Raw genomic sequence first — 136,032 nt, forward strand, 5'->3', positions numbered from 1 at the left:
GCTTAGCCCAGGATTCTGTTAGTGGAGCTGACCTACCGTATATGTATATTTTTTTTTAGTTTTATATTTATAAATTCATTGAATTCAATGATTAAGATCTAACTTGATCAAATCCAACGGTAAAAAAAGATATCTAACAGTCCAAATTTAAATCCAACTGCTAAAGTAATTAAAAAAAAAAAATTATTTTATGTGTTTCATATTCTTTCGTAGTGTTCCACGAGTTTCATGGTGTCGGTTTAGTGATTTTTCAATATATATTGGAATCTAAATATTTTTATGTTCAAATATTCATAAAATTAAATTATGATAGTCTACATAATTTTTTTATTAAAAAAAAAAGTTACTTTAAGAAAGAAATTATCCTAAATTCATTCTTTAATAATCTAAGACTAAAAATTTAACCCAGAAGGGTTGGAGGAGAAAAACTGTTTCTGGATTAAAATCTAAATTGTAACATCCCACATCGCCCTGGGTAGTGTATCCTGTAAATCTTATATGTACCTGCCCACCTCCAAATAGCACGAGACCTTTTGGGAACTCACTGGCTTCGGATTCCGTAGGAACTCGAAGTTAAGCGAGTTCGCGCGAGAGCAATCTGAAGATGGGTGACACACTGGGAAGTTCTCGTGTGAGTTCTCAGAAACAAAACCAAGAGGCCGTGGTCAGGACCCAAAGCGGACAATATCGTGCTATGGTGGAGTTGAGTCCGGAATATGATAGGGGTCGGGGCGAGGATGTGGTGGAGGTCCGAGCCGAGATGTGACATAAATTTTCTGGAATTTTCTGGATTAAAAAATTTAGGTTTTAACCCAAAGATGGAGATGGTCTGAACACTTCATATTTGAAGTTGAATAAGCCGCGACCATATATTCCTTATAGTAAAACTCATTCTATATTGGACCACTTCGAAATTCAAGTGCACCAACGTAGACATATTTTGGTTAATTGTTCACTTTTGATCAATTTGGATTTACATGAGAAATCAGGTCCGCATTGGACATCTTTTCGGCCTAGATTTGGGCCAAACTTTGTTCATTGCCCAATTTATGAAAACGTGACTAACCATGACTAGAAGATTCCTACAATGAGAAGAAAAGAACGGAAATTACATATTATAGAACACAGTAATATTTGGTGTTTTCACGTTTTATCCCCTGTTTTGCTGTTCTTTTGTTCTTTTATTTTCAATCTTAATAGTAAAATGACAGTTTTATCTATGTGGTATGGGTATAATGCGTTCTTGAGTTCCAGCTGTTGTTCTCCTTTCTCGACAGGATAAACCCACGTGTTGGTCATCGCGGAAAGCTCTTCTACTGCTTCCGATACACCTCTCTCGATCTCTCCAGCTCTCTCTCAAAAACCAAGAACAAAAAATCTCTTAAGTTCTCTCGGCCAACCAAAGTTCGTCCATTTAGGCTTCCACTCCCATCCAACCACACCCCCAATAACAATCACAACAATCGACATAGGGGTTATCAACATCATCAACTCCCCCAGCACCTCAACTATCGTGGGTCGTCTCAGAATCTCCATAAAAGCCGACGCCAACGCCATCGTTGAGCAGAAAAAGCACAGAAAAACCCAAAAGTTAAAAAAACGAAGAAAAAAAAAAGAGAAAAATCCTCGATTGAATCGGATACTCGTATGATCCAAAAGTTTAAAATTCTAGTTTTTCATCTCAGATTGTAGTTTTTCTTTGTTGCATTTGTCAATTGCCCTCAACAATTGTGGGATTAAAGTTATCTTTAACAGGATATTCTTCACTTGTTCTTTTGCAAGCAAAATTGTATATTGTATATTGAAACACCAAATAATGGGACTCAGTCAAATTATTTATGTGCTGGAAAATTCAAACATAAGTAGCTTCTGATTTCAATTGTGAAATTATTCATAATTTATAGTTTTAATTTCGGCTATCTTAATTGAGATCGATTTAATTAGTTACTGAAAACACCTATATACGCATATTTTAGTTTTACTAAATTTTATTAATAATAAATGTTAATCCAAGACCAGTTCAGTTAATATTAAATTATAATCCAAGACCAGTTCAATCAATTCGTAATTACAACCAAGTCTTTACCTGCTTCGATTATCGAGAAGGAAAATCCAAGACCAGTTCATCATCAGTGTCTCGTGCTAATCTATAAATACAGAAGTGTCCCCATACATAATTTGCATCCATCTCAAAGCAACTGATCATCTAATACTACTTTAGTTACACGGTATATATCAAAGTACAAGGTCCAAGTCCTTGCTAATCTATAGAATAATCTCCTATAAACTTTAGCTAGCGATGAAAGGAGTTCATTTCCCTGTAACTGCTATTGCCCTATTAGCATTCGCCTCCCTCCTTGCCTCTGCCTCTGATCCAAGTCCTCTTCAGGATTTTTGCGTCGCAATTAATAACACCGATCCTGCTGGTACGTATAATTATACGTTTTAATTACGTAAATACAATATCATTAATTAAGATTACTATTATGTTGTATAATTAATTTATGTTTTTTTTTTTGTCAAGTAAAATTCCTTTCAGTAAATATATAGAGTACGTAGGAAATAACAAGGCATAAAAAGTAATGTTATTCATATCATATTAGTCTTACTAACTATTCTCAAATAGAATGTGCTCTTGGGTTGTACCACATTTTTATACCACCTTAGGTAGCATTTGACGTGGACAGCCATCTCATTTGAATTAATCAGAATTTTAAATTTAATTTATTATTTAATAAACTAATAATTAAGAAAATATGATACAAAAACATAGTATGAATAGCATTACTCAGGCCTAAAGCCTATATGATTGTGCAAGGCTGATGTTACATGGCTGATGGCTCATCATCATCCATGCATGTACAACACGTACGTGCATAAAAAAATTTAAAAAAATAAAAAAAAAAAGATTAATTTGTTTGTCTGTTTCATTTCGAACAGTGTTTGTGAACGGGAAGTTCTGCAAGAACCCAAAACTTGCGTCAGCAAACGATTTCTTCTCTGACAAGCTCCGGAACCCCGGAAACACATCGAATCCGATTGGTTCAATTGTTACGGCAGCAAACGTAGACGATATACCCGGACTCAACACTCTCGGCATATCCTTTGCTCGCTTAGACTTTGCACCAAATGGCCTGAATCCTCCTCACACTCACCCTCGTGCCACGGAGATACTCATAGTCTTGGAAGGCTCACTCTACGTCGGATTCGTCACATCCAATGCCGACGGCAATCGGCTGTTCACCAAGGTGTTGTACAAGGGAGATGTGTTTGTGTTCCCAGTCGGTCTTATTCACTTCCAACTCAATGTCGGAAAAACCAACGCTTTGGCCATCGCGGGTCTCAGCAGCCAGAACCCGGGAGTGATCACCATTGCGAATGCAGTCTTCGGATCCAACCCTCACATCAACCCTGATGTTTTGGCCAAGGCATTCCAGGTGGACGAGAAGGAGGTTGATTATCTTCAGAAACAGTTTTGGTACAACAACCATTAATCAAAACGACTACACAAATTATATGAAATCTAATATTAAAACAACTACACAAATTATATGAAATCTAATATTAAGTAAATAAGAAGATCATGGTTTGATTTTGCTTATGTAATGATGTACCAGTATAATATTAATAAAACAGTGATGTATGTTGCTTATCCCGAAATCTCTTACTCGGAAGGTTTTTTTTTTTCGGTCGAGCTCTTACTTTTAGTCTGAACAATCGAAAAAAGCAATTACTTGTCATGTAGATGTAGCTGGGTTTTAATGTTTTGTGTGTTGGTCAGTGCAACCATACAAAGAGGACGAAGCAATTTTGGTGGATTTGTGTGGTCTTCGTGATTTCACCATAAAATGGAGAACAAAGTGTCAGGTATCAACAAATACAAATACTTGATCAAAATGGAGGTAGCCTAATTACACTGAATCCCTCAAATTTTATTTTCATGTGTGTGGATACGGTCACTGTAATTGTTTGCCAATTTGATCTCCATTTATGATGAGGTCACAAAATCCATCATATTGTTTAGCGGGTTCCACAAAATCACTAAATGCTCTACATGAATTATTAAGAGCCTTGCCTAGCAATGAAATGACACGTAAGTAGGCTTACAATTGTTCTTTTGGATTAGAAAATATTAATAAGAAATAATGACTTACAGCTCATAATTTTCGTAAAAATTACAAATTTTAAATATTATAGAAGCTATAAGCCCATTTCAAAGTGTTGGATCATTTAGTGAGTAATATATAGAAGGTTTTTTTTTTATTTTTTATTTTTATAGATTTTTAATGTGTAGTTGGACCGAAAATAAAATAATTATATACCGTCTGAGCAAAAGTGTTCTCCAAGTTCTAGAAAATCACTGATCACCCAACACAATTTATTAAAACGCTTATCGCACGACGAAAATGATACAAAAGTAAGCTTCTGATTGGTCCTTTAAATTAGAAATTTACGACTTATAGCTCATAATTTGTGAAAAAATACATTTTTAAGGGCATTAAAGAAAAATATCGGAATTTGTAAGTGGAACGGTTGGAACTCAAGTAACAGAAGCATTTGTTACGCGGATTAAAGTAGGAAATTAACTGTCATCTATCTCTGCACATAGAGAAATGGATGTGGTGTTGCCTCTACCTGGAGCTACTGCCTCCGCCGCCTCTAGATCTTATTCCAGGCGTGTGCGACGCCGCATCGTGGTCAAAGATTGTCAGTCAGCAGAGGACGTCAAGGAAATTAGGGTGTGCACCAACCGCACTTGCCGCAGACAAGGTTCGATGCAAATCCTTGAGGCCCTCACCGATCTCGCCCCTCCTAACGTCTCCGTCAAATCCTCCGGCTGCTTGGGCCGCTGTGGGGCAGGCCCCAACCTCGTGGCGCTTCCCGCCGCGACTTTGGTCGCTCACTGCGGCACCACCGCTCGAGCGGCCGAGGTCCTCGTGGCACTAGTTCTGCCACGGGGAAGAGGAGGTGATGGTGGTGGTGGTTCGAATTGGGACTCTATTGTTAACAAGAGTTTGGAAGCGCTGGCATTGAGAAACAAGGCGCGAAGTGAAGTAGTTGACAAGAACAATTTCTCTCAGGCTGAGCTCCTCCTCTCACAGGTACTATCTAGCTAGCTCTCACTATTCTCAGTTATATATCTAAAAGAAAATATTAACAAGTGATTTAATTTAATTAAACACAATTAGCATATTACTGCATGCAGGCTATAGAATTAGGACCAATTGGGGGTGTTCATATTATGTATAAGGAGAGGTCCCTTGCAAGATTAGCATTCGGCAATTGTTCCGGGGCTCTTGAAGATGCCGCTCAAGCTTTGGCTTTGCATCCTCTCTATCCTGAGGTTCATGCTTGGTCTCATTATTTGATTCGTTAACTAATAAATTATTCCATTGCTTAATTAATTACCACGTGTGTATGTATATATGGTTATTAGCATCCAGCATTTCTCCCTGCTGCCTCTGCCTCTCTGGGTAGGCAGTAGGCAGTGGTTACAATACAGTTTAATTTCATAAAGTTGATCATAGTTTGTAGTTTGTTCAGGCTTATATTTGCCAAGGTGATGCATTCTTGGTCATGAACAAATTTGACTCGGCGCAGAGATCATATTCGACAGCTTTACAGATGGATCCTTCTCTTCGGCGTTCCAAATCTTTCAAGGTAGTCAATTTTTATGACTGACTTTGTGACTATATCCTTATACATGATTATCCATGTAATCCGTTCAATGTGCAAGATTTGATGCGTTCTGGAGACTTTGTCTACTCCTGTGCTGAATGTAATGTAAGATGTAAATACACAAAAAATTTATAACTTTAACTTGAAGATGGCTTGGAAAATGACACGGAACATATTTATGTACGTGAAATTTCACTGCTCTTAGATTTGTTTTCTGCCTTCCATTGCTAGGTCGGTTAAATGTACAATTTGGTTTTGGGTTGAACAGTGCAATCTGAACCTCGAGTTTGTTTTCTGTAGTCTTGAGTTGAACTTGATCCAGAGCTAATGCAATTGGATTTTTGTTTACAAATGGTGGTTGTCGAATTCTTTTCCCATTTATTGATATCATACTTTTCTCATCACCTGTGCCACTGATGCAGGCTAGGATTGCAAACCTAGAGAAACTCACTGCCGCAAATCTGCCTTAAGAGCTGCAAGGTTCTGGAGTCATGTATAAATCGATCAATTACTCAACTTTGATGATAAGTCATAATGTTTGTTCTGCTTGATTCCAGGTGGCTCTCTTTAGATGGTTTTCAGAACATTATTTCACTTGACTGTACTATACTTAGCAGAACATCTCAAACATGATTTCTTTTTCCCCAATCCCAGTTTCTACAACTCAAGACAAGAGTCCAGCCAATTTTGACCCTGATGTATTAAGAACGGCGGTAAAAAGGAAGAAGAAGATGATGACGTATACTGGAAAAATGGTAAGTTATAGGACCAGCGCTTTTCTCTTCTTTTTTTTTCTCTTTAAATCAATTGCAACAGCCTCAGGGTATTGTATATATACAAGTTCGTGAAATCTGTAAGTATTTTTTTCATGAGCCTAACTAGCACTATGTCCTTGGACGAGTGGGGATCTCACAACTTTCTGATGTACCTATTTAATAGTCGTAATCTACATAAGACATTTGTTATACTAAGGATCAGGATTAGAGTTTAGTGTTCATTTTACTAATCTTCCAATCTACTCGTTATAGTCTCCTCATATCCGATTGTTTAGACAAGATTTTGACTAAATTTAGAGACAGAATTCTGTTTGAGAACTGTCCCTTTTTCATCCGTGTGAGGAAATCGGTTTTGCTTAATGAACTGTACAGTTTCCAAATAACGACCCAAACGCTGGAAATTCATTTGAAGCATTCAATAGTTTAGTCATAGATTAAAAGTTGGCAACTTCAACTTTCGTGGCACACCTTACCTGGTTTCAGCATCAAATTCTCCTTGACCATGAAACTAATACAAGGCAGGATCACCATGGAGTCATCAGGTTCATTACAGCGTTGAGTCAACCGAACAATCGAAGAAATATAAACAGACCACCGTTAACTTAAGTTTACTAAACAGATACCATTAAGGTTAAGTAGAGCCTCCGCACAGAAACAAATCCATGTTCTTGACCTTTCCCCACCAACTCAAACCCTTCTTCCCGCTCACAGCGCCAAAATCCTTCACTGTGCTATGACCGCTCTTCAGCCTCCGATTGATCTTCCCTATTTGGAAGCAAACCTCCATGTTCACCTCATTCCCATTAAACTTGCTCTTGTTGTTGATGCTCCTACTCTCTTCTTGTACAAGTTGGGAGGACCATTGGTCTCTCTTCACGAGTTGCTCATAGTACTCCTTGTTCCTCCTCTCCAACCCATAAATCTGGCCCTGCAGGTCCTCGATTTTACGGCTAAGCATGCACACCCTCTGATCCTCCCTCACCTTGAGCAGACATCTAGCCAGCTCTCCAGCTTTCCTCTTGATGAACATAGACTCGGATGCGAGGGCTTTGTTCTCTTCCATCAGTGCACCCATTTTGTACCCCAACTTGGCATTCTCATGCAGTAGTATGAGCCTTTCGGACTCCAGCACCTCAAGCAAGCTCTTCTGCAACTCTATCTTCCTGGATGACTCGTTGTATCGCCTCTCTGTGGTGTTGACCTCATCAAGTAAGATATCGCATTCGACATTCTTCATCACAATCTCCGTAACAATCGCGTCCAAATCCAAAACCATGCCATCATCCTGAGCGGCAGCAGCCAGAGGTAATTGCTGATAGGAGAGGGAACTATCCACGTACGAATCCATCTGGCTTAATGTATCACCATCTCGGTCTTGTTGGTCATGATAGTCGTCATAGTAGTCATTATCAGTGATTGAGGTTTGGGAGGAGTGTCCTCGTCGATGATTGGTTTTGGCGATTGTTTGAATGTAACGATCGGATAAAGTGAGGTAGGCATTGTACAAGTCTTGAAGCAGAGAGAGAAGCTGAGGGCGTCGTTTGTAGTAAGCCTCGGCTCGTTCAGCGAAGGTGTCTCCGGTGTCTTGTTGAGCTGTGTTAGATGCCAGCATCTTCATCCTCTCTTCCATATCTGACATATATAACAACCGAGGCATCCGTTAATCTTATTTGAACTAGAATGCAGCATTCGCTTCCGCTCATATTTGTCATCAATAACATGCACATTATATGCTGCTGGGCTTTTTCTTTTTTGGGTCGGGCTGCTGAGCTTAAATGTGGAGTGCAGAGATCAAAAGTAACAAACAAATTAAACATGCCAGTAAACAAAATCAAATTGGAGTTTGAATTGGGAAATTATGATGGAGACTGGAGAGTGAGCAGAGCATCTAATTCGAAAAGAGATTTTGAATTGAGCAGGACCACCAAATTGTGAAATGACCAATTTCCCCCTGGAGACATATATGTCACTCTCCATCATATCCATCAAGATATGAAAAATAAATACCCTATTATTATGTCAAGACTATTGTAAGGCTTAATCACTCCCTCATCCGCTTAATGTATATACTATAGTTTGTTCAAAACATAAAAAATAAATACCCTCCCCCATTGGTTTCAAATTTGATACAAACTAAAACTTATAGCGGAATCAGCAATGGTTCATACTCGAATGTGTAGATGTGTATAGCATACACCAGTTCATACTCGAACGTAATTGAGTCACTGATTTTTTGTCTACTACACTTTTTCATAAAAACAAAGTTACCATGGGGGATTTATAATTAAATTCCACACTCTATGAGCTTTAAATAAAATAAAATGATGCACCATTTCATGCAGAATTATTGTTTAAAAAAAAGAAAGAATGTTGAAAAATGTCGCATCAATTCATGCAGGTTATCTCTCTTTCCTTGAATCCTGTACCTAATCCTAGCACCATGAGTTTGTAGCATAGAACATGAAAAAGAAGAAGAAGAAAAAAAAAAGAAAAGAAAGGGGGGCTCGAGTAATGTGCAATGAAAGATGAAAGAGAGAGGTCGGTGCCTTCCTTCCTGCCTCGAATAAAAATATCAAACAAAATCAATTATATACTGCTACAAGCCAATGGCCATGTTATCTGCCGACTAGACTAGTGACCACTCATCAGATGGAGTTTTGAAATTCAAATACAAAGGAAGGGTGGATGGACAGACAAAGAGACAAAGACGGTAAACTCCAGGCTACGTACGTTTACCTAGTCAGTTGTCACATCCCATCATCACATGTGCTTGCACGAAAACCCTCCTAAGCTTTTCCATTCAACTTTTCATCCATAATCAAACTAAAGTAATCGGTCAAGATCACAAGTACGTTGTTCAATTCAATCATGCATGCACCAAAACAAAGATAAAAAGAATTATAGAGAATGACTTGGATGCAACATTGTATTATTCAACTAAACGCCAAATGATGGTCCTTTTATGCAAGTTGTTCTCCGGGTCCATGAGTAAAAGTTGAAGGGAGAAGAAAAATGATTCAGATGAAAATGTTCCTACCGTCAAGGACGGGCAAGAGCCATGGGGGTTTCCGATTCATGGTGGACCTGTTGCTGCTGCTTAAACTGCTTCTTGGACTTGGAGGAGCCGACGACTCAACTGAAGGAGGAGGAGGAGGATTTGATGAAGCTGATGACATTGTTATTTGCTTCTTCCCCGCTGTCGGTCCCATCGACATGTCTCGAGAGTCTCAAGCCTCCTACGACAGTCAACAGCTTCATAAAAGTGAATAAATTAAATTAATAAAAGAAAAGCAAAATATAAACATTAGTTTGCTGTTCATGAACAGTATAAACTTTGTGGAAACAGAGAGAGCAGGAGTAGGGTTTCGTTTCTGAAACGCATTTAAGACGGAGACCGTACGTACACCTTGTTGTACAAGACAAGAAAGCGCAGATGATAGCAGAAGCAGCAGCACCACACAAACCTATTTCTTTCCCTTGCAGTACAAGACATTAAAGCGCAGATCTCGAGGAGGAGGAGGAGGAGCAATGAATTCGAAAGATAATAATGTTCTTCTTTTCGGTTTATAAAACCACGAGGATCAACTCTGTTCATTTCACATATGTGTGCGTATGTATGTATGTATGTATGTGGGTTTGGCTTTCGAACATTGATCATGACTCAATTCCCCATGCATAATTTCCAGGGAGGAAATTAATCAGTGTGATTTTATTTAGGAGAAAGACATCCTAATTTCTATCCTTTGATTCTTTCTTAAAAAACACAGACGGATTAACTGAATGAATACTGGATTTACTAAACAAATGATGATCAGAGACAGAAGCATAATTGTTTTTTCATTGTTTGTTTGTTTGTTTGAATCTCAATCTCCCTTTCCATTCCAAATTCCAAATTCCAAATGTTTGTCTCATCTGCCCCCAAATCACAATATATAATTACATATGCAAAGAAAAGAAAAGAAAAGAAATTAATTAATTAAGGAGATGATGAGTTGATTTTTAATAAAAGACAACTGTTGAGAGATTATAGTATGGAGACTCAGACTCTGTGTATGGCATTCAAAATTTCAAATCATTAACGCCGCCTTCATAATTCATGCGTGCGGGTGCGGTGCTTGAAAGATATCATTATGTGCGGTATTTGAATTACTGAACAATACTAAGTAATGAACAAATGATATCAGAGAGAGAGAGAGAGAGATCATTATGTGCGGTATTTAAATTACTGAACAATACTAAGTAATGAACAAATGATATCAGAGAGAGAGAGAGAGAGAGAGAGAGTTACCTGCAGGCAGAGGCAGAGGCAGAGCCAGAGAGAGGAGAATACTGAATACCCAAGAGACTCAAGTAGACGGAGGAGCAGATGAAATAGCTAGCGCTAGTTCCAGGGGTATAGCTGTAATTAAACCACGATTATATATTATCCCTGCTCTAAAATAAATAATATAAATTAAGGAGAAGAGTAACGTATGTGAGGGCAAAGCAAGAGCCTAAGCAAAGCTCCTAATAAGACTTATTACATTCCCACCATTCTTGATTAAGGACGGAGAGAGAGAGAGAAGTGAAAGAGGGTCGGCGCTGTTGAGTGTATATATGTATACCATTACCATGTGTACTCTCACATGCTTCCTCTTTCCAAATCTTTTCAAATTTTTATTTTCACATCCAAGTGAGAATCCAAGTATTTGGAGAGATATAGCGTTCCAAAGCACTAATACAAAATCATTTATAATATTTTTCACATAACGTTGTATTAATGGTTAAAAACATTACATTGGCAGTGGCCCCATGTACCCATTAAAACGTAGCGTTGTATTGTTTGCTTGCATTGTCCCGCCTCCTATAACTTCCATCCCATCTCATTTAAATCTAAATTCGTGGATATTGTTTGCTTGCATTCTTAAGTCATTACTCATCTTTTAACACTGAAATTGTGTCTCTAAATAATTCTCTACATATAATGTCTATGTAATTGAAAACATTAGTTTACACCAAGAAAACAATTCCACCGGTGGGAACTGGGAAGAGCGGTGTTGAACCAAATACCAGCGTCAGACCTTCATAATCGTTTCTGTTCCCGCACCCGTCACAAGTTAAAAACAAATCTAAACAACTAAATTGGTGTACAACACTACACAACACAACACCATCTCTTCAAATTTCTTCCAGATGATCGTGCCACTCCAGTCTTTCTTCCGCATTCAACCCTTCCACACGTTATCTAGGCTGCACATTTGACACGCACTTTTAGCATATCATGCAATAAGGCTACTCCCCATGAGCCCCGTATCTGCATGCAACTTCTTCCCCTTCTATAAGCCTCTCCACTGCATCAGACGGAAGGCCAATCATCTCAAATGTCTTCTCCCACACTTCGTGAGAAGTGTCAACATTATGCGATTCTTCTGAAGGATTCGTTGGATGGCAATCTTGAGAAATAAAGGCACAAACAGGAAAGTCATCCGTTTTCAACAATTCACAGTACTCCGGAACCTGTGGATCAGTGGCTGCAAACAGAGCACTCCTAGAACCTGCATACAATAAATCAGTCCAATATGATTTTCACAATCCCTCCCTCCCTTCTTTTGGTTCTGTCTTCAAATGAGCATCAAAAGCTTTATTGATTGCTTGGGCGGTAAAATTAGGATCTGTTAAGTAGATCACTTAGGAGCAAAGAGTCAACAGTACCTGATAGCTTAATAATTCATAAATAAGTGATTAGACAGTTATCTATCATAAAGATGAGGTTTTCATCTACACTTTACAAGTCTAGGATGATCCCAGGGGTACTCAGAATAATACCTTGTTTTATTTTCTTTACATTTTACGTTTTCAAATTTAGGTACGTATGCGCATCTTGCACATATAAGCACAAGCCACGTCTTTGTAGCACATATATAAGTGTTTCAGTTTCTTAGACATTCCTATTTGCCAAAAGCTCTTCTAGCATTATTGTTGTTCTTTCGTTTAAAAAGTCGCAGTTGGGTTTAAGCAAGTTCTTTGGGTTTAACAAAGTGAAAAAGGAACAGGACCAAGACAAGAAGATGATGAGAAGAACCGACTTTTCTATTCCGTTCTGTCTTATCTTTTTTAATCTTTATCTGGCCAACTCACAGGCTCGGGTGACTTTAATTATGGCCCACTCTTAACTTTACTAAATGCAGTAAAATACGAGATGATATTAACTACTCATCAAAGATAAGTTACAAACCTTGCTTCTGAGGTGCTTTCAGTATCTTATAAGTAAGAAGGTATAAAATGGTAAATGAAAAGTAATAGCAAGAGGGACACACCTTCTTGAGCACTAAACATAAAATAAGGTACTAGATGATACGCAGCCTGAACAATCTTGGGTAGATCCCTTGCCTGTAATTAATTGAAACCCAAAATGATACATAAAACTCAATATACTATACTGTATATGTAAATAATATTTGAACGTAAAATCTTCAAGGTGCATAAAACAATAACATGCAAGACTGTCAATTAGAACTTTCATATAGAAACCTTGAAGGCACATCCTTCTTCAAGATAACAAAGAACGGAGGGGAACACGTCAAGATACTTACAACATTAGTCTGGACAATTCCAGGTGAAACGCACACTACACTAATGCCAGATTCAGCAGGCAGCCGCTTATGTAGGACACTACTAAACATAATCTGCAATCCATATACAACTAGGTTAGAGTAGTCTCGTTTTAGTTTCGAAAATTATATACATACCACCGCAGTTAATTGACATTTAATTATGTGCAAATGTGTCCAGCCTTGGGTAATAGATGACCAGCTTTTACACTAATAGATAAGAGAGATCAAAGCAGAAGTTGAAACCATAAAAATTAAAAAAATTAAAACAAAATTATCAAAAAAAAAAAAAAAAAGGAGGAAAGCCAAAGAACACAAGCAGATTATAGCACCCAATCATCAAGCATTTGATCAATGTACAGGTCCAAGTAACTAAAAAGATCTAATTAAAGAGAGAGGCACCTGTATTTCAAATATATATATCACACAAAGTAGCTAAACTTTACAGATCAAGAGGACCTGAATTCATTTCCACAAAGATGGATAGGAAAAAAAGCTTGTAGCTCTTACAAGCTTGTTCCGGCTAAAATATGGAAACCATCAAACAATAAAGACTTTCAAGACACCTGTGCCAACTTGCTGCTTGAGTAACCCACTAAGCTTGTATATTTTCTTTTCCCGGAAACAACGTTCATGTCTTCTGTGTCAACAAAGCCAACATAATGCATCTATATAAAGAAAGAACGAGCATTCTCAGATTAACATAACAGTAAAACAAGAAAATCAAACTGTGAAATACATTTATAGTGCCAATATAAAAACCTAAGGATATATCTACAACTAGTTAGCATATATGCCATCTAGTTTTTCTTTCCATGTGTGTGTACGTAGGTGTGCGAATGTTATATATATCATATATACCCAGAAAAGCAAAAGCAGAAGAGCGTAAAATTTTATGCACGATGACCATGGAACTTACAACGGAATTCAAATTAACAATTCGACTCGGAGATCCTCTAATGAGGGAAGGCAATAGCAAGACGGATAGCAATGCTGGAGCCAGATGATTCACTTGCAAGTGTTCTTCGTAACCATCTTTAGAAAACTTTTGCGGCTCTGAACACACCAAAGACAGAGTAGTCCAGCAAATGACCGATCAGATTCTGAAGGGATGAACATTTGAAATCAGGTAAAAATGTCAACAAAAGGATCAACCTCCAATTGAAAATATCCCAGCATTGTTGATAAGAACATGGAGAGGTCCTAAACGAGCATTCCATGCTTGGGCAAATCTCACAACAGAATCCAAAGAAAGCAGATCAAGTTCCATAACCTATTAAAGTTAAACAATATTATTGTTTGTATATAATTAATGAAATGTAGATATTAGCGTTGGCCCTGTTAATAAGTTACCTCAATATTGAGAGGAAGCCCCATTCCAGACCATTCATTTTGCCACTTCTGGATCAGCTCATTAGCTGCTTTCGTATTCCTCACCGCCATTACAACATGCGCGCCTGATTCCGCTAGCTGCCTGTTCAGTTTTCATGTTTAAGCAAAACTAATTCAAAATTCAGAATTGAAACTGAGAAATGGGCACCAGGTTATCAAAATTCTCAGTAACCAAATGGTGGGACCCCTAAGTCCCAATGCAATCTTGCAAACTGAGTTGATTTATTTATACTAAACAAACAAGCCAACAAGAAAACTGAAATCGTCAATGTTTGGAGATTTGAAGGAAGGAGAAGGACGAGACCTGGCGATTTCGCGGCCGATGCCGCTGGTGGATCCAGTGACAATGCAAGTGAGATCGTTGATGGGAGGCAAAGGCATGGGGTTTTGCAAGTGGCTGGCCGTGATTCTCTGGAACAGCATCTCGTACGCCAGATACAACCACCCTCTCATCCACTCTATCCATCCCAATCCTTCCTTCTTCTTCTTCATCTTCACTTCCTCTTTTGAATTTTACGCCGCCGACACCGCCACCTCAGCCTCCTCTCTCTCTTCTCTAATGCGAGATAAAACAGTAGCTTGAGCCTCCGTGTCTATACGGCCTCTACTCGTAGTGGTAGTGGTAGTGGTAGTGGTAGTGGCAAGTGGATTTGGACGCCTTGCCCGGCGACCATTTAGGTGTACGAAATATTTTATTATTTTTTCCGTAATTTGTGCTGACTTAAAAATGGTTCGAAAAGCCTTGGTTATTCTGGAATCGGGAGTTTTAGATGGCTACAACTACAAATATAATTAGTGAATAATTTAGTTCTAAATAAGCTCTAGTTAAATTCGAGTAATCCAAATTAATATTAGAGTAGATTAATCCCAACTCAAACAACAAACAATGAACGTTGTAAATTGAATACGATTGATCTCAAATCGTAGCACTAAACATTATATCACATCAAACTCAAAGCCTAGAATTTAATAAACACCAGCGACATCACAGTCACTCTTTTTGGAAGTCTGGATATAGCATTATCCAAGTAAAGATGCCAAAGTTATACAAGAAAGCCTACACCGAGGCAAACAACCAAAATAACTACTAGAAAAGAGTAGTGCGAGGAGGTCACATTTAAGCCATGGTGCAATGCTAGAGCGTCTCTCCTCGCACTACCAAAAGCACTTAGGGGGGGCATGGAAGGCCATCATTACACAGAACATAAACAAGGGAAGATGGGGGTCTGTCGACCCAAACATGATCACATACTTCCCTACAACGTCGCGACACCAACTGGTCCACTGCCAAATTGGCCAGTCTTGGAACCCAAGACCAGCGACAATCAAGAAAATCCTTTCCCAATCTGCAACACTTCACAAGAATAGGGAAGGCATCCCAACTGCCTTTCTTTGCCATGTCCCTAAGGCAAGAAATTGATTCCAAAGAGTCGGACTCAACAATAATCAGGTTCCAACCCCTACTTTTTCCCAACATACACCCATGCATAATAGCCAAAGCCTCCGCCATGGCTGCACTTGTAGCCTTCACACAATCACTCTTTTAGATAACTTAAGTTGTACCACTTTGTTTTTACAAATTCACTAGCTGAAGGTACTTCTCTCTTATGCCTCGTTTATTAGTTCGTAATCAAGAAATTGAATTGAGAAGGAGTTAGAAGGTGGTGAAATCAGAAAGGAAATTATTTGTTGTCTTCACTTGTTATTGAAACTATTTACTAAAATGAGATGCAGGGTTCAAGGAAATTATTCCCGTTAATTCTATCAAGAATTTCATTAAGCCTCAAACATAATCGGGGTGGAGCTCGCTGATTTGAAAAATATGTATACAATGCAGTTATTATACATTGAAGTTTTTCAACGTATAATTTAAAACGAATTATTAAAACTATGTACAAAAATATTTTTGAGAAATACTAATTAGAAGTGCTAAAAGGTGGAGTTTGAAGATTGGAAAATGATTTAGGCATGTTGCACACGCGCCAAGTGTGCTCATCGGGGCAGTTTCCTTTCCTATAACAGAATTGTAACGAGAAATGCTAGTGTAACAACCACCACCCCCATTGCCCGCTGTGCCACCTCTCCATCCCTCTCCTTCTCTCTCCAATCACCTTCTCTCTAAAAACTAAAAGGTCGCATGGCGATTCAACAGCTGCGTGAGAGCAGAGTATATATACACTCGCACTGCGCTTAGCTAAGCTCTTCAATCCATTCCACCACTCCGTCGCTAATTCATTTCGCTTTCTCCATTATTCAAGAATTTCTTTTGCTCAATCGACCGTCGTCGTCTCGATTTTCTTTTACCAACGCAAGAAATCAAGAACTGCAAGTACGTACTGAATCAGTAGTCACCTGAGAATTTTGGTTGAGATTTACTCTGCTACGTACTGCGTTTTGACTTGCATTGGCATTCGATTTCAGTTTGTTTTTGCTTATTTATTGTTTCTTTCTTTTCACGATCATGTCATGTGTTTACCAAGTGTTTGCGCATTTTCCCGAGGAAGTGGCATGAATTTTCTCTGCACATTTTCCAGAGAAAATGGTATAATCTCCTGAGAAACTTTCTACGTGCTGCATTTTGACTTGCATTGACGTTCAAGTTCAGTTTGTTCTTGCTAATTTTTGTTGAAAGTTACCCTGCTGCTACGTACTGTGCGATTTAACTTGATTGACGTTCGATTTCAGTTTGTTCTTGCTTATTTCTTCTGTTCGATTTTCTTGAATATATCCATTAGTGCGTTGAGTGTGTGCGTTCTTGAGCTCCTCCGATCCATTACATCATTAATTTACATTCTAATTCTTGTTTCTTTCTTTCATGATCGTGTGCCTGTTTACCCAAGTGTTTGGGCTTTTTCCTGAGAAATGGCAGAAATTTTCTCACCATCATTTCTTGAATTTGGATATTACGATGTATCAAATTATCGATTACTGTAGTTACTAATTAGAAAATGTATGCGTGCTGATTTTTCAGTCTGCAAAAATGAAGGGATTAAGACCAGGATGGGCAGTGAAGGCGATCCTTGTCGTGATATTCACATCTATGTTCTTCCGCTGCGTCTCTGCTGGCCCTGCGGCTGCTGCAACCAACACCAACCACTCTGTTGGTGGAGCTTCCGGTTGGGATCTCTCCTCCAACCTCCAAGCATGGGCTGCTCGCGCCACTTTCCGTGTGGGGGACTCTCTTGGTGTGTAATCTGATTATCCTATCTATTTGATTAGCTACATTTAGTTCATTGGTTATCTCTTTGTCCTTTTTAATTGATTTGATTACTTCAATCTTGTCTTACTTATTTGGTAGCCGTTTGGTTTGAATCCTTGAATAAGGCTGCAGGGCTTAAGGGTGATCAGTGAAAATTTTGGACCAATTAGAATGACATAGCATATTACTAAATTCACTGAATATGAACAATCAGTTTTTTTTTTAAATTTTCTTTTCTTTAACCTTCTTGATAACGAAACAGGTTGAATTTTGTTATGTAGGCAAAACTGCCGTTTAATTTGAGGCTCTGTTTTATGCCTGACCCTATCAGTTAAGATGGTGAATAACGGAATCAAACAGGGCACATTGCTTATAGGAAAGAGAGAGAGAGAGAGGGGGGGGGTGGGTTTGGTGTAATGAGAGGTTGATTAATGATTGATTATGGGTAGAGATGATATATTTGAATCTGAAGTTAACATTTGATCATATGGTGGTGGTGGTGTGAGGCAGTTTTCAGGTACACGCCGGTGCATGATGTGCTGGAAGTGATGAAAATGGACTACGATTTGTGCCACACAATAGACCCAATGGAGACGCACAATGATGGGGAGACAGTTATTCCATTGAGGCAAACCGGAGACAGGTACTTCATATGTGGGAGGCTGGACCACTGTGCCATAGGCCTCAAGCTCCATGTTCTTGTCCTGCCTGCTCTGCAGATGAGTCCCAATGTTAATGCAACCTCACCCAGCAGCCCCTTGATCACTAGTCCTCCATCAAATACTGCTAATTCAATTTCCAACAACAGCAGCAGACATGGTCCAGATGGTCAAGCAGTGGGAAATGATCATGTGCTGCCTTCTCCGCCGCCATCTACTTCCAATTACTCGATTAATTCTACAGATGGTTCACCTCCTGATCATGCTACAGGCGATAGTACTACATCTGATGGGCACTTAACTTGGGGCAGCACCTGGATCCAGCCATTGGTTACAGTGGTTGCAGCACTCGTGATCATGCAGCTCATGTTTACCTCTTCTTCGATTCCTTGGTGGAGTGCTACCTCCATAGCTGTGTGTGTTCTCTTCACTCGTGCTGCCCTGTTTCTTCTCGTCACTGTTGTTGCTGCTGAGTCACTTGTCATCATTCATGCTGTCGTATTTCTTTTCATCATTGGAACCATTGTTGCGCATCTTCTTCATTAGAAACACTGTTCCTGGTGCTGCGTTTCTTGTCGTGGTTAGAACCATCGTCGCTGCCACTGCTGCTGCGTCTCTTCTCTTCACTGCTTTGAGATTGTTCGGGTCTTAAGTAAGCCTTGGTCTGATTTGCTAGCTAGCAAATAGCTCTACATGCATAGAATATTATGGATGGATATAATATGAGAAGCCTAGGCTGATATAGGTATAGCTCTACAACTTGAAGGATATAGAAATTTTGGAGTTAGTCAAATATTGTTGTTATTTCTCCTTCCAATTACTAAACTGATTGTTGTTACTGAGAGGGAGAGCTTTGTGATACTCTAATGCCCTGACCATTCTTCTTCTTCTACTTTCTTCACGTAATTGGTGTCCTAAATTTCCACTCTTGGGCCTGCCCTATCAAATGGTTCAATGGGTTTACTTTTGTTGAGACTTGTAGCCCAAGGTTTTGGGTCCATTTCTCTATCTTGCGATTTGTGTTCACCATCATTTTTCTTTGTATGTATACTCTTGTTAATTATGTCTCTTGATAACTTTTGATTTTGTTGAATCCAATGATTAGAAAAGAAGGAAATGAAAAAGGTCTTATTAGCCAGCCCTCTTAATCTTAAATCCACACAAATTTCACATAACTACTAATAAAAATAAAAATAAAAAGGATTATATCCTACACCTCAATTGACGTGTATTTTACTCACTCTCTACTTTGGCAATGCAATTGCAAACAGCTACTGATACTATCCCATTAATTGTAGTCTCCACAAGTTTAGAAGGCAAAGACATTTTCCCCATGTGGTAGAGACGCGCACACCGTACAGTATGGGAGGTAAGACAATTGCCTCCAATTTTGATATATTTGAGCATACGCTACTTTGTTTTCAAAATTTGGCTTAATCTCAAATTCGTGCTGCTGAGAAACCGTTCATGTTGTAAATTCTAAATTGGAAGAGTGCTGTCCTCACTCCTAATTACCTACGGAAACCTGCCTAATCTTTACATACTGCTACTTTTGGTTGATAACTACATTAACCAATTAGATGACTCCATATAATCAAATATCAAACATATAAGGTGGAGTGGATAGTCATGGAAGTAATTGAACAATACTGTAAACAAGGAGTTGAAGGATCATAGTCTAATTAACACATAAATATAGGGAGTTGCAAGATCTATATTTTTTTTATCATTGGGTGGAATAAATTAAATTGAATTAACAAATAAATTTAAACATGGGTGTGTGAGAGACTAAAAAAATGTGCGTGTATAATTTTTTAGATCATAATCCTAAAGAAAACAGAAGTTTATCTAAAAAGATTCCACAACGTATGTAGATTTACTAATGTATAAGCCAAAAGGCAAAAAGGAATTTCTCAGCTGAAAGCTGTGAGCTGTACTCCCACAAAATTCTAATAGAACAGCAATACTTTGCGGTACTAATTAAAACAAAGTTTATTAATCAACAAGGTAATGACAATAGATATAAAACTAAGGTAGCTAATGAGTGGTTTGGTTTAGTAGTTGATGAGCTTCTGCCAACTGGTAACTAATTAACAATACATATATAAGAGATAAACAAGCTTAAGGTACAGACAAGAGAACCTCTCGTATTCCTTGTGCATTTAAAAGTAAATGGAACAAAAATAAGGTAATTAAATACACACCAAAAACAAAGAAAAAGGTCTATGATAATAGTGAGAGAAGCTAAATTCCGGTGCTAGCAATCTCCCTGAAACGACGTTGATCAGATTCTAACCTCTGAAGCCTGATGTCGTTGTTGAACTTCTTGATGAAGGCCTCTGCTCGCTGGTTCAACTCTTCCTGAGTCATCGACTTTTCCCTTCTCAACGACCCTCTGTCGCTAAATGTGTCCGACTTCTTAAGCTCCCGGCGAGCCCATGTCACTGCATCGTCCTCGTCATCGTGACCATCATCAAAGTTACATTGATTTAGTTGACGTTGTGGAGCTTTGAATTTGGTACTTGTGATGGCCAATTGCCGGCCGGTTAGGCGAGGAGGCGTGTCCCAAGTGTCACTCTTTTTGAGGTGCTTACCACTTGGCTTGCCTTGCCCCTCCATGATGGCCTTCCATGTCGTGTCCAATGTCTTGGTGTCATCATCCGCCTCCACCTCCTCCTCTGTTGGCATCGAGTCAGCGCAGCACTTTTCCGGTGACGTCCCAGATCGCTGATGATCATCGTAATCAAAGGTAGTAGTGCTAGTACTCAGACTAGTACTTGGCATGACACCTTCTTGTACTGTGTGAATGTCAAGCCAACTCATCATCTCATTATTCGATGAGTACAGATTCTTGTCCAGAGATGATGAAGAAAATAGAGAAGTTGCATCATCTTCCGGATGACTTTGGATTAATGTGTCCTGCTGCTGCTGCTGCTGCGGCTGGGCGGACAACATCTGGGATTGGCTGCTGTTGTACTTCTTGTCGGGGCTGTTGTCTGGACTGTAAATAAAATCGTGAGAGGGGTCAATGCTGTCGGTGGCCTTGGCATTGTTTTTGTGGTTTCTGCGTTGGAAAGCGGAGGAGGCGGCGATGGTGAGGATGACAAGGTTGAGGATGATGTAGATGTAAAGAGGGGATAAGGAGCAGCAGCTTTTGAAGGAGGTCCAGATGTGGGGGACGAGGGAAAGACAGAGGTTGAGCAGGTAAGGAATGATTGCTGCTTTGAAGAATACCGCTGTCGACACTGTCCCTACACAAAGCAGCAAAACCTTTGCCGCCCAGATTGCCGTTTCCAGTCTTCCTCTTCTAAACATATGATCCATCATCTTAATTTGCATCCTAATTATAATAATTCCTAACTGGAAGAAGGATAAGTTTGAGAAATTCAAATTCAAAGTAAGAAGAAAGAAGCAAAGAATGTGTCAAAAACCACACGCTCTGCCTCTGCTCAACAAAAGGAGACCCAAAATAGCATATAAAACGGCCATTTTCGAAACAGTAGAGACTTGGGATATTGGAGACTACTTAGGCTAGACACGGAGACTAAGGAACTCTGAGAGAGAGAGAGAGAGAGAGAGAGAGAGAGAGAGAGATGACAGGGTTCCTTAAAACAGCGTAAAAAATTGCTGGAATAAATTTCTACCTTAAGGCTGGAGACAAGAAGAAGGAGTCTGGTGCGTGGCACTTGATGAAAATATGTATATGAGCAGCCTTATAGCCTAGCTAGGATAGGATCGCATGAAAATATTGGATCACTCCCATATCATATTATACACACACACACACACACAAAGAAAGAAGAAGAGAAATTAAGAAGAAGAAAATGAAGAGGGAATGAAGGTGGACTGATGGAGTCGGACTAATTCATTCATATAGAGCTAAGAAGAATGGACAGAAAGTAAAGCAGAGAACGGATGCAGTTTGCATTCGCAATTGCAGACGGATTTTGCATCTCTTCGACTTCAATGGCGATGCAGTGAATGGGCTTTTTATTTAGAGAGAAACAACGAAAGAAAAACAACGAATTAATTTAAAGAAGATGAGCAAGGACAAGGAGGGCCAAGAGCCAGGGACAGGGAGGGAGGGCTTAAATGCACAAAAGCCGAGGGGAAGGCCCTCTGTGCGTGTGGGAGGCGCTTAAACTCCTCTCAGCTATTCCTTCCTTGATCAAATCTCTGCCCTCCAATTTTCGTATCCTCTCCCAAACTGTTCAACGTTTGCCACGTTATTCTTTTTATAATTAAATACTAGCATTTGCTTACACACTTTTTGTATATGAACACGAACATATTTTTTTCAGAAAATAAGGAGAGAGGGGGAGAGAGAGAGAGAGAGAACATGGGGGTGGGAGGTCTTTTTTTTCGGTTTTTTTTTTTAATATTAGAGGTATTTTAACATCACCTGTAAGTAAGGTTTCAATAAAAAAAAAGTAAAATTTAGACATGTGAAATTACATTATTGACAATCTTTTTTTTTTGTTTTTTTGTAATTGAAAACTAATTTATCTTTTCATCGTTTGACAAATAAGATTTTATTAATTAATAGAGATTATTTCCTTTATTATTATTATTATTATTATTATAGTCATATATGGCCCAGCACCAGCAACAGCCGATAAGAAAATTAGTTGATGTCACAAGTTAGACCAAAGTTTTGAATTAATTAACCAAAATCTAATCTCCATTAGATTCAGTACCGTGCCTCTTTGCTTTCATCCGCGGCTCAGTCCTACTCCTAAATAAAATTTATTGTGAGTGCTTGCCCAACTAATTATCGCACAGTTAATTATTACTATTAAGTGTTAAATTTTAGTAAGACGTGTCAATGATTTAACTCTGATATTATTCTTCAACTTCATCACCTACTAGCTCAGCATGAGTTTGATTTCATCCTAAAAGGCCTTACTGAAATTAGGAATGGAACCTTCTTTTATATTATAATTTATTTTGTCAAACTTTACATGGAATTTTCAGCACTACGTAGTTAGTTCTAACCCACACTCATAGTTTCGCATTTTATTAGCTTTGATTGCTTGCTTATTTGTGTGTGTTCCTTTCTCTACTATTTGAAGCATGCTCTGGAATTTTGTAAAGAACAATTTATGCACAAACCATAAATAAGTTAACCAATTTAGGAAGTAAACTCAGCCCAACAAAAGGACAAATTTTTTAGTGTTCCGGAAACATTGCCTGACATACCAAGTATAATAATATAATTGATTGGAAAAAAAAAATATACATATATATTTCAACCAATTATGTTATTACATTTGGTATTTCAAGTTGTGTTCGCAGCACACGAAAATTTTTCTCGAACAAAAATCCCTCGTTTCCCTCCAGCTCTGTTCCTTAGGCCAAAAAGAATGTCATCATGAAATGGAATGGAAGCTGTATATACTTTTATGTTTGTTGTTTTTGGAGGGGTTGGTTGGTGGGTGGATATTGGGCTAATTAGCAGCTGTTCTCCATTCCTAAATTTCCTCCTCTATTTCTCAAACAAATATTAACCAGCTCCCCTATTCTATTTACTTGACCTCTAACCTTCTAGGCTCTTGATCATCATGTATATGAAAGTTTGTAATTTCTTCTTGAGTATCAACTTAACTATTAACTTAATTACCATGGACAATTAATTAGATCCTGGTAGCTAGAAGCTTGCTACGTGCTCATCATCATTTTAATAACAAATTAAGGAAGTGCCAAAGTGGCACTGTTTAGGAGGAGGATGCATGTGATGAAAGTGCCAAAGCCGCATAAGTTAACCAGGCTGATAAGCAGAAATGGACCCTCCCTTCCATATGGGGTTGGGGGCCATTGGAGGTCTCCTCCTGTCTGACCCCAGGGAACACCCACAGCCATGCACTGGCCACCACCCTACGTACCCACCCACCCACCCACCGTGGTAGCCTGCAGGTTCTGCTTTTCCAACAATCGTTTTTCTTCTTTTCTTTTTCTTTCTTTCAATATATTACTTTATTTTATATACATATGAATATTCTGCGTTGAAACTGATAGCACACTAGTCACTCACTACGTACCAAAAACACTCCGCCATGTCCCGACAAATTCAATTAAACCCCTATATTTCTCTCCTCTAAGTTCTTTTATATATGTAATTTCAATTAATCACTATTCTGCGACTCCTTTTTCCAAATTAGGCACTGATAGGCAGTACTGACACTGGCAGGCTTCATGCCATCCAAAATATTGCAGCCAGCTAGACATCATGTCCAGTGCTGATTGCCTGATTGCCAAGAGGTGAGGGCTAAGGAGGAATGTTGAAGATAGCCAATGACCGATGAAGAACACAAGAATGTTGATCATGTGGGACACAGAGATAGAAAATGCATATATGCATGAGAGATGAGACGTCCAGTTATGTTTATGGTTTTCTCGTAGGAAAATAATTAAGAACTATGGTTTCATTTGTAGTTTATATTAGGGTTTAAGATTGCTTTCTAATTTTTGTTTCATAATTAGGTTTTTATAAACACCTTTTAATTGTAACTTTCTAATTATTAAGTATAGCAAGATGTGATCATTTGGTTATATAGTCGTCTTGACAATTTGGTATATTCTTATTTATTTTAATCAATAAAATATGAATACAAGTTTGTAATGTGTTTGCTCAATTTCTTTTTCCGTTCTTTGATATAGATATATTTTTTAACACAATGATTATATATAGTAGCAAAGTAAGCAAGTAAAAGTAAAACTAACGTCACTTGGAATGAGCTACAGTGTATATATATTAGACTACTACCACATAATACTACTAGTGATTGATGGCATTACATTTACAAAAGAGAAAGAGAAAGATCTTTCTATAGTCATGATCACAAACAGTAGAGTTTTGGTTTTGATTTTTGTTGCCCAAAAAAAAAAAAAAAAAAAACACATAATTCCATCCGTTAAGAGAAGGAAATATTTGTTAACTTCTGATCGAGGAGGCAGCTCGTAGGAGGATTTGGTCGGAGGAAGGAGCTCTCCATGACATTGTTCTCATTGTCCAACTGATCGATCCAAGGAATGGTTTATATCACTAGTAGTTATCAGGAGTCTTGTTCATTATGGACTAGGATTATCTCCCTTTCTATTTTCATCCCTTCATTTCATATTATCTATTTGGTCTTTCTCTTACATATAAAAAATTAATATAAGATTTTGACGTGGTTTAACCATGACCGTTTAAATAGAAGGACATGAAAGAGGAAGGAAAAAAAAAAACAAGAAAAGAAAAAAAAAAAAAAAAGAAAAGAGAGAACCATACTTCATCACAATTTGATACTAACCCAGTATCATAAATATATTTTAGACAAAACCCACTTTTTTGTATTTTTCGATTTAAACCCATTTGACCATTGGTCCACTTCATCAAACTTTCTTTATACGGTTGATGAGTCATCTATCGTTATTAAAATAATTTATAATCCCCATTTTACCCTTGTTGTTAGTATTTTCCACTACTTAATTTTTGCTATTATTTAATCTTATTTATGGTGATTGGAAAGAAAGAAAAAGAAAACGTTATTTAGGGTGATTTCTGTTTTGGGTTTCACAAAGCTTTGCTATCACATTCTCCCTTCTCTTTCATACAAATGTTTCCCTCTCTCAAGTAGGTGTTATTCTCTTGTGTAGGTTTCTTATGTCACTTTGTTCATTCTCTTTTGCAGGTAGCTTATATAAAATACCAGAGAGAAGGAAGGCATACCATATAGAATGAAGATTGTAAACATACATTATTGAAGCATTTCCCACCCTATTCCCTATCCCTTTTGATCAATCCTTCTCTTTCATGGGTATCTTAGTAACATGTAGATTTTAACAATTCTAGATATTTTTCATAATTAGATAATGATGTGTTGTCATTACCTTTTTTTTAAAGATAATGATATCGGATCTTTTTCACAGGTAAATATATATATATAATTTTATCTTTGTCGAAGGTAGAAAATTATATATGTTTTCGTATTCTCACTTGTAAATAATTGTGTTAGTTTTTGGTTACCTAAGTTAATTTTCTTTTCTTTTTTTTCAACAAGAATTTGAATATGTTAGTAAGGTATTTCATATTACTTATTTGCAATCTTAATACTTGACATTTTTGGTTTTGATGTTGCTGGTGACCATGACAACAACACAAAAATTCAAAATTCAAAAGTTCAAAGTTAAAAGGGAAATTGAATGCATAAATTAGGGTTTTCATTTAATTTCCATAACCTAATGCAGGGATAGGATGGACATCAAATAAGAATTAAAACATTAATTAACAAATAAATTGACTTGGTCTTTTTCCCAAATTAAGTAGTGTACATTAATTGGATCTCTATGCAAATGGATGGCCCTTAATTGTAATTTTTAATTTATTTACTATATATTGGCTCAACAAATTGAGCTTAATTTCCCTTTGATACAATGTATGTACGGGATTCTTTTAAGATAGCTAGACCCACCGATGTCACAGATCCCTCTTTAGTCATGCCTACCAGTGACCTCCTCTTGGAGTATTTTGCTATAATATCCACATTCTCCTTCATCGATTTCCTTTTCATTTGACGTACGTACGTAGTTGCTTGGTGAGTCGGTGACAAACTTGAGCTCGATTGCTTTTTCTTGATGAAAAACCAGTTTATTAGAATACAAGAATAAACCTGTTTATATATAGTACTAGCTCCCAATCACAGCCCATACTTGATTAATTATAAGTGAAAACATGATTGGGATATCTCACTAATTATATATATATAGCTCTCTTAGTTTGACGGATCTTTCACTTGTGGACATTCAATTTCAATTTTGCCCATTGAAGTCCTGTTTACATTTCTATCAAGGGCAATCCGTCAAATCAACAAATTAACAGAAACGAAAGTTGATGTTTTAATAATTTACTTCAAGTAATGGACACATGGATGAACATATGTTTGAGCACGTTTAATATTGAACCTGAATACTTTCATTCAGTCATAAAAAATAAATTCTGAAGGTTTTTCCATCAACACTTTCTAGAGGATTCATGGTAAAACGAAGGGAGTGTTTAGCCGGCTTTGATGATTAATTTAAGGTTTTATGTTTTTGTTTTGATCAAACGATAAATTTATTAGATTAAATGTTAGATTAGGAAGCAAACGGGGTTTGAACTTACACCGTAATGTAAAGGTAACAATTCTCTTTCCACCACTCGTTAGAGGGCTTGCAATTAATTTAAGAATTAAGGTGAAAATAAAGTTCTGAAAGATCGACTTTTAAGAGTATGGACACAGAATATAAAAATAATAATTATTATATGCAGAAATAGTCAGAGGGTATTGCCCAGAAATATATCAAAAACCTTTATATATATATGTCTTTGATTTCTTGTTCCATTTTATAAGATAACAGGTGTAACAATGTTATTGTTTGCAGCAATATTCTATAATATCTAGATATGTATATATATTAGTGATTTTGTCCAAAGATTACTTTTGTTTATAAATTGGCTTCTTTGTCACCAATTTAATTACCACTGACGCCATATCATTATCCTCTGCCATTATACAATATACAGTACACTGCATGCATGCTTTTTAAAATGAAAAGGTTTGAGCAACTAGAGAGTCCAATTTGACGGCAACTGCTCCCTGCGGACTGCAGTTTAATCTCGGCAGCAACGGCAAGATTAATAAACAATTCCAAGAGAATATTGTTCCATCCCCATGGCACCATGCAAGATATCGACGACCTATGGATTATGATAGCCGGAGTTATATACGTATAAGAAATAATGAAGAGAAGTTTTTACGATCAACGTCCATGCTATCGAGTTAGTTATCACATATAATTATTGACTAGAAATACAAAAAATGTTGACTATTAAGTAGATTCACACGCATATATATCATCTTCTAAGAATTGAAAAACCACAACTTTTGTTTAATTACTGATGTAATTAGGGATAAATGGAAGCTGCTTGTAATTAACTAAGATTAACAACTAAGCAAACAGCCTAGTGAATATATAGTGAATTGTATTCCTGATTGTTTGAAGTAGTTAGCGCTTGATTAATGACTGTATAAAGAGATGGAGACATATGTTGGAGTGACACTCACTGTGCTGGTAGGGGGCTATACCGCTATATTATATACAAATGGCCCTATACACATCTACATTATATCCCACTAGAAACCAAACCAGAGAGAGAGAGAGAGAGAGGAGAAGGTTGAAGATGGGCGTTGGAAACTTTGAAGCGCTGCCGCTAGTGGTGGGTGTCCACCAAGCGGCGTCCTATCCCTTTTGTTTTAACTTTTCCGTCGCCCTAATTGCCAAGTGGCCACTGTCCATGGATTTAGGGTTTATATGATATGATACGTATCTTTTCTTTCTTCTCTCTTCCTCTCATCAGTCATCTCTACTAGTAGTAGTACTATTATATAACATCCGACTGCTACTACAAGGAAGGGTCATTGACTCACTATATATATATATATATATATATATATATAATATTTTGAAGGGCCCTACGCAGCTATATATATGTATATATATGTTAACAAGGTATGTAACATTCAAAGAAAGGAAGAAATGGAATTGGAAGGTCTTTCATCTTTCATTTGAATAATGGCCTTGAAATAATGGGTGAATTAGTGGGTCCGCTCCCCCTCCCCCTCCCTTATAGAGAGAGAGTTGGAGTGGCGTACAGAAACAAAATGACTTGGCGGGCTGAGCGTGCTTGTCTATATAATTGTGTTGCTGGTGAGTGTTTACATGATATAATGGTTGGTTGCTTTTTTTTTTTTTTGGGTAAACTAATGGTTGGTTGCTTGGGGTGGAAGACTAAGGACGACTAAGCCACCAATTCCAATTTGCTGGGCGGCACCTGCTTTGCTCCCAAGCTAAGCTTAAGCTAATTATAACTGCTTTTGCATTTTGCAATATAATATATATATATATATATATATAACCAAATACAAAACACTATTGTAGCTATGGCCATCCCCTTTTCATTAATCATGATTCCTTTACATGCACTATACAATATACATATTTATATACCATCACTGTTTAGACCCAAATTTACATCATCGGCCGGACCCGTGCAATCAAGGCCATTGAGTGAGCATAGCTCTCAACCGTCGAATGAAAAGTGAAGATAATTTGTTATTATTGAAAGATAATATTATGATTTTTATCATAATAATTATCCTTTAACAAATTATCTTGATATTTTCTTATACGGGATAGTAAGATGCAAAGTAAGTTTCCGAGCAAGCAGTACAATTCAAATGGACTTGGGACTCATATTATCAGATTGAGCAGCATCATGGTGATGGTGCATTAAGATGAGGTTTGAATAGTCAAGATACATGGTTTTGGGATAACGTCGAAGTCAAGATAATGATGCAAATTGGAATGTCATTGGTACATGGAATTTGGATGACAGAGATCCACGACATTTAAATATTATAACCAATCTTTGGATTAGATTGGTGTTCTGCAAAGATGAAAGGAGCACACAACATTGACCCGAGAAATCTTGACTTTGAGGGATATTATCAAAAAGGTTCTTTATGACAATATATGGACGCTGAGAGTTAGAATGGAACTGGAATACTTTATTTCAGTGGCTAAGAATTACAAAATCTATAAATAGAGGCAGTGGCAACGACCAAAAGGACCTCCAATTCAACACACAACTGCCCTGCGCAAAACCTCTCAAACATCTTGAGATTTTTTTTATTTTCTTTTTTCCGCCGACACATCTTCAGTTTGGATAAACATCACTGTGAAGGCAACCGGCAAACACCTTTAGTTTGGATAAACAGCACTGTTGCCGTAGAATCAACCGATCGAGGAGCACCTTCAGTTTGGATAAACAGCACTGCGTCGAGGCCGACTGGTTACCTATCCAAGTCTTGGTTGAGAAGGGTTTCCGAATCCTTATTGGCAGATGTCATCTTATTAGCCTTCTCGGTGAAGTAAGGTGTTACGAGTTACGATATTCAGCGCATTGAACGCCGAGTGATTTTATGATTGGATACTCACAAGTGAGTTTCAGAGTTCGGCATTCTGATGGCCAAACCACATTCACCATCAATACATACATCACCTTTGAATACTTGTGTCCGTACAGTATGGTGTCGATTCGATGTGCTTATACTCTCACGAATATAATCACTGTGACCAAATTTGGCGCCGACAAGTCGTGAACTTCGCAGAACTAGCGGCCTTATCTTCAAGCTCGAGAATCCAAAGGCTAAGATTTGTTCATTCCTTGGCCGCAGTCGCAAGATAAAGAAGTCAGCAACGCGCTCAACGCAACATCAACAAATTTTACTCCTCGGCCGACGAGTTGGCATGCCCAACATTCAACCGAATGACGTAGTTAGCTTATTAGTTACTCGGCTTGCGCGCCACGTAGGCTTTGTAATTGTTAGGATCAACATTTTGGCACGCCCAGTGGGACCCAGTGCTAAAACTACGAAGTTCATATGATATATCAAGATGTCAATCCGGCTCCATTTAGCCGATTGCACGAGCTTCTTGTGCAATTGAAAAGAACCAGTGAAGGGAATACACAATGCCTTGAAGAGAATAGAAAATGCCTTGCGGAGGATAAAAAATCGTGGGAAGTGGTAAAACTTCTTCGTGGCGTGAGAGCTAGGCAAAAATCATTCACCTACATGTTGAGAATAAAAGCTCTTATTACCCTATAAGAGTAATGGGTAAACGAAGACAGGACTCGATTTAATGCCTGGCTAGATGAAGAACGTTTTCCTTACGTTTCTGACTATCGATCAATTCTCTTTGAAAAATGGTTAAATCTAAAGGTTAGGGGGCAATTTTCCACTCCGGCCATAATCAAAATTCGACCTAAAAAGATTGTCGAGACGGCTGAAGACGAACCTAGGCCACCTGTTTTCTCGGTCGAGACTGAAATTGTGGTAGGCCTAGAAGAAAAAGTTCAAGTTTCTGAGCCACAAATCAACTTGGAAAATTATTCGTCAGATAAGTGCTCCAATGACGAACAGGGCCAAGACATGGTCTTAGATGTCGAAACCATGACAGTCAATATGGTTATTGGCGATAAAGCCAATATGGAGAAACCTCGTTTGGCTAAGTTGTTCGAGTTAAAAGCCGAAGTTGGTGAAATTATTATGCCTAGAGGGCATAATAATTGTTCCACACGTTCGGCGGCCGATGATAAAAAATATTTCGTCAAGTCAAAAGTATTTGGCAATGATTTTTTATTCGGCCCTAGAAAAAGGCAAATTGAAAATTTTGTTGTTCCAAGATCTTGACTTGGAATAAAGCATCGTTGGCCTCCTCCTTTTCATGGATTGGCCACTTTTATTCCTGTATGTTAGATTTCCATTTTCTTTTTATATATTCATATCCATCTAGCTTTTTGAGCCGATGCTGCATAAGAAAATAGGGGGGCAACGAGTATCTAATTTTGTACCTCGTAAAAAAAAAAAAAAAAAAAAGAAAGAGGAGAGAAACTTTTGGCCGAAGGAGTATAAAAAATGTCATTCGACTTTTGGTAGAAGGAATGGAAGCTGTTGGCTGAAGGTGTAAAAAAAAATAAATAAATAAAAACCGCAAAAGAGGCCGAGGATATTAACCCATTTAGCCGGCTCAGAAGGAATGCTTTTGACCGAAGTGACCGAAAGAATGCTTTTGGCCACAGGAAAAAAAATCACATGCGTTGCTGACATTGGATATATAGTAGCATCACATCAATCAGGCTACCTATTTAGTCATGATTGCTGACAATGGGTTGTGTGTGTGTATGTATATGCATGGCCGAGGAACAAGCTGTCAAGGAAGATTTTTCCCTCGGCCCTTCACCCCCAACTCTTCTTAACCTGTATCATACATGCCGAGCTCAGCGAACTGCTGCTCGGTACAGGTTATTTATATATATATATATATATATATATATATATATATATATATATAGGCATGACTGACAAATTATATTAGGTAATCAGGTTACCTATATATCTTGACCCTCGACAGTGTTCGGTTTTCCTCGGTCCAAATTTTTTCGAGATGGTCGAAGAGGTTATTTATTAAAGTGGCCGAGCCTTATATAGAATTGTGGCAGCCAAGGAAGACCATAGCGTTGGCAGTACAGAGGTGTTGTTGCCAAGCAAAAAGTTTCATTATCAGCGATACGAGAGTTCTTCGACTGTGCTAATTTCCTTAACCATTCCGCCTACAAGCCGAAGTTCAAGGAAATTGGGGGGGCAATGTTTGGACTCAAATTTACATCATCGGCCCGTGCAATCAAGGTCATTGAGTGAGCATAGCTCTCAACCGTTGGATGAAAAGTGAAGATAATTTTGTTATTATTGAAAGATAATATTATGATTTTTATCATAATAATTATCCTTTAATAAATTATCTTGATATTTTCTTATACAGGATAAAAAGATGCAAAGTAAGTTTCCGAGCAAGCAATACAATTCAAATGGACTTGGGACTTCTATTATTAGATTGAGCAGCAACATGGTGATGGTGCATTAAGATGAGGTTTGAATAGTCAAGATGCATGGTTTTGGGATAACGTTGAAGTCAAGATAATGATGCAAATTGGAATGTCATTGGTACATGGAATTTGGATGACAGAGATCCACGTCATTTAAATATTATAACCAATCTTTGGATTAGATTGGTGTTCTGCAAAGATGAAAGGAGCACATGACATTGACCCGAGGAATCTTGACTTTGAGGGATATTATCAAAAAGGTTCTTTATGACAATATATGGACGCTGTGAGTTAGAATGGAACTGGAATACTTTATTTCAGTGGCTAAGCATTACAAAATCTATAAATAGAGGCAGTGGCAACAACAAAAATGACCTCCAATTCAACACACAACTGCCCTGTACAAAACCTCTCAAACATCTGGAGATTTTTTTTATTTTCTTTTTTCCGCCAACACATCTTCAGTTTGGATAAATAGCACTGTGAAGGCAACTGACAAACACCTTCAGTTTGGATAAACAGCACTGTTGCCGTAGAATCAGCCGACCGAGGAGCACCTTCAGTTTGGATAAACAACACTGCGTGGAGGCCAACTGGTTACCTATCCAAGTCTTGGTCGAGAAAGGTTTCTGAATCCTTATTGGCAGAGGTCATCTTATTAGCCTTCTCGGCGAAGTAAGGTGTTACGAGTTACGATATTCGGCGCATTGAACGTCGAGTGATTTTATGATTAGATACTCACAAGTGAGTTTCAAAGTTCGGCATTCTGACGATCGAACCACATTCACCATCAAGACATACATCACCTTTAAATACTTGTGTCCGTACAGTATGGTGTCGATTCAACGTGCTTATACTCTCATGAATATAATCACTATGACCGAATCTGGCGCCGATGATTTGTGAACTTCGCAGAACTAGTGGCCTTGTCTTCAGGCTCGAGAAATCCAAAGGCTGAGATTTGTTCCTTCCTCGACCGCAATTGCAAGATAAAGAAGTCAGCAACGCTCTCAACGCAAAATCAACAAATTTTACTCCTCGGTTGAGCTCGACCGACGAGTTGGCATGCGCTGCATTCAACTGAATGACGTAATTAGTTTATTAGTTACTCGGCATGCGCGCCACATAGGCTTTGTAATTGTTAGGATCAACAAACACATATATCTAACTAGTTGCAATTCCTTCCAGCATGCAGAATTTTAACAAATTCATATATAAATTTGTAAAGTAATTAGTTGATGGTAGAGAGAGTTGTTAGCTAGGCAGGCAATGACAAGAATCTAGGGTTTGTATGATTGAATCCTTAAGACCATCTTCAATGGTGGCTTATAACCTAAATTTTCCCTTTTTTTCCCCCCCAAAATCCACTCCAACCTAAAACCTAAACCAAACCTAAAACCTAAAACTTAAAATGAACCCAAATACCAGTCACAAATTTAGCCCACAAATTGAAGTGGGACCCACACCCCAAAACCCCAAAACCCAAAACCCAATCTGCCAAATAGGGATGAACAGTGCAGCTGAAGCCCACCCACGTGGGCTGTCCCATCTGCTGCCAGTTTCACTGTAGCCCAACGGCTACTTTTCTTCATCCAACGGCTCCATTTAAATGGGCCATTGGTTAATCCAACGGTCTAGGTTCAAATTATTTTTTTTAAGTTTTATATTTATATATTTATTGAATCCAACGACTTAGATCGAATATAATCAAATCTAACGGTAAAAAAAAAGATCTAACGGTCCAAATTTAAATCTAACGGCTAAAATAATTTAAAAAAGTTATTTACCTTAAAGTTCAACTAAAAACCCTATAATCAAATCTATCATGATTTTCATGTATTGATTTAGTGATTTTTCAAAATTTATCCGAATTTAAATATTTTTAGGTTAAAATGTTCATAAAATTAATTTAAGATAGTCTACATAATTTTTTTTTTAAAAAGTTAATTTAAAAAAAAAAATTAGCCTTAATTCATTCTTTGATAATCTGGGGTTAAAATTTTAGGCCAGAATGGTTGGAGTAGAAAAACTGTTTCTGAGCTAAAACCTAAATTTTCTGGACTAAATATTTTTAGGTTTTAGATCACCATTGGAGATGGTCTAAAAGCAGCTTATTCTTATTAAATGTTTTTTTTTCTTCTTCTTTCTAAATAACCAAATATATTTGTCCTAAATATTTCTAGGTAATACTTTGTTTAACATTTTAATTACTATGTTCCTGCCTAGCAAAAAGAAAAAAATTGACCTTTTCCATATTCTTGCCGAGAAACTAACCCGGAATTAATAGTAATCTTTCAATTCAAGTTCTGATCACAAAACACACACAGACACACACACGACACATGGCTACCTAGGTAAATGGCAATGTTATATCATCCAATAGGAAAAGGGAGAGGCCCACACAGCCACAGTGTGTTGTGTAAACTTGGACAGAGAGAAATAGAAAGGGCCCGAAATTAAAAAATATTAGGTGCATCATCATCCATCATGCAGTGGTTGTTTAATTAGTTTGAATGGATATATCATATTATATACATAATAATGTTAGAAAGATTATATTTATGAATTATATTTGCGTGTCACATGACACAGATAACCAACATCATTTGCCTCATGATATGTATACATTAATTTTTACATACATTAATGTAGTATAAAAATATAATTTTCTTAAAATTTTCCATTCATATAAACTAAATATTAAAGCATCTTCATCACAAAAAATGAAAAATGGGACAGAAATGATTAATATAGATAAAGAAACCAATTTTAGTGTAATGACTCAGCCCCATGGATTCCCCATGTGCACATGCATGATTTTGTTGGTTTGACGATGACCCTTTCTAATTAAGTAAATATTAATTAATTAATGTCATAGTTAACAACATTTGTGCTCCCCACCTCATTACAGCCCCCTTTATTCCGGTTAATTTTATATTTACATGTATTAATTATATGTATATAGATGGTGATAGAATTAAAATCATGGACGACAAAAGCATGCATGCATCAGTTATGACTATTAATTAAAATTAATTCATGAAGTGAAGGGTTCTAATTACAATATATTTCTTGATTATATATTAAACGATGTACACTGTATCATGTACCAAATTAGATGAAGATGTTTGGAAGGAGCGAGGAGGATGGAGAGAGAGGGACAACAGTTGACATGTCATTTCACTCTTATATATAATATATACATTGGGAGTTATAGAAGTATACATATAACAAAGCAAAAGTATGGGAAGTTATTGATCTGCTGCCTCCATATCCATATCTGTAGGAGCCAAATTGAAATTTTGGGTCAGACCCTTCCAATTAGATAACATCTGTACAACATCCAAGTTGAACATTTTTATACACAAACAAAGCATACATGCAATGCAATTATTGATTTTTGTTCTTCTGACAGTCTCCAGTTTAAAATAAAATGAACCAATTAAACGAGCCAATGCATAAGAGATCAAGACACTTGTTTTGAATCTTATTGTACATATAATTATATAATTAATTAGCATCTAATCCAATGATCAACTGTATGTATATATGTGCATGCATGATAATTAAGGAGGTTAATCAAAGTGGCAATGAAAGGCGAATTCAGGTTTCTTTTCTAATTTGCAAGACAGTGCAGCAACTTAACAGTGTCGGCAAATTTGACCGTATAATTTGCATAATCTAGTGAAAGCTATGTGTGCCCTTATAATAATAATAATAATAATAATAATAATACATAATCATCATCTATATAAAGGGCCTTTGTTTTTGGTACTGTATTATATACAATATTCCTTGGATTGTGGGACTCCAAAGTTCAAATCATGAATCACCGAGGCAGATCAATTAATTGTTTGCGAGTAACACATCTTCTTTGTTCTGTTTAATAATTCTTATAACAATTATTACATTAATTCTTTCTCCAGTCTGCGTTATTAAAGAACATGAGATGGAGACATTGGAGAAGGCGGCCGGCTGTCCAACACTAAATCTTTTGATTGTTTCAGATCTTTTCTTCTCTTCTCTTCTCTTCTCTTGCAATGTATGTAGTGTAGAACGATCAAACGAACAAGCAAAAGAAATTAAATCTAGTCTTATTACAGAAGACACTACTTTTCGTTTTCAAGGTGACCGATCGACATGAGAACAAGCGCAAATATATATATATATATATATGGTCAAACAATCTCATCCTTGCAAGTTGCAACTAATTGAAAACGAGAGATTTTTAGTGTACTGGGAACACTAGCCGGTACACAAGTGTCATAATACAAGTTTCCAATCGCTTGTATTATGACACTTGGTGTATCAAGTCGTGTTCCCATTACATTGAAAATTTTATTCTGGAAAACGAAACTTGGCAGGAAAGAAACCAATTAATGACTTATTCTGCAGACTCGGTTTGAAAACTTTCTTGCATATCATTTGATACCATTTTCTTCTTCTTCCATGCATGGTGTTAGTGTGTGACAACTAAAACAGCAAACCTTGATGTCCAATGTCCAACCCTACAATTTAAGGGTAGGAATAAATACAGACTCAGTGTTCACTCCAGTTCAGTTATAAACTATGGCGTTAACTTCCACAGCTGGTTCAACATTAATTAATTCCATGGGCTTCACTTAAATTATCTTCTCCTGCAAATCATGGATGGTCACAAGGTTAGAGCCGAGTCCGGTGCTTACAATTTAACACGCAATTTTACAAGACAGTGGAAATCATTTTCCATGTATTAAACATGTTTTAGCTGGGGATTTTTAAGGAACTACTCAAATTCAAGTTATTTTCCATCTTCCCTTCATCAATTTTACTACTTCCTTCCCAACTGCAAAATAGTAAACAAGTAACAAAAAGAAAGATGTTACTATAGTTTTCTTACAATCAAAAGTTTGCCAGAGCGGAGGAGCGGCGTACTTCTGCTTTGCATCATGAACATAAAGCAAGCTGAATAGGTCTGTTGTACCATTGATCTTTTTTGTGACTGTATCACATTCCATCATTGGTGGTGGCCCCTTTGCTGGAGGTGACGTAGTAAACTTATGATTCAAATCTAATGAACCCTGCAATAAACAAGGTAAATTAACTAGAAAACGTCTTCGACTTGTCAAAAGTACCATAAAAATTACTTATCAAAGATAAGAGCATTACCAACTCATTTGACAAAGCACACAAACAGACACGAAAGAGTAGACATATAACAAATCACGGAAGCAGATAGCTCTGATGAGTAGTGGCTTTTCTCTTCCGTTTCATCTTTTCGACATGTGAAATCAGTTATATTTTAGGTTACTTAGCAGCTTAATAATCTATGAAGTCCAAGTATGGATCGTATACGATAAATATTAGGGAAATCAACAAGGCAAAAGAGAAAACTTCTTTTGCTTCACCAGACCTAATTTCTCAATCTCATAATCTCCAAAGAAAGTGACATCGCCAAGCCAACAAAGAATCTCGATTTTCTTGCTCTCAACTTTAAACCGCCAATTTTCTAAAAGCTCCCTTATCGATCTAAGAATGAGCATGACCCATAAGAACTCAATTAAGGATCAGAAACACACATAAAGCTGTCTATTCCACACTTGTAAACACGCCAAGTGACAGAAACTCCCTAATTAGTGATACCTAGATGACAGGTTTATTATGGATGCAAAGTATGAGGAAGAAGCAAGAAACATTTTTCTGAACCTAATACCTCCAAACAACTTGATCATTTTCATCAAGATAACATAGCAAACATAACCAAATAAACAATCTACCCCACGGGATCTTGCCACTGTAGGAGCAGCTTCTGCCAGGTTTGTAAAAAGCATTGCCTCCTCAAGAGAATGTCTCCTTGTTTTCTTAGGAACTCCACATGTGGCTCCGCCCTTTACCAAACTGTTAGAACTGATGCTCATATCTACTGGTTTAGGAGCTGGTTGTTTTGCATTCTTCGAAACCCACATTTTCCCCTCATACCTGAAAGTTCCGAATAAAGTTAAGAGCAGAAGGAAATGATAACTAACACATTCTCCATGTTCCACATGAAGCTCATAATTAGCTTCAGAAAACAACTTACTTGGCACGAATAAAATTCTCAGTCCCACGTCTATCAAAATTTGGTGGCAATTCTTTTTCCCAATAACTGTTTGCCTTTTCATTACCCATGGCTACACAAAAGTGCATAGAGAGTTGATTAGCAGGATAATGAATTGGAACACAGTAGTCAGTTAGAAAATATAAAAAACACACAGAGCAAAAATGTGAATAGTGAACTGATGCTTTCTAACAACTATTTCGGTTAAATTATTTCGAGGAAAAGAAGGAAAAAGATGTGACTGAGATGACAAACAATGCATAAGTATCAGTTACCATGGTTGTGTTCTTACATTCCATAAAAGCAACCTGTTCAGGCAGCCATGTATCCAAAGTTGTAGACCGTACCTATTTCCAAGATCAACCAGGCTAAGCTATTATTAGAACATAGAGTTGCAATAATATGAAAACATATGCTACTCAAACAGATTGACAATCAAATAGAATATTACTCAACTTTGATAAAAGTAGTTCAGTGGACCAGAACACGTAAATAACTGAATGCAGATTCAGGCTATGCCAATCACCATTGTCATTCAAAACATTTTCGATTACTTAAGAGGTATTAAGTGGCCTCATTATCAATCTTTAAAAATTTCAGAAACCAAGAATAATTCTTTAGTCACATGGCTGTTCAATTTCTTCAATGAAGAGTTACCAGACATTTGTTAATGACTTTCATGAGTACCAATCCATTTAAATATGCGAAGCCAGGAAAGGAAGGGTGAAAAAAAGTTTACTGGCAAGAACAGCATATGAAAATAGAGAAATGATAGGTAGAAAAATAAACCTTTGATATATGCACTCCAAGACTCCGATGAATTCCTGAGCACTGCATGCAAATAAATATTCCCAGGTTGACACTAGCCCATCGCGGGGCTCTGAAAGAAATACATTGCAGCACAAAGATCACGTTAATATGGACATCAGATTGCCACAATCAAGACCAACACTAAGAAATATAGCCAAGACAAGCACGTGAAGACAGTAGTAAAAATATACTAGACAAAAGAAAAGAGAGGGATATGAAATGCGTACTTGCTCCGGCAATCAGCACATTCCCTGTTTTGTGGCAGCTTAAGAAGGCCTTCTAAAATCTGGAGGCACAAGCAACAACGTGCAACACAAGACAGAAACTATAAACGGGGATTGTAAGTGTAGCACAAGAATGTGCAAGGAAAAGAAAACGACTGAAAATAAAGGATACCTTGAGGTGTTTGGCGTTGAGGTCTTTGGAAACGGAGGCCTTGTTGTTCATTGTTGCTAGTGTGAATGTGTATGCTTGTGCGCCTACCTTCGCTAGTTTGTTGGTTTGGATGATACGGGACCGGAAACAACAACACAATAACTCATACACAGCAGCAGCAGCAGCAGCAACAACGGAGGCAGGCAAGGCGTTAAGACTTGAGAGCGAAGGAAGGCAAGGCCCAAGGCCACGGGAGAGAGAGAGAGAGAGAGAGAGAGAGAGTATGGAATGAAGGTAGAGGCTAATTCCAAGGAAAAACGGTTGGCATTCCTCAAAACATGCCTACAATCATTTTCCATTTTCATACTTTTCTATTCTGTTCTGTTCTATTCTATTCTATTTCTGTCTTCTTTTTTTCTTAAAAAAGCCAGCCTCATATTCTCTCTCTCTCTCTCTCTCTCTCTCAATACTTGCAAAAATGCAAAACATTCATTCAAGCGCAAACTGCAATTGAAAACTCCAAAATTATAATCAAAGCGCACAGCATAATTCTGGAAGAAATAAATTGGACATCATCACCATGTATGTATAAGCAACCATTTCAATTTCACATTAAAAACCAACAAAAATTACATAAATTATTAATAATAATAATAATCTGATAAATCCTCCAGCATAAATAAAGCACTAGCAATTAGCAACTCAATTAACCACAAAAGAGTTTTCATTAGTTGGAATTTCGAATCCTATTATTTGGAGTTGAGGACAATCTCTTGGGGAGTCTTGGCCACGATGGACAGCGCGTGGAGCCCGGACTGGAGCTCGTCGGCCAAGGCATCGTAGACCATGCGGTGTCGTTTCACCAGGCTCTGCCCCTCGAACTTTGGGGACACGACCTTGAGGTTGAAGTGAGTTTCGCCATTGCTATTGGCCTTCTCTCTCATGGCGGCGTGGCCGGCGTGCTGATGCGACACGTCTTCAATCTCCAAAACGCTCGCTTCCAACGCCGTCTGCAATTTCGACCTCATTCTGCTTGCTCGTGTCAGCTGCGACACCACCGTCGCTGCTCCTCTCGAACCCATCTCTCTTTCCACACTCCAGCACCATCACATTCAGACTCGGACACATTCATATATTAATTTTTTTCTTCGCTTTTTTTACTAAAAAAAAAAAAAAAAAAAAAAGGGAAACAACGAATTGAAAAAGAAAAAATTTGGTGCGGTGAAGGTGGATCGAACACCTGACCTTCAGATCTTCAGTCTGACGCTCTCCCAACTGAGCTATCCCCGCAACGGATGACATTTCACACTATTTTAAAAATATTAAATATATATGCACGGACCATTCGCATTTCAAATAAACAGAATACAGATTCAAAGGCTTGATTATTAATTAATTAGAAGTTGATAAACATTTATTAATATGGTATATCTATACATGGTGATGGTGGTGTCCATTGTTTAACTATAATATTTAACAACATATGCGCCAAATCCGAAAGCCACAATCACAGCAACTGCCGTCAGAAACTTTACTGTAACATTTTTTCCCACTTTTAATCGTTTAGAAACTAACATCCTTTGGCCCTTAAATTCGCAGCTTGTTGGTTTATTAGCATCATAATCACCAGCATTGACTACTACAGGCATTGTCACTGTAAGGACTCCTGCACTGTGAAGCTTAGCGTGAACGTCATTTGGATCACACTTGTCTGAAAGTTTGATTTCTTTGTGGAAGCGGCTCCATGTGTTTCCATTAGTTTCCTTCAAAGGACGTTCTCCATGGATTGTAACCATTCCCTTATGAATTTGAACCTTCAGGTGTTCCTTTTTAAAACCTGATCGACATCGATTAGGACAATAAGTACAAGAATTAGTTAACAAAAATAATCAAACAATATCAAAATCATTCAAATCAACATATATACATTAATTCTTTATCTAATATATATATGCATACAAGTACGCGGGAAGACCATTTGTTTATGTTTAAAAGAAAAGAATAATGGTGCGAGCATATGTGCTTGATTTCAGGCAGTTGGCTGGGGGAAATGCAATGGAATTAATGTAAAGCCTCCATCCTTTCAACATAATTAAGGAAAAAAAGATAATACAAAGTGATTACCGCGAAGATGGAGCTCAATCTCGTCGCTTCCATGCCATTTACAGAAGGGTTCAAAGTCTTCGTAAGTGCGTTGGGACTCAGCTACGACCTTGTTTTCCATGAAAATTTTCTCTTCTTTGATCTTTAGACTGACTCTAGCAAGATGAAGAAGTGATTATATCTATATATGTTACAGAGATATTGTTGAAATTGATTGATGAAGATGTAGGCATGTCCGTGTCTCTATTTATACTAGTTATTTTATGCATGGCAATTGGCAAGGGATGAACCAACACAAAGGCACAAAGCTAGCTGACCGGTTAAGGTAATCTCTGAGCTAGCAAGCTAGAGGTTTCTTTTGGTTTTCCTTTTAATCGAAAGAGAGTCATTCTTTTTTGATTTCCTAGGGTTTCTGCCTTCTCGATTGCTTCTGAACCTTCTTTATTTTAAGAACAATATTATATAGTGTTTCCTCAAATCGGGTACATCCATCAGTTGTGCATGTTGTGATATTCACTCCTCGCTTGCAAGGGTTATGAGAATACCCCTTTTTTTTTTTTTTTTAGAAGAAATAATCACGTACCATCTTATTTGATGTAATGTTATATGGCCAAACAACAATTCACATTGTGAGAAAGAAAGGTATATAAACAAATTCCCTTGTGACATGTGGCACATTTACCACCATATATTCGTAACCTAAAGTTTCCGTACAGGGATGCAGCCAGAAATTTCTCCTAGCGGGGGCAACCGAAAACAACAAAGAAAACCTTATTATAGTATGGTTATACGCAATATGATATTAAGGATGGTTTCAAATGATGATGTATCACAATTCCAATATTACAAAAATTTCAATATAGTAGTGGAAAGTGGCAAAGTGATGAGAAAAATATAAGTACATGATAGGCGAGAGAGGGTTTTTTTCGGTTTGAATGACAGAATAAGAGCACTATTACTCATATAATATTTGATATGGAGTATAAGTAGAATGAACAGGGACGGAGCCCGAAATTTCTTCTAGCGGAGGCAACCGAAAACAACTAAGAAAACCTTATTATAGTATGGTTATACGCAATATGATATTAAGGATGGTTTCAAATGATGATGTATCACAATTCCAATGTTACAAAAATTTCAATATAGTAGTGGAAAGTGGCAAAGTGATGAGAAAAATATAAGTACATGATAGGCGGGAGAGGGTTTTTTCGGTTTGAATGATAGAACAAGAGCACTATTGCTCATATAATATTTGATGTGGAGTATAAGTAGAATGAATGAATGTATGTTGGATATTAGATACATATATTTTCTTCAAAGATAACCCGTGTATATTATATAATTGTAGTTTGCAACTAAACAAACGAATTACTTGAGTGGGGGCATCTGCCCCCAGTGAGCCTTCATTGGCTCCATCCATGAGAATGAATGAATGTATGTTGGATTTTAGATACATATATTTTCTTTAAAGATAACCCGTGTATATTATATAATTGAAGTCTACAACTAAACAAACAAATTACTTGAGTCGGGGCATCTGCCCCCAGTGAGCCTTCATTGGCTCCGTCCATGTTTCCGTATCACGTAACAAATAACGACTTATAGTCTGCTCTTGTTTTGCTCTCTTTAATTTGATTATTATCTCTAAATGAGATGTCAAAATATCCAAATCAGCAATAACGGTAACAAAAGACAGCATTAATGTTTTCGGACCGAGAAGCCAAATTTGATGTGGCATGACATGAATTGACATTTATCCCCTTGCTGCCAAATTTGACAGCACCTTAAGATTTGTTTAATTAATTATTAAATGCTTTTTGTTAAATTTTTATAGGTTTAAATCATTATCCTTGTTTCTTTTCATTCCTAATGCAAAGAAAATACATATAAATTATTATTTTATGTTTAAAATTTGACATATTGGTTGGAAATCAAAAGTTTGAAAGATGCCAAATTGTAATGGTACATTTATTTTGTGTTAATTTGTCCTTTAATGGTACATTTATCACACTTTCTTCTAGATTTTCTCTTTTACTCAAATTGACGAAAATAACCTTAAATTGGATAAAATTTGAAGAAAGGTGATCAACCTATGGCCATCTATATGCAAACAGTAAAAGAAATCTCTGATGACATATATCCATGGAATTGTAGTTTTGTTTTTGGGTCAAATCCTCTTTTGACGAACATAAATTATTCATAGAAGTTGGAAGATTTAGCTGCCTTAAATTTGAAGGAAAGTTCTCGAGTAATGGTAGAGACATTAAATTTGTAGATTAAATTAGTAAATTAAATGAGATTTTATTAATAAAAAATAAGCATGTTTATTAATAATTAAAATAATCCAATTATCAACTTTTATATTATTTAACTTACAAAATTTAGTCTAAAAATTTAATCTCCTTATCATCATCCTACTTCCAGCAGTGATAGTAGCTATTTCCCGGGGCCATGCAAAACGTTGCTTGTTATTGGATTGAGCAACAAACCCCCGTGTCTGCCTGGAGTGCCCACCATTTTATTGCAATTTTCAAAGAGAGGAATTGATGCTGGGTTTTCCAAAGACGTTGGCAACTAGGTTTGAGTTGCACGCGCTTTCATTAGGTTTTTTATTTTTATTTTCTTCTTGTATTTATTATTAAATAACTTTTAGTTAAAATTTAGAATTTGAAAGTGTTTTTTATTAATTTTTTTTATACATTAATCATTAGATGGAAAAAATCTAAAGCCTATGTAGGATTAAAAGAGAAAAGGGAAAAACCATTTAAATAGGATGAAAAATCAGGAACTGAATTAGAAAATAAAAATAAAAGATAGTGCTGTATTTGGACAATGAGTCCGCTCCTAGTCATCTACATCCGTCGTGTTGGTCGTGTACTCCTATATCGGCGGCGCGCGCACTCGCCTAAACGCCATATTTCATCCACCCATTCAACTTTCCACTACAGAAACTCTCTCTCTCTCTCTCTCTCTCTAAAATGTAAAATGTAAAAACTCCCTCCCCCTTCAGCCTTGAGTTTCAGGTCTCCCTTGTTTCGTCCTCCATATAAATCGCCTTGCCCGCCCTCTCTGTCAAATCTCTCTTTTCTCAAGCCTAGCGACATGTCGTCCTCGGGCGGCCACTCCGGCAGTGTTGGCGGTCCGATCGCCCCTCAGCTTTACTTTTGCCACCAGTGCGACCGTACGGTTTCCCTCACCCCCTCACCTACCTCCGATCTCGTTTGCCCTCTTTGCAGCGGCGGCTTCCTCGAAGAGATGGAAACCCCTAACCCTAACCCTTTCCCCCCCAATCCTTTCTTTTCTTTCCCCTCCTCCGACGCTCCTCCCTTCGCCTCCAGCGGATTTCCCCTCCTCTTCTCCTCCTCCGCCTCCGGCTCCGCTCCCGGCCCTGCCAATATAGCCGACGATCTCTCCGCCCTCTTCGGTGGCGCACCCCAACGCTCCTCACCCTTTCACGACCCCGACGCCTTCAACCCCTTCGTCTTCCTCCAGAATTACTTGCAAACCCTAAGGGCAAATGGTGCCAATGTCCAGTTCGTGATCGATAGCACCCCCGGCGGCGGCGGGGACCCATCAGGCTTTCGTGCTCCCACCAATCTTAATCTCGGCGATTACTTCTTCGGCCCGGGCCTCGAGCAATTGATCCAACAATTAGCCGAGAACGATCCAAACAGGTACGGCACGCCACCCGCCTCAAAATCGGCGATCGATGCCTTGCTGGTTGTGAAAATCTCAGAGGATTTGTTGGCTTCGGATTCATCGCAGTGCGCTGTGTGTAAGGACTCATTCGAGCTCGGTGAGGAGGCCAAACAGATGCCCTGTAAGCACATATACCACTCGGATTGTATTCTGCCTTGGCTGGAATTGCACAACACATGTCCTGTCTGTCGCCACGAGCTGCCCACTGATGATCCTGAATACGAGCAGAGGATTCGTGTGGACTCTGGAAATGGCAATCAAACTGGTCAATCTGGGGCTCGTGGTGGAGCCAATATTTCTATGGGCGGCGGTGGGAGTAGTAGTGGGTTTGGGTTTGGAATTGGCGCGCCATCTCCAGACAATCAGAGTCCGAGTCCTCGAACTGTGGAGCGGAGGTTTACCATCTCCCTGCCGCGCTTTTTCAGGCCATTGGGTGGTACGGCCGAGACTAGCAATACCGGGAGTGGAAACAATGAGGAGTCGAACTCAGGGAATAGGGGAGGGCCTAACTCTGGACCAGAGGAGCCTAGGCAAGAAGATCTTGATTGAGCACAATTGGTATTGCACTTGTTACCTTACACATTCATATATGTTTGTCTTCCATTTGGTTTATTCTGACCTCACAAGCTTGAATGTGCCCGTCAAACTCTGTTATTTATGTCTTGACAAACAGTGGCTATTAGCTCCCTTTATTTTTGCATCACTAGTTTAACTCATATGGACATGCATGAGCTATTTCATAAAATTGTGCTTCATGGAAAGTCATGTACATTTGAAGTCTTTGTTTGATAATTACTTATTTGTAAGCCATCTATGTGGCAAACTTGCAACTACATTGTACCTTAGAGACATTGCTTTGCATGAGTTATTTGTAGTTAATCATTCCCACACGAATATGAGGGTCGGGTCCTATAGTGTTACGTAAAAGGAAGAAAACATGCAACCAGTGAAAATGCTAGAAAATACATATTTAAACACTGGCAAGTGTATGACTTTCCCATTTGTGGTTGATCTAACATGACATAAAAGTTGAACCCACGCTTACTCCGTATTAAAAAGATATCTTCATGTAACAGTCCTGGTAGACCTCCATTCATTTCCATCAAGCCTCAACAATCTTATAAATCAACTTCTTTGAACTAGTTAAATTCTATAATGCATACCTGAAGAACTTTGGAAATATACAGATGTGAATTGTGGATGCATATCTAATAATGCTAAACCATAGTGTATAACATGCATAAATGCTGCTGCAATGGTTGATACTCATAATTATTGGTTTTTTTTGGGATGTATCGTATATACCATATTGTGATATGGGTGATATGACCCGTATGTCATCAGATGGTTGTAGGAGGTGACTTTAATGACATCTCTAGGATAATGTTTGATATCCTAGACGTTATGATATTTGTTATAGGTGAGAGATCTACGAGGTGCATAAGCACCAATGCCACGACATACTAGGCTTTATTATGTGTAGTGGCTAAAATCACCATCTGCAGTGTTCTAGGTTCATGTTGTCTAACCCTTGGAATAAACATACTCTTTCTAGAAGTGAACCTTCCGTTCTTTTTTTGTGTGTTACTCTGATCACCATCCCAATCATGTATGATTATGGATGTATAACAGTGACCCTATTCTCTAGATTTGAGAATATGTGGCTTATATTTATTTCACAAGATCAAGTTGTTCCGGAGTTTTCTCCTTTTTATGCATCCAGCTTTTGAAGGTTACTCACAAAAGTGGAGAAGAGATGGGGTTGGATGTAAAGGTGGGTCGGAGTGCTTTTATAAATTCTTCGTGGTAATTTGACTAGAAGCTAGTGGGAAAGTAGTTATTCTGCTCATATTCCACTTCCTAAATGTGGAAGTTATGAGAGACAAATTCTAAGCAGTAAGTTGACTATAAGCTATTGGGGAAGTAGTTATTCTGCTTATAATCCAATTTTCTACATATGACAGCTATGACTAGCAGATTTCAGATTTGTCAGACTCTTTACTCATTTGATACATTAGATCTTTCATAGGAGCTTACTTTTTGCATTTTTAGTTAAATTGTAATACTCATAATTCTCTTCTTTCTTTTTTTCTGTCAAAATCACCTGAAGTTGTGTGCTGATGAGATTTTTATGTGGTGTTCCATCCATTCAAAGAGTAAGACCATACAAAAATATAGTCTGTCGTGTTTGTATCAGTATTGGATAGTATGAATATTTCCATCCATTCAAAAATCTAGATTTTAATGTTTATTTTTCTTTTCCATTCAAATTAGGCTGTCTTGTTTGTATCAGTATTGGATAGTATGAGTATTTCTGTATGACTAAGTTTTCTAAGCCAATCCATACATGAACGAGGTTCTTTTGTTTTAGTATGCTGAAACTTGAGGAAATCAAGTGCATGTTTTACTATATTTCTAGCAGCAGTTATGTGCATGATTCGTTTAGTTTATGAAAGTCTTTAACATAGCTCTATGTTCCAAGTTGTAAGACCTTTTGGGATTGCTTGGTTTCTAAGATTGAATTGGAATGGATAACTCATAAAATTCAAGGTATATTGAAGTTAGTGGTGTATGATTTTACATTTTAAGGGGATTAGAAGTGGAAGATTAGACATGAAGGAAACTTGACCCTTCTAGTCCTATCATTTGGGGGGATTGGATCCTTCTTCTACTTTTTGGTTGGAATCAATTTTTCAGTATCTGCCTTCAAAATATATTGAATATAGTGAAATATTTAATCCTAGACACCGAACGAATCCTTTGTGCTTTTTTTTGTTTTTTTGTTTTTTTTACTTTCCAGTTTGCTATGTGGCATTGTGTGTAATTACGAATATTGTGTGCTCTCAAGTTTTTAAGTAAATGGTTGCTTTGTCTCTTTTTGATAGGTACAGTTAGCAGATATGCAACCAATTGTTGAACAAAGAGAGAGGAGGGCTTACACATTAACAGTTAGTGACAGTTGTTTTTCTCTAAATATTGTCCCGATAATCATAGGTATTTGTCCATCGTTATATAGTTCGTTGTTGAGAATTCTTTTGTAGATTCATCATCAAATTTATGAGAATTTTATGTGCATGATCTGTGTTGTCGATTGCGGTGTAAATTTTTTTGATTTGGGTACCATGGTAATGTTGGGGATATGTCTGCAATGAAGCCTTGCCTTTCTTTCTTCATTGGGTTATATTGCAGTTGAGCTTTGAAATGGTTTTGATATTGTTATCTATATATTTATTATTGTGATGCCCAACCCACGCCCGCCCAAATTGTGATTAGGGCCCTGTTTGGCAGATTGGATAAAGGATCGGATAGGATTAGTTATACGGACTCGGGTGTTTGACGTTCACTCGTACTAAATAAGCGCCGGATTAATTTAACCGGTCGGATAGGATAACACGGTATACACCTGCTTAATAAAACTAACCAAAACACCCGGATTATTTAGTCGGGGAAGAAGAATATGGGAGAGAAAGGGAGGGAGTTTGGGGGGTGTGGCGGAGAGAGCTGGGGAACAATTATTTGGGATTCTTCTGTAGTCGGGGAAGAAGGGAGAGAGAGGGAGGGTGTTTGGGGGGTGCGGAGAGATCTAGGAACAAAAAAATGATTCCACTTTTTTTTAAATTTTTTTTTAAGTTTGATTCCTCCTATCTAGTATAATACCAAACACAGTATAAATAATACGGTCACTAGTCCGATACTGCACCAAGCACCCCGACTAATTTAGTCAGTACTATCCGGTGACTATTTATCCTATTCGACAGAAATAGTCAGTACAATCTGAGCTGCCAAACGAGGCCCGGTGTCCTAACCACATAGCTTAAGGCTGTAATTGTAAATCCGAGTAGTGGTGATGAACTTGACTGCCAATGCCAATATACGTTGAGTAGAATTGCCATGGCGTGACCAAAGCAAGCTTCAAGTTAAATTGAAGGAGGAATTTTTGGCCGTGTTTATTGGATGGTTGATCAAGAGTTTAATAGCCAAAAGTCACATTGTGTATCATATTCAAAAGTTCACATTGGATTTGGTGGGGGTGGGTTGGTGGGCCGATGATGGCAACTCCAGCACATGCATTTGTCTGCCGGCCTCAAAATCAAAATCAATATAAATATCAATTTCAATATTAAACGTGGAAGAAAGCAAAGTGAAGTCTAATTGGAGTAGTTTTTGTTGTACTCAAAAGAGGAGTAGAAAAGAATTGTAACCAAACCAAAGGTAAAGAGCTTTACCAAAAAAAAAAAAAAAAAACCATTTTTAGAATTGAATTTTCGTTTTCGTAAGAATGATCTATAAATCGAGAATTACAAAATTAATGATTTGGATTGTTAAAATTCGATGTGAAGTGAACCCCACACCTAATTTATTATTTTTGAAAAAAGAAAAATGTGCTATACACAATTTTCTAAGATGCAATGGAGTAGTGTGCAACGTGTATAGCACACGTCGTATTGTTCAACAATGTCCCTCTCTTTTACCCCCTCCCCCTTATGTCAGATCGTATTGTTCTCTAGGCAGGGAAAGGAAACCAACTATTTGGATCAAATTTATAATATAATATAAGAGAAAATTTGAAATAAGTCCAATTTTATAGGTCATCTTTTGAAATAGGTCGAATTTTTAATGATTTTTAACTTTTGAAATAGGTCTAATTTTTAATTACTTTGGACCCATATCAAAAGACCTCTATATAAAAATATGTGACATAATTATTGAGGGTAACAAGCTTTATTTTACCATTAATGACATATAACAATTGTAACTTTAATCTAAAAAGTTGATTTATCTAACATTTATCCGTAACAAAATCCCTAAAAAAGACAATAGGAAATAAAATAAACAAACAAACATCAACTCCAAATGTACGTGGGGAAGGAGTGGGAAAGGAAATCTACGTATAACATACTCACGACTGGACTACGAGTACGAGAGGGAGGGAAGATGGGGCCCCGAGGTGGGAGAGTGGTTCGTTTCGTGACTTGATTGAACGATCCAAAATACCATCTTAGTCGGTTCGGCTGAGAGCTGTGTCGGTAGTCGGTTCGGCTTCTCTCCCTCTTTCTTGTCCGCTGTCCTCCTCACGTCCTCCCTCAGCTCAACTCAGCTCAGTCATACCGCGTCAGGGAATCATAATGTTAATGTTAAAAAATAAATAATTAAAAATAAATGTAAATACTGCCTGCCTGCCTTATGCTTCTTCCGCATACAAGAAGAAGAAGAAGCATTTGACTTTCATGTGGACTCCATTTTTCTCTACAACTTAAATATTATTCTTATTCATTCTCTTGTTTTACTGTATGCCGTATGGATCTGCTTTTGTGTCGGTTTGCTTTCTGAAAAACTCTCCACTCCCAACCAAGACATTGGATTTGAGGCAGGCAGGCCCGCAGCTACCAAGGGGCGAGAGATCGGAGAAAAGTGGCAGATCAATTATGTCTCCTTCCAATCCAAGGTCGGTCGAGAATAATGGAGGAGGCGGCGGCGGCAAGAATTACATCGAGCACCAAGTCTCCAAGATGGACACACTCGCCGGCGTTGCCATCAAATACGGCGTCGAGGTTTCCAACTCTTGTCTGAAATACCTTTTCTTAATTAGCTTCCTGCCCTGCGCATTGTTCCTAATTACATTTAGTACTAGTCTGAATTGCTAAAAATTGCTATGGAATTGATAAATGGTAAACACTAAACAGGTGTGTGACATTAAAAGGATGAATGGGTTTGCTACAGATCTTCAAATGTTTGCTTTGAACACCTTGAAAATACCTTTGCCCGGAAGACATCCTCCCTCTGTTTCTTCTCCAACCACAACCACCGCCACAAGGTAATTCTTTCAATTCAAACGTAGATTTACTATTCCTGAAAACTTGATGTTAGGGTTCCTTCCGTAAGACTCTCTGTCGTTTATAACAAAAGAAGCATTCCTTCAAATGTTATGATGCGTTTTGTTTACCAACTTTCATTTCGGAATGGATGCACATGTGCATCTCGGTATCTATATATTGCCACCGGTTACATAGAGCTAATCATTTGTACAACTTAATGCAGAGAAAACGACACTGAAAAATCCACTCCTTGCCTTGGCCTATCTATTGGTTCAAAACCTCCCAAAGAGAAGAAGGTCACTACAGCAATGAGCACTTTACAGAAATACTATGGTCTAAGATCTCCGAATTTGAAGGGAAAAGCGCAAGGCATGGAGATGGCTGTCTACAGAAGTCGAAGTTCTGAATCCTTTGATCAAAGCGCCATCTCACCATTGTCCGACCCTCCGAGTCACCCTAAGAAGTCCAGGCATTCTTCCGTTGATCTCTTGTCTGAGAATGGTGCAATGGCTGATTACCTTGCAGCACAACTTGGAGATGGGCAGGGTGAGAAATTTGATGACAAATCAGTCCGGAGGCGTCAGAAAGCTGAAGTTGATAATGGGGCAGTCACACCAGAAAGGTTGTTAAAGGGGGAAAACAGTGGTGGGACTTCAACAGGAAATGGTTTAGCCATGAGGCAGAAATCATCAAGCCGAGCATCGCTGCAATCTGATTCAGATTCAGGATGGCTGAACTCTGTTCCGGTGGGAATGGGGGATTCTATCACTATCATGGCAGACGACATGGCTGTGGTTCGCAAGTCATCAAGCACACCGAGCTTAAAAGACCAAGACAGTAATAACACAGTATCAATTTGGCCAACTTCAAGGTGGAGCTTGACACAAGACCTTCAAGCTCTCTCAACTGCAACGATGGCCAGACCAATCTTTGATGGCTTACCAAAGCCAATAACTGGCCGCTGGAAAACAGCCCTTGATTAGAGAAATTCATTAGCACTGTGATATCATGGATTGGTTTCCTTACACTCGATCCAGTTGGCTGAAAGTTACTCAGCTACAGATTCCGCCAAAGGCGTACATATTCTAGAGCTGGTGCAGTATTATAATTCTAGCGGGAGAAACATGCCTGAGAAAGAGAGAGGGTAGGAGATTACAGTGAATAAGAAATGACGTGCAGCAATGCGTTAATAACAGCACTTAAAAGTGTGAAATAGTAGATGCCATGCCGCATCTTGAGAAATGGAGATGGTATTGGTACACGACCAAATTATTTATTGTTTTGTTCTTGGTCGCTGTTATATGTTACTTGTTGTATAATGATAATGTATGTGAGGCTGTGCATTACAGCAGAATTGTTTGTTGCTTATTGGCAATGCAAATTGAATTTGTTAGCACGAAACTCTCTTCCACTTGCTCTGTTTGTTGCTTTTATCATCTTTTACTGCTTGGTTGTGCTCAATGGCTTAATGTTAACACACTCAATAGGAAGCAACTTTGCCTCCACCCACCACTCCAGTTTCCAGCCCATGTCTCTGCCTTCGTGCTCCGACCGACAGTGTTTTGCGCTTTTGGGGGCGGAGACAATTGAGTTCAGCGAGCTCAGGAAGCAACCAATTGTTATCAGAAACACTTGATGCAAACATTTGGTTCAGTTTTTTTATTTAGTTCTATCTTTCGACCACGAAAGCAGTCTAACAGATTGCATTTGGATGCAAGTTACAAGTTTTGGATTTAAAAACAACATCACTGGAATTCATCAGCATCATATATCAATCATATATCAATTCTCAATTCTCAATGACGAAACCCAAACACATGGATCTTGGGGCATTACAATTCTTGTTTTATCACCCACAAAACCTATACCTAATTCATTCGTCCCTCCTCCCCCTAACAAACACCTAAGCGCATTACACAACACCATCACAGATCTACAATACTACGAATCAAATCCATCCTATCCAATCAATCCACTCTTTCAGATTCCAATACTAGATTGATTGACTATTGATCAGACGGAGTTGCTGTTAATGCCTGAAGAAGAAGGTGAGGGGTGATGGTGGCCATCGTGATCGTGATCGTGGTGGTGATGGTGTTCCTCATCGTCGCTGTCGTCCTCGTCGAAGGGCTTCTGCTTGTGGAAGATGCAGCACTTTTTGGAGCTCTTCTTCTGCATAAACTCGTTGTCCACCGTCCCTTCCTTCCACGACACCTGCTTCTTCTTCTTCCGATTCAGCTTCAGCACCACAGCTTCCGATTGCGACGACGATGCGCCCGCGTTCTCAAGGGTGATGGTCGTCGTCATGCTCCCGCTCGTCGTTGGTGCTGTTGTGCCTCTGCCTCTCCCGCCGCCGCTCATGCTTCAATCGCAAATCGCAAATCTCAATCAATCGTCAATCCCAGGGCGTTTGGCCCGGTTCGCTCGCTTGCCTTTTACCTTTCTTTCCTTTCTTCTCTCTTTTAATTAGATTACACCCCTTTGACCTTCTCTAACCGCTCACCAACAATTGCTTGCTTTTTTCCTCCTCTTTATTTTCCCACCCACTCTCTAATGAAAATGTTAATAAAATGCTTATTCTTTTGGTATAAGAAATAAGGAAAACTAATGAAAAAAATTTGAAAAGTTTGAATTTTAACGATAAGGACAAAATAAAAAGTAAAGTAAATAGTACCAGATTTAATATTTTAATGTAAAAATATAATTTTTCGTTAAAATAAACAATACCGTGAATTTTTCGTTAAAACTTCCTAAGAAATAATGGTATTAGCGTTAAGGCAGAGGCATGTATGATTTATCGTCCGACTTAAACTTTAATAAAATACCTCCAGTCCTGTTTCCTTTGCTTAAACTTTAATGAAAAATCTCCGGAACTATTTATTTTAACAAAAAATCACATTTTTATACTAAAAAACCAATCCTATACTATTCACTCTACCTTTTATTTTGTGTTAAAACTCAAAATTTTTAAACTCTTTTCATTAGTTAATAAGAGAGCTTAAATGTAACTTTATAAAATCTTTCTCAACGATACAAATCAACAAAACCGTTGGTAATTCATGGAGGCAAAACGACGGGCTTCCAATCAGGGGTTCCGGATCCAGATCAAATCAGTCACTAAATAGCCTTCAGTGCCACAAACCGAGTCTGTGAAAAAGAAAAATACGCTTTTGCTATCTTCTAAAAACTACATCTCAAGACTCCAAGCTCTCCGCCTTTCATCTAATCATGCTCCTTCACTGTTCTCCTTTCCTTCTTGTCGCTGCGACTGCACCGGACTTACCACCTATTATTTGGTGGTTTCACTTTGTAAATACGAACAATCCAATTCGATGTTGTGAATGCCTCTTCCAGGTATTCAAGTTTGATATCCTTATTTCCAATTTCAACCCCCCGTGCACGATCATACCTGTCAAACAAAACAACTGCAATCAGCAATTTGGCATAGGTAGCACATGCTGATGCACTGCAAACACACACAACATAAACGTGTTTATGCAATAATGCACTCTCCATTTTCACCCAATAACGTACTAGGCCTCAACTAGTGATGTAAACCCAAGCCAACGGAGAATTACCAGCCTACTGCAGCCTTTAATGCAACATAAAACTTAGGAAGAGCACCCAGTATTATCAATCTTGATTCTCCCCATATGGATGCATAGGCTCCGGTTTCTAGGTTTTCTATTTTTCAATCAGTTTAGATAATTGTTGGTAGTGTCTCAATACTCCATGTGCTACGCTTTTGCATTATACTTGTGCTGTGCGTTTGTTTGCACAGCAACATGCACACCAACGCACAGCGACATGCACACCTATAGTTGTTATCAAGACACATGAAACTTACCCAGGTGGTTTCCCATACTCTGTCGTCATCTCTCCAAATCGATAGTAAGACAGCTTGTACCTAATCACCATACAAAACGAAAACCAAATCATTCCTGTACAGAACTTGACATAATACATAAGGAACACTAACAATATAATAATTTCCAAATGGATATTTCACCCAAGGGTCTAAGATTAATTTTGAGTGAGATAGCGCCCAAATACCCCGCACATTAGAATCAGTGGTCCAGCAGAAACGAAACTCAATTTACTTTATGATATACAGCCCACTATATCAATCACTAGGCCTTAAGGATTGCAAACCAAAAAATCATCAAAGCCAATCAGCTCTTTGACTAATTTCAAGCAAGTATAAGGTGTTATCTTATTACTAAAAGTTTTAAAGAATTCATTCATAAAAGAACAATCATACACATAAGCTCAGTGTAACAAGCATATGTTTTCCATTTTGCCTACTTTAAATCACCATACTGATTTTCATACAAACAAATTGTTCTGGATTATGGAACCCCTTTGGACGCATGTGTTTTTTCTTTTATACTATGTTCGTGAAATGAAGTAAGGCGTGATCCCGCTAGAAAAAGATGAAATTAATAGCTCTGTTCAAAAATCTTACATGTACGTACACAATATATAAGTCTAGCTGTGTTATGAAACTTACATGAGACAGTTCAACATCTTGGGAGCTGCACCTTTGTCAACACGATATTCACCATTAACAAGGTAATCGGGTTCCTTAATCACAGGAAATACTCCACCCCCAATTCTCACCATCCACAGAAATCTGGCATACAGAAATTTGTCTTACTATTACAGTATTACTATATGGTGAGTGCAGAATAACAGACAAGAATATAACTTTCACTTAAATTCAACAAAAGGGTTCTGAAGATGAATCAGAAACATTGGTTGAGATAGAAGTAAGACACATGCATAACTACACTGGTCCACCAACACGATCATAAACAAGTATTATGAAATAACAAGTGACTTACTTGTTGATATCATCAGAAGAATAACCAGTAACACCACCAAATACAACTAAAACATAGTCCACGTCAAGCGATCTCATTATGTCATATGCCTCATCTTCATAAGATGACATTGCACGCCCAACTGTAGCAATGTGTGTATTGTTCCAGGTGTTATTGTCAACTATAACAGTTCTGTTTCCCATTGCAGTGATTTGGTACCCATAATCCCACCATGACATCACTTTAGCATCTGGAGGAGTATTCTGACGAAGCCAAAAGTATGCCTCACGGTAATCATCAAAAATGACCCTGTTCCCATGGGCACCCCTTGCAGCCAGAACAATTGAGGGAGATGAGTACGCCTCAGATGTAACCCAGGTGCAGTGAGTTGCATACTTACTAAGCAAGTAAAATGCACCAAAAAGTAAGGCAAAAGCACCATTTCTTTGAAAAGGCTGAGATTGATCAATTGAACCCTGTTTGTAACACAAATTTTAGCAAAGATACTGCTATATACTGTAACTAAAAACATAAAACCAAAAGTAGTACTTGATATATACCACCAAAATATCTCGAAAGAAAATCACCACAGAACAAAACATTAGCCGGCATTAACCAATTCTAAATGGCGCACACAAAACACACTCACAATATTGTCCTCACCGCTAAGAGTCAAAATCCGTACTAACCATGTTCACATAAAAATAAATTTCCTATTTAGAGATTCAGTAGCTGCCACTGCATTTGGTTCAAACACTTGGTGAGTATGGACTCTGTACTCCACAGTGAGCAAGAGATCAGAACTGTAAGTGTGTGTATGCATATAAAGGAGCAAAGATCTCACCTTTGAAGAACCTTTTGTGCTGCTGGCTCCTTTGGCTGAACCAGTTTGAGAAACCTTGTCCTTTGCCCTTGCCAACTGTGTCAAATTCTTAATAGTCGCAGAGACAGCAATAGCACTAATAAGACAAACTGCAGGTGTGGCAACAAGAATCAACCGAACCATGACACCAGCGAAGTACATGCTTGTAAGACCATACATTACTATAAATATGGTGGCATCTGACAACCGCTTGAAGCAGAAGTAGAGACCGGCAGGGAAAAGGAAGAGCAAGATATGGAAATCGAACATAAAAGATGACCAAGCTGTTGGTTGATGCTCAGAGACAGATGCAATAATAGGAATGTGATCCTTGGCATATGTTGGGTCTAGCAAGGAATAAAACCGGCCAGTCCATGGAGAGATATAGCCAGATGCAGTGCCGACTCCCAAGGCAACACCACCAACGGCCACAGCACAGGTGACAGTGATCCTTAAAAAGGCTTGAAACATCTTTGAGTCACTTAGCAGGTGCTTGACATAATCTAAGAAGTAAAAAACCTGACAACCCCATCCCCCGTGCCACCAACCAAACATGGAAAATGAAGTAAGCACTAAGAAATGAATTGACATAAGATGTTTACTTCATAAAACAAATAAGTTGGTATATCATAAATTGAATTCTGCATGGAATGGAAACGTAAAGCAACCTGCATCAAGAAGAAGACGCCCATGGCAGCCATGTGCTCCCCAGACTGAACGTGCTGAAAGCCGACAAAGCGAATTTGCATAGCGAGCAACATTCCGAGAATATAAGTGCAATTGTAGGCGACATACAACCTCATGGAATAGCGCCCGGTGATCAAAAGCACCAAAACGTAAAGGGGAATCAAGTTGATTATAAAGATATAACCTCCCCAGGCAGAGACCATGTAGAAGTAGCCCAATGCGGAGCCCAACGCCCAAGCGAGCGAGCCGGTGTTGACGGCCTTGACGAACAAGTAAAACGTCAGCAACAGGGCGAAAATGGCGACACCCTCATTGTCGTAGGAGCCAGCCACCGATCTGGAGATGTAACCTGGGCAAATGGCGATCAATGCGGCGGCAACAAGGCCGGCACCGGTGTCCCATATCTCTTTACCAAAGAAATAGGCAACGATGGTGGTGTTGGAGGCGAAAAATGGAGCGGTCAAGACGCAGACCTCTCGAATGTGAACGGCGAAGCTGAGGAATCGGAGGGCCCAGTAGATGATGGCGGCGGTGACCATGAGGCCAGGGTAGAGAGTGCCGCCGATGATCCGACCCAAGGGGTACCAGCTCTCGGAATCGAACCAGTTCCAGAATTCGTAGAAGCCCTTCTCGGTGAGGTAGAGGGTAGTACGGTAATTGAAATAGGGATCGAACTCGTGGATCATTGACTCGTAGCGGAGGACGCTGAAGAGGCGGGTGATGAAGGCGAGGACGTAGACCAAGCAGAGGATGGAGACTCGGATCAGGAGCTCCTGCTGCTTGGTCTTCAGTTTTAGGGTTTTGAACGAGAAGTTGCCGAGGAGATCTGACATGGGTGTGGCTGGGGGAGGGGATGGCGACGGAGATTGGCCGGTTTTCGCGGTGGCTGTGCCGTTGAGGGGCTCAGATTTTCCGACCATGATGTTTCAGTTTCCGATGAGAAAGAAATGAACTGGAGTGAAGTGAATTTCAGGGGTTGTGAGATAGTTTTTTCAGAGGGTTATGGGATTTTGCGTTTCACTGCTACACTTAGAGTGGTGGGAGTGACATTTTAGGGTCGCCACGAGCACGACGGACAAGGATCAGGGATCAGGAATGGGATCTGCTACTGCGATTACGAGAATCTCCCCGCAGGTCAAACGTTAATACAAGCATTAACAGCGTTGGACTTGGACATGCGAGCCTAGATATTTTGGGCTTATATTTTATCCGGCTTGGCTGGGCCCTCGAATTGGGTTTCCTTTTTACTATGTTGTCCCACGGCGAGAAGGAATCTGCCTTGCTATTAAAGAATTTTTACGAATAAAAAGGAAATCCCTAGATCGGTCGCTCTCTCGAGAGTAGTAAGAAGTTCCAAGTTGGAAGCTCAGGCCAAACGTCGAATTCTCAATTTCCATCTCACCAATCAGAATTGAGAGATTAAGATTCAGAAAGAGAGAAACATGTTCTTCCATATAGTGTTGGAGAGGAACATGCAGCTCCATCCTCGCCACTTTGGCCGCAATCTCCGTGAAAATCTCGTTTCCAAGCTCATGAAAGATGTCGAAGGCACCTGCAGGTTTCTCCCCTCCTCCTTCTTCTTCTTCGGTTTTTTTTTTTTTTTTTTTTTTTTTGCCTTTTTTTTGTTCCCACAATGTCGCCTGAGGAAAATTAAAAATTAAGGACGAAAACGGGAAACCCCTCTTTGCTCTATGCTGGTGGGAAGTAAACTTCAGAACACAAAAACACCCCAAAAAAATTGACTTTTGTCGATCCTTTTGTAGACAGTCATCACTATGATTCAATTCAATTCTCTTCACCGTTTTCATCAGGGTTTGCGATGCATCAAGTAGTTGATATGTATACATTTTGTGCAGTGGCCAACATGGATTTGTGGTTGCAATTACGGGCATAGAAAACATTGGGAAAGGGATGATTCGTGACGGGACAGGCTTCGTCTCATTCCCCATGAAGTACCAGTGTGTTGTTTTCAGACCATTCAAAGGAGAGATCTTAGAAGCTGTTGTTACCATGGTAAACAAGGTATGCTATTTCCTCCTTCACCTGTTAACGTTTTATCATCAGTGCTCTTACTTTGGTTTTGCAAGCTCTTGTATTCTGTATAATACTAACTGCGAAAAATGTAATGTCATCTCGAAATTTTATAGATGGGATTCTTTGCTGAGGCTGGTCCTGTTCAAATCTTTGTTTCGAACCATGTAAGTATCTCTTCCCCTTCGATTATTCTGGGCAGTGATAAGCATTATCCATATCTTGTTAGAAAACTTTGTTTTCCATAATATTTTTTTTTTTGTCTTGTACAAAGTTGTAAACATTTGCAATGACTTGGGTTGTGTTGTTGCTATGGGTTAATGTCCTCATCTTGTGTTGTAGTTGATACCGGATGACATGGAGTTCCAGACTGGGGATATGCCAAACTATACAACATCAGATGGATCAGTATGCTTCAGTTTCAAACTTTCAACTGATTCTCAGCTGTTTCTTTTAGCTTTAGATTTATATGGTTAAACTTGTTTTAAAAAATGTTTAAATTGATTTCTTGTTATTTTGCAGGTTAAGATTCAGAAAGACAGCGAAGTGCGATTAAAGATAATTGGAACCCGAGTAGACGCTACTGAAATTGTATTACCCTCAATCTGTTTTCTCCTCTCTCAGTGGTTTTTATATTTTGCCATCTTCCTTGTACTGTACAAGTGATTCAGCTTTTGTTATGGAGGAAAAGGGTGGTGTGGGGGGGGGGGGGGGGGGGAGATGATTTAGAGGCATAAAGTAGCACATTCATCCTAGCCTTCTAGGAATGGTCCTGTTTAATGTTTCCTTGATTAGTCAGCGAGTCTTATTTTGGATTTTCGACACTAGTAAATCATACTGAATGTGGAGTGGTGGGATGATCATCATGATCCTAACCTACATTCTGAGGAATGTCTTACTTGTTTGATCCTGGTTAGCTGCCGTAGTCAGTTTTTGGTGCATTAGTTTCTTAGAGCCTGGCTGAAGCCACTTATGTAAAAACGGACTAAAATAGTTTCGTCCTCCATGCAAGTTAGCTTCTTTTTGTTTGCTTCTGATACTAGTTTTCCCTGTATTTTGCAGTTCTGCATTGGCACCATAAAGGACGATTTCTTGGGTGTGATAAACGATCCTACGACTGCTTAATGAAGTTGGGATATTTGTAGGCATGGACATTTACCCGTTTGCCTTGTGGCATTTGTTCTGTTGGATGGCTGAGTAGCGTGGATTTTTTGTATGTTAAGTGGGGGAACGTTTAGACCTGCTTTGTAATCCTAGAACACATAAAACCATCCTTGTACTTGTGTACAATTTAATCTTATTTACTCAGAGCATGCTCAACTCATTCATGCTTTTTGTTTTGTTTTGTGTGGTCGGTCGATTTGTACATGTTACTTGGGCGAAATTGCATAATGGATCATCCTTGTAGTCATGAGAGAGTCTCAGTATAATCCTTGTCATTTGAGGTTCGTGTGTAGGGTAATGGTATTTTCATGCTCAGATGGAAGTAGCTCATGTGAAAACCGAGAGTTTGGCGATGCAATGCATCCGAGGTTTTTTCTACGATTCCTTACATCCCGACGTGTTTGTAAAGTCTGGTCAAAACACATAAACATAAAACCTAATCAACCAAAAAAACATCACAATTAACAACGGAAAGAAAAAATAAATTCACGACAAAAACTTACAACAAAATCCTCAAAAATTGCATCCTTTGGCCTTTCTCTTTACTTTTTGGGTCTCAGTCGAAATCCAAAAACGATGAGTGATGAGCGTGTTTTGTTTGTTCTATCTTTCGCCTTTAATAATAATATAATTATTTTCTCAAAAAAAAAATATATATATATATATATATAATAACAATAATAATAATCTGAGAGATAAAATGAAAGGAACGGTGAAGGTGAAAATTCCAATTCTCTTCATCAGCGACAGCGAGCGAGGAGGTAGTAACTAACTAGGAAGCCATGACAGCTGCTTTGTCTCACGCCTTGCTAAGCATTCCGTCATCTCGCAGTTGCCTTTGCCGAATCGGTAATCACAAGCTCTGCGTTTGGGGTTTCTCCAGTGAAAGAAGCGACTCCGGAATCGGAATTTCTAGGGCCTACAAGAGGAACCGTGATAATCTCACCGGCCGCTGGAGTCTCAAATCACTCGACACCCACATTGGTGTCGAGACTGCTCCTCCTCGCACCACCGTTGAAATCCCCGTCACCTGTTACCAGGTCGCTTCCTCTGCTTTAATTTGGATGGGCTTTGTGTTTGTCAAATCGAGTCATTTTTACATCTACTTTCTTTCTGGTTGAGAGAGATCCTGTAACAGTGGCTGAACATACTCAGTCTGCTATCCTTTCGCTAGCAGCATATGCAGCCTTGCAGTCCCATAATCAATTGTTATCACAGTTTGTCTAGTATTTTAGTGATTAAGGGATTTGTTTCTTGTGCTATGATTTCCCTATTTTCGGAACTTCATTATAAGTCACCATTTACTAACTTAATGCCAAACGAATGACTTTGCAGCTTATTGGCGTTCCTGCTAAAGCTGAGAAAGATGAGGTTGTTAAATCAGTGATGGAATTGAAGAGTGCTGAAATTGAAGAAGGCTACACTTTGGATGCTGTGCGATCTCGCCTGGTACGCTCTTGGATTTTATTCTTTAGTTTTTATATCATATCAGCTGGGGGGAGTTTTCTTACAAGTTGTGCTATATATTTTATATTGTTCGATTCTTTTTCTCTTACTGCTTTGTTTTCAGGGTCTTTTAATGGATGTGAGAGATAAGCTTCTTTTTGAGCCAGAATACGCTGGCAATATTAAGGAAAACATCCCACCTAAATCTTCCCTACGAGTTCCTTGGGCATGGTTGCCCGGTGCACTTTGCCTTCTTCAAGAGGTACTTAGTTTTACATCGAATGTTGCCTTTAAGGCTCTTTGTTCCTTTCCTTCCCTTCAATGAAAAATAAATATTGTTGAGCACCAGTTTAACTGGAATTGAATTCTTTTTTCTGAAAATTAATTACTGTACTCTTTCAGTGAAACTCCATTTGGCACCATACTTTACATTGTGGATTCTTGTAGATGCTTTATTAATATATTTGTAATTTTAGAGAAAAACCTTTTTTTTTTGTCTAATTAAAAACAAAAGAAAAAAAATAGGATTTTGTTTTGAAAGACGGGTATATGTTATGGGATTTCTCCATTCTAGGTTGGGGAAGTTAAGCTTGTGCAAGATGTTGGCCGCGTGGCTGTTCAGCATCCAGATGCTAAGCCTTATATTCATGATCTTCTTCTATCTATGGCGCTAGCGGAGGTAAGGCATATCAGGAAAGGGGTCTGGATATTGTGCCATCTGTTTCAGCCTTGTTATGCCTCCTTTTCTTATCCTAGGTGCTTTCTTGAAGTGTGCAACTGCAAAGGTTGGTTTTGAGAAGAACAAGGTGTCCCAAGGTTTTGAAGCTCTAGCTCGTGCTCAGTGTCTTCTAAGGAGTAGAAAGTCTCTTGGGAAAATAGCATTGTTGTCTCAGGTAATACTCTCATCTTCTATTCTGTCAATATTTTGTTATCTGGTTTGCCACTCTGGAATGGGACTCTTGTTTTTCTGTTGCAAAGTAGTGACCAGATATCTACATAATAATCCCAAAAGTATAGTGGATCAAATGTTGAGATGTTAAGACATTCTTAGTCAGATGGATCATGGACCTGCTGGTTGAAATCTGTACATAATAATCCCAAAAGTATAGTGGATCAAATGTTGAGATGTTAAGACATTCTTAGTCAGATGGATCGTGGACCTGCTGGTTGAAATCTGTCACAGCATTTAACTTTTTTCCATGCTTGTGCCCAAAAGTATACTTGCTTTTGCTGCTGTGTAACACATATGTTGGCCATGTTTAATAGATAGAAGAATCTTTGGAGGAGCTTGCACCTGCTTGTACATTGGAATTGCTTGGCATGTCTCAGTCACCTGAGAATGCTGAAAGAAGACGAGGAGCAATTGCAGCCTTGCGTGAATTGGTCAGACAGGGACTTGATGTGGAAACTTCATGCCGGGTCCAAGACTGGCCATGCTTCTTGACCCAAGCACTTAATAGACTAATGGCTTCAGAGATGGTTGATCTTCTTCCATGGGATGAGCTAGCTATTACAAGGAAGAATAAGAAGTCACTAGAATCACAGAATCAACGGGTTGTAATTGATTTTAATTGTTTCTACACGGTGTTAATAGCTCACGTTGCACTGGGTTTTTCAAGCAAGCAAAAGGAATTAGTAAGTCCATTATTCACCTAGGTTACTGGCTTTGAAATAACTAGTTTTGAATATGAATGCTGATGGAATAGTTCTCTTCAAATTCTCTCAGGGTGGTTGTTGTGTTTTCCATTTTGTTAATTTCAGTATTTATCATATGGTTGGGCAGATTGAGAAAGCAAAATCTATATGCGAGTGCCTGATTGCATCAGAGGGTGCTGATCTGAAACTTGAGGAAGCTTTTTGCTTGTTCCTCCTTGGTCAGGTATATTCTTTCTTCTAGTTTTATTTCCTGCACTGTTTCATAAAATTCTTTTGGATATCATGCAGAGATAGAATTTTTTTCCCTTTTTCTCCTTTCTGTTTCGTTAACTGAATATTTACTTGCTTTCCAGGTTGATGAGGCTGCGGTTGTTGAAAAGCTTCAGAAGCTGGACTTGAACTCAAATTCTGCTGCACGAAATTCAATCTTAGGGAAGGAAGTTAAGGATACTTGTGGTGCAACTCAATCGTTGGTATATATCTCTTATTGGTTATTGTTGCCTCCCTATTTACACAGCGTTATCGTGGTATTAGCTGGATTAAAAGGCTCTGTGTATCAACTCCTTTTGATTAGTGGCATGCACTTCAGTGGTCCAAAAAAGCATACACCAGCAACCAGGGGCCACTCTAGTCTATTTTCTTTTTTACTCTCTATGTGTCATGTCATGGTTTCAGGAAAAGTAAAAGTTGTTTTTAGCCTGCGGAATAGATGGTTTATTATGAAAATGCAATGTGTTCTATATTGTGCCACTTCACACTCTACTTATTTCAGTACAAACTTTATGTTTGTTTTCAAGGTCAGTACTTTCTCATGTCGGACTGCCTGCTGAACTTGATCAGGAAATGTGGCTGAAGGATGCTGTCCTTTCTGTGTTTCCAGACTCACGAGATTGCTCTCCATTGTTGGTGAGATTCACAAGGATGGATTGATTAAGGATCCTATCTTTAGCTTTACCAGATGGTTTATGTATGTGTGTATGTATGTCTTTGTAGGCCAACTTTTTTGGTGGTGACAAGAGGACTCCTTTGAGCAAGAAAAGCAAAGTAGCTCCACAGAAGTTGCCTATCATAAGTCAAAGACCAATATCCACTGCTTTTGTGTCGGAACGGAGGGATTTCGATGAATCTTTTTCCCATATGAACTCTTCTCAACATCTTGGGACAGCTGTTAAGCAGTTGGCTTCAACTGATCTGCAAAGTCCCTTACTATTGGGCAAGACTGGCAGTGGAAGCAGTTCTAATGCATCATCTGTTCAATTGGAAAGGAATCTTGGCATGCACCGTGGTAAAGCTTGGGATGGTTGGTTTGCGAGAGGAGTTTTGGTGGGAAGAATCGCTTTAGCTGGAGTATTGGGGTGCATTGTTTTTGCTTCCTTAAGGTTAACAGGCTTGAAGGGAAATGAGATGAGAAGTGCTTCTAAACAGGCCTCCAGTAAGCCAAATATGCACACAAGTTCTATTGCTTGGACGACAGTTTCATCTGCGGATTCTAATCTAGTCCCTGCTTACGTCAAGGGAAATGGACTAGCAGGCAGATTTAAGAAGCTTTTGGCGACTTTTATGAAGCCGGTGGGGACCTGCTCAGATGCTGGAAATCCACAAATTCTGGATCTGTCTTCTTCAACAGCTGTGTTCCGGAGGCTTATGTCTATTGAAGAAGCTGAAGACCTTGTGAAGCAATGGCAAGCAATTAAGGCTGAAGCTCTGGGGCCCACTCATGAAATTCATAGCCTCTCTGAAATCCTTGATGACTCGATGCTTGTTCAGGTATATTTAAGCTTACTTCTTTTTACATGTTCTTTTCCTTGATAATTCTTGCAAGTTTCACTGCTTCACTGTATGGGTGTGGGTGGTTACGATTGCGTGCATGATACACAGTGGCAGGCTTTGGCTGATGCTGCAAAAGCGAGGTCTTGTTATTGGAAGTTTGTCTTGCTACAACTGTCAGTCCTTGGTGCTGAAATTATATCAGATGAAGTTGGAGGGGAGAGAGCAGAGATCGAGGTTGTCGTAGAGGAAGCGGCTGAACTTGTTAATGAATCTGAGCAAAAGAACCCAAGTTATTACAGGTGAGCTGAATGAAGGAGTTATGATTACTCTTGTGGTTGCTGTTACCGTATGTGGGGTGGGGAGGGGGTGATGATTACCATGGCTTGTATTTGATTTGTTTTCTGTTGGAGTGATTGCAGCACCTATAAAATTTGGTATGCTCTAAAAAGGCAAGAAGACGGTTCGTGGAGGTTCTGTGAAGGGGAAGTTCAAGCACCACCATAACATTGGCCTTGCCTAATAGTTGCTGCTGAATAATGCTTATCTAACTTGGTGGGTTTTCCTCCCATCTGTAATTTTTATTGTGGAGGAGGTCCCGACTAATTGGAGATGTGGATCTAAATTTAGGGAGGTTTTTTTTTCTTTCGCACGAGTATGAAAGTGGTTTGATTTGATAATTATTTAGTTTTGATTATGTTAATAATTGTTTACATGTAGCTGGAATAGAATGAGCGTTGCTTTCATCACCATGTGTTTGGTGACTCTTTTAACATAGGAATTGTTTGAGACATATACAAATTATTAATTAATTATCCAACTCAGAGGACAAGGAAGGAGGATCAAGTTTCCAAATTTACCATGTCGTCTTGTTATGCTAATGTAGCCGTTTATCTTTTAAAATCTTTTATTTTATTTTATTTTATATAAATATGAACTTGTGAAGTGGTGATGAGGTGATGAGCAACTTACATGGAATGAACTTATAGTCATTGTGGCATTCTTGTCCAATTAATTGAACCGACACTTACTTTTGATTTTAGAATATAGTAATAATTGACACATGCATTAAGTCAGAATTAACAGACAAATGCCTACAAATAATGGTGTTGCTAATCTCTTGGGGTACCCGAAAATGGAAGGAGGTATGGGGTTTCGGAACTTTCAAGAGTTTAATGATGCGTTGCTTGCTAAACAGTGTTGGCGTCTGATTCATGACCCAAACTCGCTATGGGCGCAGCTCCTTAAGGCCCGTTATTTCCCTCACTGTTCTTTCCTGGAAGCTACCTTGGGGGGAAGAGCATCTTGGGGCTGGTCCAGTCTTCTGGTTGGGCGTGAGATTCTTCTGAGTGGTGCCCACTGGCAGATAATGAATGGTAAAAGTATCAGATTATGGCAAGATAGGTGGTTGCCGACTATCTCTGCTGGGAAACCTACGGCTATTGGAGATGTGAGAGTGTCTCAGAATATGCGGGTGAATACAATGATTAATGAGGTGTCCGGCACTTGGAATATTGAGGCCATTAAGCCTGTTATATCACTGGTGGACTACGAGGCCATTCTGGATACTCCCATTGGAGATCGGCGTCAGGAGGATAGGTTAATTTGGCCGGCTACCAGAAATGGGGTGTACTCTGTGAGATATGGATATCATTGGAAGCATGCTAGCTCGAGCCCCTTGATTGGCAGAGCCTCCTCGTCTTCCTCTATAATCCCGAATAAGGTTTGGAAAAGTATGTGGCAGTTGAAGACTCCTTCGAAGATCCGGAACTTTATGTGGCGGGCTTTGAATCGTGCGTTGGCAACGATGGAGAATTTGTTCAAACGCCGCTGTTCTCCATCTCCGTGTTGTCCAATTTGTTTGGATCAGGACGAATCTGTGGAACATATGCTCCTTCTGTGCCCATGGGTTGAGCCAATTTGGTTTGGTGGCCCGTTGAATTACCGGGTGAATAGGGCAAGTATTTCGACTCTTCCTGCTTGGGTTTTATCTTTCTTCGGGTCTAACCTGGGTTCTAAGGAAGAGATTGCTAGAATCTTGATGTATATGGCTGTTACTTGCTGGCAAATATGGAAAACTCGGTGTAGCTTTGTTTTTGATCAATTGGGTATTGATCCTAATCGAGTCATCATGGCTACTTTGACTTCGGTGCAGGGGTTCTTGGAGGCTACTGATGCTTCTGTGTGTCGCCCTCAGCGAGTTCGCTCTCACTCGTGTCCTCCTGCCTGCTGGGGTCCTTCGTGCAATCCTTTTATGAAGGTGAATGTGGATGCGAGCTAGGAGGCTCATTCTAAAGGTGGGTTTGCGGGAGTGGTAATCAGGGATCACGAGGGGAAGTTTGTGGCTGCTAAACGTGGTCGGGTTGGGGCGCCTAGTGTGGCTGCTGCCGAGGCTGCGGCGATCTTGTTGGGGTGCGAGTTGGCAAATGAGCTAGAGTTGGAATGCATAATTGTGGAGTCCGATTCAAGGGAGAATATCCATAGTTTAACTCAGGGTTATTCGCGGGGCAGCTGGGAGGCTTTCCCCGATATTTCAAAGGCCTTGCGTATTGGGGGAAACTTTCAGGACTGTCGCTGGTCTTAGACTCCGAGATCGGCCAATTTGGCGGCGCATGTGTTGGCGTCGAGAAGTAATCCGGAGATGTGCGATGTAATTTGGGTAAATCTCCCTCCATCTTCGCTGGTTCATGTTCTTAATAAGGATGGGTTACCTTGTCCCCATTAATTTTTGTTTGGCTTGGGAGGGGGTGGCCATGCCTTTGGGCTGGGTCAGGTTTGTTGATCCTCCTCCTTTGCTTGTGGCTGTGGTTGCCTTTATGGCTTGCTCTCGTTGAGCTTCTGTTGTATTGTGGCTTCGGCCTTGGTGCTTTTGGGTGCTTGTTCAATATAACGTTTCCTTCCAAAAAAAAAAAAAAACAAACAACCTAATGCCTTGATTGGAGGAAAAAAAAAAAAAACAAACAACCCAATGGGGAAAATGAGGTCTAAAAGAAAAGAAGGTGGAAGCCCATGATGAAATCCATCATAAGATTTTATTTTCACAAATGCAGCTCAACCCACCAGAAAGCTTTTGAGAAGAAAGCCCAGCCCATATTAAACCACAGCGCCCCACCCCTACAGCCACAGCCACAGCCACGGCAGAAGAAAGAAGAATTTGAGACTAAACACTGTTTCGTTCATCTCATTGAATTGAAGCGCACAAAATCAGCCCCCGCCAGCCAACTGAGAGCGAGCGAATCACGACGGTGTGATGGGTCGCCAAGCCGTAGCCAAGCTGATCGGTTCGATCGCATCGCGCAAACCATCTCTTTCAACGTCTTTACTTCAGCGCCGTCATTACTCCCCGGCTCCGCCCCCGCCCCCGGCTGTCTTCGTCGACAAAAACACTCGCGTCATATGCCAAGGCATCACCGGAAAGAACGGCACTTTCCACACCGAGCAAGCCATCGAATATGGCACCAAAATGGTATCTATCACTTGCACCTGTCTCTTCTCCAAATTGGTCTCTATATGTGCTGTCGCTCTCATCTGTTTTCCATTTCCGTTTGCTTTATTGAATTCTAGGTTTGCATTTGATGCGTATGCAATGTTACTTGAAATTTCTTCAATTACCAAATTAAGCAATAATGCGTTATACTTGTACTGCTCTGTTTATATGTTTAGATTCATTTGCTCATCTGCTTAAACTTGTTTGTCTCTTACTAGTGAATATCAAAGGCGGGGTTTCAATTCCCTATAACTAATTGGGAATTGAGTTCACGTTGAAATGTGAAAAAACGAGCGATATGGGTTTCACAATGTGCCAACATGCCGTTAATGCAATATATTAAGAAAACCCCCACTGTTTACTTACATGTAGCAATGGGTAACCTATTCCAATGAACTGCTATATAGGAGTGATCACAATTAACGGACTGGGTTTCAATGTGAATTTCCCAAAATAAGCTTTCTTTTAGCAATATACTTTAACCATTTTTTTTTCTTTCCTTCATTGTTTAATGTACATACGATTGTGCTGAAACAGGTTGGTGGTGTAACACCGAAGAAGGGTGGGACTGAGCATTTGGGACTTCCTGTTTTCAACTCAGTTGCAGAAGCAAAAGCTGAAACAAAGGCTAATGCCTCAGTCATATATGTTCCCCCACCATTTGCTGCTGCTGCTATTCTGGAGGCAGTGGAAGCAGAGCTGGATCTTGTTGTCTGCATTACTGAGGGGATCCCACAACATGATATGGTAGTGTTAATTTCACCAATATCTTCAAATAGGAAGGATAAGGTCACCATGTTTTTACTTGGTAATTTGGGTTTTGAGACTTCTAAAGAACCCCTGACCATAGTTATTGAGTTTATCCTTCGTGGACTATCATATGGCTTGGATTTTGGACTTCATTGAACTTGATCTGGGCTCTGATTATTATTTTCAGTTCACTAGTTCACTGAAAGCCTTGTTACTGATCTTGAATATGGTCTTAACTGATTCAGGTGCGTGTCAAGGCTGCTATTAACAGGCAATCTAAAACTCGGCTCATTGGGCCAAACTGCCCTGGAATTATCAAGCCTGGTGAATGCAAAATCGGAATTATGCCTGGCTACATTCATAAACCTGGGCGCATAGGAATTGTTTCTCGATCTGGTACCTTGACCTATGAAGCGGTGAGTACTATTTTTAATCTAGGGAGACTGGGAGAGTTATCTGATTAGGCTTTACAATTTTCCCTTTCCAACATACAATTTTCATATTAATTTGGTTCTTTCAGCAGATGGGATACTATTATTATGATTCAATCTTCAGCTCTTCTTGTTTGATGTTTGGATCTTGTGGGTACCACTTCCATTTACAATTTTATTCCTTTTCCTTGTAAATCTGACTAATTTATTCCTTTTACCCTGTAGGTTTTCCAAACAACTGCCGTTGGCCTTGGACAATCCACCTGTGTTGGTATTGGGGGGGATCCGTTTAATGGTACAAACTTCGTTGATTGCATTGACAGATTCCTACAAGATCCTCAAACAGAAGGTTAGGAGCTTGATTTAGTTTTTCTTCTCCTGTTGCAGTTGGACAAATTGCAGATTGAAAGGGAGGAATGTGCATCCCTTCATGCACTCATCTCTATATGTTTATATTGCATGTTCATATTGATGCTATGAGCGTCTGTAAAATAATAGATTGTTTTAGGACGCTCATTTTTCCCATCACTTTTGTCGAGTCAAATAGGACATGTTCGTACGCTCTGATTCTTCAACACTTTTTAGGGGATTTATGAAAAGCATATCATGTTCCAACTACTTTGACTGGATTCTAATTTCCATGTAAGCATCAAGCTCCATGTAGTGCAAAGTCTTTTATAAGAGGATATGAAGATGATGTCCAACGTTTTGTGGTTAATGACTCATGAGTCAAATTTCATTTAGATTCCTCATTTAAACCTATTTTCATTTTCGATTAAATTCAATTTTTTGATACAACTGTTTGTGTTATGTCTCTCTCCATGAGTTCTCAAATTACTACTAAAGTTCATCCTATTAGGACTTTTGTCTTTCATAATTTTGGATGCTCGTCCATTGTACTATTTTTGGCTTGCTGTGATTATTAAAGTGCATGTATTCTTCTTACCTTTGTCATCAGTGTGGATATTGGTGAGGTATACAAGAAAATACGTGTTGAAGTAGAGGACTAGTAATTTGAACTAATTCTAGAATGTATGTTTCAGGTATCGTTCTTATAGGAGAGATTGGTGGGACTGCAGAAGAGGATGCTGCTGCATTGATTAAGGTCAGAATGTCACCATCTTTGGTTAGGGTTTTGAGTGGCCATAACCGGAGAGAAATACCTTTCTGCTGCTTTGTATCTTTCTAAGGATTTGTTGAGCCATAAATTGATTTTAGTTACTGGTGTCTATATTTGTTGTCTGGATATGGGTGCTCAAGACTGATTCTCTGACCAATGAAACAGGAAAGTGGAACTGAGAAGCCTGTTGTTGCATTTATTGCTGGATTAACGGCTCCTCCTGGTCGTCGAATGGGTCATGCTGGAGGTATATAATTCTTTACCCTCTCTTTCTCATTGTCTAGGTTGAGTCTCTGGTTTTCGATATGTTATGATTGCTTGCATCTGGTTGTGCAGCTATTGTGTCAGGGGGAAAGGGTACAGCACAAGACAAAATCAAGACACTAAGGGAAGCTGGGGTTACCGTGGTGGAGTCTCCTGCGAAAATTGGGGCGGCCATGCTTGACGTCTTCAAACAAAGGGGCCTTGTGAATTAGCAGCTTGACAATGGCAGTTCACTTGCAATCACACCTATAATATTCTATGGCAAGATGCCGAAAACAAGATGATTGTCACCAGTTTTTCAGTGATTATAAGTTAACTATGAAGGAGCATTTGAATGCTCGGAGTTTTTCCTTTGCCCCATTAATTTGTTTATGAGATACGTTTTGTCGTACATAACAAATGAAACTACATATGTTGAAGAGTATTCCCCGCATAACAAGGCTGAAAATAATTTATCAGAAGAGGAAAACAATGAATTAATGAAACTACATATGTGCAGCCTACGATACATCTATAAGGGCGGTTTAGGGGAATGGATCTCTTTAAAAAGAAATGTGAATTAGTTGTGAGGTTCACATCACATTGGAAACTTTCTATCGAAAAGTAACACCAACTCACCAACACCGAAACAAATTAGCAAATTGGCAATAAGCCCCTGTTTATTAGGCAAGGCTTCCATAGAATTGTTTAAACTAACTGAGACATTTTCTAGAAAGATGTTTCATACAAAATAACTCAAGGTTCTTGGATAATATAGTCAACAACACCATATGGTATGTATAAGCAGCATCTTGGAAACTTCCTTCGTCGTGGTGGGTGCTCGATGCTTGAGTGAGTATTGACAGACTCACTCTTACAAATATAACAAGTGCAATTCTTCTAATCTAATATAATATTAATATAATATAATAGAGTAATGTTATTTGTATCATGTTTTTGTACCATCTTAGGTGACATTTGATGTGGACAACTACATCATTTGAATTAATCAAAATTTTAAATTTAGTTCATTATTTAATAAACTAATAATTAAGAAAAACTAGTTAATTAAATGAGTCTTGTGGTATACAAGGAGTCATTCTCCTTTCTTTCTTGGGTTTTGCAAATGAGTATAAAATAAATATAGAGACACAATAAATCTCGACTAAATCGGAAAGTAAGTTCATAAAGTATAGGTACTCACCGGATATATTGCGTATGTCCTCATATATAGGGACTGTATAGAGACAACCTTGAGCAGACAAAGTGGCCCACAATCTTGATTGACGCTTTTAATGCTTTTAATGTTAATGTTTTTAATTAATTAAAAAAAATATGTTAGAAAACGGGGCTTTCCATCTTGATTAAAGATTTTAATGCTTTTAATTAATTAAAAAAGGTTAACATAAACAAAAAAATATGCACTTAATCAAACTATCACATAAAGTTATAAAAGTTTTAAATTTAAGAATTCTACTATAAGAACTCTCCCATTAGAAGCAATATTCCTTTAAAAGCACAAAGATTTCCTTTAAATCTTTAAATAAGTACTCAAAAGTAATAATGAAAGTCTCTAAATAAGAACTTCCATTAAAGATGTTGGCCCTCTAAAGTCAGAGAGTATTGATGAAAGCATTGCTTGATATGCAAATTCATCAATTGCTCAATGCAAAACTGCTATTGGTGTTTTCAGTTAACGGCGAAAGCTTTGCATATCCTGATCAATCCTCAATCTCGATACCCCTAACATGTGCATAAATATGTATCCTAGAGGACAAAGACTTTGTGTCATATTCACTGTTCTAAAGATTTCCAACTAGATGTTAAGGAGTTGATCACCGTTCTGATTACTTGTTAGGGCATTTGAAAATTATGATATGGCGCCTAAATCTTCCTAGGCACCACACCTGACTCACCTAAATCCACCTAAGTCGTGGCTCTCACTTCGACAAAAAATAAATAACTTCCAATTTGCATTTTATTTTTCAATAAATTATAAGAGACTTGTTAAATACTTGAACAAACACTCATTATATGGTTACTTCCTATGTTTTTAATATGTTTTAGTTCTTTATAATTTATAATGTCATTCTATTTAACAATTTATGCATCGCATGGCAATTATTATTTTTCTTTAAGTATAAGTATACATTTATTTATTTGTTATATAATCAGTTTAAGGATTAAGTACCTAAAATCCTCAACATTTTTAGTGTCATTCCAAATTGGTCCTAACTTTTTTAAACATTCCAAACAAGTACCTAATATAATGAAAATGTCACATTTGTTAAGCCCCAGTTGAATTTTGTAAATTAACTAAGGCTTATTTTGGGTCCATTTAACCCATCGGGAAGTTCTCGTGTGAGTTCCCAAAAACAAAACCGTGAGGGCGTGGTCGGGGCCCAAAGCGGACAATATCGTGCTACGGTGGTGGATCGGGCCCGGGTTGTGGTGGGGGCCCGGGCCGGGATGTGACATTGGTATCAGAGCCTAACCCTGGTCGCGTGTGTGCCGACGAGGACGTCGGGCCCCTAAGGGGGGTGGATTGTGACATCCCACATCGCCCAGGGGACTGATCCTTAAATGTATATTCCCATCCTTACCTAGCACGAGGCCTTTTGGGAGCTCACTGGCTTCGAGTTCCATAGGAACTCCGAAGTTAAGCGAGTAGCGCGCGAGAGCACTCCCAGGATGGGTGACCCATCGGGAAGTTGCTCGTGAGTTCCCAAAAACAAAACCGTGAGGGAATGGTAAGCCCAAAGCGGACAATATCGTGCTACGGTGGTGGAGCGGGCCCGGGAAGTGGTCCCGCCCGGGCCGGGATGTGACAATTTCTAATTCAATTCAATACTCTTTTGATCATTGGTTTCCATATTATATAATTTCTGTTTAAAATCTAGGTTACAAGACAACTAATATTAATGTTGACCATTATATACCCAATTGGTGGATTTTAAATATAAAGGTTGGGATGGAGTTTTAGTGGCCGTAGATTGAGTTCCGAAGTAACAGAAGCTTTTCCAATCATCATTTTTGTGTTTCTTTTTATTTGGAAATTTATTTTTTTATTTTTATATTTCACCTTCATGTCCTTTTAAGTTACTTTATTATTTGTGTCCAAACAAGCTAAAGAAGTGAAACCCATAATTACCACATGTACATTTAACGAAAAAATTGATTAAGACTTAACAGATGAGATATTTTCAACTGATTGAATCCTTGTTTGAAAGGTTTAAAAAATTAAGACCAATCTGAAATGACTCTGGAAGATTAGTGAGTTTTAGATGGTTAATTCTAAATTTAATTAAAATTCTTCAAAAAAAAAAAGACCAAAACCCCTACCCGCCCCCCGCCTTCCGCCTTTTAGAAGCTTGGTCGTATTTCGTTTATTATAACAAGGAATCATCCAATTTCAACAAAATATGACAGCATTTAGCACACTACTCGATCAAGAATTAGGAAATAGTAAACTAAATTTTAACCAAGAGATAAGTAAATACTACCCAATGCATCACAAGGATAATCCGTCAAACATGGTCAGACATGAACAAGGTAAAAGCAAAATCAAAAACTTTCCCCAGCATCGAGAGTATAAATATAACAATCCCCTCAAAATTCCCTAAGAAGCTTGATTCTCCTCCTTGTCCTCCTCTGCAGCAGCTTCAAAGGTCTCCCCGGCCACAAGCTCAGGGACCTCATCATCATCGTCCTCTTGTGCAGTGGCTCCACCAGCACCAGGTGCTTGCTTCTGGAACTGCTCAGCCAACTTCTTCAAATTGTCCAAGTTATCTGGCCCTGAAAATAATCACAACTCACCGTTAATTGAATCACATAAGCAGGAACAATATAAAAAGGTTTACAAGCACACTTACCCAAGTGGCTGATAATACTGGGAAGAATATCTTGCAACTCTACAATAACGAAGATTATACGTCAAGTTACATGCCAAAATGTCTAAAATCTGAAGGACAATTAAAGGTAAAAAAACAGCAAACATGGCCGTCAAAAGCTAATGCAGCATGATGGCAAGGCACAGCCACAAACAAGGATGTAAATATGTCCAATATTCCAAACAAATTTCAAACTCAAAAGATAGAAAAAGAACTAGTGACATACTCTTTGTTTGAGGAGAACCACTAACAACCCAAGTGTTGGCAGCAATTGAAGCTTGAACTGAAACGTACAATAAACATCATCAACTATTAGGATAAAAAAAATTGAAACAAACTATAAAATACAAAATCAGATTTTTGTAGGGTTGGCTTCACCTTTGGGGTTTATGAACTGGATAACTACATCATCCTTGAATATGTTAACTTCCTCGATTGCAGGAATAGCATTCACCCCTATCCTCTTGAGGGTGCTCTGAAGCCGTTTGTCGTCTGTGGTAGTTGTCTTGTGAACAGCCTTCTTCTTTCTGAAGTTGAGAGCAAAGATTAATAAACAAAGTCACATACAAACAGGAAGATAAAAAAACCCACTGAATGGCTAAGTTTTATAATGAAACAATTGCCATACAGGCAGTAATATTGGCAAAGCAATATTATTTATCATTAAGTGATTGCAATAAGATGTCAATCAAACACCAAACGAATATTCTCTTTAGAAAAGGAAAACATGGTAAAAACCAATCTACTCAACATGCCATCAGGGCAACAGCTTCACAAAAATTTTAAAATGGAAAAGTTTACTCACCTCCTCACGCTGCCCTTTCCACCAGTACGAACCGCACCAGCCATCTTCATAAGTTTCTCCCTATTCATCTGCATAACGTAAGAGTATAATGAGATGAAGTCATGAGTTTGAATCGAAACATGCAACAAAAAGTTTCAATAGACAAAAAGTCGTATCTTCAATTACATTATAAGTTTTAAGCAGTAAAATCTCCAGCTCACAAAGCCTTTTGTTTTACAATGTGTAAAATAATAAACAATTCAATTCCACTTTCTATTATCTTGTTTCTTCAATCTCATACTGTATTAAGAAAATGAGCCTGAATTATAGGAACTTCAACAAAAATGCTATATGAGGTGCCAACATGCAACCAAAGAAAAGACGCATCAATCATACAACTTCACACACTGAATAATTCAGTTCACAACATCTTCCAAATCCTATAAACATTAAAAAAAAAAAAATCTTCAAATTTGAGTTTATCTTCACCAAAAGGTGAAATGGGGGAAAGCAAGTGATTTAAAGATGATAAAAACAGAAAAAACAGAGTTTCTATTATACCCAACATAATGCTCCACACGAAACTCGGGCCACAGCATCCTAAAACTGAGAAATCTAAAGCCACAAGGCAACACATGAGAACTAAGTGAGAAAAAATATAGTATACATAACTATACAACCGTGAACAAGTAAAATTAGCAATTTTGTCATAGTAATATTAATGACACTGTTGAAGTAAAACCCAGTTCAGAATTCATAATTGGGCACTATCAGACCCCTTCGCCCAAAGACGCTTCTACTTGGACAGTGACACCAGTGACGACATATGCAAACAATAAGTGCACAGCTTGAGCAGATTCATTCGGAATCCCACACGATCAAAACTAGAAATCTAAAAATACAATATTTGCACCGGAAATGATTGATTTAGCTTTACCCACCAACGAACAAGCTCCTCCAAGGACACAAACAGAAAAAAAAAATACAAACACACACAGTGGGTGCTCTGCTCAATAATCCATCCCCAATCATTTGATTAACCAGCAAACAAGCACAAGCGAAATCAAAGCAAACGAGCTTTTCCAGTAAACAAATCAGAAACAGATTCCATATGTAAAATAAAGGATTGACAAAAAGAGAGAGAGCAAGTGAGTGAGAAAGTCTTCACCTTGGCGTTGGGGGATTTGGGGGTTTTTTCCCTGCTAGGGTTTTTGCGTTCGGGATAAAGATATAAAGATTATGAATCCAAGCCTTCACCTCAGACGGCGCTATGGTTAGGTTTTCTCTCTAGCTATAAAAGCCCTCTCTCGCCTCTGCTCAACATCCGACGGTCACCAACCCATCTCTCTTGCCACGTGGTGCGTTCCTGCTAGGGTTTGATTATCACCTCGTTTTCTGATGCGATGTACACTCTCTAGCCTGCGTGGGCTACTGAAAAAGAAAAAGAAAATAAAACCCAAGGGTTATACGCATTTCTTTTTTAAATGGTGGACAAGTTTAAATTTGGATTGATGAAAAGCCAAACCTCTTGCATTAATTTTATCTTTTGTGACATCTAAGAACATTTTTTTCTTTAACAAACAATAGTTTTGTTAGATTAAATATTAGATTAGAGAACCGATGAAGTTCAAACTCACTCAGTGATACAAATGCAACTCTCTTCTCTACCACTATAGTAAAAGGTCATATGTCTCGCTTTCTTCAAAATTTATTCATCTTTGACTTTAAAAGTTTTTCTAAACAATTGCTTAATTGTTACTTAGCAATACGGTTATTGTTATTCTTATTCATTTGTAAAGAAGACGTCTTATATTTAAATTTCATAGATTATGAGCTCGAAATCAATTTATTCCCACCCCTTGACGTAAATATTCGTTTTTGTAAAAGTGTTTGGAGCGGTGCTCGAAGAGATGTGTAGGATAACCAAGGCTGAGCAAGACGCTCGGTTCGCGCCACTTTCGACTAAACACCTATCACTTCATCGTTGAATATCTGGTTGATAGGTGAAAAGGTACAGTATGCTAATTTTACGTAGATAGCTGTGAAGACCTATATTTTTAAATGCATATATTATTTACAAGAAAATAATTATTTCCTATTGTGATTATGTGTATATATACATTTCCTAAAATCATATTTTACAATAATGATTAGACATTTAGCGTGAAAGGATTTATAAATATCTTTAGTATTTTATATTATTCTTATTACCCATCCATAGTTTTTAGACGGTGTAAGTTTGCTTTGGTTTGATTTCATCTTCCTCTATGCCGACTGACTTCCCTCTCCTATGAAAAGATATTACAAGCATGAATACCCGCAATTTGCTACAAGGTTTAAGAATATGGTTTAAGATAATGGTATTTAATATAAATAAGTTTTATATATCAATATTTACATGTCTGTTGTTTGAGAAGGTAAATTAGCAACATATTACCGTGATCAAAAGATTAACAACATTAAACTGATCATTATTCAAAATATTTAGATTATGAACATGTTACTGAGTCTAGATTTCCTACTTCACTGTTTCCGGCTCTTCTTCATCTTCATTATGTTGAGGTTTACGGTTTCAGCTAGTTCCTACAAATTTTGAAAAGAAAAAAAAAAGTTGTTAGTGCGGACATATAAGAAAACAAAGGGGGGACATATAAGTAAAAAAAGAGATGGAGTTCATTGTGATCCTAAAGGTGCACATGAGATTTTTGTCTCCCTCTATTTTCATATGCTCTATCAGATGCAAAAAAGGCTAAAATGAGTGCATTCAAACCAACCCTTTCGGGAATTTTTTTATTTGGCATCGGAATTTTTTTGATTTGGTTTGGGATTTTCGGGAATTTTTTCCAACCCTAGTCATCCTTGTGATTTGAGGAGAACTTTTATGGGCTCCTTAAAAATAAGTCATCATGTAATATATTATGTTTAATACTTTAGATACACATATTTTTTTCATTTGCAAACGTAGCTTGACCAAATATAAGCAATTATTTGAGCCTTTTTATTTACCAATCTTCCATTGTATTGGAGATAGTTTAATCATTCAAAGGTATAAAATAAAAAGACGGTTCATCATGAATATATTACTTGGTACTATAGTCAATTTGTCCTGTACATTTAAATGAGTAAATAATTTATGATTAAAATGATTTTTTTTTATAGGTGTGATATTCAAATAAGAAATAAAAGAATTAAATATTTTCAATTATTTTATTAGTATGGTCAAAATATGTTTGTCATAAGAGCTGAATGAGCTCATTCTCCCAAAAGTATTTATCACATATTATTCTTCGTGCTGTATAATGTTAAACAACAAAAATGATATGGTAGGTCATCTCCAACTTAAGGGTCCAAAGAGTCAGAGGGTTGAAAATAGTCTTCAACTGAGAGCTAGGCCAGGGGGCTCATGGGCCCCACGAAATCTGAAAGGGCCAAAGGGCCAGAAGGCTGGCCCTTTCCCACCAGCCTAAGGTTGGCCAAAATTTTGCTTAAAACTATTGGATATAACCGACATGAATAATTTTGTTTATCGCAATAGTGTCGGTTATAACCTACATGAATAGTAACGGCTACACAGGAATAATTTTGATTAATTGCAATCGTGTCGGTTCCAACACGAATAGTATGAAAATTTTGAATACAACGGCTAGTTGGGTCGGCTTGCCGTTGTATTCAATTTTTTTTTTCTTTTTTTTTTTAGAACTTCCTATAACTTCTATTTTACAAAATTTGGTTCATATTTTTTTTAAATTCTATTTTTTTTTTCTATAACTTCTATTTTACAAAATTTGGTTCATATTTTTTTTTTAGATTCTATTTTTTTTTTACACACCCCGACCTAGATCGAGGCGTGACGGTCAACACACATCGATCTAGGTCGGGGTATGTTAACCCACTGGGAAGTTCTGCTAGCGTGATTTCCCAGAAACAAAACCGTGAGGGCGTGGTCAGGGCCTAAAGCGGATAATATCGTGTTACGACGGAGTTGAGCCTAGGATGTGGTGAGGGCCCAGGCTGGGATGTGACATTTTTCCTATAACTTCTATTTTACAAAATTTGGTTCATATTTTTTTAAATTCTATTTTTTTCCTATAACTTCTATTTTACTCTATTTTACAAAATTTGGTTCATATATATTTTTTTAAATTCTATTTTTTTCCTATAACTTCAATTTTACAAAATTTTGTTCAAATCCAATGGCTAGCTGACATCACTTAGCCGTTGAATTTGAATTTAAGTTGTAGTTTTTAAATAATAAATTATGTTTGGTCCTTTGGCCCTTGGTTGGAGACGGTTTTTTTGTGACATGGCTAAAACGAGTCTTATGACCTTTTGGCCCTCGGTTGGAGATGGGGACAAATATGGTCATGTATTGTTTATTAAAATATTAATATCTTGGAGGGCTAGAGAACTAAAACGAGCCCTCTAACCAACCCTCGGCTAGAAATAACCTTACATTTTTTGAATAAATTGTAAGAATTAAATTACGATTTGAGAGAGTAGTAGCGGTCACAATAAAAAATTGTTCTCTTGTGGATGTGAGTTGTAAACTCTTGATGAGGCGTCAGATAGTTTGTCTGCCCTGTGATCTCAATCCAACGAACCAACCAAACCCACCCAGGCAGGCGGTTGCCACTGAGCATTATTTTTACGTTGAAAAATATTCCACACGTGGCACGCAAGGAGTGGACCAAACTGGTAGACTTTGTTGCCTGGAGGCTGGAGTGGCGTGTACCTCTCATGTCATCATTCATTGTCCAGTGTGGTGGTAGCCATAGCGGCATCCCAACGTCACACCAACTGCATGCCCAACCTTAGCCGAAATCGGCCAAAGTATGGAACGGACAGCCACCGCTCGCCACGTGTTTCTTCCCCTCTATTGAAAAATGAGATATTTCGGATTTGTTTCCATCCCAGTCACCGGCCTCAGCAAATAAGAGGCTGGAGTTAGATATATATACACTTCGGTGATGCCACATGTTCAGGCACGTGGAGTGCTTACAGCTCTTTGACGGTGGGCTTCATGGGAGCTGCTCTGCCGCGGTCGATGTCTGGTCTCGCTATCACTGGTTTAGCTCCCACATAAAACCAGCCCCCACATATCCTCTGTAAACACGTACTCAAAAATCTGTCCAAAACTGCGATCGAGCGAGCTATATATATCAAGAGTGTGGATGTAGAGTACTCTTGAAACAAGCAAAATGTATACAAGTATTATTCATTTATCGATGGGGAATTCGATTTAATTAACAAAAAAAAAAAGCTACGTATTTAGCTTTGATTAAAAAAAAAAAAAAAACTATGTATTTAGTGCTACTTTTTATTTTTATTTTTTTCTTGAAATTAAAGAGCATATCGTTGAAAAATGAAAAAAAAAAAAAAAAAAGCAAAAGCCAGGAGGGAGATTCCATATTTTTCCCATTTGTCCACGTAACATGCATATATTATGGAATGATGAGTTGCTTATCAAAGAGGAAACTAATGAAAATGAACGACGTAAACAAGTCTAGCTTGTTTTGTAATTATATCATTATATGTATATGTATATGTATATGTATATATATGTAGTCATCAATCAAACACTTTTTAATGGTAACGACAATTAGTTATGATACGACACAAAGATTTCAATATATATAGACGATGATGCATGCGCAGCTAGCCAAGAGATCTCATGAGGTCCCATAAAATCCTGTCCTTTTGATGAATATGTCTTGTTCCTAGCAAGCAAGCAATTGCTAAGTCATGGCTATGCATATGCATATGCATGCATGTCTTAGTCGATCAAAAGTCTAAAACGACTACTATATATGCATGCTTATGTCTAGTTCATATAATTTATTAAAACTTAACAGTACGTACTTGTCAAAATCCACGTTCACAAAACAGATCTAATAGTAGTTTAAATTCTTACCATCGCACTCATGACAAAAAGGTTTTCATATTACAAATTAGCATTTGCCTACATACTTTGTGTGTATAAACAATTTTTTTTAGAAAATGAGAAGGAGAGAGGGAGAAAGAGAGAACGTGGGGGGAGTGGGAGGTTTTTGTTTTTGGTTTTTATTTTTTTATTTTTTATATGAGAGGTATTTTAACATCACATGTAGGTGAGACTTCAATAAAAAACAGTAAAATTTGGACATGTGAAATTACATTATTGCCCATCATTATTTTTGTGTGATAGAAGACTGAGTAATCTTTTTACCCTCATTTAGTTGACAAATAAGGTTTCATTAATTAATAAAGATAATATTATATATATATATATATATATAGCTCTAAGAGAAAATATAGACCAGCGAATAGCTACAAGTTCAAACTCATTTTCCTGAGTTTAGATTAAATTAGTGCCTAGTTGAACATGCTTTTTGTTTTTCTTTTATTAAAAATAAAAATACAAGTAAACATTATGAGCCGAGGTCGGACGGGGTTTGATATATAACAGATAATACTATTCTAGAACTACCGGAATCAGTCACGACAATGACCAAATCCAAATGATTTTAATATATTTTGAGAAATTCAAATCATTCATTTCCCAAAACGAGAGCAGGTCCTCCACCTGTTATCGTACGAATGCATGCCTGCCAAGTTATTTACCTACTTACCAATGTAATGAAAGCCAAAATAACGTGTCATATGATATTATGTGTCCATATTATTCATTTTTCTTTATTTGTTTGTCATAATTCATTTTTCTTTTATTTTTTTTGTTACAATTCATTTTTCTTACAAACAACGTTAACTACTACTCCGGAACGCAACGCGTTGTACAAAAATTCTATATTGATTTTGGATTGTGATCAAGTGTCAATTAGGATATTCGACGATGGGAGTAATAAAAGAAGAGTTTAAATATATTAATTTCATTCTCATTAATACCAATGTTTTTTGTGATAAAACCTATACTTGACAGATTGTGCAGGTGGTAATTACTAAATTGGAGACAATATCGGTATTGTTAGAAGTGGACATTTGGGCCGTCGCTCTGATAATTTGACACAAACAACAATTGCATGATGAATTGTCCGTTTATTAAATACATATTTGCGACTAAACAATCTCTGATTCAAATGATTTTTATAGCAACGATCTTCAAACCAAATAAAGATTAAGAAATTGAACGATTTATATTATAAAATTTATACCATTTATACAAAATCCATACCTTGAATATATGTTATAAAAAAGTGAGATGTATACATTCTATGGAGAGATGCAAGTTTTATTTTTTTTCATGCTCATAAGTTAGTAATTACTGGATAAGTGCAGATATTGTTATTCATTCGGTGTCAACGATGGATGAAAGGGAAGGAGACATGAGGACAACATATCCATATCTCAAGTAACAATTGAAATAAGTACGGTAAGAGTTTGACTCCTTAAAGTTTGTGATATATTAACAGAGTTTCGTTTTTATAATCAAAAGCGTTCATATTATAAATTATTCTGTAAATATTATTTTTGTAAAAAATCAATTAAAACTAAGATTGTTTTGTCAATCAATTGTAGCAAGTAGATAGACTGTTCATAATGCTTTTACCGAATTCGTCTATTTGTTATTATATAGTTTGATGACTAAATGATCTTAATTTTAATTGATTTATAATATGAATGGTTCCGATCATAAACATGAAGTTTTATAAATATGTCACAAGGTATTTTAAGATCGATACTTGATTTTTCAAAGATGAGGAGGGATCGTCTTCAAAATACTTTGCGCCTGATTTGCAGAACTTCACTAATACTCAAGATCGTTCACGTTACAAATCACTAGATCATCTCACAAAAAAAAAAAAAAAAATTAAAACCAAGATCGTTTATCAATCACCTATTGAAAATAGATAAACGGTTTTTAATGTTTTTATCAAAATCGACCATCTATTGCATACCATTCAATGACTAAACATTCTCATATTATATTAATTATTTGTAATGCTAACCTTTACATATTGATTTGTAATATATTGTTCTAATCATAGGAATAAAGTTATTTTGAATCAGTTACAAACTATTTTTAGGAACCAAATTAATTTCTTTTCTATGGTGCTTCCAAAGACGTGATATTTTGGACTTTACAATGATTAAATATTTGTTCAAAAATACAAAAAACAAGATATGATAAGAATAAAGAAGTAAGATTCTCTCCTCTCTTTTTTTCCCTTTCATTCCTACATATTTGAATGGTCATGATTAAGTTATGTCAACATCTTATATTAATTTTATATAAAAAGAGAAAGACAAAATAGAGAATGTGAGAGGAGGGGAGAGAATCATAGTCCGAGAATAAAAAGGATTTTACATGTGTTTATAAGTAAATGAACTACTTTTCATATTAACAATTAATTTTGAGAACATTTATTAGTACTCCAAAAATCATAATTCGCACTCTTCACATGTGTATTTTTCTTTAAAATTATAGAAAGTTTAAAATACAAAATAAGATATTTGAAGTGTTATAATAATTTCTTTAATTTTATGATGAAACTTTAATTTTTTCCAAAATGCAACAGTTTTTGTTCAAGAAAAAATTATAACAGTTAAAAATCTTGAAGTACCCTATATTCGGCAGCGCCATAAAATTTTGGGATAAGCCTCTTTCTCGAACGAGGATCCTTAGGATCCTATTTGTGAGGATTCCGGAGATCCTCAAATCATGTAAGTTCATCATACATCGTGTGATGTGACTAGTTTTCGTCAATTACTATTTATATTTAATTTTAAATAAAAATATTTAATATGATTTATGATCACACGATATACAATGAACAAATACAATTTGAAGATCTTCGGGATCCTCGCAAAAAGGATCCGGAGAGATCTTCATCCTTCTTTCTCCCCCTCCCTCCCTAATTGTAGGAGTAATTGCACCATTATTGGGTTTTGACACTTGTCATGCATTTTGTGAAATATTTAGTCGTGATGAGGACGAAGTGGATCCAAGTCAAATGGAAGTGGCTTTGTTTTGTGCTATTTTTTTTAGTTCTGAAAAGGGAAAAGAAGAAAAGATGAGTTACCATTTAAACAAGTGCGCATTCCAATATCAACACCAACATTCTCAATTGAAATTAATTATTGGGATGTTAATAATTGTTGCCGGAAATAGAAAGAAGGGTGAAAAAGTAAAAATGACAAGAATAACGGCTATTTAATATTGACAGAAGAAAAAAAAAATGAGACCCACCAATTTTTTCCGTCTCATCTCATCAGCCGAGTAATGTCCGTCTGATGAGGGATGAGCACCGCAACGAGAGAGAGAAAAGAAAAAAGAATATAGGGAATTTTATTTCGGGAATAGGGTGCCATTAAAAACTCGATTAGTATCCAAGGAATGAAAAAAGAAAAAGAAAAGAAGGGAGAGAGAAAGCGACTGAATGGCGATCGATATATAATAATAGGAAGGAAGGGGATACACAAAGTCGAAAGTTGCATAGCGGTTTTCAGTTTTCCAGTTTTCAACTTCCACCAATTCCCCCCTTTGTCAATTCTGTGTTGAGCGAGTGATAGTTAATTAAGAAAGAAGAGAATATAACAAAGTAAAGTATAAACAAAGGGCCTCCCCCTGGATTTGATTTTTATTTAGTATATTTATATAAGGAATTTCCATTTTCCAAATTTCCAATACCCTTCTCAGTCCTCTCCTCACCTGTTTGTTTGGCTCTTTCTTCTCTGGACTCCGGACGACTCTACTCCTACATCAACAAAAGGCAGTCTGGGCTTTTCCTCCTTGCAATATCTTTCAAGGTCTGTTGGTCTCTCTGTCTGTATGTCTGTCTGTCTGTGATCTATCTCTCTCCAGACTGCAGACACCAAACAAGCTTAAAGCTGAAAGCTTCTTAAAGGCTAAAGGCGGTAATTGTGGGGTGTCCACCAACTTGCAAACTCGATCCAAAGTTTCTGCCTTTATGTTAATTGGTAAGTATTCTCGCCTTCTCACCCAATCAATTATTCAATTGCTTCCAATTGCTTGGATTGGAGCCTTGGGAGACTTTGGAGTCCCTGCAAGCTCGATGGTTTGAAGTTTAAAGCTTGAAGCCTGAATTCTGGGTTGTAATATAATTTAACTTAATCGAATTCTTTGCTCCAGTTGTTGCTTGTTTCTGCTTGTTTGTTTGGACACCCTTTCTTTACTCACAATCCTCAGCTCAAGTTCACTGTTCCGTGAGAGGAGGGGTTGCTTAGGTTACTCCAATTACCAAATACGAAATGCATTCCTTTCCTTTCCTCCAGTCCAGTAGAGTATTTGTAGTACAATTGTTGGATTGCTTTACTTTCACATTTAACATTTCATTCAATGGACGGGCAAACTTATGCATATGCAAATGCAATTGTGCAATTGTGCAATTGGTTGCACGAGAAATCACCCCCTTCTTTCTCTTTCTCTTTCATCTCTTGTCCAGCGCCAGCGCCAACGCTAACGCCATGCACCCCTCATGCCTTTCATGTGATTCATTCTCTTCCCTTTTCACAAAAAAACTAACTAATTTTTCTTTCTTTTAGCGCCTCTAATTCTGCTGTTTCATTTTTCTTTTTGCTGCAGAAAAAACCACAACGCTTGACCAATCACTCACCCTTCCTATAACAGACAAGGTTTGTTTTTTATTCATCAATTTTACCCAACTCATTTATTTGTTTACATACTACTACTTGATGCTCCCTCCCTGCACACTTGGTCTACCTTTGGAAAGTACATAGATATGTATATAGATAGATAAATATATATAATAGTTTTTAATACCAATTGAGAAAAATTAATATCTCAATCTCAAGGACAGAGAGAGTTCTAGTCAAGCCATTTGGGTGTCACTCGTGAATAACAACCTACTACTTGTGCACTTTGGTGGTTGACATTTAATTATGCCTTGATTGCTGTTTATGTTTCACCTCCTTGTGATGCCCATCTTCATCCTTTGGTCTATAATATTTGAACAATCTTCGTTTCTGGTTCATATGCATGCATTTCTGAATTCACCACTGTTGTATGTGTGAGAGAGAGTTTGCCTTCAATAAGTTGCAAATTCATATACATAAAGAATCGTATGCATGTGTCTATATACATAGCCTCAACTGTGCCGATGCTGATTGACTAAAATTTGTTTGGGTAGCAGATATAGTCAGTCTTAGGATATGGGATGCCTGGTCTCAACACCGAAAGATGCACTAGGAAATAGGAGAAGGCCTGCAAACATTGGGGAAGTCTCTGTCTATGTCCCTGGTTTGCGAATCCCTAAACCTGTTGATTTCTCTCAGTCACTTGGTGATCACTTGTCCAAGAGTTTAGTGGAACGCCTATCTGCATTAAGGACTCGCATAGTTGTGATGGCTGCCCAAGAAGGTCCGACAATTACCAGAACAAAGAGAAGAGCTGCTACTCAACATGGTTTGTCATAGACACAAGCTTGTTGATTTTTCCAAATGATATCTGAAATCAGATATTTCTTTATCTGCATGATTCTTGTCCTCAGGTGGTTCAACATTGGCCGATCTTCAGCAGGCTCTCGAGGATTACTTGCCTGTCCTTTTGGGATTAATGAAAGATGGTAAATCATGATCTCATGCCATCTCATTAATTGTATCCACAAGTTTTAGTAAACCCTAAAGGTGTTTCTTATTTCTATTGTGAAGGAAGCCAGCTACACCACAAGGTTCAATTTTTGTGGGTAAATCAAGAGGATGATGCAGAGGTGGGCATGTAGGAGCGCTCTTAAAACTCATATTTCTCTGTTGTGCATATTATAGTTTTTGCTTTCCCTATTTGGTCATTCCTCAAATGGTGTTCAGATTCCATGATATTGTAAAGGGAACCTGGCTTAATTTGAATGAATGATTTTTCAGGAAACAGCTATGTCTAACGCATGGTACGAGGTGCTGTCGATTTTGCACTTAATGGCAATGCTAGCATTTTCACAAGCTAACTTGTTACTTCTTCCAAGAACATCTGCTGATGGTTATCAGCCAAAAGTAACAGAAGGTAGGCATTATCGCATGAAAACTGAGCTATAGACAATTAAATCATGTTTTCTTTTGAATTTTATCAACTCAATTATTATCCTACTATTGCTTGTTGAGTTAACGAGAAAAGTTGTGTTGCCAATGCTTTCTGGAATGAGTACACCTTTAATGGTGATGAAGTCCTCTCTTTAGAGTTTTGAAGAGAACTTAGAGCTATAGCATGAAACTGTCGCCTGAATTTAGGAACCAGATGCAGTAAGTTTTGGGTGAAACCTTGTATGGTTGACTAGGAACTAAATGAAAAATAGTAGACATTGGAAAACCGGAGATATGGACAAATTCATTAGATTATGTCATTAAACCCTTAAAAGCAGGATGCTGATATGTAAAGAATTCACTAAGGCGAGTGAAAAATGGATTTCCTGATCCATATACTTAAATTGAGATTCTTGTGTTTGATATTTTGTACTAAGGTCTATGTATCACCTGTTTATATTATATAATCAGAAATATTGTTTTCGTTAGAGTTCTAAAGAAAATTAACAAAACTTGTGCATGCAGTAGTTGTCGTCGGTCTACCTTTAGGTTTGTATATTGCCAAGTTTTTCATTTGGTTGTGCCTTGCATGGCACTTTCTTTTTCATTGGTCATACTATGAAGGTTCCATTGTTTTACTTGTTGCTACAGAGAGTAGACGAGCTTCCATTGATATTTTCCTGAAGGCAGCAGGATACCTTGATTGTGCAGTCCGACATGTCCTTCCACAGTTGCCTACTGAGCTCAAGTTTGTATCAGTTTAAAAATTGCACTGATTTTAACTTTCTGCTTGTTATCATGTTCCTAATGCTGTTATTTATAATCTTTTGACTATTGCTTGATTGCAGGACAAACCTGCCAGTTGACTTAGCAGAAGGAGTTCTTCGAGCGCTTTGCCTACAAGCATTAGGACAGGTAGCACCTTTACTTAAATGGACCGATCTGGTAAATGTTGCATTTTATATTTCAGGCTTCATGCTTCTGAAACGCCATCTTATTTATAAAACATAAATATTGCAGTCAGCCCTTGTGAACCTATCCTGCTTAATGGGCACAAAGGGTACAAGTGCAATAAGTTTGGTTTTCATTCATCTTTTTTCTTTCTTTTTTGACATCTCATAATGGTCCAACTTATCCTGAAAATGAAATTAAGCTGGAACCCTTGTCTTCTGAAAATTATCTTTTGCTGACCCTTTTTCGCACTTCCACCATCTCATGTAGGGTGTTGATATTCAACTTGGAATGGCAATTGATAGCACAAAAGCCACACTTGCAGTGAAGCGAAGGCTTGCATGTGAAATGGTAAAGTATTGGCAACAGGTAAGAATTTATCATCATTGCCGGTTTGATCTTGTCAATTAGTAATATCATTTAATGTCTGGGATTTGTGTAATAAATTTTCCATGCCTCCATTGTGTCCCTATTTCTGTTCATCTCCTTTGGCTGTAGTACATATATTCAAAATGTGAAATTTGAATTTGGACCATTGTGAATTGAGTTGGAAAGAGGAAACATTAGTCAGCCCTGAATAGCATCAGTTTAGGGTCTGAATTTAGATATTCTAGATTAACAGACCATTAGAATGATCCTAAAACCGCGTTGTGAGTACATGATGGATTCCATCCATGGTAAGGTGAAAAAACTAAAAATGATAACAAAGATGCACCGTCTGACTACTCCAAACATGAGGATCTAACCTCCAGTCTCTGCGTTTGTCTAAAATCATATTTTTTTTATCAGTATTCTTTTTATTCTGAATCCAATTTTTTGCTACATTCTTAGGTTTTCCTTTTGCCTTTCCCGACATTGAGTAATTTTGGCTGTTCTGTATTCGGAGTAGTTGTGAGAAGTTCCTTTATGTTTCATATCAGTTACATGTCATATATAGGTCATTAATTCTTATGGTTCACTATGTTTCTCATGATTACACTCGTCATCCTAGCACATTATATGTTTGTTGAATCACATGGTGATCCTGATTCCTGAACGCTTTCGTTCTGCCATTTATTTGCAGGCTCAAGATAACCTTATGAACCTTCCCTTATTAAATGGTTGGGGTGAAAAGCATCGGCTCTTTGTGAAGTGGAAATATGTTGAGGCAAAGGTATCTTGCACTTTCTGCGTGTCCTTTTTTATGCTCTTACTACTATCCTTTTTAAACTTATGAGTTCCTTCCTCAACGCCCCTCCCCCTCTCTCCCAAAGATAGCATATTTAAACTAATGAGTTCCTTCCTCAACGCCATAGTATTTATGAGAGTAATATGAAAACCAAAAGCATGATTTATCCTTCTGAAGGGAAAATAATGGACTTGTTGTGATTCCTCTAGAAAGCAAAGCACACTTGTAGTTTTCTAAAAAAGATATCAGGTTGGTCATATGTATTTTCTACTTTGGGGATTACTTGCTCATTTGGTTTGTCCTCCCTTGTATTAGATTGTGTGCATGCAGATTTTGATACGCTATTGCCTTTTCTGAATGAGTAACTGCCAAACAAAAGTATCTTGAACTATTCATGAAGAATATTGTATTTCATTCTTTCGAGTTGATCTCGCTGATAGAGAGGGGGCTTATGCCGCTAATGTAGAATATTTGTTTTCATTACGATTGAAGTTTGTGTTCTGGACAGCTGACCAAGGTTCTTCCAATTTTAACCTTCCCATTTTACAGGCTGCTGCATATTACTATCATGGTTTGATCCTTGATGAGGGTAACACAGAAAAATTTCATGGGATGGCTGTAGCTGCCTTGCAAGCAGCAGATGAGTATTTTAAAGACAGGTAGGAAGGCATGCGATGCATTTAACGCTGCTCCCCCTTTGTCGAGGTAGGGAGAGGCTCTATTTGCACATTCATTTTACTGATTTCAATGGATGCCATCTAGCAGATTATCTGCTGTTTTTCTAGGGGCAATAAAGTATGTGCCGTAGCCGCAATATGTTTATCCTCTCTCCCTATCTCCAATAGTGTCAAACTCAAACTTGTACAAGGACAAACCTAAAATTGTCATAAGTATGAGATTTGCAACTTTAGGCCATTAAAATATCTACTCTAGAGTCATTAATATGGAGTCCATTCTCTAGATATTAGCAAAGAGTAATCTACAGGCCCTTCTTGAAAATTGTGCGTGTCTCGTATGCTGCATTGGTTGTTTCAAGGTTGAAATGTTCATTATCTGATCAGTTTTCTAGTACTTTTCAATTGTTCCTTTAATTAGCAAGTGCTTATTTAATACACATTATGCAGAAATCCACCGCTCTGGGGAACCATGAAGTATCTATCTGAGAAAATTCCTAAAGATACTTCAAGCAAAGTGCGGATAAACCGTGATCTGTACTCGCACGAAAAGTATGTCCTGCCTGAGAGAACTATTACTAATAGTATTTTGTTTATGTCTAAATGCAATTCCTTTTCACTCTTGGCACCCCTAATTGCAATCTCAATGTTCTTGGTTGATGATACATAGAACAAATCCTTGGCAATAATTAATGTATGGTTTTGGATACTTCAACTGCAGAATCATGGAGACAGCGCCAACATTGCCCGATTTTGCATTGGCCTTGAAACCGGATGAATTCCAACTTCCTCCAGTAGACCCCTCTTGGAACATGGAGCACATGAATAAGGGTTCCAACCAGCTCTAATGACAGAATATAAGCCATATACGAGAATACTTTTGTGCATTACAGAGTACAAGTCCAGAAGCGTGGATGGCCATTCAAAACCGGATGGATTATTCTTCAATCGCTGTGCATCCATTTTCCCTTATAAATTTCTTTTGTTCCTCCCCCTTGCGTAATTTACTTTTGATAGAGCTTTGTATAAGTCTCCCCTCTGCTGTGTGTAAGTTGTTAATTGACTGCTTCAGGGAAAGAGCTGAATGGTTTGTTTGCAAATTAACAAAAATGCGGTGTTTGCCCATCAAAGTTAATCCAGTACGAATATGATTGTCCATCGCTTTCATTTCATACAAAAGCATTCCAAAAATTAGTGTTTACAGCCTCGTTTTGCTGGCTGGAAGTTGGATGTCACGTTGGACATGGAATCCGAGAGGGTCTTGGGTGCGTTTTAATCCACAACTGTGCACGTGCTGCTCTATAATTTCTCCTCTAGGTGGAGGTGGTAGCTGTAACCAAGGTTTCTCCTGTAATCTTTTCATCAACAGAACAAGGATAATCAAGCACAACATCACACATTGTGGCTCCAAACGGTCGGAATTTCAAACGTGGAACTGCAGGCAGGCCATTCTGTCTAAGGTGTTGATTGCTCAAGAATACATTCATCGATAAATAAATCTAAAAGAAGCTGACTTCCAAGTCGCTACTTGCATACACGTAGCGAGTCTATTAACACTTTTTTGTTGTCAGGCGAAAATACAAAAATTCATTCAGTTTCAACAAAAGCACAGCAGAGTTTATCATCAATAGTAAAACTAAAAGGAGCTGACTTCCAAGTCGCTACTTGCTTACAGGTATAACTCTATTCAACATGTTTAAAAGTGAGCGAGAACAATCTTCTCAAGTTTAATTCGAAGAGCTTGTGTGATTTTCTTTCCTTTTTCCCCTTTTGTTTTTCCGGTGCCAAGGTTAGGAAAAATCAATTCTAGTCTTCACCATTTCTGCCATCTCCATCCAATTGCTTTTGCTTCTCCTGTTCCTCTGCTAAAAACAAAAAATTTTGAACAGAGAGAAAACCAGTGAGTTCAATATGACTAGACCTAGGACTCTTAGGTACAGCCAACGGAATAAGCATTTGATTCTCATTGTCAAAGGTGATAGATTTAGTTAAAGTGTAAAGTGATGCAGTTCCTTGAAACCTTCAAACCATTTCCTAACCAAATTCAATGTTAGTCTCTTACTTTGTAAGGCAAGCACATCAAGGAAAACACTTGACCTTTTAAATACAGAGGGCCAAATTGAGGCTCCTATTATGGTTCCGAAACTATTTACTTCCAGACAATGCGACCGAATATCCAATGGGACACAATGTGAGATGGATATAATATTCCATAATTTCCCAGTGGGTGAAGCATGAACCGTTAAAGTAATAATGGCCAGGAAAGTAACAGTACAAGTTGTAACGAGATCAACTGCTTTATTTCTGAAAAAACAATATGGTAATGGTTTTTGAAACTTATGGCACGCCTTCTAACCAATCAATTTAAGAAAAGATTTGTCATGATTTCCATTCTGTTAAATGTAGCTTTAAAGGGTAATGGTTAATTAGAAAATGGTAACACGGTAACACCATACCCATAAGTTTAAGCATTGCCTTTTGGGTTCGCTTTTCAAGCTTATCAAGCCTCTTCTGCACATCCCTGCGAAGTTCCCAGTTTGGTTTTTTAGGAGCAATATTCACAAACGGGTCCTGAACGTTGATCCATAATTAGCACAAAGCGACATAAGGAACAATCCTTTTGAAAAGCACAGAAGCTAGTGATTAACTGAATAAGAGACTGGGTCTCGAATTTTTGAAGTAACCAAGTACCTCTTTCTTCTCTGATGGAGGTGGTACTCCTGCAACAGGGTCTTCAAACTTTGGCAGCACTGGTGGAACAAGCTTTCCCTCCTGAAGCTGCTTATCATGAGGAACATAGTTTCGGAATTTCATGTTGGTATTACTGCACAAATTTACACTTTAAAGTTAAAGCATCAAATTTTTTTTCTGGATCCTATAAACTTAAAGACCATGAGAACAGAACGATACCTATGTATCATAAAAAATAACAATAATAATAATAATAATGAAAAGCATCCTGACATGGGCCTTCTAATATAAATCAAATATCTCACAACGATAAACAAATACAGCCATGAAATGAATTCAAATGCTACTAGAAGTGAAGATAATAGATTATGAAAAAAAAATGGAAGCAGAAGTCTCATATGTGTATGGTATGACAATATCTACTTCCAAAAATTAATACCGCTGCCCATTTTGGGGATTATTTCAGATTTACTTTTGTCCTTACCCTAAAGATCTTGTGCTCATGATTAAACTACACAATCCATAGTTATGTTATCCCCCAAAAAACCATAAATCACATGCATACCTTGTGCTTGTTGAAAAACATGAAATATTAAACGCAAACAAAACCGTTTAGCATCATCTCTAATTACACGTGCGAATAAATACTGAGCAAGTACGGATTGCAAAAATTGTGGGCAAATAACTAAATATTGTTCACATATATCAACCCACAAACTTGTGAATTTGAAAGGAGGAGGTGTTGCGCAACACCTTCAGGGCATTCAGACGAAAAAATTAACATAATACTTGAATAAGACTAATGAGGAAATGGAGGATAGGTAAGGGATACTAACTTACAAAACATGAATCGGATGTACTCACGTTTCGTCACTAATTGCATTGTTTTCATTAGTGTTATCGTGAACTTGTGCGGAATCCTCATCTGGAGTGTTTAACAGTTCCTGAGCTGCTTTAAGAGCTCTTAGCCTCTCTTGACGTGCTGCGACTGCTTGTTCAATGGAGTCCTCTTCAGCGGCCATGGCTTCGCCTATGCTATACAAATGAGGGAGAAACAGTCAAACATATAACAGATGAAATGACATTTAAAAAAAATATATATTGGCTTAGCACAAAAGAAATTAAAATAATTCAGAAGATTGTTAGAATTTACACCAGACTATCCTATCCAGCATGATATTCCTAATCTTTAATCTTTAATCACAAAGGGATATTAATTAAAGGTTATGCCCAAAAGATGCGAAAAAGGTAATTTGTAATAACAACTGGTTCAAAAAAAAGCCCTAGGCTGGGCTGGTTGGGCAGAAAAAGGGAAGAATACAACAGAAGCATGTTTTTCGAACACTCTAAATACGAATCTAATAGGAAAAAAGGTTAGGGCGTTTCAATTGAAAAACGAAGAGAAATCAGCAGCAGATATAATAATAATAGGATTGACCGAAGGTGCGAGTAGAAGATGGAATACCGGAGAAGACGAAGAGAAGGTCCCTGACCCGTCGTCTGCAATGCACTTTTAACGCTGTCACTTTCGAATGGAATGGAAGAATTGAGAATTTGAGAGGGTGGAGAAACAAAGGAGGTGGAAAAAGAAAGATAGAGCCCGACCACACCACAGAATTGAGATAATGGGCTTCTTTTCGTGTTGCATGAGTTGGGCCAGGTGAGATAAATGGGCTTCTGCTGAGCGAGCCACGTATTTAAAAACGAGTTGGGTCTATATGTATTGTAAGTATTGTCTCCCTCATTTGCATACCGAAGGCGAAGCAGCTTATAACTCACAATTGATGTCAATCAATACTACGGTATAGTGTTATTTTTCTTCACTTGGAAGTAAAAGGTTTTAGGTTCAAATCTCGTGAAAGGTGAATTCCATAAGACTACTCATTGTGTGGCTTAGCCGAACTTCTCCTCCACTTAATGTAAAAATGTCGCTTTGCTTAAAAAAAAAAAAAACTCACAGTTGTGAAAAAAATTGAAATCTTTAGTTTTAGGTAATATTTTGCTTACAAGTTAATGAAAATACTGCAAGACTTTTGGTTATGATCCTACCATTTATAAAGTGTCGGAAATATTTTTTTATTAATTTTTAAAGTTGAAAAAAATTAAAAAAAATAATATAAACTAATAGCGAGGCCCCCAAATAGATTTGTAAGTGTCGAAAATATTTGGAATGTCGTAATTAATTTAGAACATATGGTTGACCGGGGATTAGGAGGGCTTGCTAAAACCTCTAAATTGACTCAAAAACATAAAAACAAAGTTAAAAACGTTCACAAAGACTCAAAGGACTCAAAACAGGTTCAAAAGACTCAAAACTACCTAAAAACACTAACTAGGCAGTTTCTGACCCTAAACACAAATTTGGACGAATTTAAGATTATAGGTTGATTCAAAACACTTTAAAACACAAATTAAGACACTCTAACACTAAACTAGACTCAAAGAATACAAAACTAAACACTTAAAACACTAAAACAAACCAAAAGACTCAAACATCACCCAAAACACTCAAAACTGCCTTAAAAACACTTTCTGGGCAGTTTTGAGCACCTTGGTGAATTTGGACGAAATTAAGTTGTAATTTGACTCGAGACTCTTAAAAACATAAACTAAATTGATTTCTAACTAATTTGACAATAAAGTAAAGGGGGATTTAGGGTTTGACGAAATTAAACTAAATGAACAAATTACAATTAAAACAGAATGTAAATATGAAATGGATGAAATGAAATGAATGGATGCTATGGCTAGCTAAGGGGTTCATCTCCACACATGTTACACTTGCATAATAAAAAGATTTCCAATTGCATTTCAATAAATTATGAAACTCATCACCCCGGGTTAATTAGGTCCGCTTAAATTAACCTTCAAATCTTCCTAACATTATTGAATTGGATGATTGCATACGACAACCCAAAACATTCCCCACAAGTCCCCTACATGATTGCATAATAGAGATACAAGCAAGAATCATTACGCTCTATGAAAATTATAAGTGTTGACAAGGCATTCGTTACTATGATTGCATGAAACTTATGCCAAGAATTTATTTAACGCGATTGTTTATAAGCAACCTCCACTACTTGTGAATATAAGTTCATAACTATTAGGTGAAACTCACTTATATTCTAGCGTCATATTCATGCATGAAAATTAAGCGTGCACTCTCAATAAACATACATAAATAAGTTATCAATCAAACAGTTAAACAAATTGAATCCACAACTTATGAGACGCAATTAGAAGTAATCAAATCAAAATGCAAGCATAAACATATATTTCGAATCCCCCCCTAGCCAAGGGGGGGTATAGTTCCTCATGATACAAAACAAAGAGAATCAAAGAAACACCTAAACATTCCAACAACTCAAACTTGAATTGTATGAACGTTTAGGCCCTCTTCTCTTCCATTCCTCATTCGTACAAAACAAAGAGTATTGAAATTAAACATTGAAATCAAAGAAACACCTAAACATTCCAACAACTCAAACTTGAATTGTATGAACGTTTAGGCCCTCTTATCTTCCTCTTCGTTGTAGCACAAGGTCTAAGGATAGTTTGATGGTGTGAATGGAAGTGTGGAATGGAGTGGGGAGTGATGGAAATGGAAGATGGTTTTTGGATTGTAAGGGAGAGAAACTCACGGCTAGGGAAGTGTTTGTGGTGTGTTGTGTATGAAAATGAGATGTGGAGTGAATGAATCCATTGTGGCTGAAATGGATCCTTATTTATAGGTAAATAAGAGGGAACATGACAGCTAGGAAGTGGGTGGAAATGTGGCTGCATGTGTGGTGCAATGATGAAGGAATAATCTGAAAATGCAAGGTGAATTAGGTTGGAAATCTGATGGGTAATGCACTGCAAGGATGGGCTGTTTTGTGTTGTTGGTGTGTGAATGGGAATGTAATCTGAAATGGGAGAGCATGTGGGTGGAAATGCATGTGGGTTAAAGTGGAATGATGATGGGAGATGCATGTGGCTGATTTATGCATGTGATTAAAGGGAGTGCATGTTTGAATGATTAAAGGGACATGTGGGGGTGGAAATGATGAATGAAATGCATGTGAATGACAGCTAGATATGTTGATGAATGCATGTGATTAAAGGGTGGAATGCATGTGGCTGAATTGGATTAAAGAATGGGAGTGATGGGTTGGAAATGATGGTGGGTTATGCACGGCAATGATGAATGGGATGGGTGGATTTGATGATTGTGTTGGTGATGAATGCATGTGGAATTGCAAGGAGGAAGGTATGGTTATGGTTATGATAAGTGATAAGTGAATGGTTATGATAAGTGATAAGTGAATGGTTTGATAAGTGATAAGTGGTGATGATAAGTGTATGATATGTGATTATGATAAGTGATAAGTGGTGATGATAAGTAATGATATGTGGGAGTGTGGCTGAAATGAAGGAGTGGAATGTTGGAATGTTATGCACGGCTAAGGATATAGGAAAGGTTTAAATGTCCTAAAACTAAAGGGAACAAGGTTTCAACACTTTGGTCTTCAATTAGGTCTTCAATTTCGTCCAACACTTTGGCTCCAAGCATAAGCTATCCATCCTTAGCCCAAAAATGCTCCAAAAGTCTCCAAAATGCATCTCTTTGCTCCTTTAGCCCTTTAGACCTACAAACACACGAAAATAGCTTAAAGTACTAAAATAACTAAAGAAACATAATGTAAATGCACGAGAACAAGCCATTTAAGTCGCATGAATATGCTCCTATCAGCGACTAGAATGACTCAAATTTTGTCTTATAATGAATCTTGTAAAAGTTCTCAAAATCGATTGGAAAACGTGGGTTATATATAACTCATAGTTTTTTGTGAAAAAAAATTGAAATTTTTAGTTTTAGAAAATATTTTTCGTGGGAATCAACAAAAAATGTTGCAAGACCTTTGGATGTGATTGTAACCTTTATTAGGTCCCGAAACTATTTTACATTGATTTTTAAAGTTGAAAAGTAGAATAAAATAACGAAAACTAATAGTGGGGCCCTAAAGAGAATTATAGGTTTTGAAATATTGGAAATGTCCTAAATTAATTTTAGGAACACATGTAGTGTAAGTGGATGGGCTTTAATGTGACAACCCGTTCCAAATTTTACGTTTTTTTATTAATTTTAAAAGCATGAATTTACAAAAATACCCTAGAGGCAAATATTTCGACTAACGTTGACCATCGTCTAGAGAGATGTATGACTTGTTCTTTTAGCATATCCTCGTAGTATTCGTTGGTGCGAACGTATAGGCAAGAGCCGTTTACGAATCCGGATTATAACGGTATAGTTATGGACATTTGAAGTTGGTTATTGAGAGTTAGTTAAAATATTAAGAAGGACCAATTAGATGAAAAAGAAGAAAAGGGCAACAACCCAATCGGAAATCAAAAAGAAAAAAAAAGGGGAAAAAGCTGGGAGCTTTTCCCATGGGTTTTTCGTCAGTACACCTCCACAACCACCCATCTTCCAAGGCCAATTCCGGCCAATTCCAATGGAGTTTTTTGACGCCAGCACCACCATCTTGAAGCTCTCATTACCCTCTGCAAAATCCATCCAAGAACCACTTTGATTAACCTCTGTATGTGGCGGGTTGAGGCCACGAAAGTTAATGGTTCGCACGGTGCCCCTGCCACCCTTTTTGATTTTCCGGCAAAACGGCAAAGCGATGACCAATGCCACCACTTGGGCTTTGTAGCCCATCATCCCAGGAGCAAATCCCAACCAACCTTGATCTCGTTGGTCCACCATAGACGATGAATCGACGCCGGAATGTTTTAGTCACCGCTGGCTTTGTGGGCAAAATTGATCATCTTCCGTCCACTTTTGGACTTCGTGGCAGGCGCCAATCATTCGGGACGTCTTGATGTGTGCGCTAGAGAATCATAGCGTGGACTTCAGGTGAGTGGATCTTTTCCTTTTTATCGTACATAGTATTGATAGTTCCATCGACACTTTTAAATTGATTTAGGTATATTACCTTCACATAATTAATGTGAATGCTTGAAGTACTAATATGAACTACAAATGGCTTGATCCCTGTTTAAGGTACGTAGGTAGTCTAACGAGACGTTAGATGCATCCATAATATATTTGAGACAAAAGCCTTATTTGGGAAATTGAGCAATGTGAAGGAAGTTGGTGGAAATGTGAGATTTAACCTTATGTTTTTTGTGGTTAAATGTTGGTCATAAATCAATGTGTAAGGTATTGAGAGAGTGAAGTAAAGAATTGTAAATAATGATGTTTAATTAAACTAATATTTAGTTGGACTTGTTCCTGATAATTATTCCCGAAATAAATAGTTCGGGAGTGGGGTGTTACAGATTATGCATTTTTCGCCATGTTATATATATATATGTATATATACTGGTAAATGCTATGATATGGTTGAATATTAGATTGCATCATTACATATCCATATGTATACTACCTGTAAAGAATTACTGTGAATGCTTTGAAGTGCGAAGAGGAACGCATGACGCACAGGTAAGTTCAGGTAAGTTTATGGTGTTACTTGAAATGATTGAGTTATGGCATGACTATATTTATACTTTAGGCAACTCCAACCTTGTCGTACATGTTGCAATGATAGGTAACTTCGACACTATCGTACAAGTTGCCTATGAGTCGTACATGTTATGTTGAGATGCATTGAGAGCTCATAAACCTGCACCCCGATGTTAGTGCTCCCGCCCGTGGCCAGGGCACAGTCCTTCACGTAATGTTCACCTCCCGCACCTTACGCTCACCTTGGATCCAATGTAGGTGCACAGTTCTGTTGTACATACCACAATAGGTGGTTCCGACTCGTAGGTGACCCACGATTATTCGCACAGTCTTCATGTGATCGTAGCACTTGAGCATATTTATTTACACCCAGTCTGTCGTATAGACTACTTTAGGTGGTTTCGACTCGTGTACATGTATACTTATTAAGCCATTGGCTAGCATCTTATTAAGCTATTGGCTATCATCTTATTAAGTTATTGGCTAGCATGTAGATGAGCTATTGGCTAGCATGTTATTGAGCTATTGGCTAGCATCTTATTGAGCTATTGGCTAGCATATTGATGAGTTATTAGCTATCATATTATTGAGCTATTGGTTAGCATGTAGATGAGCTATTGGCTAGCAGGTTGATGAGCTATTGGCTAGCATCTTATTGAGCTATTGGCTAGCATATTGATGAGCTATTAGCTAGTATGTTGTTGAGCTATTGGCTAACAGGTTGATGAGCTATTGGCTAGTATGTTGTTGAGCTATTGGCTAGCATGTTGATGAGCTATTGGCTAGTATGTTGATGAGTTATTAAGTCAGCCGTACATGTCATGTGAGGTGACTCCAGCTAGCATGTTGATGAGTTATTGGTTCAGCCGTACATGTCACAATAGGTGGATCCGGCTGACATACCATTTCATATTGATTTAGTTCACCTGGTTTACTTATTTTTATTGAGATATTTGACACGTCATAGCTGTGAGACTGTTATTTTGGTTATGGTTTTGAATTATAGGCACGCCTGTTATCTTCTGGGAAATTATATAGGTATTACGGCGAGGGGTTACTGCCTTTGGTAATTGAAATTGATTTGGAAAGTTTTTTTTCGCTCACTCACATTTTCTATTTTTGCACCCCTCCAGGTTCTAGCAGCAGAATTCTGTATTGACGAGAATTCGTGGCACTTTTCAGTATATATGTTTTCTTATAATGGTATAATCATTATCTTACCTTACTGTACTTTACCTATGCTCTGTATCACGCGTGAAATGGGTCCAGACCCGCTCATCGCGCACTCGTGTGCTTAAGCACTTTTAGGTTTTAATTTATTCACATTTTATACACTATCACACTTTATGGCTTCGTCATCTTGTTGATGTCGGCCAGCATAGCTCGATTCGGGCTCTTAGTGGACATTCCGGGTCGGGGTGTGTCATTTAACTTTTACTTATAACGAATATTGTAAAAGTTCTCAAAATCGATTGGAAAACCGTGGGTTTTTTAACTTTAGGAAATATTTGCGTCAGGAGTTAAGGAAAATATTGCAAGACCTTTAGACGTAATCCTACCGTTTATTAGGTCCCGAAGATTTTTAAAGTTGCAAAATAGAAAAATAATATAAACTAATAGCGAGGCTCCCAAATAGATTTGTAGGTGTTGAAAATCTTTGGAATGTCATAAATTAATTAAAAAAACATGTAGTGTGACTAGAATGACACAAATTTTTGCTTATAATGAATCTTGTAAAAGTTCTCAAAATCGATTGGAAAACGTAGGTTATAAATCACAATTTTTGTAAAAAACTTGAAATTTTTAGTTTTAGGAAATATTTAGAGTGGGATTTAACGAAAATGTTGCAAGACCTTTGCATGTGATTTTATCCTTTATTTTGTTCAAAAACTATTTTTTCTTTATTTTTTAAGTTTTTGAAAAAAATAATGAAAACTAATAGCGGGGCCCCAAAGAAAATTGTTGGTGTCCGAAATCTTGAGAATGTCCTAAATTAATTTTAGTAAACATGTGGTGCGAATATAATGACTTTAACTTTGACTTATAACGGAAGTTGTAAAAGTACTCAAAATTGATTGGAAAACTGTGGCTTATAACTCACTTTTTTTTGTGAAAAAATTGAAATTTTGGGCTTTAGGAAATATTTTACGTCACAGTTAAAGAAAATATTGCAAGACATTTGGATGTGATCCTACCGGTTATTAGGTCCCAAAAATATTTTTAGATTTTTAAAGTTGAAAAATAGAAAAATATCTTTAAATTTAATATGAATTATAATAAATTTTGCAAGAAAAAAATAAATTTTAAAGAACATAAATATGATGGTTTGTTGTTTTGGTAAGAGAAAAGAAAAATTAACAACAAAAAAAATTGAAAAAGAAAAAAAATTCGAAAAGAGACGGATCGGTAGGAAGATAGCGACTTATCTTATGGAGTAATGGCTAACTTTTGAGCGATCCTTCTTGATGAGAACCGGTAGCAAAGTACCGATTGTATCATTTTCTATTTTTTTCTCCTTTTTTTTTTCATTGAAGGTTTTTTTTTTTTCTTCCTACATTACTTTATTTGGATTTAGATTTAGATCCTTATCTATGAACTTTTTGACATGGATTATAAGAGAAATTTTCACCGAAGATGCATTTTGTAGAACATAAAGATAATAGGTTGGCGTTGTGGTAGGGGAAAAAAAAGGAAAATTTAACAAAAATGAAAATTAAAACATAAAATAAATATAATTAATGGTTAGGAGCAGGGAGACACAGCCCTAACTCATGCCTTCAGGAAGGCCCAAGGCGCAACAGAAGCAGTGGAGGCCTATGAGGTTTAGAGTTTACGGGTGTGAATAGTAATGAGTTGTAAAAATAACACTCTGAGTTTGGCAAGTTTTAGAGCCCAACGCCTTCGAATTTTTTCCCCTCACCACACTGCAAGCAAAGAAATGTTTTTTCTTTCTTTCTAAAGAATGGGTTACTATGTTAAAAGTTGCAATTTTAGTGTGAATTTTATCATGGTTGATAACGGCTTATAAATACCCCTACCCCGAAAACAATGTTTTGTCCGACCAACCATGGTTGACCCTTAAGATTGAAACAAAATCCTAATAAGAGTCCTATAAATGACCATCCCAACACCAATGATTCGTATGAGTAAAAATGGTTGACCCATGGGATTAAAACTAAACCTAACCCCTATATATACCATACCCCCGACACCTATGGTTCGTACAACAAATTATACATGACACATGAGATTAAAACTAAACCTTACCCCCGACACAATTGTTTGTACGGGCAACAAAGGTTGACCTGTGAGATTAAACTAAATCCTACCTCATATTGATAACAGCTTATAAGGCTCTATCCTCGTACCAATGCTTCATGTGAGCAGCAGTGGTTGACCCGTGTGCCCGAGCCAACAACGTTTTGTATGGGTCGACCCATCTCGTTTTTTATGCATATGACCCGTCTCGTTTTCTGTGCGTCGCATCGTTTGTTTTGTATGCCAAGCCCGCCTTATATTGCATGCGCAGAGCCTACCTCGTCTCCGCGAGTGGAATACTCCTCTTTTTTGTGCGACTGGTTTCGCCTTGTTCTACGTGCAGGAAGTTCGTGCTACGAGCTCGACTTGTTTTGTGTACCACAAGCTCGTCTCGTTTTCTATGAGCAGAGCCCAACTCTTTTTGTGTGTACAAAACCCGCCTCGTTTTCCATGCACAAAGCTCTCCTCGTTTCCATACGCCTTGGTTCGCCTCGTTTTGCATGCTTAGAGTCCACCTCATTTTGTGTGCCCGAAGCATGTCCTCATTTTTGTGAATAGAGCTTGCCTCATTTTTGCACTCATGAGCAGGACTTAAGGGAAATATTTTTCTTGGGAGTTAATGGAAATGTTGCAAGACCTTTGAATGTGATCCTAACGTTTATTAGGACTTGAAACTATATTTTTATTGATTTTTAAAATTGAAAAATAGAAAAAGTAATATAAACTAGTGGTGGGTCTCTCAAAAAGATTTGTAGGTGTCAAAATCTTGAGAATGTCCTAAATTAAATTTTTAAACATGTAGTGTGCGTAGAATAACTCAAATTTTAGGTTATAAATCTAGTAAATTCTCAAAATTCATTGGAAAACATGAGTCTTATGTATTTAATTGAGATTTTGAAAGATTTTAATTCTTTTATGAATTTAAGGATATTCAATCAGGAATTTTAGGGATTATCTGAAATTCAATGTGTATTCAATCATGATTTTAAGATTAATTATTAAAATTGGATGTATTCAATTAGAGTTTGATTTTAAGGAGTTTGAAAAAGTTAAGGGATTTGAGGGAATTTGAGAGATTTTGTAATATATTTTAAGCATTCACAAATCTCTTCTATCCAAAAAAATTTGAGAAAATTGAATCAAAATTTTAAATGAAATTAAAATCTCTCAGATTCTCAATACACACCTGTAAACAATAGAGTAGGATTCTTTACTCTCCTAATCTCTATACTCTTCCATTCCCTCATATTTGAATGGTCACGATTAATCACGTCAATATTTTATATTAATTTTTTATATAGAGGTAATAAAACAAAAAGTAATATACGAGAGAGGAAAGGATTCGGGGGCGTTTATTTGCCCTCACTAAGTTGGACTGGACTGGACTAGACTATCTATTAGTCCAATATTGTGTTTGTTCCATGCTGGGACTAACATTAATGAGACTAAAGGGGACTAGCATGACAAAACCCTTCACTAAGAGGTCTTAGCGAGACCCCCCAATAACCATGGGACTAGCTAAGACTATCCTCTCTTTCTCGTCCTCGTCATGCTCAACGACCACTCTTGACAAACTCCTCGTCATCTCCGGTCACCTAGATCAATTATTAACTTTCTGACTCTCTTTCAGATCCATTTCACAACCAACTTTCATACAAAATATACCAAATTGAAGTTGAGAGTGATAAGATTACGATTTTACCTGAATCGAGGCCAAAATGTGGTCGAATGTGACTGGAAAATGGCCTGGAAGTCTCGGTCTGTTTGGGCTTTTTCAAATCCATGACAGATTTGAGCATTCAAAGCTAAGATCTTGGTCCAAGGATGGTGATGAATTTTTTGGCGGTGCTAACTTCATCTGATTTAACAAGGAAATGGTAGGAAAAAATGAAGAAAAAGATAAGATCATAATAAAATATTAATAATTTATATATTAAATAATATAATATTATAATTTGTTATTATCCAGCTTCTTAGTCCAATACTGCACCAAACGCTTTACTAAGCTAGTCCAGTTTAGTCTAGTCTAAGCCAGTCTAGCTTAGTCCTTGAAGCTAATCCAGTCCGAGATAGTCCGGCACAACAAACGTCCCCTTAAGAGTGTAGAGTCCTACACCCTAAACAATGATCTAGTTCTGGAATCAAACGGTTCTATACTGCTCCGTTGTATTCGGGTTCAATGATTACCTCGCCGGAGAATCCAACACATATGCTTGGCTCCAGAGTCCATCTCAAGCCAACCCCAATCAAATTGACTTCTATTACACAAATCTCAGGAGTAAATTTCCACCAACAAAAAAGTTGTTGCAAAGATACAATTCCCCAAGAAATTTTCAATCTTGATGCTTTCATAAAGCTTCAATCCAATTAGGTTTTTGCAGAGATTTGAATTTGTTCAATCTCGGCAAAACTAGAACCAGAACCAATGGCTGTGTCCAATTCAATCCTGTGGGTCTCTGCAAAACTCCCAATTTCTAACATATTTCTCCAAAACCCTAAGCACCTTTTGCCCCAAATCTCACCCCAACCTCTCCGTTTTCAATCTTCAACAATCCACTGCGGTCTGCGTGAGCTCCGGGTCCGAATTGATTCCATAAAAAATACCCAGAAAATCACCGAAGCCATGAAGCTCGTGGCGGCTGCCAGGGTTCGGAGGGCCCAGGAAGCAGTCATCAATGGCCGACCCTTTGCTGAGACGCTTGTGGAGGTCCTGTACGACATAAATGAGCGGCTTCAGTGTGAAGACATTGATGTCCCTCTCACAAATGTTAGGCCTGTGAAGAAAGTTGCCATTGTTGTGATCACCGCTGATCGAGGCCTCTGCGGCGGCTTCAACAACTTGGTGGTAAAAAAGGCTGAGGCCCGAATCGCGGAATTGAAGAAACTTGGGTTAGATATCACTCTGATCAGTGTTGGAAAAAAGGGTAACTCGTATTTTATGCGTAGGCCTGAGATTTGTGTTGATAAGTTTATTGAAGGTGGCTTATTTGCAACAACAAAAGAGGCTCAGGTCATTGCTGATGATGTTTTTTCGCTGTTTGTGAGCGAAGAGGTTGATAAAGTTGAACTTGTGTACAATAAATTTGTGTCGTTGGTGAAATCTGAGCCGGTTATTCATACATTGCTTCCATTGTCTCCGAAGGGAGAGGTTGTTGATGTGACTGGGAATAGTGTTGATGCAATTGAGGATGAGTTCTTTAGGCTGACAACTAAGGAAGGTAAACTGAGTGTGGAGAGGGAGAGTGTGAAGATAAAGAGGGAAGGGCTTTTGCCGGTTATGGAATTTGAACAAGACCCTGTTCAGATCCTTGATGCCATGATGCCTCTCTACTTGAACAGTCAGATTTTGAGGGCATTGCAGGAATCAACAGCAAGTGAACTCGCGGCGAGAATGAATGCTATGAGCAATGCCACTGACAATGCAGTTGACTTGACGAAGACTCTTTCAAATGTTTACAATCGGCAACGGCAAGCAAAGATTACAGGGGAGATATTGGAGATTGTTGCTGGAGCCGAAGCACTAAAGGAGTTTGAGTAATCTCAGGATCTTCCTCTCCTTGTTCTTCGTTCCTTTTTGTGTCATATTGTTCATGATGAAAGTTTTGTGATCGAATTCATTAGGCAATTTTCTAGGCGAAAAGCATCAGATAGCAATATTGTTTCTAAATTGTAATGATGATCGGAGCGGTCGCATTGACAACGAGATTAATAACATTGAGGAATATATCTCATTCTTGTTCTATCCTAACAGTATTGTGCAGTTTCTTCCATGCAGCGACTCTTTTGCTTTCCTGTTCAAATGATTAAGAGTGCATTGCTGGTTATTGAATTCATCCTATTCTTACAAAAGCACAGAAAGTAAGACAAAAGCATATCCTGTTATTTGTGATCTGGAGTTCTTGTCGGGATTGGAGCTTCGTATGTGAAGCAGATATTTTCATCTCCTACTGCTCTGACTAAACTTGCTCAATTGATTGTGTCCATAGGTCAGAAACGTGGAGTTACAGATGATATCACCTAGCAAAAATTACAAAATCATGTATTATTGAGATCTAGTTCTTTCGTAGATGTTTCAGTTTCTTTCCTTGTTTGCATAATCGTAGTTAGAAAGATTGTTTCGAGACACTGATGGGAATTTCTGTAGAACTTTATCTTTCTTGGGAAAGAAAGTACTTATCATTTGGAAAGTAATTTCTCACTTCCTAGGGAAGAAACTAGAGAAATTATGGTTCCTATTGGCTCGACACTGTTGATTGTGACCCTGCCATATATTTGGTACTGAAAGAGTTGTCTTTTTTTTCGGGGAAATAATATAAATTCATATGCAGCTTTTTAGAATATACGACCTTGACAAAAATCAAGATCTTCTCCGCCTAATATAAAGAAAAATGCTAGGGGAATCATGTTTTAGACTATATTTTGTACATCACATGATGTGACGGTTGATGATTGAATTTTTATTTAATAATTTAAAAAAATCCAACTATTGAGCGCCACATCATATAGTCTACAAAACGTAGTTCTAGTAAATGGTCTCTCTAAATCATGCATAATAACGATTAGTGAGTAATATAAACATATAATTTCAAGATAAAGTTGCTAATCTTTTTCCTGGTAGATGCGAACTCTTGTTATCTTTTTGCTTTTACACTATCCTGCTTTACTGATTGAAAATTTCCAAAATTACAATAGAAAAAAATGGCCTAGAATAAGGTTGGATGTTTACTTATCTGAAATGAGTATATAAAGTATTCTCATCCTTTATTTTCTCTGCGTCTATCAACACTTACAGAACAAACTGATCCTGCAGGTCAGTTGAAGTTCTGATTGTGTGATACACTGAGTTCTTGGATCTTTGTAGTTATATTTTTAGAACTATTGTAGGATACATGATATGACGTAGATGACACTCTATGTAGATCTGTATACCATTTTATATAAAATCTCTTATATCTTTAGCATCACGTGTTGTGATTTTGTCTTTGTGCGAGCTCAATTGCTATGTTTTTTTTTTTTTGTCACAACACAAAATTGCTATGTTTACATCAAGAGTAAAAGGTAGCTGCATTGATTGAAATACATATGGAAAGAAAGAACGGAATAAGGAAGAGTGCAATAGACAAAAAACAAATAAATAAACAGCTCCCATATCCCCGAAATTGTAGATTTATTGCCAGATTAATTCAAAGTTTCATTCTAAATCTACAATTATTAGCTTTAATGCTAATCAAATTGTTAGCACTTAAACTATCCACCACCAGCAAGCATTCCCCCAAGATGGTCACCTTCCTGAGCTTCAATTTTCCAAGTTTAATTGCCACTGGTGCGTTAACCTTAAGAACCAAGGGGATGCGTCCGGTTTGTTGTTGCTGTTGCAGTGCATTCATCAAAGTGCTTCCGTATTGCGTTTGGCCTGTCAAGTCCACATTGAGTAGTGTTTTGTTCTGATGACCTTGGTAAAACTTCGGTAGCATCCCTTGACAAAGCCTCGTGTTTGTATACCACACGCTCAACCGGCCACCTTTCTCATAGTAAATCCCGATCTTCTTGTTTGGGTTGTTGGCTGTTATTTTGACGTCAAATTTAGCATATAAGGTCATGTCCAAATTGAGCGTTAAGTCGCTGATCTTCAAGCTATCAACCGAGTAATTAGGAAGTTTAGGGTGGAAGATAAGATAAAGTATGCCAGCGGTGGCTCCTATTATGATCAATACAAGGAGAAGGATGCCCATTGTCCACCACATGCATCTGCAGCATGTACATGAGCTTCTCTTTTTTGGTGGGTTTGCTTGGATTACCGGATTAATGGTACGTCCTACTACTGGTAATTGTAAGGGAGCAGAGAGATTATTCGTCTGAAGCAGCTTTATTTTCTCTGTCGCTTTCTCCTTCTCTTTCTCTGTACTCGATGATGATGAACCGTGTCCGTGCAGTGGCACCACCGGAGGCACAGGCGGCAGTGCTGTTGGTTGTGCCTTCACATCTCCAGCAGGATGAACTCTAACTCTCTGGTGATCAGACATCTCTATTATTAACTTTCGAAACAAAATGCCACCGAGGATACAACTCTTCACGTCTACGCTTCCGGTCCATGTATATAAATAAGTGTGGGTTTCCTAATATTTGCGTATGGTCCTCCAGCCTTTCCTAAAAAATAATTCCTACGACTTTTTGGGGAGAAAAAATGTCTGATCACAGATCACCCTCCTCACCTACTCACAATGACAACATATCACAATTTACACGTACAGCGCCAATGTGTATAATGTATGTATGGTGGTTCAGCTAATCAAAGTTAATAAGCATTCAAATAAGAATAATTCCTTGGTTGGTTGCCTTCATTCCTTGTCTGTTACAAATTCAAGGGTGTAGTAGTTAATTTGTTTGTTGAAAGTCAGCGCAACGGTATCGCGGATATAAGGACTGACAAGTGTCAAATTTCACAAGAAAAAATGCACTCTATTACTATTCTGGAATTCATCCAGAAAATAGAGAAAACTGTGAATTAGATTGATAATAATATGAAATAATCTGATTACACAGAAATAAAATACTAATTGATAAAACAAAAAATTAAAAAAAATAAGAAGAGAGAAAAAAGTTTCACGTTATGTCGAATTCCTTCTATTTACAAAACCTAGTTTTCTCCTCAAATATCTAAACACAGCAAATTCAATTGCATAAAACCATAATAACTTTGTACATCCAATCTTTATGAATAATATTCAACCTAGTTACTTACAAAGCACCAAAAAAATTGAGATTGTGTGGTTTCGAAAATTAGGATCCCCTCCTTGCGTGAACCCTTTTTCATATGAAATTTGAGAATTTTTTTTTTAATTTAATTGCTTCGTAGAATTATTGTGTTTCGGTGTAACAAAAATTATTTAAATTGATAGCTTAATTTAACATAAAATTAATATGAGGGCTCATATAAAAAAGGACCTCACAAATTCATAAAATGAGAATTTTAGGAAGCAATTCTGGGCATTTACATAGGCATCAAACCTAATTCTACTACTAGTAGTAGTAAATCTAGTAAATAAAAGAAGCATAAAAGAAATTTCTAATAAACTAGGAAAAGGAAACTACATTCTCCACTTTGATCGATTCCTATCTTGTTCTACATCATCTATCAACGCAGGCAGACTTCACATGTGTATATATTATTCAACTTTGTGTCTTTTCTTGAACTACAAGATCAATTCATTGATTGCCAGACAACAAATCAAAGAATCTCCAATCCGATTCTCGAGCATGAACACTGTAATTAGCGAGTAATACGGTTGGTGGATTAAGTTTCGTCTCAACTCTTACACCCAAGATAATAAATAAATAATGTCTTTATGTCACACCAATTGGATACATGCATATTGATTGCGTTCTTTATGTCCGTAAATATTGCAGCAGTGAACAGTTTACAATAATGTTTAACCAGCTGGGGGAGGAAGGAATTACAGTTACAGTTACTCGAGTTAGCCTTCCAACTTCCGAGGGAAGGGACAGTAATCCTCCACGAGTAGATAAAACTTGATCGCAACAAGGATCGAACAATCAAATCTCGCATGTAGGACGTAGCAAGGCAATTTGTGCTCTTGTTCTACCAAGGACCAAGGTGACAAAACAAGGGAAAACTAGTTTTCCATGTGGATGACACAACGCAAACACTTGCCTTCTAGCATGAGATTGAAAGCTTTGTTCACATCTTCAAATGGCAGGTTATGTGTTATGTACTCATCAACTTGGATTTCCTGCATTTTCAAGTTAACAAAACATATATTTCAAATCATTAGGCTCCGTGTATTTTTTGTTGATTCATAATTCTTCAAGCAAAAGCTTTTTCATAACCAGAGGAATCAGGACTGCCGATCGGTCATGACAAACAGGACAAGAAGGAAAAAGCTGATAAGAAAAGAGAACTAATATAATATTACTGCACATGACATGAATGTAGTTCTGAAACTTGCAAAATTAGCACAGAAAAAAAAGGCCAAACCGAAAGGCTTCAATATTATTATCTATTTGCTAATATAAAAGGATATATTTTCATGATCATCCTTGAATCATTGAGACACTAGATATTTATCAAACTAAGACATGCTAAAGTGTTAACAAGAGCTCTATTGGTTAGGCATGCCCTGTCGCATTTTCTGGTAACTACCAGAATGCTAGGACCAAAGACGGTCTGTAGATTACCCAACTACATGAGGACAAAATGAATTCTACCATAATGAAAGGTAAAAGGACACTTCATATTAGATGATATTCTTTCTTGAAGCTTCAGTGGAATTTTAGTCAGTTCAATTACCTTTTTCGTGTACATTTCTACTAAGGAAGGGAGATCAGATTTAGGTTTCCATCCTCCAAATAGCGATCCCTTCAATGTTCTCCCAGTAAGAAATGCTCCATAATGAGCTGTTATTTCGGGCTTCACTTTTGGCACACCAAGTGTAACTGTCAAACCCCATCCCTTCAAGCAAACGCCAGATAAAAGAGAGGCCAAGTGGAATGAATAGAACTTCATCAATTTATACACAAAATTAATGAGATATGCTTGACAAAGAAAAGGAAACCATGACATATAAGAAACTTACATCACGACATGCCTGCAATGCAGTAGTTACCATGCCAGTGTCACCTATACATTCAAATGAGTAATCTGCTCCTCCGCCTGTCAAATGCTTAATAACCTGAAAGAAAGTTAGCTCACATTTAAGTTTCAAGCCAAATGAAATGCAAGTTGATCCACTATCGTTCCTTACTGTAGAATTCCAATCACCCAATTCAATCTACCACCAAGTTCCAACCATCTGTCACGCTGACTATTTAATTATTATCAATGTATTACTTTGATAATAAGTTTAAATTGAGGGAGGGGGATCCATCTATGGTTTAGTCAGAATTACCTGTTGAATAGGTTCTTTGCTGTCATTTGGGTTGATAAATTCTGTAATTCCAAAAGCTTTGGCTGTATACCAGTAAGAGCATCATTATTTAACATATAACTCCAGAGTCAGATAGAAGAAAACATATCTGTCCAAATATTACCTTTTTCACCCTTTTCAGGATTAGTATCAACACCAATTATTTGAGATGCTCCCCTAAGGTTTGCACCTTGTGCAACCTATCACACAAGAAACAATTATGGTTTGAATTACATGTTGCATTGCTGCTCCTGTCATTTTTGAAAGGCCTACTGTAACAGTAAAGGCAAAGCTGTACTTACGGAAAGGCCTACTGTCCCAAGACCGAATATCACCACACTTGATCCATCAGATATATCAGCAACATTCCAAGCTGCACCCAAGCCTGAAAATTTGTATCCATACATAACACATATGAGAAATATTTTTCCTGGACCAAGAATTGTCATGACCATTACACATACAGCTACATAGATGTACACGTAGGGGCATGTGAGGGCTATCATACTGAAATTGCATTCCTCTACTAAACCTTAAACCCTCCGAGCTATATATGTGTGTATATATATATATATATATATATATATAAAGTGTGTGTGTGTGTGCATATATCATGTGTGTGTTCGTGTGCGTGTGTGTGTGTGATCTCATGGCAACATCAGCATGATTTGAAACTCTACCTGCAGCTACTCCACAACTGAGAAGGCATACTTTCTCCAGAGGCACAAGTGAGCTGATTTTGACAGCACATCCTGAGTGCACCACAGTATATTCACTAAAACTTGAAACTGCACAATAATGGTAAACGGGTTCCCCAGTGGCATTTATAGAGAAGCGTGTCCTCTGATCGCAGTGCATTAATCCTCTCCTTTCGAGCCCCAGGAGTTGACAAATGTTGGTTTTACCTGATGCACATTGCCTGCATTTCCCGCATTCTCCAATGAACACTGTTAGCACATGGTCCCCTTGAGTAAATTCAGTCACCCCCTCGCCAACACTCTCGACAATCCTGCAATAATATTGCTATTGGTTAGGTTAGTACCTAATATCACCATATTCATATCATACAGCAACAACAACAACAACAACAACAACAACAACAATAATATATAAGTAGATGAAAAGGAAAATAGAGAAATAACTTACCCTGTTGCTTCGTGACCAAATATCCGAGGAAAGATAGTCTGCAATTAAAATAACAGAACTTAAATAACTGCGAGCAGTCAATAAAAATTTGAAGAATAAGAAAGAAGAAGAAATACCTGAGACTCCCAGGCAGAGAGGTCGCTGCGACAGAGAGAGGTGCATACAACTTTGATCCTTATCTCCATTGGCTGAGGTGGACTCACATTCACTTGCTCTATCACCAAAGGCTGTCCAGCTCCCCATGCCACCGCGGCTGCTTTTACATTTTCATTTGGATTTGGATTTGGATTTGGATTTTCACAAAACATAAAAACACATGAGTAAGTATTTTCGTATTTGATTTTGATTTTAGTGTAGAAATTAACAAACATATAACACATACCTTTGCAGGTGATGACATCGACATCATGGACACGGGGTTGTGGTTGTTCTATGGAAGTGGAAGAAGGCAAAGACATCTGCTCAACTCACAACTTTTTTTTCAATCGTTAATCAAAAAGAAGCAAGCGGAGACGAGGTTGAAGGAGTCGGCAGTTGAAGTTGAGCACTTCCCTGGGGGTGTTGGGGTGGGGGTGGTTGGTAAAGGATCTCCTCACCTAACCGTTGCATTATTTTATGGGTGGTCTTTCACCACACACCCACACCTATGTTATTTCCCTTTTCTTTTTAGGAAAATTGGAGTATTAATTGGTTTTTGAATTTTAGCTAAATTGCTACTTTAGTTCATCAACTAAAAATTATATGAGTCTCACAATTACTAGACAAAATTTACTTCTATTAAACTTTTACTTAACAATTATGATGTAAAAATCAACTTCAATATGTGTGCTTCCTAAATATAGAAATCAAACTCATGAGAACCAGTGTGAAAATGAACGAGAATTTGTTTCATACCACTAATTTTGTGGAAGAAGGAATCAAAATGACCTCGAAGGTACAAGTGAACCCCCATTGAATTGCAAGCCCTTGCAAATAGAGAATAACATAGGTGGTTAAAATAAAATATTTGTAGACAAATGGGCTTGTGCATCCCCTTTGTGGTAGGGTCAGCAATGAGAACGGATCAAACCGGGAGCTAAAGTTGGGCTGGTACATCCATCTTTAAATGGTCCTGTCATGGTTTGGTGGAGAAAGGAAACAAATTCCAAAATTCATTAGGACTTATAAAACCAGGACCTCTCACTTAAGAGAACAGAAAAATTACTGGACCGTAATGTACTTGCGTATTTACATTACGGTAACTTGGCAGGGTAATTGTGTACAAACATGTGTCCTCTTTGGATCTATGTATCATAATTTATTAAATTCATGTATTCGGATCGTTGAAATTTGATCCAACGGTTACAAACAGAATGTCACTTTAAAAGTTATAATAATTTTAATCGTTAGATTAAATTTCAACTATCTGAATGCATGGATTTGATGGATTATGATACATGGATCCGAAGAGGACCCATGTCCATTGTGCACAACCCCCGAGTTTTGTATGAAGCGAAACGGCCTTAAAATAGAGTCTGAGAGAGAGAGAGGGGCAAACATCTACCGGTGGGGAATACGAGCCAGAACCCTCAACCACGAGAAGAGAGCACCAGGAGTTCAAGTTAGTCAACATGTCTGTGTTTATTGTGAATTCTCCTTCGTGTGCACTGGTGAGCGAATAATCCGACGGCCCGAACTTTTCTTTTTCCTATTCTTACTCATCTGCTAATCAATTTTGATGAGTAATTGACAATTGGGTAACAGTGGAAATCGAAGAAGCCTGGCCCTGGGTTTATTAAACCACCGACATCACCGAAGCAGCAGGTTCCCAGAAGCAGCAGCCGCAGAAAATTGTGTTTGGGGAACGGCAATGGGATTAAGGCGTTTTTCTTCAATCCCAACGAAGAACCCATCCTCAGAGAAGCGCTTAAGGTACTTGTTTCACCTACTACTACCTCAGTCCACACCCAACGCCCATTTTTTCAATAATTCATAGATTACCCATGCGTAATTTGGTTGAATGATGTTTGGAATCTATGTGTTGTTGATTTATCTGATACTTTGGATCTTGGTCTACGCGTTTGTATGGTTTTCTTTTATTTGCTGATTTTTCCTATAATTTTGTGAGGATGTTTTAGGGTTTCCGAGAGGTTCGATTTTTGCCAACTGATTCTTGCATTTTCATAATACCGAATCTACTATGAGCCTTCTGGGCCTCAAGATTTCATTCTTATTATTTGCTTTGCTCAATCGATTCTTGTTTTTTCCTTTACGTTATTGCTCAATAAAAATTAAATTTAGAAGAAAAAAAACCCGTTGAACCCACCTTTGATATGTTATTGTACAGCTAAAGTTGCTCTTCTATATTCCTAGCTTCATCCTTGTGAAAATTTTGAATCACTTCATGTCTCTTTTTGAAAGACGATTTCCTCTTTCATTGCACCATCTCATGTGACCACTTATGAAATCACTGCATTATATTTTGCCTGGTCCGTATTTGGATTGTATCAGTATCTTCTAAAAGCAAGATCGCATGCTACTTCAATGTTTGCTTTGGTAAAACAAAAAGTAACTCTTTGATCAGTTTCTTATGACATATGAGTCACTAATTGACCGTATCTCTCATTAGTTCGGCCTTCTATGCTTCTACTGTGTTTTTTATGGTATGTGCGAGTAGATAGAGGATTTCCCATGAGAATGCACATTGTTTTGTATGTAAATGGTACAATATTAGTACCATGATTTTCTCTGCTTATCTCATCATGTAGGAGCCAGTTGCCTTCATGGGAGGGATGTTCGCTGGTCTTTTAAGGCTTGATTTGAATGAAGATCCACTCAAGGATTGGGTTTCAAGGACTGTGGAAGCCACTGGAATCACCGTGGAAGAAATTGTTGCTGACGGGTTAAAACCAGCGGGAGAAGCCCCGCTACAGATTGAGATTGAATAACATTTCATACTATGTACACTTGGCTCCCCTGTTTTGTAATCATGACCCATTGAAATGAGTTATACTGGCAACTCACCTCATATACTTCTTTGACACAATGAATCAGACTGCCTGCGGATTCATTGCAAGTATTATTCTTATGTGCTTATAGTTTCACGATGACTGCATTTGGAAGAGATAACATAAAGAACTGTTTACCGAAGTGGTAAATGGTTTACTTCAAAATTGCAATTTGCATCAGCATAACTTAATCTCTGCTGGACTCGGGTTTCAGATTTGGATCCTAAAACTCGATTTATTAGTTCGATGGGTTTTAGTTGTGAGTTTTGAACTTCAAACATATTTTTTTTTGTTTAACTTCTAAACATTTTTTGAACAAACAATATTATCTATACTAAGGGGAGGGGGGGGTTAGGCTAAGTCTCATAATGGACTACCAATAATGTAATTCAAATTTGCGTTTGGTAAGAATCGAACCTGAGACTTCTCACTTACATGTGAGAAGGAATACTACTAGACCATAGTATTAAGTGGCTAAACTTCCAAACATTTAGTTACTAGGGATATTAGCTTGATTTGAAAACTTAAGGGACCATCGAATATCAAGAGTCCTAATTAATCAACCTTTTAATACATTCATGATACGTCTCATTCTAAACGAGTAAACATGCACCGTAGTGGTTTGATTCAATATTTGATATAGAGGATTTGTACTAGTGAAATTGGGCAAACTAATTAAAAAAATGAATTCTTGTTGCCAATTTGATCGGAACCCAATACTCTTGAAATTGTTAAAAGAGTAAATTGTAGTCATGGTCCTTTGACTTTAACTCAATTGGAGCAATGATCCCTCAACTAAAATCCCATTACGAATGGTTCCTCAACTCATCAAAACGTGCAGATATGGTTATTTTCATCAACTTCGTTAAAATTTCCGTCAAAATGAGTCACGTGCCAAGCACGTGAGACTAAATCAAGGGGCAAATATGGAAAATCAAATAAGAAAAATTGTATTAATAGTCTCTCAACTCTAACCTAATTGGAGTAATGGTCATTCCAGCATAACTCATTTTGACAGAATTATGACGGAGTTGATGAAAAAGATCATAATTACACGTTTTGATGAGTTAAGGGACCAATGATAATAGATTTTTAGTTGAGGGACCATTGCTACAATTTACTCTTGTTAAAATGGTGATTTTATCATTTGAAATGACAAAGTTACCCATGATATATAAGACACTTTATACGTTGGGAAAAATATGATTTTTTGAATATGCACATGGTATGCACAACAATTGGGCAAAAATATGATTTTTCCTACACCTTGAAATTACCAAATTCATGTAAATGAGTTATTTCCTCTCATCTTCTGATTTCTCTCTCTATCTACTTTCTCTCTCTCCCCCTCCATCCGTCTCTCTCTAAAATTGATATTTATTGGATGTTCCTATATTAGTGAAAAATAATGGAAAATCCAGTTTGAAGATTTGATTTATTTGGAGATCGTTTGTGTTTGCTGATTGGCCCTTTTGGGAAATAAACACATTTATGTGCTTGCAGTTGCATATTGGGGATTTCTTACTCAAATCATCATCTTTTTCCCCAAATTTGAAAACCCAATTGGAAGATTTGATTTATTTGGAGATTGTTTGTGTATGCTGATTGGCCCTTTTAGGAAATGAACACATTTATGTGCTTGCAGTTGCAGATTGGGGATTTCTTCCTCAAATCATCATCTTCTTCCCCAAATTCGAAATCCCATTCAAAACCCATCGGGTCAAAACCAATCTACAGTCCAAAAAGTTTCAAATGTTGAAGAAAATCCATTATGAAAAACTAAAAGCACCATTTTTCTGTTGCAATCTCTCTCTTTCTCCTCCGCCAATGAACACCTTCTCCCTCTAAGTTCGAAGAAAATCCCAAATTTGTTATATGTATCAATATGTGCAATGACGTCGGTTTTGTTGTGGATGTGCATCGTGCAATTAATAGCGTTGGAGGATATGTAAGGGCCTATATTCCAAAAATCCCTTAGAGATCTGTAGTTTACAAATCTTTGACTTGAACCTAGATTTCGGAAATCCCATTAAAAGTCATCTATTTGGAGTGACATGCACATGACATAGATATGAGCCAACCTAAAAACTCATAGCTCACAACTATCTCTTCGAAATTAGAAAAAGAACATCATCACCTGTGACGTCTCCACCATATACACCATATGCACCCCACATGCACATCATATGTACAATACATGAACATCATATGCACAAAACTGGAGGTCGAGCAACGAGCTACTTTTCACATTAATAAGAAACTTTAACGACAATCTATTGGTATAGTAGATACAATTAAAATATAATTGTTACGTATATAAAGTTACAATGGCAGTTTGAAAAAATCTTGTTACGTATATCAAACTACCGCTTAACAATGCACTTGGAAAATATGACACTCATTGTCGTAATTTCATAGACACGCATGACCCTTAACATCCTCTAAGCTTTTTCTTGATTTTATTTTTAGCCGAGGCCAACTAGGTTGTGGTCATACTCGCTAAATTCGAGGGCCCAATATACGTGCATTATAACTAATAAACATTCCCGCTTCTCATATTGAGTTGTAGCCACCCACACCATATGCACACCACATGCACATTATGGAAAAATTTTCACAAATTTCTGCATTTGAACACTTGAACTAGAAATTGTTCCATCCCAATTATGTAGCATGTGAAAAAGTAGAGTTTATGTCACAACCCATAGGCCCCAACATGAAACACAAACCCTAATTAACTTCTAAGTATTAATTCATCTTACAAACAACCCATTTATTCCATAAATCATTGATGTAGAAACTTGAAACTAAACACCCTACCTTACTATGCCTATCGAAGCTTCAATTGCTGGAAAAAATGGAACTTTCCAGCCAAAACAGAAAATATGGTACAAAACTGAGCTCACTCTTCTCATCTCTTTCTCTCGCATCCCTTTGTTCAGAATCAGAGGTATGAGGTCAACCCAAAACCCAACTCACTCTTCTCACCTCTCTTTGGACTTCCATCTCTTTAAAATCAGAGCTTAGAGATTTGAGCTCAACCCATAAACCCAAAGCTCTCACCACATCCCTCTCTTCCAAAATGAGAAAAGTTATGCTATGGGCTGATGAATTTTAGTATTTATATGTGGGTGTTTTAGTAATTTCGATTTTGTGTATGGCTTGTGTATCGCCTGTTTGTGCTATTTTTATCCCAAGATTAAAAAATGTCCTATTTTTGGGTATTTCCCAAATTTATTTGAACGTATAATATATTCCTGCACCCATATTACTATTAGTTAAACTATCAATATATCTTTAAATCAAATTTACTACCTAAATTACCCTCACAAACTCAATTTAATATATAAATTTATCATTACACCCATTTAGAAAATAAAAACCCCAAATCAGTGCAACTCATTCACAGTGTAAAGAGAGCAATTCCTCTCACATATTTATCTTGTGCTTAATCATTCTTTTGCTGATTTTGCTTTATCCCATAGGTGTTTTAATTAATCCTTCATCTACTGATTTTGCTTAATCCCATAGGTGTTTTAATTAATCCTTCATCTTGCTGATTTTACTTAATCCCATATAGATGACTAAAAAAAATTTAAAAATTTATATCCCATATATGTTTCTGCTAATGACTATGTTGTGGAAGAGATGCTGATATTGTTCCTAAACCCTAAAAAAATTAAAACAAACAAAAAGTAGAAATCGATTCATACCTTAGTTGAAAGATTCAAAACTTCAAAATTGGAATCTATCGGTATAAAAAAAAAAAAAAAAAAAAATGAAAAACTTGTTTTTATCTATGAGAGTGTTAGAGCATCTTAAGGCTTTAGATAGAATGAATGTAAGATTAAAATTGCGTTGTGGTTGTTTAATTATTAGACATGAGTTTATTGATAAAATTTGGTTTTATGGTTCATTTTATCCCGTCGATAATTATGTAACATAGTAAGAAAGATAACTTCCATTTAAGGTTTAAATTCGGGGTGGAAAAGGGTTATCCGGTTTCAAATAAAATCCCCAAAATTCAAGCGACTCGAACGACTGCCGCTTCCTCCGGTGAGCTTTTGCCTTAAATTCGCCGCTGAATATTTCTCCCTCAATAAATCCACGTCCCCCCCTCTCCTGTTCTCCCGTAGCCATGACCACTGGCACTGAAGAAGTAGTATTAAAAGAAGAAGAAGAAGAAAGAATGGTTAGGATGGGATCGTACGGAGGAATGGTTAGGCTGCTGACGGTGACGGCAACGGCGAAATCAGAGGAAGAGGAAGAAGAAAAAGAAAAGGAAGAGTGTTCATATGAAGCAGCTGCGGAGGAGATAATGCTGCTGTGGGGAATCCAACAGCCAACTCTGTCTAAGCCGAACGCTTTCGTCTCTCAAGCTTGTCTTGAACTGAAACTGGATGCGTGTGGCCATTCACTCTCCATTTTCCAGTCCCCTTCTTCCTTGGTATCTCTCTCTAATCTCTAATCTTTATTCCTTTCTTTCTTTCTTCATTGCAATGCTTCTTTCTTCTTGTCAACTTTAAAACTTTGTTTTCAGTGTGATTCAGTCACTTTACAGAATTCTTAGCAAAATATCATTCATTCTAGATGTAGATTGTAGAGGCATAAAAACAGAAGAAAGAAAGAAACAAGCACAACAAGTCTAGCTTGTTGAAATTCGGAGGCTTTATTAGTCTTGCAGCTAGTTTCTGGAAGCATTATTCTGGAGATTATGCTTGGTCTCTCTCTAGGACTGGATTGAAATGGATGAAGGTAGACGAGAATTATTTTTCATTTTGATGTAGGACAAAATGACAAGCGTCAAATCTGACAGTATACTCTACTAAATGAGTAACCACCTTCTACCTCCAACTTGGTCACAAGTTTTCTATTTCTTCCTTCAACATACTTTGAAAATATGGTGGCCTGTCCATTCCAATCCAATCCTCTATGCCCAAGGCCTATGATTTTTGGTCCAAAGAGGAGGTAATTATGGTTCGCCCTTCAAACTTGAAAATATTGAAATCAAACTTTTCGGTCAGTTTATTGAACTGGATTAAGAGACACATGAGCTAGGACAAGAATCCCCTAGTCAGTTAGTTTTAGGAAGGTTTAGGCTTCAATTTTCATATGGTAATGAAACTAACTAGGTGATGAGAGTAAGTACATAATGCATGCCTGTTTCTCATCTCCGTTTAGAAAACTATGTTTTTATAGACTAAATTTCATACTAAAATTTTCGTTTCTTGGTCATCTTGTTGAAAGCTAGGATATGAACGATTATCATGAGTCACATAATAGATTATTTTAAAGCTTCCACCGTCGTTTTATTTCAGTTGGTCTGTGATGTAAAAGGCAGCTGCTAGAGGACTCACTTTTAAGTTTTATTCTTATAGAAATTTTATTGTGCATTCAACTTGTTCTTGAACTGTAGAATACACCTGGGGTCACTGGTGCTGTTATGTGGGACAGTGGAGTTGTATTGGGGAAGTTTCTAGAGCATGCTTCAGACGCGGAGTTACTACCTCTTCAAGGGAAGAAAGTTGTTGAACTCGGCTCTGGCTGTGGATTAGTCGGGTATTCATAATTACAATCCCTTTCTTGACATCTATCTGTTTTTCTTCTTTAATTTCTATGAGATGCTATTCTCTAAGATAGAGTGTCTAACTGGACCTCTAGATCAGTTTTTTCTACTAGACTGGCTTTGAATGGGTGGAATTAGGAGCTTTTACTGTTAGATCACCTCATCCAGCAGAGCTCTAGTTGTTTGCAGTTTGGGTTGATTGTAGGCCATGTTAACAAGATATAATTGGCATTTATATGTCTACCTCCCCGGAGATGGTTAACGTACATGTAGATTTTGACTTGGATTCTAATTTATGGCCTTATAGGCCAGGTTGAAAATAATGGTTCTCTTACTCGCTGTATACCACCCTTCTTTTCTTTGTTCTTCCAGCTGCATTGCAGCTCTTCTAGGCGGTCAAGTTGTGCTCACAGATCTTCCTGATAGATTGAGACTACTGAGAAAGAACATTGAAGTCAATCTGAGACATGGAGAAATGCGAGGTTCAGCTAAAGTGATGGAATTCACATGGGGAGATGATCCTGATCCAGAACTGACTGAACCTCCACCTGATTTGGGTAAACAATGTTGGTTCCCTCTCCTATAAAGCAGTAACATAACGATGTTGGTTCCCTTGCAGTGCTGCACATCAAATTTTTGGATGGTTAACTAGTAATAATAATGCTACCAACATAAATGTCAGGAACCAAGGTCTGGTTTCGAGATTAAAGAACTGAAAATGAAAACGAAAGGACATTTTGCAAAATGGAACTAATCTTTTATGGTCAAAGTTTCTGTGATATTCCAATTAAGAGGTCTCTGTTTAGAATCACATTCAATTTGTCTTAATCCTAGCGTTATGCTGAATTCAACAGCCTAACTGAAACCAAAATTACTTCTCCTAGAACACCCAAGAAAGGGCGGTTGAATTTTAGGACTGTCCTCAATAATTAGGATTCTGTTTTCTTTGCTCATTTCTTAATCATAGTGAATTGGTAAATGGTAAACCTACATTCAATGCTCAAACCATACCATGTCAAATGTGTGTTTTTACCAAAATGTTATACCAGTGCTAGGCTCTGATGTAATCTATAGTGAGGAAGCAGTGTTGGATTTGTTGTCTGCATTACAGCAACTCTCCGGAGGCGAAACGACAATCTTTTTGGCTGGAGAACTTCGAAATGGTAATAATTCCTCTTTTTTTAAATTTTTTTTCCCTTTTTTTTTTTTTTGGAACTTCAACGAAAAGCTTCTGGTACTGTTTATTTTAACGAAAAACCACATTTTTATACTAAAAAATCAATTATGGTAACCTTTTATTTTGTCCTTATCGTTAAAACTCAAAGTTTTCAAGCTATTTTCATTAGTTTTTTTTTTTTTTTTTCCGTACTGTTTTCAATTCTTCTTCCCGGTGCAGATGCTGTCCTTGAATACTTCTTGGAGTGTGCAATGAAGGATTTTGTAATTGGGCGTCTGGACCAGAGACAGTGGCATCCAGAATATTGCAGCAGCCGTGTTGTGTTATACGTTCTCGTGAGGAAGTGAAGCGATTTGGGTGGGACACTGACTTGGAGTGCATTTTTTCCTCACCACTATTTAGTGTGGTTTATGTTCACTACTTATATATCATTGTTAGATGAGTTTGAACTTTGAGATTTATTCCTATCCACTACACAAATCTCAAAATATCCACTACACAAATCTCAAAATTCAAACTCATCTAACGATGATAAATAAAGTGATGAGCATGTCTAGCAAAAATACTCTTTGTAGTCCTGTGTGATGGCCTCAAGAGGTGGCTTCAGAATTCGTAACAAGCTCTGTATCATTTTCTTGGGCCTGGCTTTTGTTATGATTCATGGATTTTTCTGCTTATGTATAAAATTATAAATCATATGTGCAAAAACTCAATAAATTTAAGTATTACGAACCGTAAAAATTAATAAAAGATTCTGTGTTTGTCCGGCCCAAAAGCCACAATTTTCATTGGAGAAATAAAAAAAAGAAGCCTAATTGGATTATTAGTCTCCGTGGTGATATGATAGTTGGAAGATAGTTCATATTGTAAAAAAAACTATGATTTAAAATCTATTAGGCTTTAGGCCCAAAATTGAAAATTCCGTTGACTTTATTAGCACGTGAGTCATACATATTATCCAACAAGCGGCATGCCAAATTAAAGGTTAAATAAGTCGTAGAATTCATTTTGGTTCGTTGCTCAAAGGTGATATTTCATGTAAATATATAACCTTAAGGGTGGGCACAGGTTGCACTACTACAAAATTGGCTTAATTTGTCGGAGAGTGATGGCGGTTTTATAGTATTATTGTCGGATAAAATATTTCTGACAACATGTTTAAAAAGTGTCAGATAACAAAGTATTACTGTCAGATATATCCAACAAGAATAATGAAATGGGCTCTTAACTCCACCAGATTTATTTTTTAAATAATTTTAACCAATTTTGGCAAATACATCCACCATGAGTACGTAATGTGTCATATTATATTATATTATTTTTGAATTTTTTATACTAACTCTGGCGGTGGTTATATTCGACACAAATAGTTTGAAATTTTTTATACTCACTCTAACAGTTATAGCCGACACAAATATTTTCAAATTTTTTATACCAACTCTGGTGGTTATATCCGACACAAATAGTTGCTAACTCTGGCGATTATATTATATATTTTCAAATATTTTATAAATATTTATGTTTTGTTAATCACATTCAAAGGCAACAGCAGAAGCACACCCCCTTCGAACCCAAGACCAAGATGTCTCATGCACAAGCACTTCACCATCAGGCTGGGAAGATGGTCAATGAAATATATTCATTAAACTAGTTAATATTTAATATACCATAAATATTTATTTAAGTTTTTTTTGTTGAATAAATATTTATTTATGTTAAATTAATAATTTTTTCACTATAATTGGTATGAAGATGTACAAAACTTAAATTTAATGAATAATCACGATTAGATAAGCATAATTTTGATAATCTTTGGTTTTTTTAATTTGTTTTTACTATAGTTATAATCACGATTAGATAAACATAATTTTATTAAACCAAACAGCTATTATTTTATTTTTTTAGATCGTGACAAAATTTTGAGAAGGAATTTAAAATTTTGGGAGGGAATTGGGCAGGATATTTCCTGCCATTCTTTACACGGAAAAAGTGTTGTCGGTTATATTCGACGGTAATAGGAAAGTATGTCGGATAAATTTTTTTATATTTTTTTATAGAAACAGATTGCTGTCAGTTTTAACCGACAGTACTACCAATTCTACATGATAAAAACCCTCTCTCTCTTCCTTGCGCCACTGCCTTCTCCTTTCTCCAGTTTCTTCTCCTCCCCGCTGCATTCCTTCCCCCTTTCCTTCTCCTCTCCTCCTTCTTTCCTTTTCCTTCTCGCTTCAATCACTATGGATGAACAATTCGAGGAGCAACATTTCGAAACCAGTACGTTTTAAATTATTTGTATTAGTTCAGTTTGTGTTTTAAATTTTGATTATGTTATTAAATCGAGTTGTATTTTAAATCTTGACTTGAGATACCTTATCAAACATTATGCATAAATTGAAATATGGTCTTTGTTTAGAGCCTTTATATAGGTTTTGTTTTTGTAAATATGCATTACAAATGTTTTTTTTTTTTGTTATTAACAAGGAGCAATGCCTCAACAGAGAACTCGGAGCTATGGAATCCCAAAATGGATAGAAAAACAAAACTGTTCATTTGATTCCACCGGAAAATGCATAAGTTCGAATAGTGACCATTTTTCAAAATTTATTGCTTTTGAGGTCAACAATCCTCAAAATATTCCTTCGACGAAGGATTGCTGCTTGATTAAGGAAGATGAAAAGGAAGTCAAAGGTAGGTATATTTTTTCTTTTTCTTACAAATTGTATAATTAGCAAAAGATTATAAACATAATTAACGAACTTTTATATATATGAATATATATTATAACGGATAATTATTAGTTTTGTTTAGTATTATTTATTCAATTATTAGTTTTGTTTATGTTTATTTAAATTGTCGTTTTTATATTTTTTTTATTATTAATATCTTTTATGTTGGTTATGGACGATTGAATTGTCCTTGTATATGACATAATTTCTCAGAATTTAGTGTCGGTTGTATCTGACGGCAGGATTAATGTCTCTTGTAACTGGCACCATTGCCTCCTATCCGACACCATTTTGCTTTTTTTTGTTTAATGGACTTTCCTTTTTCTTGGCAGATTAAGAGTCCTATTCGATAGCAAACGCTTTTTTTGTGATGTAAGCAATGCTGTCAATTTTTTTATCCGCCATTACATGAATTTTTGTCGAATTTTTTGCTAATATCCAACATAAATGGGCTTTTCTTGTCGTTTTTTAGAATGACACTGCTGGGTACTTTTGTAGTAGTGTTGGTTGGGTCAGTTTTGGGCCAAAACAGAAACCGAACCGATCTTGTTGGTTGAGCCAAAATTGCAAACCGAAACCGATCAAGCCGGGACTAAAACCGATCATGTCGGTTAATTGACAATGACAGGTTGGTTTGGGTTGGTTTTTGATTTGTGGATGACGCAGGAGTGGGAGAGAGAGAACTGTCATCTGGAGAGATTCACGATGGTGGTGGAGGAAGGAAGAATGGAGGACATGGCTAGGAGGTTGTTGTGTTAGGTTTAAGAACTAAGTCTGAAAGTGAGAGAAAAAAAGGCCACAAGAACAAACCGCAAAAAAGGCAAGAAAAGTAAGAAAATGTGATGTAGATGCAAACTATGCAACAAAAAAGTCATCCTAGACCTACAGACAAAACACCACCATTACCCTTAAGGTCTCTATTCTGATTAAAAAAAAATAAAAGCAAACACACGAATTAGTTCAGTTAACCGATGTCCAAGAATTATAGGAATTGCTCGTCAAACCAACTTTAGTCGGTGCGGTTTAGTGTACTCATCGAAAAACAAAAACAAAAAAAACCAAACTAAACCAAACTGTTGGTGCGGTTTGGCCAGTTTAGTCATTTTCTTTTAATTGCCTAGCCCTATATTAACCTATAGTCTAATAGTCTATAGCTGCCAAACAAATTCATCCTCGAGCTTACAACTTAGGGCACATCATATGTGCTTGGATCCCCTCAAATGTGTTGAAGACTTAAAGGCAACATGATGGATTGGTATAGTGTTTTTGTAGAATTATCAGAGAGACAGATTTAAGGCCCACTTCCAACAATATTGATATTATTCTCAACTTGGTAATTATCACCTGCACAATTTGTCAGGTGTGTGATTTATCACAAAAGATATCGATATTAGTTGAAGTGGAGATAGGATATTTAAACTCTTGTTTTTTTTTTCTTCCAGAGATACAATCGATGTGGGACATTTCAACACGCCGTCTTACATGGGATCCAATTAGTGGGTCACCACATGTGGGAGATCCACACATCGACAACTACGTGGAGCCAAATGGACTCACCCTACACATGGGGCCAAGGACCCACCAACATCACGCGGGGCCAATGGTACCCACCCTTTATGTGGGTGTACAAGGCCCGCTCCCTGGCTCTAATACTATGTAAAATGATCAAAGAGATAGGTCGAAAGCCCACTTCCAACAACACCGATATTGTCCCTGTAGGATATTTCAACACACTTCCTCACGTGAGATCCAATTAGTGGGTCACTACACTTGGGAGATCCACACATCGATAACTACGTGAAGCCAAGGGGACTCACCTACACGCGAGGCTAAGGACCCACCATCATTGTCTGGAGCCAAAGGAACCCACCCATCATGTGGCAGTACGAGGCCCGCTCTCTGACTCTAATACCATGTAGAATTATCAGAGAGACGAGCCGAATGCCTACTTTCAAACAACACCAATATTATCCCTAACTTGGTAATTACCACCTACACAATCCGTTAGATGTGGGGGTTATGACAAATGATCTCGGTATTAGTTGAAGTAGGATTAAGATATTTGAACTCTTATTTTATCAGAAATATGATTGATGTGGGATATTTCAACAGTTTTCGGATAAAATATAAACATATACAGCGCAAAGTCAAACTTGCTTTAAGGTTTCTCATGTATAGTCGTGGTTAGGATCTCTTCAAGTTAAAGACGAGTCGCCTGGATTCATGCATGCTTTTGCAGTAGGACGAAAAATAATTTATACGTTTTTAAGTTTTTAATTTTTTTCTGTTTGAGATTTTTATGTTATATAATTTATACGTTTGTTTGTTTGTTTAATACTAATTAATTTATAAGTTTTGTTTTATTAATCTTGTACAAATATGACTTAAATGCATTCGAATTACGAGTTCTACACTTATCATAAATTCATAATCATACCATCAATTTAAAGAAATATCAAATATTTCATTAAACAAAGGCGTACACAAATGGAGTCTACTAAAAATACACGCGCAGTTAGAAATAAAAAAAATATGGGTATTCTTCCTTGAGAATTCAGATAATTGATGGCCTGCTATATATACGAAATGGCATTTATTCTAATTTGTATACATACACATACCAGCGTACAACGAAGAATAACTTATTAGTTATTACTTGTGTAACTCGACGTTGCTCTACTGTGCTGGTTGTCTTGGTCAATGACTCCTGCTCCGGCTCAGCAAAATTATTTAGGTCATTAATTTTATGAATATTATTATGTACATCTTTAGCTTATTTTTTTAATTGTGATCGATCGTGTTGTAATAGTGGTTGTTATATATATAATTAAATATGGGACGGACTCCACATTATCATTTTTTTACATAATTTTTAACCAATGCTTTTGTGGGATTCATTTGACAATATATTTCAACGATCATACCGTCTGTTTTTTTTAAGTTTTTCCTCAAAGATCATGTCTATTTAAATCACCAAAATTTGAAATTATATAAATGTTGAATTAACGGTTTAGGGTTGCTTTGTAGAACCATATTCGTCAATTTTCTTCACTACAAATGAATGTCTTAGAGTTGTCTAACTTTTTGAAAAGATGACTTATGGATGATGTTCTAAAAGATAACTAGGAAATGGGAAACCTTTTCCCAGCTGCCACTTGCCTGCATTTGATCTCCACAGTATTTTTATTTCTTTTGTTGCAAAGTTGTTGGCGGTAAGGATCAGAAAAAGCAAGCTTAAGGTTGGCCAATTGCCACCAGGAAGAAGAGGTTGGCCGATTGTTGGCGACAGCTTCAATTGGCACAAGACACGTCACACATCTCCACACAACTACGCGACGTCAAATGGTCCGCTACTAAATTGGCTGATCTTGGAATCCAAGACCAGTTTGTTGGTTTTACTTTTGCATATTTAATGTACAATTCTTTTGAAAAAGGGTGACAATACAGGTTTTTTCTTTTTTCTTTCTTTTTTTTATTATTTATTTGTGAGTTCTGTTTGTATTTAAACATTACTTTCTCTTATATTTCACTTTTATCTAGGTTTTTCAATTGAAGTTTTATTTTGTGGAAATCTGTTAACTTTTCTCTCATCTCCCTCTACTGTATCTGCAGGGATGAAGGAACGATAAAAGACGTATGCATTGGATTTTTGGAGGCTAAAGATTGAGTCTTTGATTAGATATAAGTTTTGTTATAATTCAATATCTACTACATTTTGAGCTAAATTTGTACTTCTTCCTCTTTCATGTATTCCCTATAAACATTGTAAATCAAAGATTTAACATTCAAGAAGAATATCTAGAATATATATATATATATATATATATGTATGTATGTATGTATGTATTTGACCAAAAAAGTAAGTATATATTAATCTAATTTACAAGGAGATTAAAATTAAACGATTAAAATTAAATATAATTCTATAATAAGGACAGAATTGTATGCCTCAATTGCTTTAACTGCCAGGATGGCAGGAAAGGTAATAGGGGCGGAAAGTGATGTTATTAGGATGGAGTAATAGCAACGACAGTATTAGTGTTAAATCTTTTATCTGCCACTCCTTAACTTTAGAGGCAGAAATTAACAACAATTACACCTAATAATAGTTAATAGATGCAAATAAAATTGCCTCTAATAATAAGAATTTTGTAGTGATTATTACCCTTATAACCACCGTAGTTGGAGTCATCAAGTTTCACTGTAACAGAAGTAGACATTGTTGAAAGGAGGCTTGTGATCGGAAATTGTACAATCTGCAACTAAGCGGCAGTAACCATATTGAGAAATCTGAAGAAATCTTTCACTGGAGCTTTTGTTCGGGCAGTTGGTAGGCAGAAGAGAAGAAACTGATTTTCTGAGTAATTGGTATGTATTTTGATCCCAATTTATCACAGAGAATTGCAAATTAGGAGAGCCACACCGAAAGTTTCACGGAATCGCGTCAAACATGATGCGCCTAGACCACAAACTTAAATCAAAGTTTAATTTCTTGGAGGACATTCAAATGATTATGACTCACACTATGAGCAATTTTCAAACCAATCAATCCATACTTCTCCAGGATGTTTGTACTTTAACTAATTAATTCACCAATTTTAGTACTGTTTTGTACTTTTGGCAAGTGGCTATAAATCTAATGGTTAATCAACTTTTGGGAGTGTCGAGCGATTCAGAGATTAATGAGGTGGCTCAATTGTTCTCCGACTTCGTTGATGGTTGTCTCTCTCTTCCAATCAATTTGCCTGATTTTGCTTATCACAATGCCATGAAGGTACGCATTCACAAAGAAAAATATTAGAGAGATCATGTTGTTAGATTGTATTTTGTAAACTACATGGTATGACGATTTAAATGTGAATACATTTTTTAGTGATTTAAACAAGAAATTCAACCATCAATTAATATTACTACATTATGTGATCTACTAAATATAATTCAAGTAGATAGTATTTGTAGCATCATCCCTTTTACAGATTTTAATGCATATTCAAACCTTAAGATATTTCATCATCCAACCGCTGAAATTGTGTAATTTCAAAACACATAATTTGCTTAATTGTTTTTCATCACGATCATCAATTGTCACACTAAGAAATTTAACCTTTTCTTGTACCCACACCATGGGTGAAATTATTAACCTTTTCATCACGATCAATTTCAAAACACCTAATTTGCTTAACATACTTTTATCATAAAAAAACTACTGTTGTGATCATCTTCTAAAGATCATTGCTGTGAAAAAAATATTTTCTAGAGATCGTTCAACCATATATTTGCATGAAAATACTACTTTTTATTAAAATTGTCAATTTGTTTGACACATAAGTATGACAAAATGGTCTTCAAATTGAATGATTTTCTTTTGCATAGATGATCCTTATGATGATAAAAATAAAAAAATAAAAAATAAAAAAATGAACGATTCCGATTATTTTGCTATTTGTACATTGGAAGTACGTTATATATTACAAGTGGTGTGGACAATGGTGGATCTAGAATTTTAACGTCGGGTGGTCTCAATTTAAAAGCTCCCAAAAAATATCACAATAATAACATTGAAAAATTAAATGATAAACTATCAACTTTTTCATTCATAATCTTTATACAGTCAACATTACAAGCTACAAAGACCGAATTGATCCACGATATCAAATTATGAATTTAACACATAACAAATTAACAACAACTATAATCTATTATGAGTTTAAAATTTTCATCTAATACCTCAATTTAACATCCTATAGGGTTAATTTAGACTAAAATAGAAAATAATAGACCAGAGAGCATAATTTATCTTTTAGTATTGTTAATCCCACAATTATAGGTTTTATTTGAAATCTCATTAATATAAACAAGTACAAATTTCAATTTTAAATTTTAAAAATATAATAACCTATATAGAAATGCATTATTACATTAATGTCACGACTTCGAATAAAAAACTAAAGGCTTTTTAGTCAAAATTATCCCTAAGATATAATGACAAAAATACCCTCAATCATTTTGGTCATTTCCTAAAAAATCTTCATTAAATAAAGATATAATGACAAAATACCCTCAATTTTTGTCAAATCATTTTGGCCAATTGTTTATTAAATTGAGGGTATTTTTGTCATTTGGTTCTTAATTTTTCAAGGAATGACCAAAATGATTGATGATGGACAAACTCAGAGACCACTTATATTGATTTCAAATCTCAATGACCAAAGTGATGAGTTATGCAAATCTTAGAGACCATTTTGACTAAAAAGCCAAAACTAAAAAATCAACAAATTTTCAGTCAAAGAAAATTAATAGTTAAAAATGAGTAATGTTATTCATACCATGTTTTTATACCACATTTCTATACCATCTTATGTGACATCTGATGTGGACAGCCACATCATTTGAAAAAATTGCAAAACCCAAGGAAAGGGAGGAGAAAGACTCCTCGTATACCACAATCATTATTTAATTAACTAGTTTTTCTTAATTATTAGTTTATTAAATAATGAACTAAATTTAAAAATCTGATTAATTCAAATGATATAGTTATCCACATCAAATGCCACCCAAGGTGGTATGAAAATGTGGTATAAAAACATGTTATGAATATCATACTAGTTAAAAATCGCATCCAAAGTCTGCTTTTTATTTTATTTTTTATATTTGTAATATTCATTAGGTACACACTCCTATTTCCTTTTCAATATATGTAGTTAAACTGCTGTAACAAAGATTTCAAAGTGATCCAGAAAATTATCACTCCATCAGTCAAAACGAGCAAGAAATTAATATTACGTCTTACAAGGGCTATTTCATTACGCCATTAATTAATTCGAGTGTTATTGGTTCGATGATCCCCACAATGAGACAGCTGACACCTAATTAGCATCTGGATTTGATGCATGTTAAAGCGCCTGATGACCTTGTCAATGACCGGACGGATTTGGCGTCAACAACTCCGAAAGTTTGTTCCCTGTTATAGTGAGGCTTTGCTCCACCTGTGCCTGATTGGACGAAAGAAGCCCCATTTTCGAAGATATCTCCTACAGAGTAAAATATCCACGAGTTCTTGTTCTCAATGCTGTCTTTCCTCCAAGTGATCTGTGCATGTGTAGTATGTATAGGAGAATATACTAGTTAGTTTTCATGAATAAATATGTGTGTGTGAATCATGAAAACCAATATATATTTGAGTCACCTCTTTATTGTTTAACGATTTTGGTGCAATAAAGAGGTTGGCTTCACTCTTAACGCTAGGATTCATACTTCCCCCGATGGCGTACTGTGACCATTTTCTGTAGAGGTTGTTCACGACATGTGCATATCCATGGCGAATCCTGCATCCAGTACCGAATAGATAATTATATATTGTTGCTATATAATTAATAAATAGCTAGTTGTGTGTGCACTAAAAGACCCGTACACACACATATATATGAGGAATTGTTATTAGTACTCCAAAAATCTCATTGGACACTCCAAACTTTCTATAAATAGTAAGAAAAATACATTTGCGAGCAGTATAGAATAAAATTTTAGAGTGTTAATAACAGTTCCATGTATATATATATATATATATATATATATATATATATAGCTTTTTACACAACTAGGCTTTGTTTGGTGGAGTAGGATTATGGTTTTGGGTTTAGAGTTTAGGCCCATAATCACAGTCACGATTCACGACCAAGGTCGATCGCGATCATGTCCAGCATCTCAGTAACCGTGGTTCATACGAGATACGAATACAAGAGTAGTACAGTGTCTAATTAAATCCCATGTCAAAGGAAGTATAGGTTCATGTCATGATAAGTAAATAGGGTTTAGGTATCAAGTATCTATTAAATTTAATATGCATGCATTAACAATAATTGCGACATACTACGTACCTTGGCATTCTTTGGTTGCAGTTGGGTCCAAAATGGTTATAGACTACTGTGATCCTCATGTTCCTGTCCCGAACGTAGCCATCATCGTGGCCGAGAAGCATAACCTTGTCCTGGTCTCTGAACCAATTGTTGGAGATGGTGATAAGGCTAGATCCTCGAGTAACATCGAGAAGGCCGTCCTGGCACTCGTAGAGTGTATTGTGGTCTATCCAAACCTTTGATGCAGTTACCAACCTGATAGCATCTCCGTCGACCTGCCCTAGTTGCCTTATCTTTCCATCTGGACCCATAACTGAGCTTGCTGGTTGGGATCGACAATGGTGGATTCGTAGTCCATGGATGATTACATCGCTTGCCTGAATTTAAATAATATCAATTGGGTGTATTTAATTACAAAATAATCATCAATTAGTTAGTAGTTAACATGCATGCTCTTGGTTTGAAGTTTGATTTTGATACTCTAATAATTAAGGAGGTGTATTCAATTGAGAATTCGAGGGATTTTAATTATTTTAATGAATATAGGGGTATTCAATCAGGATTTTAAGTAATTATTTGAAATTCAATGAGTATTCAATCAGGATTTTAAGATAGTGAGTTAAAATCCTTAGAAATCCAGGTGTATTCAATTAGGAATTTATTTTAAAGAATTTTAAAAAGTTGAGAAATTTGAGGGTAGTTGGAGAGATTTCGTAGTGCAATTTAAGTATTCACAAATGTCTCATCTCTCCCTGAGATTTCAAGGGAATTGAATCAAACTTTTTCAAGCAATCTCTAGAAATCAACTAAACTCCCTTAAACTCCATGAATTTATAAATCTATTGAAATCTCTCAAATTCTTAATTGAATACACCTCTATAAGTGAATCATCTCAGCAGAGTGTCTTGACCACATAGGTAAAAGGAAATGAAGTTTCTAGAATATTCTTCTTTTTGATTGAATGAATATATAGCTTTTTCTAATCTAAACAACCTATTAATAAAACTAGAGTGCTATTAGACTCACCCCAGTGTCCTATTTTCCCACCCACATGATAATCTCACAGGGTATGCTATCCACACATCCCTTTTTACTTCTCACACACCCCTTGTTAATTTCTATCATTTGATCTTCTTCAATTCATCTGATCCGACGATCGAAAATTAAAAGGGTGTGTGGATACCACACCCCTAATCTCACCCATCCATAAAAAATTAAAAACATAAAATGTTATTTTCTCACACACCATTATTCCTAAAATAACCCTAATATAGTTTTTAACTAACTCTAATATATTTTTAAATAATATTAAAATAAATAAATAAAAACAAAAAAGAAAGAAAATGCAAGACCTAAGACTTGGACATTCATCTTCTCCTTCAAACCACGCATGTCCTTCAAATCGTGGCATCCATTGCATAATATCCCTTCCTACTAACCCCAAATCTACCACCCCGATCTCTATCCAACTCCCCACCCTCTATTTTCACCGAATTTCATATCTATATAGTACTCACACCTATCACCACCATGTAGAGACCCCAGATCCCCAAACCACCCTTCTTCCTTCTTTTCTATCAAAACCCCAAATCTCACCCCCAAGTCTCTTTTTCCTCCATTGAAG

The 136,032-nt window shown here is 37.3% G+C and overlaps 25 protein-coding genes and 1 non-coding gene across 43 annotated transcripts in view; 12 read left to right on the plus strand and 14 right to left on the minus strand.

Annotated features, from left to right (window-relative positions):
• Positions 1-2,194: 2,194 nt before the first annotated feature.
• LOC103946860 (germin-like protein subfamily 1 member 13) lies at positions 2,195-3,660 on the plus strand. The gene is made up of 2 exons (XM_009357663.2): positions 2,195-2,426; positions 2,941-3,660. The coding sequence occupies exons 1-2, from the start codon at positions 2,300-2,302 to the stop codon at positions 3,492-3,494; spliced, it is 681 nt and encodes a 226-aa protein (XP_009355938.1). The 5' UTR covers positions 2,195-2,299; the 3' UTR covers positions 3,495-3,660.
• An 812-nt stretch (positions 3,661-4,472) lies between these two features.
• Positions 4,473-6,676, plus strand: LOC103946861 (sperm-associated antigen 1). Of its 5 annotated transcripts, none has more exons than XM_048589764.1 (5): positions 4,473-5,102; positions 5,207-5,344; positions 5,536-5,661; positions 6,102-6,159; positions 6,237-6,676. In XM_048589764.1, the coding sequence occupies exons 1-4, from the start codon at positions 4,614-4,616 to the stop codon at positions 6,147-6,149; spliced, it is 801 nt and encodes a 266-aa protein (XP_048445721.1). In that variant the 5' UTR covers positions 4,473-4,613; the 3' UTR covers positions 6,150-6,159; positions 6,237-6,676. The 5 variants fall into 5 exon arrangements, with proteins under 5 accessions (XP_048445721.1, XP_048445724.1, XP_048445720.1 ...); XM_048589767.1 differs by having other exon boundaries at positions 4,475-5,102; positions 5,602-5,661; positions 6,102-6,236; positions 6,334-6,676; XM_048589763.1 differs by having other exon boundaries at positions 4,476-5,102; positions 6,102-6,236; positions 6,334-6,676.
• Positions 6,677-6,856: 180 nt separating this feature from the next.
• On the minus strand, positions 6,857-10,873 carry LOC103946863 (kinase-interacting family protein). Of its 3 annotated transcripts, none has more exons than XM_048589760.1 (3): positions 10,744-10,873; positions 9,493-9,707; positions 6,857-8,087 (listed from the first exon to the last, which is right to left on the minus strand). In XM_048589760.1, the coding sequence occupies exons 2-3, from the start codon at positions 9,668-9,670 to the stop codon at positions 7,087-7,089; spliced, it is 1,179 nt and encodes a 392-aa protein (XP_048445717.1). In that variant the 5' UTR covers positions 9,671-9,707; positions 10,744-10,873; the 3' UTR covers positions 6,857-7,086. The 3 variants fall into 3 exon arrangements, with proteins under 3 accessions (XP_048445717.1, XP_048445718.1, XP_048445719.1); XM_048589761.1 differs by having other exon boundaries at positions 9,493-9,690; positions 10,744-10,804; XM_048589762.1 differs by lacking the exon at positions 10,744-10,873 and adding an exon at positions 9,192-9,259 and having other exon boundaries at positions 9,493-9,634.
• A 502-nt stretch (positions 10,874-11,375) lies between these two features.
• Positions 11,376-15,210, minus strand: LOC103948080 (dehydrogenase/reductase SDR family member FEY-like). The gene is made up of 8 exons (XM_009359079.3): positions 14,742-15,210; positions 14,399-14,519; positions 14,201-14,318; positions 13,965-14,101; positions 13,612-13,713; positions 13,028-13,120; positions 12,752-12,824; positions 11,376-11,989 (listed from the first exon to the last, which is right to left on the minus strand). Exons 1-8 carry the CDS (start codon positions 14,927-14,929, stop codon positions 11,727-11,729), a joined length of 1,095 nt encoding a protein of 364 aa, XP_009357354.2. The 5' UTR covers positions 14,930-15,210; the 3' UTR covers positions 11,376-11,726.
• A 2,137-nt stretch (positions 15,211-17,347) lies between these two features.
• On the plus strand, positions 17,348-19,127 carry LOC108867290 (uclacyanin 1-like). The gene is made up of 2 exons (XM_018647662.2): positions 17,348-17,622; positions 18,147-19,127. Exons 1-2 carry the CDS (start codon positions 17,418-17,420, stop codon positions 18,839-18,841), a joined length of 900 nt encoding a protein of 299 aa, XP_018503178.2. The 5' UTR covers positions 17,348-17,417; the 3' UTR covers positions 18,842-19,127.
• A 1,412-nt stretch (positions 19,128-20,539) lies between these two features.
• LOC103948081 lies at positions 20,540-21,619 on the minus strand. The gene has a single exon (XM_009359080.3). The coding sequence runs from the start codon at positions 21,617-21,619 to the stop codon at positions 20,540-20,542; it is 1,080 nt and encodes a 359-aa protein (XP_009357355.3).
• Positions 21,620-37,159: 15,540 nt separating this feature from the next.
• LOC103946859 (probable ADP-ribosylation factor GTPase-activating protein AGD15) lies at positions 37,160-40,462 on the minus strand. 2 transcript variants are annotated; one of them, XM_018647391.2, is made up of 8 exons: positions 40,045-40,462; positions 39,876-39,934; positions 39,628-39,718; positions 39,131-39,185; positions 38,821-38,911; positions 38,519-38,720; positions 37,642-37,822; positions 37,160-37,399 (listed from the first exon to the last, which is right to left on the minus strand). In XM_018647391.2, coding segments are annotated over exons 1-8 (732 nt in total). In that variant the 5' UTR covers positions 40,096-40,462; the 3' UTR covers positions 37,160-37,397. The 2 variants fall into 2 exon arrangements, with proteins under 2 accessions (XP_018502907.2, XP_048445994.1); XM_048590037.1 differs by lacking the exon at positions 37,160-37,399 and having other exon boundaries at positions 37,667-37,822; positions 38,455-38,720.
• Positions 40,463-40,610: 148 nt separating this feature from the next.
• Positions 40,611-41,151, minus strand: LOC103946858 (sufE-like protein 1, chloroplastic/mitochondrial). The gene has a single exon (XM_009357660.3). It carries the CDS (start codon positions 41,103-41,105, stop codon positions 40,773-40,775), a length of 333 nt encoding a protein of 110 aa, XP_009355935.1. The 5' UTR covers positions 41,106-41,151; the 3' UTR covers positions 40,611-40,772.
• An 89-nt stretch (positions 41,152-41,240) lies between these two features.
• TRNAF-GAA lies at positions 41,241-41,313 on the minus strand. The gene has a single exon. It is a non-coding gene; the product is annotated as a tRNA-Phe (tRNA).
• Positions 41,314-41,415: 102 nt separating this feature from the next.
• On the minus strand, positions 41,416-42,354 carry LOC103948107. Its single transcript, XM_009359102.3, has 2 exons — positions 42,148-42,354; positions 41,416-41,860 (listed from the first exon to the last, which is right to left on the minus strand). Exons 1-2 carry the CDS (start codon positions 42,245-42,247, stop codon positions 41,484-41,486), a joined length of 477 nt encoding a protein of 158 aa, XP_009357377.2. The 5' UTR covers positions 42,248-42,354; the 3' UTR covers positions 41,416-41,483.
• Positions 42,355-45,097: 2,743 nt separating this feature from the next.
• LOC103946856 (E3 ubiquitin-protein ligase RING1-like) lies at positions 45,098-48,998 on the plus strand. 2 transcript variants are annotated; one of them, XM_009357657.3, is made up of 2 exons: positions 45,098-46,383; positions 48,711-48,998. In XM_009357657.3, exon 1 carries the CDS (start codon positions 45,229-45,231, stop codon positions 46,372-46,374), a length of 1,146 nt encoding a protein of 381 aa, XP_009355932.1. In that variant the 5' UTR covers positions 45,098-45,228; the 3' UTR covers positions 46,375-46,383; positions 48,711-48,998. The 2 variants fall into 2 exon arrangements, with proteins under 2 accessions (XP_009355932.1, XP_048445428.1); XM_048589471.1 differs by having other exon boundaries at positions 48,717-48,998.
• A 1,807-nt stretch (positions 48,999-50,805) lies between these two features.
• On the plus strand, positions 50,806-53,052 carry LOC103946855. The gene is made up of 3 exons (XM_009357655.3): positions 50,806-51,377; positions 51,510-51,640; positions 51,865-53,052. Exons 1-3 carry the CDS (start codon positions 51,117-51,119, stop codon positions 52,622-52,624), a joined length of 1,152 nt encoding a protein of 383 aa, XP_009355930.2. The 5' UTR covers positions 50,806-51,116; the 3' UTR covers positions 52,625-53,052.
• Positions 53,053-53,408: 356 nt separating this feature from the next.
• Positions 53,409-54,156, minus strand: LOC125467905 (protein phosphatase 1 regulatory subunit INH3-like). Its single transcript, XM_048589210.1, has one exon. The coding sequence runs from the start codon at positions 54,000-54,002 to the stop codon at positions 53,655-53,657; it is 348 nt and encodes a 115-aa protein (XP_048445167.1). The 5' UTR covers positions 54,003-54,156; the 3' UTR covers positions 53,409-53,654.
• A 478-nt stretch (positions 54,157-54,634) lies between these two features.
• LOC103946853 (dolichyl-diphosphooligosaccharide--protein glycosyltransferase subunit STT3B) lies at positions 54,635-59,167 on the minus strand. The gene is made up of 6 exons (XM_009357653.3): positions 57,995-59,167; positions 57,309-57,845; positions 56,486-56,940; positions 56,152-56,274; positions 55,489-55,548; positions 54,635-55,050 (listed from the first exon to the last, which is right to left on the minus strand). The coding sequence occupies exons 1-6, from the start codon at positions 58,931-58,933 to the stop codon at positions 54,921-54,923; spliced, it is 2,244 nt and encodes a 747-aa protein (XP_009355928.2). The 5' UTR covers positions 58,934-59,167; the 3' UTR covers positions 54,635-54,920.
• Positions 59,168-59,341: 174 nt separating this feature from the next.
• On the plus strand, positions 59,342-61,384 carry LOC103946851 (DNA-directed RNA polymerase II subunit RPB7). The gene is made up of 6 exons (XM_009357652.3): positions 59,342-59,571; positions 59,870-60,035; positions 60,161-60,211; positions 60,387-60,452; positions 60,567-60,635; positions 61,107-61,384. The coding sequence occupies exons 1-6, from the start codon at positions 59,456-59,458 to the stop codon at positions 61,167-61,169; spliced, it is 531 nt and encodes a 176-aa protein (XP_009355927.1). The 5' UTR covers positions 59,342-59,455; the 3' UTR covers positions 61,170-61,384.
• A 507-nt stretch (positions 61,385-61,891) lies between these two features.
• LOC103946850 (plastid division protein CDP1, chloroplastic) lies at positions 61,892-66,936 on the plus strand. 2 transcript variants are annotated; one of them, XM_009357651.3, is made up of 12 exons: positions 61,892-62,248; positions 62,544-62,657; positions 62,779-62,916; positions 63,229-63,333; positions 63,425-63,547; positions 63,921-64,289; positions 64,438-64,533; positions 64,664-64,783; positions 65,151-65,216; positions 65,304-66,077; positions 66,189-66,379; positions 66,500-66,936. In XM_009357651.3, the coding sequence occupies exons 1-12, from the start codon at positions 61,991-61,993 to the stop codon at positions 66,582-66,584; spliced, it is 2,439 nt and encodes an 812-aa protein (XP_009355926.1). In that variant the 5' UTR covers positions 61,892-61,990; the 3' UTR covers positions 66,585-66,936. The 2 variants fall into 2 exon arrangements, with proteins under 2 accessions (XP_009355926.1, XP_048445166.1); XM_048589209.1 differs by lacking the exon at positions 63,229-63,333.
• Positions 66,937-69,208: 2,272 nt separating this feature from the next.
• Positions 69,209-72,553, plus strand: LOC103946849 (succinate--CoA ligase [ADP-forming] subunit alpha-2, mitochondrial). Its single transcript, XM_009357650.3, has 7 exons — positions 69,209-69,543; positions 70,102-70,311; positions 70,560-70,730; positions 70,971-71,094; positions 71,789-71,850; positions 72,031-72,112; positions 72,202-72,553. Exons 1-7 carry the CDS (start codon positions 69,328-69,330, stop codon positions 72,339-72,341), a joined length of 1,005 nt encoding a protein of 334 aa, XP_009355925.1. The 5' UTR covers positions 69,209-69,327; the 3' UTR covers positions 72,342-72,553.
• A 3,044-nt stretch (positions 72,554-75,597) lies between these two features.
• LOC103946848 (nascent polypeptide-associated complex subunit beta) lies at positions 75,598-78,103 on the minus strand. Its single transcript, XM_009357649.3, has 6 exons — positions 77,951-78,103; positions 76,804-76,871; positions 76,377-76,525; positions 76,225-76,281; positions 75,981-76,019; positions 75,598-75,903 (listed from the first exon to the last, which is right to left on the minus strand). The coding sequence occupies exons 2-6, from the start codon at positions 76,869-76,871 to the stop codon at positions 75,728-75,730; spliced, it is 489 nt and encodes a 162-aa protein (XP_009355924.2). The 5' UTR covers positions 77,951-78,103; the 3' UTR covers positions 75,598-75,727.
• Positions 78,104-86,093: 7,990 nt separating this feature from the next.
• LOC103946847 lies at positions 86,094-92,721 on the plus strand. The gene is given in 14 exon segments (XM_048589389.1): positions 86,094-86,697; positions 87,323-87,372; positions 87,891-88,162; positions 88,248-88,322; positions 88,408-88,466; positions 88,618-88,753; positions 89,422-89,518; positions 89,619-89,685; positions 89,992-90,090; positions 90,785-90,874; positions 91,439-91,546; positions 91,548-91,594; positions 92,014-92,115; positions 92,285-92,721. Coding segments are annotated over 12 exon segments (1,260 nt in total). The 5' UTR covers positions 86,094-86,697; positions 87,323-87,372; positions 87,891-87,909; the 3' UTR covers positions 92,412-92,721.
• A 352-nt stretch (positions 92,722-93,073) lies between these two features.
• Positions 93,074-95,878, minus strand: LOC103946846 (coiled-coil domain-containing protein 12). Of its 2 annotated transcripts, none has more exons than XM_009357645.3 (5): positions 95,720-95,878; positions 95,119-95,289; positions 94,255-94,387; positions 94,020-94,134; positions 93,074-93,425 (listed from the first exon to the last, which is right to left on the minus strand). In XM_009357645.3, the coding sequence occupies exons 2-5, from the start codon at positions 95,274-95,276 to the stop codon at positions 93,370-93,372; spliced, it is 462 nt and encodes a 153-aa protein (XP_009355920.1). In that variant the 5' UTR covers positions 95,277-95,289; positions 95,720-95,878; the 3' UTR covers positions 93,074-93,369. The 2 variants fall into 2 exon arrangements, with proteins under 2 accessions (XP_009355920.1, XP_009355916.1); XM_009357641.3 differs by having other exon boundaries at positions 93,074-93,428.
• A 10,272-nt stretch (positions 95,879-106,150) lies between these two features.
• Positions 106,151-107,774, plus strand: LOC103946845 (ATP synthase gamma chain, chloroplastic). The gene has a single exon (XM_009357640.2). The coding sequence runs from the start codon at positions 106,452-106,454 to the stop codon at positions 107,562-107,564; it is 1,113 nt and encodes a 370-aa protein (XP_009355915.2). The 5' UTR covers positions 106,151-106,451; the 3' UTR covers positions 107,565-107,774.
• Positions 107,775-109,176: 1,402 nt separating this feature from the next.
• On the minus strand, positions 109,177-110,136 carry LOC103946976 (NDR1/HIN1-like protein 6). Its single transcript, XM_009357806.3, has one exon. The coding sequence runs from the start codon at positions 110,047-110,049 to the stop codon at positions 109,210-109,212; it is 840 nt and encodes a 279-aa protein (XP_009356081.1). The 5' UTR covers positions 110,050-110,136; the 3' UTR covers positions 109,177-109,209.
• A 1,215-nt stretch (positions 110,137-111,351) lies between these two features.
• Positions 111,352-114,723, minus strand: LOC103946843 (alcohol dehydrogenase-like 6). Of its 5 annotated transcripts, XM_048589981.1 has the most exons (11): positions 114,479-114,723; positions 114,213-114,352; positions 114,097-114,134; positions 113,856-113,959; positions 113,631-113,702; positions 113,253-113,335; positions 113,075-113,150; positions 112,933-112,994; positions 112,621-112,716; positions 112,335-112,544; positions 111,352-111,777 (listed from the first exon to the last, which is right to left on the minus strand). In XM_048589981.1, the coding sequence occupies exons 1-11, from the start codon at positions 114,552-114,554 to the stop codon at positions 111,661-111,663; spliced, it is 1,074 nt and encodes a 357-aa protein (XP_048445938.1). In that variant the 5' UTR covers positions 114,555-114,723; the 3' UTR covers positions 111,352-111,660. The 5 variants fall into 5 exon arrangements, with proteins under 5 accessions (XP_048445938.1, XP_048445935.1, XP_048445936.1 ...); XM_048589978.1 differs by having other exon boundaries at positions 113,631-113,959; positions 114,479-114,721; XM_048589979.1 differs by having other exon boundaries at positions 113,631-113,959; positions 114,213-114,349; positions 114,479-114,719.
• An 859-nt stretch (positions 114,724-115,582) lies between these two features.
• On the plus strand, positions 115,583-117,151 carry LOC103946842 (UPF0426 protein At1g28150, chloroplastic). The gene is made up of 3 exons (XM_009357637.3): positions 115,583-115,745; positions 115,840-116,007; positions 116,844-117,151. Exons 1-3 carry the CDS (start codon positions 115,707-115,709, stop codon positions 117,021-117,023), a joined length of 387 nt encoding a protein of 128 aa, XP_009355912.1. The 5' UTR covers positions 115,583-115,706; the 3' UTR covers positions 117,024-117,151.
• A 3,910-nt stretch (positions 117,152-121,061) lies between these two features.
• On the plus strand, positions 121,062-124,524 carry LOC103946841 (protein N-lysine methyltransferase METTL21A). 4 transcript variants are annotated; one of them, XM_048590002.1, is made up of 5 exons: positions 121,062-121,530; positions 122,500-122,642; positions 123,022-123,215; positions 123,761-123,812; positions 124,046-124,524. In XM_048590002.1, coding segments are annotated over exons 1-5 (699 nt in total). In that variant the 5' UTR covers positions 121,062-121,221; the 3' UTR covers positions 124,047-124,524. The 4 variants fall into 4 exon arrangements, with proteins under 4 accessions (XP_048445959.1, XP_048445960.1, XP_009355910.2 ...); XM_048590003.1 differs by having other exon boundaries at positions 123,022-123,206; XM_009357635.3 differs by having other exon boundaries at positions 121,063-121,530; positions 123,699-123,812.
• Positions 124,525-133,422: 8,898 nt separating this feature from the next.
• Positions 133,423-136,032, minus strand: part of LOC103946840 (pectate lyase 1-like) — a 4,003-nt gene continuing 1,393 nt past the window's right edge. The window contains exons 2-4 of the mRNA XM_009357634.3: positions 134,430-134,785; positions 133,739-133,877; positions 133,423-133,641 (exon numbers count right to left, since the gene is read on the minus strand). Of these exons, the coding sequence (XP_009355909.2) occupies positions 133,423-133,641; positions 133,739-133,877; positions 134,430-134,785 (714 nt within the window). The remainder of the gene's footprint in view (positions 133,642-133,738; positions 133,878-134,429; positions 134,786-136,032) is intronic.

Source organism: the organism of the source record quoted next, unplaced genomic scaffold (genome assembly GCF_019419815.1).
Source record: "Pyrus x bretschneideri cultivar Hongxiangsu unplaced genomic scaffold, Pyrus_bretschneideri_v1 Contig3, whole genome shotgun sequence".
Classification (NCBI taxonomy): Eukaryota; Viridiplantae; Streptophyta; class Magnoliopsida; order Rosales; family Rosaceae; genus Pyrus; species Pyrus x bretschneideri.

Excerpts from the sequence above, each read along its gene's own strand:
- LOC103946858 (XM_009357660.3), bottom strand. The coding sequence starts at position 41,105 with ATGGGTTCGAGAGGAGCAGCGACGGTGGTGTCGCAGCTGACACGAGCA.
- LOC103948107 (XM_009359102.3), bottom strand. The coding sequence starts at position 42,247 with ATGGAAAACAAGGTCGTAGCTGAGTCCCAACGCACTTACGAAGACTTT. Across the intron at positions 41,861-42,147 it reads GATTGAGCTCCATCTTCGCG|GTTTTAAAAAGGAACACCTG; the intron begins GTAATCACTTTG and ends GATGTCGATCAG.
- LOC103946845 (XM_009357640.2), top strand. The coding sequence starts at position 106,452 with ATGGCTGTGTCCAATTCAATCCTGTGGGTCTCTGCAAAACTCCCAATT.
- LOC103946846 (XM_009357641.3), bottom strand. The coding sequence starts at position 95,276 with ATGGCCGCTGAAGAGGACTCCATTGAACAAGCAGTCGCAGCACGTCAA. Across the intron at positions 94,135-94,254 it reads CTCCATCAGAGAAGAAAGAG|GACCCGTTTGTGAATATTGC; the intron begins GTACTTGGTTAC and ends ATCAACGTTCAG. Across the intron at positions 93,429-94,019 it reads GGCAATGCTTAAACTTATGG|CAGAGGAACAGGAGAAGCAA; the intron begins GTATGGTGTTAC and ends TTTTGTTTTTAG.
- LOC103946848 (XM_009357649.3), bottom strand. The coding sequence starts at position 76,871 with ATGAATAGGGAGAAACTTATGAAGATGGCTGGTGCGGTTCGTACTGGT. Across the intron at positions 76,526-76,803 it reads GGAAAGGGCAGCGTGAGGAG|AAAGAAGAAGGCTGTTCACA; the intron begins GTGAGTAAACTT and ends TCTCAACTTCAG. Across the intron at positions 76,020-76,224 it reads TGGTTCTCCTCAAACAAAGA|AGTTGCAAGATATTCTTCCC; the intron begins GTATGTCACTAG and ends TCGTTATTGTAG.
- LOC103946841 (XM_009357635.3), top strand. The coding sequence starts at position 121,222 with ATGACCACTGGCACTGAAGAAGTAGTATTAAAAGAAGAAGAAGAAGAA. Across the intron at positions 123,216-123,698 it reads ACCTGATTTGGGTAAACAAT|TGCTAGGCTCTGATGTAATC; the intron begins GTTGGTTCCCTC and ends ATGTTATACCAG. Across the intron at positions 123,813-124,045 it reads GGCTGGAGAACTTCGAAATG|ATGCTGTCCTTGAATACTTC; the intron begins GTAATAATTCCT and ends TTCCCGGTGCAG.
- LOC103946853 (XM_009357653.3), bottom strand. The coding sequence starts at position 58,933 with ATGGTCGGAAAATCTGAGCCCCTCAACGGCACAGCCACCGCGAAAACC. Across the intron at positions 57,846-57,994 it reads GCGTCTTCTTCTTGATGCAG|GTTTTTTACTTCTTAGATTA; the intron begins GTTGCTTTACGT and ends TGGGGTTGTCAG. Across the intron at positions 56,941-57,308 it reads GCACAAAAGGTTCTTCAAAG|GGTTCAATTGATCAATCTCA; the intron begins GTGAGATCTTTG and ends TGTTACAAACAG.
- LOC103946850 (XM_009357651.3), top strand. The coding sequence starts at position 61,991 with ATGACAGCTGCTTTGTCTCACGCCTTGCTAAGCATTCCGTCATCTCGC. Across the intron at positions 64,534-64,663 it reads GCTTGTTCCTCCTTGGTCAG|GTTGATGAGGCTGCGGTTGT; the intron begins GTATATTCTTTC and ends CTTGCTTTCCAG. Across the intron at positions 66,380-66,499 it reads AAGAACCCAAGTTATTACAG|CACCTATAAAATTTGGTATG; the intron begins GTGAGCTGAATG and ends GAGTGATTGCAG.
- LOC125467905 (XM_048589210.1), bottom strand. The coding sequence starts at position 54,002 with ATGAGCGGCGGCGGGAGAGGCAGAGGCACAACAGCACCAACGACGAGC.
- LOC103946860 (XM_009357663.2), top strand. The coding sequence starts at position 2,300 with ATGAAAGGAGTTCATTTCCCTGTAACTGCTATTGCCCTATTAGCATTC. Across the intron at positions 2,427-2,940 it reads TAATAACACCGATCCTGCTG|TGTTTGTGAACGGGAAGTTC; the intron begins GTACGTATAATT and ends CATTTCGAACAG.
- LOC103946856 (XM_009357657.3), top strand. The coding sequence starts at position 45,229 with ATGTCGTCCTCGGGCGGCCACTCCGGCAGTGTTGGCGGTCCGATCGCC.
- LOC103948080 (XM_009359079.3), bottom strand. The coding sequence starts at position 14,929 with ATGAAGAAGAAGAAGGAAGGATTGGGATGGATAGAGTGGATGAGAGGG. Across the intron at positions 14,102-14,200 it reads TGGGATATTTTCAATTGGAG|AGCCGCAAAAGTTTTCTAAA; the intron begins GTTGATCCTTTT and ends TGGTGTGTTCAG. Across the intron at positions 13,121-13,611 it reads CAAGCAGCAAGTTGGCACAG|ATTATGTTTAGTAGTGTCCT; the intron begins GTGTCTTGAAAG and ends TATGGATTGCAG.
- LOC103946851 (XM_009357652.3), top strand. The coding sequence starts at position 59,456 with ATGTTCTTCCATATAGTGTTGGAGAGGAACATGCAGCTCCATCCTCGC. Across the intron at positions 59,572-59,869 it reads GATGTCGAAGGCACCTGCAG|TGGCCAACATGGATTTGTGG; the intron begins GTTTCTCCCCTC and ends CATTTTGTGCAG. Across the intron at positions 60,453-60,566 it reads ATACAACATCAGATGGATCA|GTTAAGATTCAGAAAGACAG; the intron begins GTATGCTTCAGT and ends GTTATTTTGCAG.
- LOC103948081 (XM_009359080.3), bottom strand. The coding sequence starts at position 21,619 with ATGGATCATATGTTTAGAAGAGGAAGACTGGAAACGGCAATCTGGGCG.
- LOC103946849 (XM_009357650.3), top strand. The coding sequence starts at position 69,328 with ATGGGTCGCCAAGCCGTAGCCAAGCTGATCGGTTCGATCGCATCGCGC. Across the intron at positions 71,095-71,788 it reads ACAAGATCCTCAAACAGAAG|GTATCGTTCTTATAGGAGAG; the intron begins GTTAGGAGCTTG and ends TGTATGTTTCAG. Across the intron at positions 71,851-72,030 it reads ATGCTGCTGCATTGATTAAG|GAAAGTGGAACTGAGAAGCC; the intron begins GTCAGAATGTCA and ends CCAATGAAACAG.
- LOC103946843 (XM_048589978.1), bottom strand. The coding sequence starts at position 114,554 with ATGTCTTTGCCTTCTTCCACTTCCATAGAACAACCACAACCCCGTGTC. Across the intron at positions 112,717-112,932 it reads GCAAAGAACCTATTCAACAG|GTTATTAAGCATTTGACAGG; the intron begins GTAATTCTGACT and ends ACTTTCTTTCAG. Across the intron at positions 111,778-112,334 it reads TAGAAATGTACACGAAAAAG|GAAATCCAAGTTGATGAGTA; the intron begins GTAATTGAACTG and ends TTGAAAATGCAG.
- LOC103946863 (XM_048589760.1), bottom strand. The coding sequence starts at position 9,670 with ATGTCGATGGGACCGACAGCGGGGAAGAAGCAAATAACAATGTCATCA. Across the intron at positions 8,088-9,492 it reads GCTCTTGCCCGTCCTTGACG|ATATGGAAGAGAGGATGAAG; the intron begins GTAGGAACATTT and ends TATATATGTCAG.
- LOC103946842 (XM_009357637.3), top strand. The coding sequence starts at position 115,707 with ATGTCTGTGTTTATTGTGAATTCTCCTTCGTGTGCACTG. Across the intron at positions 115,746-115,839 it reads ATTCTCCTTCGTGTGCACTG|TGGAAATCGAAGAAGCCTGG; the intron begins GTGAGCGAATAA and ends ATTGGGTAACAG. Across the intron at positions 116,008-116,843 it reads TCCTCAGAGAAGCGCTTAAG|GAGCCAGTTGCCTTCATGGG; the intron begins GTACTTGTTTCA and ends CTCATCATGTAG.
- LOC103946861 (XM_048589764.1), top strand. The coding sequence starts at position 4,614 with ATGGATGTGGTGTTGCCTCTACCTGGAGCTACTGCCTCCGCCGCCTCT. Across the intron at positions 5,103-5,206 it reads CTGAGCTCCTCCTCTCACAG|GCTATAGAATTAGGACCAAT; the intron begins GTACTATCTAGC and ends TACTGCATGCAG. Across the intron at positions 5,345-5,535 it reads TGCATCCTCTCTATCCTGAG|TTTGTTCAGGCTTATATTTG; the intron begins GTTCATGCTTGG and ends CATAGTTTGTAG.
- LOC103946976 (XM_009357806.3), bottom strand. The coding sequence starts at position 110,049 with ATGTCTGATCACCAGAGAGTTAGAGTTCATCCTGCTGGAGATGTGAAG.
- LOC103946859 (XM_018647391.2), bottom strand. The coding sequence starts at position 40,095 with ATGAACAACAAGGCCTCCGTTTCCAAAGACCTCAACGCCAAACACCTC. Across the intron at positions 39,186-39,627 it reads TTGGAGTGCATATATCAAAG|GTACGGTCTACAACTTTGGA; the intron begins GTTTATTTTTCT and ends TCTTGGAAATAG. Across the intron at positions 38,912-39,130 it reads ACAGGTTGCTTTTATGGAAT|CCATGGGTAATGAAAAGGCA; the intron begins GTAAGAACACAA and ends ACTTTTGTGTAG.
- LOC103946855 (XM_009357655.3), top strand. The coding sequence starts at position 51,117 with ATGCCGTATGGATCTGCTTTTGTGTCGGTTTGCTTTCTGAAAAACTCT. Across the intron at positions 51,378-51,509 it reads CCATCAAATACGGCGTCGAG|GTGTGTGACATTAAAAGGAT; the intron begins GTTTCCAACTCT and ends AACACTAAACAG. Across the intron at positions 51,641-51,864 it reads ACCACAACCACCGCCACAAG|AGAAAACGACACTGAAAAAT; the intron begins GTAATTCTTTCA and ends AACTTAATGCAG.
- LOC108867290 (XM_018647662.2), top strand. The coding sequence starts at position 17,418 with ATGAAGGGATTAAGACCAGGATGGGCAGTGAAGGCGATCCTTGTCGTG. Across the intron at positions 17,623-18,146 it reads CCGTGTGGGGGACTCTCTTG|TTTTCAGGTACACGCCGGTG; the intron begins GTGTGTAATCTG and ends GGTGTGAGGCAG.